Source organism: Sus scrofa, chromosome 13 (genome assembly GCF_000003025.6).
Source record: "Sus scrofa isolate TJ Tabasco breed Duroc chromosome 13, Sscrofa11.1, whole genome shotgun sequence".
NCBI lineage: Eukaryota > Metazoa > Chordata > Mammalia > Artiodactyla > Suidae > Sus > Sus scrofa.
Window position 1 is genome coordinate 154,306,807 of NC_010455.5, and position 144,179 is coordinate 154,450,985.

General features: G+C 34.5%; 1 long non-coding RNA gene across 1 annotated transcript; it reads right to left on the reverse strand.

The window, feature by feature from the left end:
- Positions 26,898-110,101, reverse strand: LOC102159601. The gene is made up of 3 exons (XR_307193.2): positions 110,044-110,101; positions 57,441-57,519; positions 26,898-27,175 (listed from the first exon to the last, which is right to left on the reverse strand). It is a non-coding gene; the product is annotated as an uncharacterized LOC102159601 (long non-coding RNA).

Genomic DNA, 144,179 nt, shown 5'->3' on the forward strand with positions numbered 1-144,179 from the left:
CTATTTTGCTATTAAATTGAATGAATGAATGGAGTGTTAATGAAATAGTCAGTTATTATCCTGAAAAACAGCTTGAACATATACAGGAACCTGTGAGAGTTTTTCTTTCGTGTTTGACTTCTTTCATTTGAATCAGGCAAAGGAAATTAATAAAACATTGGAATAATGTTTTCTTTATTATTTGCACCCTGCATGAGGCTGTTCACTGGGTTTGACAAAAGGAAAAAAGAAAAGGGAAAAATGAAACCTCATGATGCAATTCTGACTTTATTTCTTACTGAAGGTTCATTGTATATGGTTTATAAAATTACCAAAATAATACCTGTCTTGAAAATAAAACCTGTCTTGAAATGTAACTAGATAAGAGGTTAGTAAAATTAAGAAAATTTTGGCCACTAAATTAATGATAGATATTATCATTATGTGCTTATACTCCTTGGACGGCAATTTTCAAAACTTTTACAACAATATTAAATATTGAGATTTTTTCCATTATTTTCCAAGACTTAATTCGTGCTTAAGATGAAGCAGTGATCTTTAGAACAATATATAGAATAAAGCAATAATTTTAGAATACTTCTAATAAATTATTAATTATCAAGTATTTGTATATCCAAATATCATTTTGTAGGAGTTATATTTTTCTTTTGAACTTTTTTCAAAGTTTCAATTCCACCGACTTAGTTCTTGGTTACCATGGTAGGCAACATCTCACTTTTGAAAACAGAATTAAGGTAGTATTGCTCCTTCTAAAAATCACAGCTGTGAGCTGTGGTGTAGGTTGCTGACATGACTCAGATCTGGCGTTGCTGTGGCTGTGGTGTAGGCCGGCACTTGCAGCTCCAACTTGACCCCTAGCCTGGGACTTCTATATACCACAGGTGTGGCCCTAAAAAACAAAACAAAACAAAAAAATTATTATCTGCCATACTGATTACATGTCTTTTTCTAATATTATCTCATTTCTTCCATCTCCTCAATTTGCAGACAGTGATTATGCTACTACATGAGGTAATCTGTTTTGCAAAAAACAAAAAGCTATTGCACTCAACCTGTATGCACACTATTTTCCCCTTTGGAATTAGGTCGTTCATACTTACTTGAAATAATCATATATATGAGTATAAACAGTAGATTTAAAAGAGATTAGACTTTTGTTTTGTGAATGGTTAAATGGTTATTGTGATTTTGAAACATGGCTTTTCAGAGGTGAATCACTGGTTCAAATATAGGTAAGGTAGAAATGAACAGAAGATATTAACCTCTGAAATTTTGGTGGCGATTTTGGTCTAGTTTATTATTTTCCCGTGGACTTAGTGCCAGCCTCAACTATTCCATGTATTTTAGCACGGCTGATGGGAGCTTCCCCGAGAGGGGATGTGGGATTGGTCCCTGGGATCTGGTACAAGAGAACCATCCTAACTCAAGATGAAATGCGACTGCAAACTTTTGTTATAACCTTTTGGTAACTTCATAACATATAACCTTCTCAATTCAATCCAGTTAGATAGATGAAATGAATAGTTCTATGCCAATAACATGCAAACTGACATTAGTAAATATTAAGAAATATTTACTATTCAGAGAACATTGACACTCAGGCTCACCTCAGTTTTTTTTGTTTTGTTTTGTTTTTAGGATGCTGTGGTCTTAAATTGATAGTGGTTTTAGATATATATAAAGTTTAATCAGGGAGAAGTAATTTTGACTTGGACACAGGTGTGTTAATGAAGGTTTTTAAAATCTGTCAGGGTCAAATATTCCTTTGACAAACTATCCAACTTGTATTTGTAAAATATGAACAAAAATATTTGGGAATAACTCAATAATAATCACAATACAGGGAAGATTAGAAGCCAAACATAATTTAAAGAGTTAATGCCTTTATTTAAGAATGGGCATCATTATTATTAAGATTCTTTTTGTGTAATTTACCAGCAGTGTCTGCTACCACTCCAACCTTCCCACCCCTTTGCACCTTTAAATGACTGGTAATCATTTGTCAGATTTGTATTCCGGTACATCTCATGCTTTGGGGGCTGGATTCATGATTCACAGCCTTTTTTATGTGTGTGTGTATGTGTGTGTGAGTGTGTTTATATATGTGTGTATGTGTTTACATAGTTTTTGTTGAACCAATTGGCTGAGCTGCTAATGACTTCTTTGTAATGTCTTTGTTCAGATTGTGTGTGTGTTTGAGTCCCTCAGGCGCTTCTACAATGTCTCAAAGTCAAACCATAATCACTTCTGAGTTTGCTGACCTAACTGCCAGTCTTTACAAATATCTTTGCTTATCTATTTGGTCATTTGCCTTCTTCTGCTGCATTTTTCACTTCCTCATACTCCCCTAATTTTTCCCCAGTGTTCATATCCATATTTGGGCTGAGAACTCTTTATGCTTAAGGTTTGTTTTTTCCCACATCTGAGGTAGGAAAGGTTTGGCTTTATGCATTATTACTAGGAGGGATTATTGTTATAAAATCAAAGAGAAAGTGTTTTCTGGTACATTTTCTTTCCCTCTTTCTTTTTCTTGCTCATTAAAAGTGTTTAATAATTGCAGAAAAAAACTGAACATAAAAAAGTGTAAAAGAGAAAAAGAAAATCACCTGTATGCTCTACTCCTAAGAAAAAACCTTATTAACTACCTGCTATAGTGCCTTCTGGTCTTCTCCCAGTAAATATGAGTGCTGGTTTATATAAATTTTAAAACATTTATATAAAATCATTTGTATATACATTTACTTATTATACATATACATACACTTGTATCCTAGGATCATAGTATATATACATAATACTTTAGCCTATTTCTTCTCTATGATATTGTGAATAACTCCCATGCCATAAGCCTTCAAAAACTTTATATTTAAAACTTCTTTACTATAAAATTAAACATGTAATTGAGAAACATGGTAACTAAGGACAAACTTGAATAAAAACTCAGTAGTCACATCACCCAGAAATATCTTTCACTGTTAACATTTTCTTCTGTTTCTTTCTAGACTTAACATATATATATATATATATATATATATATACACACACACAGAATGTATTAAAGATAAACATGAGTATTATACTGTACAATCCATTTTGTAACCATCTTTTAAATTTATTTCGAATATTTTTCTGTCATGATTTTTTATATAAACATCATTTAAAATAACTGCATAATAATCTAATTCTTCATGTTTAAACTATTTTGCCAGCCAAGCCAAGGCAATAGTGATTAAATCTTCTATTCACCCACTGGCAAAAATATCATCTTGCAAATCTTAACTATTTACTGCCTCTTGTAAATTTTGTAAGGTCCAGAAGAAAAAGGAGAAAAAAAAATAGATTTTTGTACCTTTCCTACTTCTCTCTTTGGAGTTGATTGTTATATTATAAAATCACATTATCATTATTTGTATTACAATATTTATTCAGCCATAAGAATATTAAATCAATAATGGATTAGTTTGTGATAGTTCTTCTGTGTTATACTTTTATCCCTTTCCCTGTCAAAAATGTCCTTTTCACATAGATTTAGAGACAATAATATAAACAACACCAGAGTTGATTGACTGATTGTTAACATGATATAATGTGGAAAAAAAAAAAAAAAAAAAAGGAGTTCCCGTTGTAGTGCAGTTAATGAATCCAACTAGGAACCATGAGGTTACGGGTTTGATCCCCGGCCTCACTCAGTGGGTTAAGGATCTGGCGTTTCTGTGAGCTGTGGTGTAGCTTGCAGACGCGGCTTGGATCCCACGTTGCTGTGGTTCTGGCATAGGCCAGTGGCTACAGCTCAGATTAGACCTCTAGCCTGGGAACCTCCATATGCCACAGGAGTGGCCCAAAAAAAGACAAACAAACAAAAACATGATATAATGTGGATTATGTGTTTGGAAGAAAAAGAGCTGGTCATGGAACTCATGGAACTGTAAGTCCTTATTTGAACTTTAGGTTCAAGTGTTTCAAATGCAGTTAACTTATTAATGCTACAGTGAGGTACTGCAGAAAAGTAGACTGTAGGGGTGAAGCTGAGAATGGGAAAAACACGAGGGCAGTGCAGTATCCTAGGAAGGTCAAGGTAAGACATTGTTATCACCTATAAGATCTGAGAAAGGAGATGAAAGAAGGTCAGGTCCAGGTTTCATAGATATTGGATCTCATATCATTTTGCTTGTCCTCCTTGAGAAAAAAAATTACACAATTATGACTATAAATTTGGGTAGGAAAGCGAAGGGAGTATTTAGAATGAGAAATCATAACAAGCTACAAATTATAAGATGCTAAAATATACCACAATCCCCACAAAATCCCAAATAATATCTTAATATAGTCATTAATTATATTCCTGACAGACATCTATAATCATTTCTTCCTACATTTCTGGCAGCATAGTCTTTGATTACTTTTTCATATGATAAATATTTTGTAATATCATCTTCTACGGAGAATAGAAAGATAATTAGGTCTTTGCTCTACAAGGTTGATATGAAATTGTTCTTTATTATTGATAGTTAAGAAAAGTTTCTTTCTGCTTCATAATTCATTACTGATAATGTCATCCAATATTTCAGGATTGTTGTCAAATTTGAGAAAGCCTCTTTGAGTTTGTCAGGTGTGAACAAGGAATTTCTTTAGTGCAGTGGCTAATCTTAAATACTCAGTGAATTCACGACATACATAAACCACTCTGCTGTTGGTGTTATCAACGTCCTGGTTAGGGCATTTTATGTTACCTTCACTGAAATAAGTATTCATCTCAAGTCAGCATCTCAAATCATTTTCCAATGATTTAATTATTTCATTACTTAGATTATTTGTAAAAATCCTCAAATCTATATGTTATTTCTATTTGAAATGCCTCTTTTACTTAATGACTGCTTTGGTTTAGTCTGAAATTATTCTGTTATAATTCACTTCTCAGAGTTAGAATTTTTTTCATTTTATTGAGAAAGAATATCTACATACAGTAAAATGCAAAGATCTTAAATGGCCAATTCAGAGTTGCGACATACATCCATGTAACCAACATCTTAACTGAGATACAGATCATTTCCATGAGTCCCAGTATTTTCTTTTTGTGCCTTTTCACCTAGTCCCCACTCTCACACCTTTGTAGTAAATTATTCTCATTTCTAACATGATAGATTAGTTTTATTTATTTTTGTATTTCATGTAAATGATGTCATACAATGTTTTTTCTCTTTTGTTCATGGTTTCTTTTACTCAGAATAATGCCTTTTAAAGAAATACTCATGTTCTTACATGTAACAAGTCATTCTTTTTTTAGAATTTCAGTGCTATAGACTATCTTCTTTTTGTAGGAATTTGAGTTGTTTTCAGGTATAAGCTATTATGAGAGTATATATATATTTAGGTCTTCTTTTATATGTATTAGATGTCAGTTTTCAGTTTGATATAAAATTGTTGCACATTATTATTAAATTTATTCCTAAGTATTGTTTGTCTTTTTGGTAAATGATGGTGTTTTAATTTTACTTTTTTATCTTTGGTGGTATTATATAGACATACAAATGAATTTCCTGTATTGATATTATATCTATCAACTTTGTTATATTCACCTATTAGTTCTATTAGGATTTTGTAGATTTCTTATGACTTTCTGTGGAATATGACGGTGCTTATTAGTAAATAGAGTTTTACTTCTTCCAATTAAACAATACTTTAGAGGAAAGTATGCAACATGCCGTTATAAATATTATGTTAATCATAAGTTTTACACAGATGTCCTTCATCAGATCAAAGAAGTTTCTATTTCTAGTTAACCGAGAATTTTTTTTTCATTAATGAATGTTGAATATGTCAAATAATTTTTGTGCATGGATTGAGATTATCATAAAGTTTTGGGGTTTTCTTTTTTTTTTTTTTGTCTTTTTGTCTTTTTGCCTTTTCTAGGGCCGTTCCTGCGGCATATGGAGGTTCCCAGGCTAGGGGTCTAATCGGAGCTGTAGCCGCCAGCCTTCGCCAGAGCCATGGCAACGAGATTATCATATAGTTTTTATTCTGTTGCCATGTACTGGGTTGAATAGTGCCCCTTCCCACCCAATCCATGCCCATTTGGAACTTCAGGATATAATTTTATTTAGAAATAGGGTCTTCATAAATACAATGGAATTAAATTATACTGGATTAGGGTAGGCCTTAATCCAAAGACTGGCATCCTTATAATAAGAGGGAAATTTAGACACAAAAACACAGAGAGGAGAATACCATATGGACATAAATCCAGAGATGAGAGTAATGTGTACATGCCGAGGGATGACAAGAATTGCCAACAATCACCAGCGGCTAGGGGAGATTCTCACTTAGAGTCTTCAGTGATAACCAACCCTACTGACATTCTTGATTTTAGATCTATAACCTCTAGAAGAACTGTGAGAGATTAAATTTCTGTTGTTTTAAATCACTTAATTTGTGATACATTGTTACAACAACTCTAAGAAACTAATACACATTTTGATATTAGTTTCCATAGTATCATTTCCCATTTCCTGGAGAGCCAACTCTAAGATGAATACTTGTGTACAGGAATTTTTTTCTGAATTAATACTTGAGGGAGACCAAAGGAAGCAGGATAGATCAGAGGAAGAAGTTGGGACTTTGATGCAATCACAAAAAAAGCCTCACCTGAACCCACACATAGTTCCAGAGAATTGTCCCATATCAGGTCAGTTTGGGCCAAGGATTGAATCTGAGCTGCAGCTGAGACCTATGCCATAGTTGTGGCAATGCTGGATCCTTTAACCCACTGCACTAGGCCAGTGATGGAACCCACACCTCCACAGCCACCTGAGCTGCTTCAGTTGGATTCTTAACCCATTGCACTACAGTGGGAACTCCTGCATCAATTACTCACTTCCAGCATTGCAGAGGAAGTAATGATTCAATTCAGAGGAGGCTGGGGAATCTTAGCAGTATATTGGCATCTATCATAGTCCATCCCTTGTGCTATTTGAATCCACCTTTTTATGTAAAGCCTTTGCAGCTGTAGCAAGTATGAGACTAAAATTGGTGTTCATGTATCTACTCTACTCTTCATCCTAGATCTCCCTCATTCATGCTTTGATTTTTCAGACCATAGTCCATGAAAGATTTTAGCCCCTAGTTACTGTTTTCTTCTCAGATTATAGCTATCGCATTTGTTCATGTACCATTTATGTCGGACAGGAAATAAAAAAAAAAAGACACCCATTTGGATCACTTGGCTATAAAATATACTCTTTCTATCACCTATTATGAAACACAGACATACATGCTCCTGATGGACAGGGTAAGTTACACTCACAATGTAGTTTTTTCTTGCATGCTGGCATCTCAGCACAGAGACTAAAATGCTCAGGTGATAGCCATAGCTTGAAATTTAATGAAACTTACTATGTTTTCCTTATGGAACCATTCTTTTTCTGCATATCAAGACCTCTAAACTCACAAAACCTAGCATTGTAGGATAGAAGTGCAAATGAGTAATTGAGAGTGATGGTATTTTGTGACCATTTCTGATTCTACACTTTGTTCTCCAGCCCTTACTTATTGAGGATACCATGTCATAAAAGGATGATTGATTTAGAGTGCATACTATATCCTGGAGGATAGTACTCATCCTTGCAACATATCATCTTTCACGCTGACACTCCAGCTCTGCCTTTAAATTCTTTTTTTTTTTTTTTTTTTGTCTTTTTGCTATTTCTTGGGCCGCCCCTGCGGCATATGGAGGTTCCCAGGCTAGGGGTCGAATTGGAGCCATAGCCACCGGCCTACATCAGAGCCACAGCAACACAGGATCCGAGCCGCGTCTGCAACCTACACCACAGCTCACGGCAACGCCGGATCGTTAACCCACTGAGCAAGGGCAGGGACCGAACCCTCAACCTCATGGTTCCTAGTTGGATTCGTTAACCACTGCGCCACAACGGGAACTCCCAGCTCTGCCTTTAAATTCTATTCCCTAGCATAATAAGCCAACTTCTTTTGGTGTTACAGTATGTGATAAGATGAATGGATACCATGGTCATATACCAACTTCCAAACCTCCTTTGCAGTGGTATATCTTAGGGGATCACATGTTGTTGTTGAATCAGATAGTCTGAAAGCTTCCATACAGTGATTCCGAGGGCAGGAAAGGAAAAGCCATATGCAGAATATATATCGATTCTAATAAAAATTAATCTCTGACCCTTCCAGGATTAACAGTTAACTTATTATCCATTGGCTTAGTTGGGTCACTTTGAAGGATAGTGGTGTATCAGTGACTCAGCAATGGTCTTTATTGCTAGCAGAATAAACATTAAGATACAAAGGTATGTAGCTCAGACATGGTGGATGTGAGCTGACAATGATGGGGCCATGTATATCTTCCGTACCTGCAACCATATACTTTTTGTACTAGCACTAGCCAAAGGCAAAGGCTAACTGATGTTAACTGACCATACAAAACCATTTAGTTGTTTTTAACTCTGCTGCGAAGGGTGTTCTTTGCTGGGAATGAAAAGGGCATGCAGAGATCTTCACATTTTGTGCCTATTCCTGTAGGTTTTACATTAATTTATGGTAAGAGGATTATCTTTTTGATGCTAAGTAGCTTGTACTATAAAACATCTTATGCTCTACCAGTGCAAATTTTATATTACAAGAGTATATGATTGAAAAAAGCATCTGTGTTGGATGTCCAGTTACATATAAGGAATACTGGATAAGGCTGTGGTACTAGCATCACTAGTGAGATAACCACCACCCCATCATCTTCTACTTTGTCTTTTGGAGTCAGAAGAGTTTATGTTTAAGATGAGTCTCACTCTGTGCCTGAGACTCAAACAGTAATCTAATTTATAGTGTTCTTTTGTTTTCCCATTTTATAAGAAATAGTAACTATACATGGAAGGGAATAACGTGGTATGAGGATTTCAAGTTACTTTTTATGCTTTTTGCTCTAAAGCTAAGTGTCAGACTGATCTTTCCATTCAATGAAGTAGCATGAGCTAGTAGAAAGAGTAGTCCCTAAGCTTGTGAACTAGGGAGAAATTATCAGTAAATGTAGCCAATATAAATATGATAAATCAACCCAAAGCTACTTCCAGTAAGAGGAACAGTGAATGTCCTTGTTATGTCTCTATGTGTGTCTTCAGAGAACTAAGAGAAGAAAATTTCATTTGCATAAAGTGGGAAGGATATTAACTATAACTTTGAATTTATGTAACACTTTGTTCCTGAATTCACACCATGAGTATTCCAGAGATTAAGGACTGAATAATGTTCAGAAAGTAGGCAAAAGAGACCTATTCGTATAAGTACTATTTCATCAGAGGTAGACTTTCTAAGTGATCCCTTCAGTCACAAACTCAGGTCATCAGAAACCTGATTTGGTTCTTGTTTGTCGAACCATAGTGACTGTTTTAAGACTGAGCCTCAGGTATGATACACTGTACTATATCCAGACCCCTTTTGCAATGTTATTATCTCCCCTACTGGTTTAATTTATGTATTTAATTTTAGTTTCCAGGGTGCAATATGGCTAATTACTTGAGAACAGCAGAACCTTACAAGCGAAAATTTTGCTTCTATAATTTGTGGCATATTAAGTATAATAATGTACATTTAATTTCCTCAAAAAGATAATTATGCTAATAGAATTATTTGAATGGAAATTTGTGCTTTGTGCTGGATTATGTTCTCCACCTACTAATTTATATTAATACAAGTCAGTAAGGAATTTTTAATAAGTCACTTTAATCCTGGGCAGACAAGTCTGGCAACACCGTACAAGAACACCCCCTCACCTGTCAGCCCTTTAACATCCTGAAGAGAAAGAAGTGTCCTACAGTACTGGAGGGCCATAATTCCTATTATATAAAAGTTCATGGGGAATATTGTCCAGCTCTAATATGTAAAACAGACAACTTGGGTGTATGAACTTTGGTGGAGGTAATAAACCAATTCATGAACGTCTGAGGACAAAGAAAACTTCTTTGATAACCGTTTTGTATATGTCATAAAAACCAGTTAAGAGTCATCTGAGAATTTTGTGGATAGAAATATCTCTATTTCAATTGTTTAAGGGGCAATGTTTTTATTTTTTTATTTTATTTTTTTCCCATTTAAAAAAATTTTATTGAAGTATAGTTGATATACAAGTCATGATAATTTCTGCTATATACAACAAAGTGATTCAGTTACGCATATACACACATCCATTTTTTTCAAATTCTTTTCCATATAGATTATCACAGAATATTGATTGTGTAGAGTTCCCTGTTCTGTACAGCAGGTCCCCATTGGCCAGGCAATGGTTTTTAAAGTCAAATTCAGACGTCTAATATGTTTCATACCACCATGGCAGAGTATGGGATTTGAGGGAGAGTGGAGATTAATGCTAAGAACCAAGTACTTTGGGTGTGTTGCTGCCACTTTTATTTATGTATTCTACATAAGAATTATTTGTTTTAATTCCATTGCCTTCAGTTAAAAAAAATAAAACTACTCATTTAGGGAAACATAGACTTCTAAGTCATTATATGTGGAAGGTACCATTAGTATGCTTGATTGGAAGGTCAGTACTGGTGATTAGTCAGTCATTGCAGCACTCACCCTCCAGAGGTAAGTTTGGCTGGATTTAGTTCCTGTGTTATTAGGTGAATTTAGTTTGTGCTTATCAACCCATGCTTATTGTCCTCTTACATGAATACCATGACTAAAGAATGAGTAAATTTTCTCAGTCTTGTCTTTTCTGTTGCTGTTAATGCATGAAAATCCAGTGATTTGGCAGGTTTGCTTATTATGTGCCCCTTAGGGATTTTCTATTACTTGGATGCTGTGTTGTAAAACCAAACTGAATGTCTACCTTCATGGAGTTATTATATGTGTATTATCACAAATTCAAAGGGACTAAAGTTGGAACTATACATTATTTTTTCTGTCCACAAATGTAAGGGAGACATTCAAATAATATAGAACTATAAAGAATGAAAGCCAGCTATTATACCGGAAGTTCATGACTAAGAGCAGGTATTTGTAGTATAGAATCAAAAAGACTTGGGTACAAATCCTGCCTTGGACAGGTATTAGTTCTGTGTCCTTGGATAAGTCATTTCCATTCTCTAATTTTCATCATCATATAATGGGGACCATTAAAATAGCTATCTAATAAGACTGCTATGAAAAGAAATGAAATTTTATATATACACACGTATGTATATATATGAAAATATTAGCAATACCTAGCACATAGTAAGTATTTAATACCTAGCATACAGCAAGCATATTAGCAAAACCTAGCACATAGTAAGCATTTAATAATAAAAACCTATTAAAAATGAACAAAATTAAACACCTATTAAAAATAGAAAAGTCAAAAACCACATGATCATCTCAGTAGATGCATAAAAAGCATTTGACAAAGTCCAACATCCATTCATGATCAAAATTACACCCCAAAGTGGGTATAGAGGGAACATAACATAAAAAAGCCGTTTATGACAAACCCACAGCAAATGTAATACTCAATGGAGAAAAGCTAGAATCCTTTCCACTAAAATCTATAACAAGACAAGGATGCCCACTCTCACCACTTTTATTCAAAATAGTATTGTAAGTCACAGCAATCAGACAAACAAAAGAAATAAAATGTATCCAGATTGGATTAGGAGGTAAAATTGTCACTGTATGCAGATGACATGATACTATATATGGAAAACCCTAAGGACTCCACACAAAAACTATTTGAACTGATCAACGAATTCAGCAAAGTAGCAGGATACAAGATTAACATTCAGAAATTGGTTGTATTTCTGTATATTAGTAATGAGATATTAGAAAAGGAATATAAAAATACAATACCTTTTAAAATTATACCCCAAAAAATCATATACCTGGTAATAAACTTGACCAAGGAGGTGAAAGACTTATATGCTGAGAACTATAAAACATTAATCAGGAGTTCCCATTGTGGCCCAGTGGAAATGAATCTGACTAGTATCCATGAGATTGCAGTTTCAATCCCTGTCCTCATCAGTGGGTTAAGGATCCAGCATTGCCATGACCTGTGGTATAGGTCACAGACATGGCTTGGATTTTGCATTGGTGTGGCTGTGGCAAAGGCCAGCAGCTGTAGCTCCAATTCAGCCCCTAGCCTGGGAAACTTCATATGCCTCAAGTAGGGCCCTAAAAAGCAAAAAAAAAAAAAGCAAAAAACCATTAAGGAAATTAAAGAAGATTCAAAGAAATGGAAAGACATTCCATGCTCCTGGGTTGGAAGAACTAATATCATAAAAATGGCCATACTACCCAGAGCAATGTACAGATTCAGTGCAATCTCTATCAAATTACCCATGATATTTTTCACAGAACTAGAACAAATAACCCAAAAATATATATGGATTCATAAAAGACCCAGAATTGCCAAAGCAATCCTGAGGAACAAAAACCAAGCAGGAGGCATAACTCTCCCAGACTTCATGCAATATTACAAGGCTATGGTAATCAGGAGAGTGTGGTACTGGTACCAAAACAGACCCCCAGACCAGTGCAACAGAATAGAGAATGTGGAAATAAACCCAACACCTATGGTCAATTAATCTTTGACAAAGGAGGTAGGAATATAAAATGGGGAAAAGATAGTCTTTTCAGTAAGTGGTGCTGGGAAAACTGGATAGCCATAAGTAAATCAGTGAAACTGGAACACGCCCTCACACCATGCACAAAAACCACCTCAAAATGGCTTAAAGACTTAAACATAAGACAAGACACCATCAAACTCCTAGAAGAGAACACAGGCAAAACATTCTCTGACATCAACCATACGAATGTTTTCTTACGTCAGTCTCCCAAAGTAACAGAAATAAAAGCAAAAATAAACCAATGGGACCTAATCAAACTGACAAGCTTTGGCACAGCAAAGAAAACCATAAAAGCAAAAGGCAACCTAGGGAATGGGAGAAAATAATTTCAAAAAATTCAGCTGATAAGGGCTTAATCTCTAGAATATACAAGCAGCTTATACAACTCAACAACAAAAAAGCCAACAACCCAATAGAAAAATGGGCAAAAGATCTGAATAGACATTTCTCCAAAGAAGATAAACAGATGGCCAACAAGCACATGAAAAAATGCTCAACATCACTGATTATAAGAGAAATGCAAATCAAAACTTCTATGAGGTACCACCTCACACCAGTCAGGATGGCCATAATTAACAAGTCAACAAATAACAGTTGCTGGAGAGGGTGTATAGAAAAGAGTACCCTCCTACACTGTTGGTGGGAATGTAAATCATTACAACCACTATGGAAAACAGTATGGAGGTGCCTTAGAAAACTGTATATAGAACTACCATATAACCCAGCAATCCCACTCTTGGGCATATATCCAGACAAAACTTTTCTTGAAAAACACACATGCACCCATATGTTCATCGCAGCACTATTCATAATAGCCAAGACATGGAAACAACCTAAATCTCCATCAACAGATGAATGGGTTAAGAAGATGTATACATACACAATGGAATACTACTCAGCCATAAAAAAGAACAAAATAATGCCAATTGCAGCAACATGGATGGAACTAGAGACTCTCATACAAATTGAAGTAAGTCAGAAAGACAAATACCATATGATATCACTTATATCTGGAATAAAATATACAGCACAAGTGGATCTTTCTACAAAAAAGAAACTCATGGACTTAGAGAAGAGACTTGTGGTTGCCAAGGGGAGGAGGAGTGAGTAGGATGGATTGGGAGATTGGGGTTAATGGATTCAACCTATTGCATATGGAATTGATAAGCAATGAGATCCTGCTATATAGCACAGGGAACTATATTTTGATGGAACTGATGGGAGATAATGTGAGAAAAAAATATGTATATGACTGGCTCACTTTGCTGTTAAGTAGAAATTGACAGAACACTGTAAATCATCTATAATGGAAAAAGTAAAAATCATAAAAAAATACAACAGCTCTGAAAGATAATGGATATGTCCATGTATAATTGAATCACTTTGTTGTACAACAGATTACCGCAACATTGTAAATCAACTTTATATTTTATTTCAATAAAACTTTAAAAAATGAAAAAAATATAATAGCTAATGAATCCCCTTAGTAACTCATCTAGCAAATGTATCGCACAGATTCATTCTTGCATTTTTAAACAAATCATCTACCTCAATTCAATAGAAATGCAACACTCAATTTGTGGAAAAATCTCAAACCATTGTGAAAATTAAAAAATAAATTCCACCGTATGGTTCACTTAATCTGTAATGTAGATGGTGCCATTGTAGGTCTTCAAAAGCAGGCAACATGACTGATGACATTAAAATCCTGAATTTTCTATAAATAGAAATAAATCGTAGCGTCAGAATGGTGGTCAAACCACCACAAGCAGAGAGATAGAAAATGAAGGATACCAAGACCTGCTTTTGCTTTTTTTTTTTTTTTTCCCATCTATCTTTCTATAAGTCAAAATTTTGAAAAAAAAATTAATTTTCTTCAATACCTTTTAGACAGTTGTTTAATTTCATGGAATGCTCTTTAAATCCACAAAAGGTAAACTCAGGAAGAATTGAGGTAAATCAATGTAAACACACTATGAATTCTAATGACATTCTCATGCCCTTTGCCTGGGCTATTAAGATGCTCTTGTTCATAGGAAAACTCCACCCTTCTCCTCTTTGATAATGTTTACTCTTTACCTTTTTTATACAAGATTTCTGATAAAAATCAGTGGTGGCACCAAGTCAAGATTTGAGACATTTCCTGAAAGTAAGACTTATGGGATCCATTCTTAAAGAGTGTAAAGTCATTGTTCTCTCATGCAGGCTTTGGTGTTTTCATGTTAGCAATGTTGGCCTTTCATCCTGATGATTCAGTAATCTTTTTCAAGAGTTTTGGCTTGTTATCTGAGCACTGTTTGCCTATAAATTATATTATAAAATTAATACTAGATTAATATTGAAGACAATTGTTCTCATGCTTCTGGGCTTTGTGCTGCAGTGAAACCTAGTTATATTCTAGCTTGCGGGAAACTCTGGGCTTTTGATACTTTCTTTGTCTAATGAGCTCACAAAATAGGTTACATTTACTTTGGGAAATTATGGGTTCTTTATTAATTGTTCCTCTAAATTAGCCTATTTGAGGTTACTTTGTCCTTGGACAGTTAATTGTTCCTTTCTCTGTGTTCCCATAACACTCTGTTCATATCACTATTATAGCCAGAACACATTGTATTATAATTGTCTATTTACATTATTTGTCTTCCCCACTAGATTTGGAACCAGTTGAGTGCAGAGACCTAATATCCTTTATTGTTAATAGGCCAACATCTAACTTGGCGAGGACCCAAACTAGATTTGATGTATAGGAACACCACAAACTAATACAAATTCCCAGAGGTTTTCTGTATGAGACGTTTCTCATGAATCTGGTTAAGGTTTTCATTGTAACAGGATATGTCAGGATAGATGGCAAGTGGAGAATTAGTATTTATTGAATGCCTACTGTTTGGACTGTTTGTAGACTATCTCATTTGAACATCACACTAATAACACAAAGTGGGAGCATCTACAACTTCAATTTTAATATTAGGAAGTTTTTACTCAATATTGTTTAAAATTTTCCCCAGTTTCAGAAAGGTCCTAATCTTTAATTTGGTCCTAGGGAATTAGGAAATCATGTCTTTAATCCTCCAAAGCCACTATGCTGTTATACAATCTTCTGGCCAGTCATAAAAGATCAGGTTAAGGTTAGGGAGAGGGTGACAGTTAAAAACAGAGCCAGGAGGGTTTCCTGTTGTAGCCTAGTGGAAACAAATCTGACTGGTATCCATGAGGATGCAGGTTCAATCCCTGGCCTCATTCAGTGAGTTAAGGATCTAGCCTTGCTCTGAGCTGTGGTGTAGGCTGCAGATACGGCTCAGATCTAGCATTGCTGTGATTGTGGTACAGGCCAGCAGCTGCAGCTCCTATTTGTCCCCTAACCTGGGAACCTCCATATGCCATGAGTGCAGCTAGCAAAAGACAAAAGAAGAAAAAAAAAATTGAGCCAATAGACTTTCTAAAAGTTTAGGGTACATCACAATCACAAGGAAGTAAAGTTTTACCCATAATATAATGGAAGGAAAAGGAATTTTCTATTTCAGGTCTTTAGCGATTTGTTCATTGATTTTTTTTTTTTAATTTTCTTCATTGATTTTTTTTTTTGCTTACTATATGTTTAATATTATACTGGGATATTGAGATTAATAAGAAATTGTCCCTGATTTCAAAAGGAGTTTACTACCTTAGTAGAAGGACATTTAGATGGATATTTAGTTAAATACATTTCCTATTATAGGGACTATAAGTTATCTATGGCAGCATATGAGACAATATAATAAGGTATTTAAAAGCATGAGCATTGGCATCAGACAGACCTGAGTTCAAGTTCTGACACTGTTATTCAAATAATTATGAGATCTTAGGCAAATTATAAACAGCATCAAATTATTCAGCTGTAAAATCAAGGAAATGAGTTCACTCTTATGAATATTTTGAAGATTAATTTAAATGTATGTATTTTCGGAGTTCCCGTCATGGCGCAGTGGTTAACGAATCCGACTAGGAACCATGAGGTTGCAGGTTCGGTCCCTGCCCTTGCTCAGTGGGTTAAGGATCCGGCGTTGCCGTGAGCTGTGGTGTAGGTTGCAGACGCGGCTTGGATCCCGCGTTGCTGTGGCTCTGGCATAGGCCCGTGGCTACAGCTCCGATTCAACCCCTAGCCTGGGAACCTCCATATGCCGCGGGAGCAGCCCAAGAAATAGCAACAACAACAACTAAAAGACAAAAGACAAAAAAAATAAATAAATAAATAAATAAATGTATGTATTTTCACATAAAAGTACTTGTCATTATTAATTGTTACTGTGAATAGGCCGTACTAGGTAAACAAAATTAAGTAGGTACTTACTGGGTAGACTGAAAAAGAAAGAACTTTCAAAAGCTGCAGCTTATGAGGAAGAAACTAAGTGGTTTTTGTTTTATTTAGTTAAAAAAAAAAAAGCCTAAAAGCTTTTTGATAAATAACATGCATTGGAACTGTGTAAGTTCCTCAAAGGCCAAGTACCTTTTTAAGGAAATAAGAATGAGTATTCTTATGGTTTTTCATAAAACCAAGCCTCATATGCATACATTAGTTTGAAGTCAACAAGACAAGAGAAAGATACTTCCAGTTTACCCACTTCTAGATAAAATATTTGTAATCTCTCATGTATATAGAATTTGAATAAAATTGCCAGTAACTGTATTTACAAGTAGTATTCAGAAGAGGGTTTTTTTGTTTTTGTTTTCAGTTTTGTTTTGTTTTTTCCTGTCCAGGAAATTATAGAGTGAACTAAGTACTTCAAAAAAGAGTAGATGGTGAGTAGGTAGGAATATCTAAACCAGTCATAGGAAGACATCAATGTGGATAATTAGCATGTATTCAAAAGAGCTAAGATCAGCCAAATTTATGCTTCCTAAATCTATAGACAATCTTCATTAAATACAGTTTATTTTGTAGAATCCTTTAGATGTGTATTTAATACTGAGTGCATGGTCACATATTCATACTCATAAGTTGAACTTAGGAGTTCCCATTGTGGCTCAGCAGTGATGAACCCAACTGGTATACATGAGGATGCAGGTTCGATCCCTGGCCTTGCTCAGTGGATTAAGGATCTGGAGTTGCCATGAGCTGTAGTGTAGGTTGCAGATGCAACTTGGAGGCTTGGATCCCATGTTGCTGTGGCTGTGGTGTATGCCCTAACCTGGGAACTCCCATATGCTGCAGGTGTGGCACTAAAAAGACCAAAAAAAAAAAAAAAAAAAAAAAAGTTGAACTTGAGTTGTGACCTAGTGATTTTCAAAAGGCATAAAAAAATCACTATGTTTGGAGGTCCTGTCGTGGAACAGCAGAAAACGAATCTGACTAGGAACCATGAGGTTGCAGGTTCAATCCCTGGCCTCGCTCAGTGGGTTAAGGATGCGGTATTGCCATGAGCTGGGGTGTAGGTCACAGACATGGCTCCAATCCCGCATTGCTGTGGCTGTGGCATAGGCCAGAGGCTACAGCTCCGATTAGACCCCTCGCCTGGAAACCTCCATATGCCATGGGTGTGGCCCTAAAAAGACCCCCCCCCAAAAAAAATTACTGTTTGATTAAGCAAAGTAAATACTTGGAATTCTTTTCTAAAAGTCATAGAATCTTTGTTGTTTGAAACAAAAGATGATCTAAGCCACTTCTACCACTATGATAGCAACTTAGTTCTTAGATCCAGCTGATGTCTTCTCTGACCTTTCATAAGCTGTCTGCAGGAAGATCAATTCATAGGCTTCCTTTAGGAGTTAAGCCTATTGTCCAGTTGTTCAAAGTATTAAAAAAGTTCTTTTTTTCCCCAAATGTGAGTTCAAAATACCTTTTCTTTAGCTCGAAGGCACTGATATTTTCCTTACTATATTTGGAGACTGCGAATAACTCCCTTACTTCATTTATATTTTTCACTTGAAACTGCAGACTGTGCTCAAGTGTCTACTAGTCATTTTTTTGTGTGTGGCCTCCTAAAGAGATATGGTGCCCTCTTAGTATTTCTCTACTTTTTATTAGTCAACCTTTTTGTAAGTTCCTCTATCTTTTCCCCTCCAGGTTTTCCATCCCTTTCATTAACCTGTAGTAGTTTGGTCTGTACCACAATATTCCTTCTGATTGTCACACTAAGATGAGATGTCTCTTACTATTCATCTGCCCCACAGCCCCTTTGTTGCATAGCCCTTGAATTATACCTCCATCTGCTGCATGTTTTTCTTTCTCTGTAATGCTAGTGATACTCAGGAGCTGATTGAAGTGCCCATAGTCACATTCCAAGCCTACTCAGAATTATGTATTTTCCTCAGGTTGAAATTCCATTTGACCTGAGAAAGAGAATGTAGGTGATTTCAAGCTCTAAATTTATTCCTAAGGCATTATTAGGGCAGAGTTTAGAGGGCCAGCAGGTTTCATTAAACATTACTTGAAGGAGAAGATTTTTTTCTAAAGAATAATAAATTATTCTTTCTGAATTCTGTCTTTCTTAGATGATCATGTATTCTGAATTTAATAAATATTTGCAACAATTTATGAATATATAGTGCGTGTAGGGCATTGTGTCAGGTGCTGCAAGAGTTAAAAATATTGGTAGGAGAGCTGTTTTTTTCATTTACTTTTTAATGATTTTTCTAGGGGTGGAAATATTTGGGACTGATGGAGCCACATTCCTTCCCCTTGTCAATTATGTAACCATGCTACAGTACTTTGGGAGGTGATATATGAAATTGATAGTAGACCAATTTAAAGAGCTATACCTGTTCAAATCCTAAAGTCCCCACTTATATGACTTGCATAAGTCTTTTTTTTTCTCCTTCATAAAACTGAATATAATAATAATAATACCGCTCTCATGAGCAACTATGTTTTCTAAGTTTTGAGCCTATTTCTATTTTGTAAATAAGTTCATTTGTATCATTTTTTTTAAGATTCCACATATAAGTGATATATATTTGTATTTCTCTGTATGACTTAACTCAGTTTGAAAATCTCTAGATCCATCCATATTGCTGCAATGGCATTATTTCGTTCTTTTTTATGGCTAGGTAATATTCTGATAGATAGATAGATAGATAGATAGATAGATAATTTTTATCTATTTATCTATAAATGGACATTTAGGAGACCTGGGAAAATGGCTGAATAGTAGGACATAAGACTCACCTCCTCCCACAGATACACTGAAAATATATCTACATGTGGAGCTATTCACATAGAAAACTTGCTAAAAACTGACAAAAGACCTCAGAATTATGATAGAGCAGGAAAAATTTCATGAAACCAGATATGAAAAAAGAAAGAAGCAAAAAGAAATGAGATGGAATCTGCACCCCTAGGATGGAGCTGGAAAGAAGAAAAGCTCCTGCATCCTGGGGAGTTCCCCTACCAGCATAGAGATCAACCAAAACAAAGGAGGACCTCTAGAATAAATGAATGTAAAGCAGTTAAAATGGAAAAAATTCTTCACAAAGGGTCAGTGCTATGGGCAACTGTGCGTGGGTGCCAGCAGGTGTCAGGAACTAAAACTGCTTAGAGATCTGACTCAAAGAGAGAGCTAAGCTGGCTAAATCGGAAAAAAACAGGATTGTCCAAGTAGAAACAGCCTGAGGGACTAGAGTCTAGGGCAAACACAATTAAAGGTGTGTAAACAGAGGCAAACCAGTCAGGCTTAGGGGCTAGACACAACTGTTTGGGGGTGCTATAAGGAAGGGGTGGGATCTACCACTATAGCTTGGTTTGCTGGGCATGTTCTCTCAAGCAGCAGTACACTGTATGCTTCAGCTCTGGGAGCCATGTGGTATCAGTGGCTGCCTAGCAGTAGCTGGGAAGCAGCCCTGCCCTTAGAGGCTAAAGAGAGAGATCTCTAGAGTAGCCAAGTGAGGGGAGTGATGGCAGAATCGTGGAGCCTGCCCCTACAGCTACAGGGAGCAGTCATTAGAGCCTTCCTGGAAAAGGGAGGGGCTACAAGAGCAACTGTTTACATTGCAAGCTACAGGAAATTGTCCTGAAAGTTAGTCGATAGCAGGAGTGGTTGCAAGAGACACTGCTTCCCCCACATACTACAAAAACAATCTTGTAAACTGTGAATCACTACCTCACAGATGCCATCCCTAGAAGCCACCAAGCTCCAGGAGAGGGAGTATGATACCATTGCCCCCAACACATGCTCTAGGTGTATGTGAAACGCTACCACCTTTGATAACTCCAGGACTGGGCACTGCTGCTCCATCTATATACTACTGTCAAGGGAATAATAAACAGAAAGGCAGACATTATGAGACAACAAAGAAGAAGTAGCTTTCAGACAAAGGAGCAAGGCAAAAATACACAAAAGCCGCTAAATGACAAGGAGATAGGCAATCTACCTGAAAAAATTTCAGAATGATGATAGTAAAGATGACCAAAGATCTTGGTAAAAGAATGGAGACACAGTTAGAGAACTTAAAATAAATGTTTAACAAAGAGCTAGAGGATTTAAAGGGCAAGATGAATACCAAAATATCTGAAGTGAAAAACACTCTAGAAGGAACTAATAGCAGGTTAACAGATGTAGAAGAATGAATAAGTGAGGTGGAAGACAGAGGGGTGAAATCACTGTTGCAGAAAAGAATAAAGAAAGAACAATGAAAAGTACTGAGGAGATGCATTGGGGCTGTGGGATGGAAATCCTGTAAAATTAGATTGTAATGATCATCGTAAACTATAAATGTAATAAATTCATTGAGTAATAAAAAAAGAAGTATCTGGGGAAAGAATGTTGCCTAAATAAAATTGACTAAAATATCGGAAAAAAAAAAAGTACTGAGAGGAATCTAAGAGACCTCTGGGACAACCTTAAACATATCGATATTCAAATCATAGGAGTTCCAGAAGAAGAGAGAGAGAAAATGCCAGGGAAAATATTTGAGGAGATTACAGCTGAAAATTTTGCTAATGTGGGAAAGGAAACACTCACCCAAGTTGACGAAGCACGGAGAATTCCATACAAAATAAACCCAAGGAAAAACACAGCAAGACACATATTAATCAAACTGACAAAAATTAAATACAAAGAAAAAATATTAAAAGCCACAGGGGAAAAGTAACAAATCACATATAAGGGAACCTTCATAAGGATAACTGCTGATTTTTCAGCAAAAACTCCCAAAGCAGAAGGGAGTGGCAAGATACATTTGAGATGATGAAGAAAGAGGAGGAACCTAGAACCAAGAATACTCTACCCAGCAAAGCTCTCATTCAAATTTGATGGAAATATCAAAAGCTTTTCAGACAAGCAAAAGTTAAGAGAATTCAGCTCTACATCAACTATTAAGGGAACTTCTTTAAGTAGAAAAGGAAAAGCCACAATTAGAAACAAGATTACAAATGAAAAAACTCACTAGTAAAGGCAAAGATAATATAAAAGTAGGATTGCTTTTGTAGAACGTGGGGGATCAGTGTCTCTTGCAACCACTCCTGCTATCAACCAACTTTTAGGGCTATTTCCTGCAGCTTGCAATGTAAATAGTTGCTCTTGTAGCCCCTCTTCCAGGAGGGCTCTAGTGACTGCTCTCTGTAGCTGTTGGGGCAGGCTCCACGATTCTGCCATCACTCCCTTCACTTGGCCACTCTAGGGATCACTCTACAAATATGATATCAAAACTAGCAAACATGAAAAGAGGAGAAGACAAATGCAGAACATTGAAAATGCATTTGAAATTAAGAGACCAGCAACCAGAAATAATTCTACACATACCTAGATGGTTATATCAAAATATAATGGAAACAAAACCACAAATCAAGTAACAATAATAGTCACACACATAAAAAAGAAAAAGCAAGGCAAACACAACACCAAAGAGGGTCAAAGATAACACAAAAATACAACAAAAATAGGAAGAAACAAAAAAGACCTAAATAGCAATCCAAAAGAATTAAGAAAATGATGATAAGTATATGCTTATCCATAATTACATTGAATGTAAATTGATTAAATGCTCCAACTGAAAGACACAGCCTGGCTAAACAAGATGCATATATACACTTTAAAAGAGACACACTTTAGATCTAAGGACACATACAGGCTTAAAGTGGGGGGATAAAGAAAATATTCCATGCAAATGGAAATTACAGAAGAGCAGGAATAGGAATGCTCATATCAGGCAAAATAGATTTTAAAATAAAGGTCACAAGAGACAAATAAGGACATTACATAATGAACAAATGATCAATACAACAAGAAGAAATAACAATTTTAAATATATATGCACCCAACATAGGAGCAGCACAATATACAAGGAAACTACTAACAGCCCTAAAAGGGGAAATAGTAACACAATAATAGTGGGGGACTTCAACACCCCACTTACAGCAATGGACAGATCATCCAGACAGAAAATTGACAAAGAAACACAGGCCTTAAATGTCACACAAAGTCTATTTAACTGATAGATATCTATAGAACATTTCAATCCTAATCAGCAGAATATACTTTCTTCTCAAGTGAACATGGAACATTCCCCAGGGTAGATCACATCTTGGGCTGCAGGTAAAGCCTTGGTAAATTAAAAAAAAAAAAAATTGAAATTATTCCAAGCATCTTTTCTATGAGACTAGAAATCAACTACAAGAAAAAACAGCAAAAAACACAAATTCCTAGAAGCTAAGTAATATGCTGCTAAATAATGCTACTAAACAACCAATGGATCCCTGAAGAAATCAAAGAGGAAATCAAAAGATACTTAGAGACAAATGACAATGAAGATAAAACAACCGAAAACCTATGGGACACAGCAAAAGCAGTTCTGAAAGGGAAGTTTATAGCAATACAGTCTTATCTCAGGAAAGAGGGAAAAAAACTCAAAAAACCTAAACTTACAACTTGAACATCTAGAGAAGGAAGAACAGACAAAGCTCAAAATTAGTAGAAGGAAAGAAATCATAAAGATTAGAGCAGAAATTAATAACATAGAGACCAAACAATGGAGAAGATCAGTGAAACCAAAAGTTGATTCTTTAAAAAGATAAAAAAACAAATTGATAAATCTCTAGCCAGACTCATCAAGAAAAAAAGGAGAGGGTTCAAGTCAATCAAATTAGAAATGAAAAAGGAGAAATTACAATAGAAACCACAGAAATACAAAGGATCATGAAAGACTACTATGAGCAGCTGTATGTCAATAAAATGGACACCTAGAAGAAATGGAAAGATTCTTACAAAGACACAACCTATCAAGACTGAACAAGGAAGAAACAGAAAATATGAATGGTCCAATCACAAGCACTGAAATTGAAAACGTGATTTAAAAAACTTCCCCAAGGCAAAAATCCAGGACCTGATGACTTCACAGCTGAATTTTATCAAAAATTCAGATAAGAGTTAACACCTCTTCTTGTGAAACTCTTCCAAAAAATTGTGGAGGAAGGAATACCCCCAAGCTCATTCTTTGAAGCCACTATCACTCTGATAACAAAATCAGACAAAGATAACAGAAAAAAAGAAAATTACAGGCCAATAACCATGATGAACATAGATACAAAAATCCTCAACAAAATATTACTAAACCACATACAAATATATATTAAAAAGATAATACACCATGATCAAGTAGGATTTACCCCAGGAATGCAAGAATCTTCAGTTTCCACAAATCTAACAATGTGATACACTACATCAACAACTGAAAAATAAAAACCATATTATCATCTTAATAGATGCAGAAAAATCTTTGGACAAAATCCAGTAACTATTTCTGATAAAAACTCTCCAGAGAGTGGACATAAAGGGGAACTACCTCAATATAATAAAAGCCATTTATGAAAAACCCACAGCTAACATCATTCTCAATGGTAGAAAACTAAAAGCATTTCTGCTAAGATTAGGAACAAGGCAAGGATGTCCATTTTCACCAATGTCATTCAACATAGTGTTGGAAGTCCTAGCCATGGCAATCAGAGAAGAAAAATAAATCAAAGGAGTCCAAATTGGAAAAGAAGTAAAACTATCACTGTTTGCAGATGACATGATACTGTGCCTAGAAAATCCTAAAGACACTACCAAAAAACTGTTAGAGCTCATCAATAAATTTGGTAAAGTTACAGGATACAAAATCAATACACAGAAATTGATTGCATTTCCACATGTTAACAGTGAAATATCAGAAAGAGAAATAATGGAAACATTACCATTTACTATTTCATCAAAAAGAATAAAATACCTAGGAGTAAACCAACCTAAAGAGACAAGAGATATGTACTCTGAAAAATATAAGATGATGATGAAATAAATCAGATAATAGAAATAAAGATATATCATGATCTTGGATTGGAAGATCAATATAGTCAAAATGACAATACTGCCTAATGCAATCTACAGATTTAATACAATCCCTATCAAATTACCAATGACATTCTTTACAAGAACAAAATATTTTAAAATTTGTACATAAATACAAAAGATTTCAAATAGCCAAAACAATGTTGGAAAGAAAAAACAGAACTGGAAGAATCAGGCGCCCTGATTTCAGACTATAATATAAAGCTACAACCATCAGAACAGTATGGTACTGGCACAAAAACAGAATACAGATCAATAGATCAGATAAAAAGCAGAAAAATAAACCCAAGCACCCATGGTCAACTGTTCTATGACAAAGGAGGCAAGAACATACAATGGAGGAAAGATGGTCTATCCAATAAATGGTGCCGGGAAAACAGGACAGCAACATGTAAAAATGAAATTAGAACATTTTCTAACACCATACACAAAAATAAACTCAAAATGGATTAAAGACGTAAATGTAAGGTCAGATACTCTAACTCTTAGAGGAAAAAAAAGGCAGGATGCTCTTTGACATAAATCATAGCAACATCTTATTTGATCCACCTCCTAAAATGATGATAATAAAGACAAAAATAAACCAATGGGACCTAATTAAACTCAAAAGCTTCTGCACAGCAAAGAAAACCATTAAAAAAAAATAAAATACAACCCACAGAATGGGAGAAAATCTTTGCAAATGATTCATCAGACAAAGATTTTATCTCCAAAATTTACAAACAACTCATACAACTCAACAACAAAAAACAATCTATAGAAAAAATAGGCAGAAAACCTAGACATTTCTCCAAAGATGATATACAGATGGACAGCAGGTACATGAAACAATGCTCAGCATCACTAATTACCAGAGAAATGCAAACCAAAACTACTATGAACTACCACCTCATACCATTAGAGCGGCCATTATTAATGAGTCAACAAACAAATAATACTGGAGAGGATGTGGAGAAAAATGAACCCTCCTTCACTGTTATGTAAGTTGGTACAACCACTATGGAAAATGGTATGGAAGTACCTCAGAAAGCTAAATATAGAACTACCATATGATACAGCAATCCCACTCCTGGGTATATACCAGGACAAAACTCTTGTTGAAAAAGATACACAAACCCATATATTCATAGCAGCACTATTCATGATAGCCAAGACATGGAAGCAACCTAAATGTCCATCAACAGATGAATTGATTAAGAAGATGTGGTATGTATATACAACAAAATACTATTCAGCCATAAAAAAGGACAAAATGCCTTTTGCAGCAACATGGATGAAACTAGAGACTCATAGTAAGTGACATAAGTCAGAAAGAGAAAGACAAGCACCATGTAATATCACTTATATGTGGGGTCTAAAATATGGCCCAAATGACCTATATACAAAACAGAAACAGATCATGGACATGGAGGGCAGACTTGTATCTGCCGGGAGGGTGGAGGGGGGGCTTGGTAGATGAAGACTATCACATTTAGAATGCATGAATGATGGGGTCCTGCTGTACAGTGCAGGGGACTGTATCTAGTCTCTTGGGTAAGAACCTGTTGGAGAAAAAAAATGGCTGTGTATGGGTGGCAGGTCACTTTGCTAAAATTGAAGGAACATTGTAAATCAACTCTACTTCAATAAATTTTTTTAAGAATGGACATTTAGTTTGCCTACATATCTTGACAATTGTAAATAGTGCTACTGTGAATATTGGGGTTCATGTATCTTTTCAAATTAGAATTTTCATATTTTCTGGATATATGCTCAAGAGCAAGATTGCAGGATCATATAGTAACACTAATTTTAGTTTTTTAAGGACTATCCATGCTGTTATTCATAGTGACTGTACCAATTTACATTCCCACCAACAGTGTAGGAGGGTTCCCTTTTAGGACAAATATTTTTTAATACAGCAGTGTTGATTTCAGTGAAAAACTGTGGAAGGGACTTTTTCTTATATATATATACATTTGGGAGGTTAAAATGTTCATTTCTTATTTCAAGAGGGGATTCTTGAAAATCATTATGATGCCACTATAATTGAGGTACCTAGGATCAGAATGGGGCACAACTGATAAGAGAATCCTGGAACTTGCTCAAAAATTTGCAAGGTCACCATGTTTCTTAAAGAATTATGTCCAAACTCCTTGACCTGAAATACAAAATTATCATGTTACAGACCATGGTTTTATACCTGGTGTTGAATTTTGACTCTTCCAGTCTTAGATTCTGAGAACTGATAATCACTCTGCTTCTCATGTTTCTTATCTGTTAAATGGAGATCATAAGATTACTATAAAGATTTCATAAGATAAAGCTCAATAAATGTTATTTGTTATTATTTTCCACTCATATTCCACTCATTTAGAAATAACTACAAATTTTATAAAAGTGTCACTTCATGGTATATCAAAGTATGGTTGCAAATTCTTTACAAAAATAGCATTAAGGTGTTGCTGCAGTATCAAGATTACAGTGCAAAACAAGACCATGATCTCAATGCTCCTCACTTATTTCTTTTTCTTTTTTTATTTATTATATAGAAATTCTATCACATTCAAGAATATTTTGCTCTGCATTGCCTTCATTTTTTCATCTCATACTATTTCAAAGGCTGTTCAAACTTTACTTCCCTGGCAGACACTCTTTGCTGACAGCTCAGTAAAATATATTTATTGTTTCATTCAGCTACTTTCTAAAATCATGTATTTTATAAAATCCTTCACTTATCGCTCAAGTTTAAGTTTGCCAACCTCTTCTATGTTGAAACCTAGTAAATAATAAAATTATCTCTTCATTCATTACTTTTTAAAATATGGTTTTTACTGATTCTATTTGCTTACCATTTGATCATCACATTTTAGCATTCTGCATAATTTGGTTCATTTTAAATAGCAAATTACTAAATAAGAGTATCTGTATATAGTGCTATTTTAAAATAGGGTGATAGCCCTTGGTAATTTTATTTTATTTAAGAAACACATTCCAGTTTAAAAATTCCATTATGATTTCCTGTCTACCTTGATATCAGAAGATGAGTAACATTGAGAAAAAAAGGCTATGATGGAGCTTATCACCCTTATTTATTTAATTACTTCCTTGTTCTTTTTTATTTTTTAAAGTATAGTTGATTTACAATGTTAGTTCAATTTCTGTTGTATAGCAAATGACACAATCACACACAGTTCCCTGTGCTGTACAGTAGGACCCCATTGCCCATCCATTCCTAATGTTATAGTTTGCTTTAAAGACATGTAGTTTGAAAGGAACTGCATTTTCACTGAAAATATTTGAGAACATCTCTTGCTTACTCTAGTTTCCTATGGTTTTTTTGTCTTCACTCAACTTCTATAAGGTAATATATAATTTATATATCCATAAGAATAAAGATATATAGAATTTTTAGCCTAACACAATCTCTTCAAATAAATAAAACAGCCACTAGAACAAGAACAAAAGAGCTGTCTAAAGACTACAAGAAATCTCAAGAGTTGACTAGTGTACACGCAAATCAAAACCAATGCATATTTGAAAATATGTAACAGTACAAACTTGAAAATACATAAAATTAAATGTTTAATTGACTTACATTTATTTTACTTTTGTACTTTCATCTTAAGTGAATTAGGGCTTTTCAAAACTTAGTATTTCCATACTCTTTTTTTGTTTCATTCAATGAGGAACCTTGGCTAAACCTATTAAGCAATGTTCCTGACTATCTCTCATCATGGATCTATGAAGACGTGTTTATGGGCCACCACTATTCTACTGAATAATGATTTTTATTAAAATGTTGTATTTAAATAGATATCCTTGGTATTAGTTGGCATTATAACCTAGTTCTTCAGAGTTCTCTATCAAAAATGAAGTACTACTGAACATTTACTATAGTATTTAAGACAGTAGCCTGGGTGCCAGAGCAATCTAAATCATGAACATTGCCTTTAGGAAGTTGAAAGTCTAGTTGCAGAGATATGGAAACATATATAAACAAATGAAAAATGATTGAGTTAATGAATATTTTATTGATATGCATATTGAGTGTATACAAGACACTATTCCAATTATATAAAATGTAATAGCAAATAAAATAAAGTCTATAGAATTATATTTAATGGAAGATAGTAATATTCTCAGGAATAGTTTAACTGGTTACTTAGAAGTGAATTATGTGAATATTAAGACGTGTAATTAAGAAATGCAGTATATAGATTCAAATGTATGTTCAACAAAAATATAACAAAAAAGCTTGTGACAGGTGTATATAAAATCTGATTTTGAAATTCCCACTGTGGCTCAGTAGGTTAGGAACCTGACTAGTATCCATGAGGATCCAGGTTTGATGTGTAGGCCGGCGGCAGCTATGGCTCTGTTTCAACCCCTAGCCTGGGAACTTACATATTCCAGAGGTGCATCCCTAAAAAGACAAATACATAAATAAATAAATGAAATTTGAGAGTTTATCTACTATAAATATTTTGACTGTGATTTTGATTTAAACAGACCTTAAATTTATTTATTTATTTATTTGAGTTGATTTACAATGTTGTGTCAATTTTTGTGGTACAGCAAAGTGACCCAGTAATACATATATATACACACATGCACACATATATATATATATATAAACATATATATATTCTCTTTCTTATATTATCTTCCATCATGGTCTATCCCATGAGACTGGATGTAGTTCCTTGTACTATAAAATAAGACTTCATTGGGAGTTCCTGTTGTGGAGTATTGGAAACGAATCCAAGTAGGAACCATGAGGTTGCACGTTCGATCCCTGTCTTCCCTTAGCAGGTTAAGGATCTGGCATTGCCATGAGCTATGTTGTAGTTTGCAGATGTGGCTCAGATCTGGCATTGCTGTGGCTGCGGTATAGGCTGGTGGCTGTAGCTCCGACTGGACCCCTGGCCTGGGAACCTCCATATGCCACGTGTGTGGCCCTAAAAAGAAAAAAAAAAAAAAGTAGGACTTCATTGCTTATACATTAAAACTTAAATTTAGATAAGAGGAAATTAAGTTGATATAAAACAAACAGTAGAGTGTTTTCTTTACAAAAAGCAACTGGCTTTTGAATGTTTAATTTGATTATTAAAAAATATGTCCATTCAGAGATTCTCTGAGTCCAGCAACCTTACCCAGGAACTGGAGTATATCAGGTTTGGGACTCAAACTTACATTGGCAAATCATTTAATTTAACAAAAATTGAAATTTTTTCATTTTTAAAATGGGGTTAATAAGGCTACCTACCATTTAAAGTCATTGGGGATATTTAATGAATAATGTACCAGTTTTATCTATTAAATACTATGATTTCTTATTGATACATATAATACCTAATAATATTATTAGATCTTGCATGTCTGCCTTATAATTTGAAGATCTTAGGCCATTTTTATAATGCTAATCAAAGCCACTCTAGGTCACATAAGTTTGTAACATTCTTCCAAGAGATGAGTATTAGGAAGAAAGTGTTATTCACCACAAATAAAAGAAAACATAATCTCATCCATTAAAAGAATAATCATTAAATCGTATACCTAATAGGCACTATTAATTAACCATCCTTTATGAACTAAGCATTCATACTTAAGTAATTCTATGAGATAAGCACTATTGACCTTGGTTTAAAGATAAAGAAACTGAGATTCAGCGTGCTTAGATGAATTATTCAAAATCACATTGCTGATAATAAGAAAACTGATATTTCAATCTAGTTTAACTATCTTCAAAGATTATACATAAAATTCTGAATTGGAGAGTTTGGCGAATTTGGAGATGCAGTGTTTTAGTCCTTCTGATGAACAGTATATTGTACTAGCTGCCCCTTAAAGGAAACTTCAGTGGTAGAGAAGATTCCAGGGTGGCCCACATTCATTGACTGATGAGACAAAGGTAATTCCACTGTTTTGACCCAGCTTGAGAGAATTCTGATGAATAATTATCCCAAAGCTTCTTGTGTGCTTGGTTGAAGTTCTCAGCCTGCATATGTTGTAGGCTGATTTCTTCCCAGCCTGACCTTAATTCCTCCTCCATTTACTAGTGTTGATTCCAACAGCACTCTAAAATATCCTAAACATTAAAGTCAGTCTCTTGTTTCCTGGAGAACTCAACCTGCAACACAGGCCAATTAGAGAATGGCTTATTGAATCCCTTGAACTAACCTCTTAGTATCCCAATTAATTTTAATTTTTTTATTATTTTGGAAGAGATGATTTAGTGCTAAGCTGTCAAATCACAAGTCTCTTTTTAACAACTTTTTTTTATAGGTTTTGATATGTTAAAATGAGTAACAAAATTGACAATGCTTCATTTACAATTGAAAGTAAGGGAAAGAAATTGTCTACTCTGGGATAGATATCCTGCAAAAATTCTCTTGGTGATAACATATTTGCAAAATGAAAACTATCTTTCTGGTTGTGTTGTAATGGATAGTCTTTTAGACTGTAGGTTGGAAAGGCTGAGTTTTTGCTTTGCCCATTCAGGTAACTGGCTAGATGACATATGGCGACTTTTCTTTCTTAGCCCCTTATCTCCAAAAACAATGTTTTTGTCTGCTTCTTTAGGTCCCTTTCAATTTCAAGACTATTTCATTTTTTTTAAATTTTTGGTTGATTTTCAGAATTTCTTAGCATTAAACCTCTCTGTTTCCTCTAGTCTTTTTATGAAGTTGTTAATGAACTGTAAAAAATTACTTAAAATCATTAGTAGAGTTTTAAAGGAACTCTGGAGTGAATCATTTGTAGTGTAAATAATCACCTCCTAATTTATGCATTTTGTAAACTCACACTTATCTAGTGGAATATGTTACTTATTCTAAGAAAATTTGATCTTTGACACTGGGGTAGAGGTAGCTTCTAAAAACTGTCATTCTTTGAAAAGTAATTTCAAAGGTGAAAAATGGCTCCATACTGAGGTCACATATTTAACATCTTAACATTCTTTACCAATAAAAATTCTTCAGTTTTTGTAACTGTGAACATTATTTCTTAGTAGACTAGAGTCTTTAGAATTTGCAAACAGTATTCAATAGCAGTTAGTGATACATGTCTTTAAAAATAGCCTTGACATCCTTAATACCCTTTGAGAACACAAAAGTACACAGAGGTTTTATTTTTACTGCTTTGGGAATAAAGTACACTCTGCTTCATCTCTCCAAATAAAACTATGTAAAAATTATTTATTTTGCCAAGTTTTGTTGGAGGAAATATTTATTCTATCTACTAATCTGGGCTCAAGCTAAAATATCAAAACCAATGACACATCATGAAACATGAAAGTTTATCCAAACAAAGAATGAACAGATAATGCAAAAGAGACACCTCTGAAGGAAATGTGATATATATTATAGATTATCTATAAATTCAAAATCTTAAAAATTATAATTTCTAGGATATCTTCTGGGCACAGTGATGGAATACAAAAAATTTTCAAGTTGTAGGTCATCTATCTAGATATCCTCAAAAAACAACTCTAATAGTCTTTGAACCTGGCTACCTCATCTTCTTGAACTTTCTAAGTTGTCCTCATCAAAATTAATTCTCTTCTTCCCTCTCATGGAACTTTTTTTTTATATCTCAATTCTACATAGTCTTCTTATACAGTGGAATGATATTTAGTATAATATAAATTATTACGCGAAAAATATGTCCAGTATGACTTCAAACTTATAATAAATGCATATGGATGTTTGCACATGTTAGCAAAAGCATTTGCTTAAATATATTAACAATCTTTAGTTCTGAGATTACGAGTCATTTTTATTTTGTCTTTTGTGCTTTTGCATTTTTTCCAAATTTTCCATGATGAACATTTACTGTTTTGGTAAGAAGAACAAGAGTCAATGACTTTTTAAAAATAGCATTTCAGAGGATTTTTGAAGTGGAAAAACAAAGTCTATTTTAAAAGTTAACGTTTTCGTGCTGTCTGATGGAGGCAGCGACAGCACCAGTAGGAAAAAGAACAGGTGATGCTAAATCATAGTATAGAGGCAATGAACACTGTTTTCCCCAAATTTATGTCCACCCAGGACCTCAGAATGTGACATTTGGAATAAAGGTCTTTGTACATGTCATTAAGGTAAGGATCTTGAGAGGAGGTCATCTGGATTCAAGTGGGCTCTAAATTCAATGATTTGCCATCCTTATAAAATAAAAGGAAGGTAGATTTGAAGCTCATGGAGACACAGACAGAAGTCATGTAAAGATGGAGGCAGACATTAGAAGTATCCAGCCACAAGCCAAGAAGTGACAAGAGTTGCCCTTAACCACCAGAAGGTAGGACGTAGGCAGGGAAAAAAACCTCCCTCAGAGTCTCCAGAAGGAACTGACCCCACTGACACCTTGATTTTGGAATCTGGTCTCCAGACTGTGAAAGAATACATTTCTGGAGTTCTCGTTGTGGCGCAGTGGTTAACGAATCCGACTAGGAACCATGAGGTTGCAGGTTCGGTCCCTGCCCTTGCTCAGTGGGTTAATGATCTGGCGTTGCCGTGAGCTGTGGTGTAGGTTGCAGACGCGGCTCGGATCCCGCGTTGCTGTGGCTCTGGCGTAGGCTGGTGGTTACAGCTCCGATTCGACCCCTAGCCTGGGAACCTCCATATGCCGCGGGAGCGGCCCAAGAAAAATGGCAAAAAGACAAAAAAAAAAAAAAAAAAAAAAAAAGAAAGAATACATTTCTGCTGTTCTAAACTTTTAAGTTTATGAAGATTTGTTATACCCATCTTAGGAAATGAATGTAGTGGGTAAGAGCCAGGGAGCACCTCCACTGAGTGATCAGTCGCTGCATTGGCTTTGCTTTCCAATGTTTAAGGTAAGATTCAAGAATATGAATATAAGGAGTTCTCGTCGTGGCGCAGAGGTTAACGAATCTGCCTGGGAACCATGAGGTTGCGGGTTTGGTCCCTGGCCTTGCTCGGTGGGTTGGGGATCCGGCGTTGCGGTGACCTGTGGTGTGGGTCACAGATGGCGGCTCAGATCCTGCGTTGCTGTGGCTCTGACCTAGGCCCTCGGCTAAAGCTCCGATTGGACCCCTGGCCTGGGAACCTCCATATGCCTCGGAAAGTGGCCCTAGAAAGGGCAAAAAGATGAAAAAAATATATATATATATATATATATAAACTCTACAAGTTATGAGGATAAAAAATTATGACAAAGATTTTAAAAGGTTTGCTCTATGTTCTTTGTGTTGTATGTACAGAAGTCAATAAGGGAGAAGTTTAATATGTGAATGATATTTCAAGAAGCTGTTTCTTCTCTCTTACTGTGCCCTTGTATACTGTGTAGCAAACATTATGTGTGGAGTTGGTGGCTATTTTCTAATTGAATTTCTATTTTATTTTTTCTTATTCCAAGTAGCAAGTTATATTTTCTCAAGTGTTTGCTAAAAATATGAATTGGTTCTATATGAAATATTTAAATCAGGGAGCTGCCTAAAGAAAAAAAAAAATCACTGCTTGCCACAACACTTCCAATTGAGAACCAGAGGGTGGTATAAGTACCTGTTACTTTTGAGGATTTCAATGTATTGGATGGGGTAACAAAGCATATTATGAACTGTGATTATTATTTCAAGGAAATTATTCTCCTCGTCTGATTTTTAGTTTACAAATAAACAGTGGTTTTCTAAGTCTGGACCCTGGGTAATGATTCTTAGTGTCCATTGAAATCAGGGTGGAGAGTGAAGAAGCAAGAAATCCACGGCCTATTGTGTGACACAACCAAAGTTTTGTGCTTAAAATAAGTTCTGCATTGAATGAGGGATATGAAGAGATAAAATGTTGATTTGGGGGATGTAGTATAAGAAATCTTGACTCTATTTTTTTCCCTGTCATTGCCCATTTTTAAATGAAAAAGAAGGAAAAGAAAAATAATATAAATTAAAATTTTTTAATGTAATCTGAGTTTAATGAGACCTTAATAAGTTATTGCATTATTTAATTATTGATATTCTTCTTATATAAACAGTCTTCTTTATTAGTGTTGAAATTGTTTTAATTTATAATTTATACCTTGTTTTTTGCTAAAGAATTTCTAAATAACTGTATAAGATTAAAAATAAGTACTGTATACCTCATTTATAAATATCCCTCTTCTGGCATACATGACATTATTGTCTAGTACTTACATATGCAAACATAGATAACTTGACATGATTATTATTTCACAAGTATTAAAGTGTACTGTCATCTCAGTGTTTCTCTGAAGCTTTCTAAAATTTATTATACATTGTAAAATTTTGGAAGTAACCAACAGTGAAGCAAATACTGAGTTTATAATTTTCAATTCAACTGAGAAAAATGTAATTAAACCTAATAATTATTAGGAAAAAAGAGTACTGTGAAGTTAAAAAAGAAATCAGAAATCCTTTAAAAGAGGCATTCTAAACATAGTGTTCATAGATAAGATCTCTGAAATCTCTGAAAGTTTATATTTAATTTTATGTGTATGTGCTCATTAATCTGGGGTGTGGCTTCATAATTTCGATCATGTTCTCAGAGTATTAGTAGGGCCAGAAATGTTGGGAAACACTACTTTGGAAAAACAAGAAAGGTGATTGTACTAATAACCCAGAATGGTTAGTTATACTCATTGGGTATTGAACTTTATTTTCAAAATTCTTATAGGCAAAGTAAAACAAACACATAAACGTAAGAGCTATATATAATTCTTGTATCATTTCATTTGCAAGGATAGAATTTTTTTATAATACAGTTTCAAGGGAAATCAGTTATACGGCTGGATATATACTAAACATAATTTAATATCCACATATCTTTGACAGCAGGATTGCAAAAAAATATGAACACTTTAAATTGAAGTTTTTAGTGAAATAGAATGAAAGCAAAGCTGAATGCATATTTTACATGTTAACTCTGAAAGCATGACTATGTGTTGGGGCAGGGGGAGTAAGTAATACAGACCAGATGTAATAATATAGGAATATAGCTCCAGCCTAGAGAAATAGAATTTTAACCTGTCTTTTAGACGAGCTTCCTCAAATATCAGAGAAAGCATGTGGTAAATGTCAATCATTGCATTGTTGAATTCTTAGGCACTAGCCTAAAGAGAAATTGGTTAGAGGGGGATCGTTTAATCTAAGAACTTGATATTAAAGTGACAATATTTATTGATTTATGTCATGATGAAGAGATCATCTAAATGTGCATAGGTGCGGACAATAGATGTGCTTCCAAATAAGACCCAAATTTTTCCAAAGGTAAATGTTTTATCTCTAACACTCAGACAACTACTCTGTGCAGATGTTAGAATTTAAATTCACGACTTACTAAGCTGCCTTAAATTATTTAAATCATCATTATAGGCTTCTAGGATATTTACTTTTCACAGAACAAAATTTTAATGGGTCCACCAGTATATTTTTGATGATTTTATTTATATTATCAATTTAGACAATGGAAAATATTTAACAAAGCTAATATTGTTTTAGCATAGTTGTAGCAAGCTTTTTTTTTTTTTTTTTTTGGACAGTGTTTTATTGAGGCTTAGTTTAATAACAAATACTTTTTTCAGAATAAATGCCATTCAGTCCTTTGATTGTTCTCTTAGAGATGGATGTGGATCCAGTTAATCTGATAACCATGCTAACTATTATATTCATATACTTACTCATTATCTGCTTCATTCCAAAGAGATATAAGAGTTTACAAAGAGTCCTTTGTATATTGTTTTAAAAGGTTGTGGGTGAATCTTTAATGTGATACTTCTCCCTCTCCAATGAGAAAGCCATCAACAAAATAATTCTGAAAGCTATTAGGACTTTTAAAAATACATATTTCTCTACATTTGTCTTATTTTATCTTTAAGACCTCTTATATTTTGTTCATTAAGATATTTAAAGAAAACAAAGGGGAAAAGCTCCTTGAAATTTGCCTTTGCAATGATTTTTTAGGTATGATACAAAAGCACAGGCAATATAAGCAAAAATAAACACATAGGACATCAAACTAAAAGCCTTCTCCACAGCACAGGAAATGATCAACACAATGAAGTGGCAACCTATGGAATGGGAGAAAATATTTATAAGCCATCTGGTAAAGAGTTAATATCCAAAGTATATGAGAAACTCATACAAATCAACACAAAACAAACCAAAAAACTTGATTGTAAAATGGGCAAAGGAGGAGTTCTCATTGTGGCTAGTAGAACCTGACTAGTATCCATGAGGATGCAGGTTCAATCCCTGGCCTCTCTCAGTGGGTTAAGTACCAGCATTGCCACAAGCTGCTATGTGGGTTGCAGATGCAGCTCGGATCCTGCACTTCTGTGACTGTGGCATAGGCTGGCAGCTGCAGCTCCAATTTGACCCCTAGCCTGGGAACCTCCATATGCCACAAGTATGGCCCTAAAAAAAATTGGGCAAAGGACCAGATTAGACTTTTTCCCATCGAAGACATACAAATGGCCAACAGGTACATGAAAAGGTGCTCAATATCATTAATCATCAGGGAAATGAAGATTAAAAGCACAGTGAGATACCACCTCACACCTATTAGGATGGCTATTATCAAAAAGGGCAAGAAATAACAAGTGTTGGCAAGGATATGAATAAAAGGAACTCTTGTACATTTTTGGTGAGGACATACTGGTACTATGGAAAACACTATGGAAGTTTTTCAGAAAATTAAAAATATAACTGCCATATGATCCAACAATCCCACTTCTGGGAGTATATCCAGTGAAAATAAAATCACTACCTCAAAGAGATATCCTCATCTTCATCTTCACTGTAGCGTTATTCACAATTGCCAAAATATGGAAACAACCTGTGTCCATTGATAGATGAATGAGTAAAAATATTGTAGTATATGTATAGTGGAATACAATTCAGCTATAGAAAAGGATGGAATCTTGCTATTTGTGATAAGATAGATGAACCCAGAGGTCATTATGCTAAAGAAAAAAGCCAGAGAGAAGACAAGTACTGTTTGATGTTACTTTCATGTGGAATCTTAAAAAAGTTGAACTTAGAACCTGAGAATGAAATGATGGTTCCTAGGGTCTGAGCAGTGGGGAAAATGAGAAGAGTTTGCTCAAAGAGGACAGGATTTCAGTTATAAGATGAATAAGTCCTGGGAAGGTAATATATAGTGTGGTGACTATAGTCTATACTGTATTGTATATTTAAAATTTGTTGACAGTAAATCTTAAATGTTTTCACTGCACCAAAAAAAACCAAACAAACCCAAACTCCCAAAACAGGTAACTATGGCAGGTGACAGTTGTGTTAATTAGCTTGATTGTGACAGTCATTTCACTATGTATATGTATATCAAACCATCATTTATATATCTTAAATACTTAAAATTTCTGTCAATTATACCTCAACAAAGCTGAAAAAAGATATTAGTCAAAATTATATATACATATATAAATGTATTCAGTCAAAATAACTTTATATGAATATTCATATATATATACATACATACATATGTACATCTATACAAATGGATTGATATTGAGTGTTCACTTATATGATTCATATTGAACACATACCATGCTTCATAATCCAGGACAAAGTTGTGCCTCACTATGAATTTCAAAGATAGACTTGTAAGGAAAAATATAAAGAAAATAATTACTTTGAAAGTACTAATATTAATCATAATTTTTCCCCTATTTGGTTAGATAATCTTTAAACAGTGTTTTACTTTTTATGTCAGTTTCAAAAGCGATAGATTAAACGTCTATAGGTTAGTTAAATGATCTAGAATTGAAAATTATACAAACTTTTTAAAACATTTCTAAATATATATAAGGTGTGTTATGTGCTATATGAACACACAGAAAACAAACTGAAGTGTATTTATCCCATAACATGCAAACCTAAATATCATTACATGATAATGTCTAAACATTGGGCAAAGCACATGTAACAGAAATCAGAACACATACAAAGTATTACTACTCAAAAAATTCATAAAATTGCAAATGGAAAGGTCTTTTCCATCTTCATCGAAAATGCTACACCCTAATAACTCCTAATAGCTGTAGGTAGTGTTTGGAAAACAGTATTTGCATCTCTCAGCTGGCAGACATGAAAATGTGCAGAAATTCCAATTATAATTAAGTGTTCCTAATGACTTTGTCACCCACTGGTTACCATGGCATCAGAAGCTTGAAGTGCATATGTACTTAGTCTCACAGATTACTTCAGTGAGATGAATAGATCCTACATGGACCCTAGCAGGGTGAAGGTTAAAATGCCAAGCAGCCACTGGCCCCTGCTGACCCACTAACCAGAGTGAGCAGATCAGCGGGGACTCCATGGTAGAGGGCTGATGAGCCTAATTGGCAACAGATGTTAGATTCCTGGATGCAAAGGATGGAAGCAAGTATAAGAAAAGGAAATGAAGACTTGAAAGTACACCTCGTTCCAATTACACCTTCATGATAGTGAAACTCCTAAACAACCCTAAGCCTTGCTATTGAGGGACCAGTTGGTAGCCCAAAGGTGTTACTTTGTTCTTAATTTCTTTTGGTCTTTAATTCTTTAGTCACAAAAAGAAATAAATGGATCAGATCATTTCCAAGATTCTTTTCAATTCCTTTCATTCTATATTCACTCCTAATTCTATTGATTCTTCTTGAAATTGGCCAGAATCTTGCAATTTGGATCTTGAATAATGCTTTTTGTTTGTAAGGAAGAAAGAATGGTGTAAAAGAAAGAGCCTACTTGTTAGAATCAGAAAGACAGGATTTTACTCTTCATTCCATCTATTGTCATGTATCTTGAGCAGGTCTCTTCTATTTCTTCATTCGTGAAATTAACAGAATAATATCTGTTAAAAAGACAGTGGTGCAGTAACTTATCGCTTATCACACTCAACACGGCAAAATTACGAAGAACCTATTTGCAATTGTAGGGAAATTTTAAATATAAGTCAGAAAATATATTTACATGCTATACAGAGAAGATTCTTTTTACTGAGTTGACTGAAAGTATTATAATTTCCTTAATTATACCTCACTTCCTAGGATCTTTGATGATCTATCCAGGCTTTCATACCTATGCTTTAATTTTGTTCTTTTAATTCATATTGAAATTCATATTTGGAAAGCTTATCACTGTCTGAGATTTTTTTCATACCTAATGATTTTCACATTTGTCATATCTGATAATTGCAATCGTTATCTCAATTATATTAAATGTAAGAGACATACTTTTTGTCACTAGCACAACATTATTTTATGTTATTTTATATTTGCTTAAAAATAATACAGCAAAAAGCAAAGATGGTAAATCTTGAAATATTTGTCTACTGGAACAAAATTCTAAATTCTGTGCACAGAAGACAGGGGTGCGAGTTATAACACAGGAAAGTTTTCATGGTATAAAAACCAAACTTACAAGTATCAAATACTTATAAATATAACATATTCCTTACATTGTGAGTCACTTTTTGGATAATTTTTCATTTTTTTTACTGTGCAACTTTCAAGTAAATTTGAAGCATTTTTACATTTCTTCATTTACCAGGCTGTTAAAAACGTTATAAACTAGTGCAAAATCTGAGGAGCTTTAATATATATTTACCTGTTTCCTGTTTTCTAAAGTATATATCAAAATCATTAGTTTCTCTCAGGCTATTTTAATGTGGAGATGACTAGAAAATTTTTAAATTTTTATTTATCATTTATGTTTTGTCTTCAATTTAGAAACAAACAAGAAACAATAGAGAAAGCAAAGACAGGTAATCTAGACACAATTCCTATTAACATTTTGGTGTATAACCAATTTTTTTCTTTATAACCATGCAGTGATTTTTTTGGGAAAGTGTATGACTAAACAATATTGTCACATTTGTGAATTATGTGATGCACTATATCCATTGACAACATATTATGTTTGAACTCTTTCAAAGAAGCTACTGGTATTAGAGAATCAGTGACTCAAGATTAGTAACTCATCTTTTACCTCTGTTGTTTCTGTTCAATAATTTATATAGTCTTTAGGCAAAAAATAATAATTTCTACATTTTCATAATAATGTTTCTAAAGCTTCAGACTTAACACATTCTTTTATACTAATTGATCCAAGTATGAACTATTGAATTTATAATTTTTTAAGCACTAAAGATAACATCAGCTATCTTCTGTAGCTATCAGTATGGAATTAAAGTTAGTTTTATACAGGTAAAAGTACATAGTCATGATTGTAAGAAATAAACAGCAGAAGATTTCAGAAACAAATGTGTCCCATAACTTAACATTTAGATGAGTTAACATTAAATGAATCAGAATCACAGATTGAGCCTTTCTCCCCTTTGAAAGTATGTTTTAGTTAAAACCTTAAGAGTAGAAATATTTGCCAAGCAATTGGTGGTTATTTTATCAATCCAAAGCATACAATCAGTTTGTGATACTTGATAAAGACATAATTCTATCATCTATAATGAGGTGGAATTTTTAAAAGTGGAGCTTTTGAGGTTGAAAAGGCAGCTGCTTTGTATCATCTTTACTGTGAATTTATGATAATGGATTACTATGAAATGACTGGATGAAAGCAGCAGTCTAACTGGGATGAAAGCAGCAATCTGGCTTGCTGGGAAGCTCCCTCCTATAATCATCCTATGGAATTTAAATCATAGAGGAGGGCTAATGTCACATTCAAGTGCAGATTTAAGTACTCCTGAGTGATGGCATTTGGTGACCTCTAATATTGGCTGAACCTGTGTTTAGATTTTTAAAGGGGGTGTGAACTATGGCACTCTTTTGCTTTTGCTCTGTCACCTTCTCTTCACGTTATCAACATGGTAAATATTTTTGTGGGCGCAAACAGAACCCAAATCAGTAAAAGGACAACACCTGGGGATAGGATTTTAGGTGATACTTGGAATTGAACTAAATATATGCCATGATTTAAAATATGGTTATTTTTAATTATGTGAAGTCAACAGGATCATTATTTTAACCTCTTCACTGACTCTTTAAAACAGAATATAATTTAGTTACTTAGGAAAAAATCATGTATACATACACATTTTTAACAAAGGATACTCAAATATCTTAAATACTTTAAAATCTTCCCAATTAAAATTCATTTTCATGGAAAGATTAAAAGCAAAATGAACTGAAAAAAGAAAACAAGAATTTTCATGCTTTTCTAGTTAAAATGACATCTCCCTATTAAAATGTATTTCAGAATCTGCAAATGCTTATGTTGTCAAATCACTTAGAAACATTTCTTTTGTAAAAGTATAGTAGTGTCCGACAGACATCAAACATTAATTCTAGATTATTCACTTCAATGGGGGTAAAGAATATAGAATGCAAAACATTGAAATATATTCCACGATCTTTTAGTCACATTTTTTTTCTTTTTTAGATTGTCTCCCCTATTATTGCTAATTCCTACACACAGCAGTACCATAGTGTCTTAAGGAAATTGCTTTGAAGAGGCAATTTATAAACAATTTTTTAAAAAGTATTTTCATATTCTTTTTGCATTTCTAGAAAAACTTTGTAAAATCTATTTGTCCTTCTAACCTACTCCCCCCAATCTGTCTCTGACCTCGGCTTATTAGTCATTTTTTTCCTCCCTCTTCTTTTGCCCCTATTCCCTTTTCCTCTTGCAGTTGGTGTCAGCTTTTTCTATAGCAGTTTTCCAAATCCAAATCCTTGTTTAGTGCTCCCTCCACTCAGGCCACTCTTCATGATAAGGCTTGAATGTTTATGTGTGTTTATACACACACACACACACACACACACACACACACACACACACACACGAAGTGTTGGTCATTGCCAGTCAGGCAATGATAAAATTTTTCTTAGCAGATATTAGAGGGAATGAGGCTTTGAATAATCCTATCCTAATCATCTTCTCCATTTCAAACAATAAATTGGTAGGCATTTTTCAAAGAAATGCAGGTAGATAGATACCTAATTTTTTTATTTTTTTTTTCCTTTTTAAAAAGTCTGTCTGGGAGCTCTTATTGTAGCTCAGTGAGTTAAGAACACAACACAGTGTCCATGAGGATGTGGGTTTGATCCCTAGTCTTATTCAGTGGGTTTAAGGATCCAGCATAGTACAGCAAACTGCATTGTAGGTCCCAAATGTGACTCAGATCTGGCAATGCCATGGCTGTGGCATAGGCCTGAAGCTACCTATGCCTGGGAACTATCATATGCCTTAGCTGTTCCCCCCCCCCCCAAAAAAAATATGGCTTCTTTAGGTTGGGTTTAGAATCAAATTATAAACTTCAGGTTTAATAAAATGTAATACCAAAAAAGCTATATAACAGATGCCTCTGTTTGATAATGACAGACATTCAAAAATATTTGTTGAATAAATGTAAAAATGAATAAACAGACATTCCCTCTCCATTTTTGAGATTAACTCCAATTTTCAACCTATTTCCTAATTCTTCCCATACCTGGCCTATTATTCTTTTTACTTTCAGAGATGAGACCAGAGTGATCAAGATGATTCTTTGCATACATTTTCAATGATTAAAACAAGTATGTTCACATTTTGATGCTACTGCATCAAATAGCTATACAAAAGTGTCTAACTTTATAAGTATCAGTATTAACTTTGCATCTGGCCTTTTAAGTCAGATCAATCCACTTATGCACCATGCCTAAGTTTGCCTTTAAGTAAAAGCTTCAGGCTAGATAAGGTCCTAGCTTTTTTGTTTAATGACATCTAGTCTTCAGCATTTTCTTCCAACCTCTTTAAATATTTCACTGATTATAAAGTTTCCATCTTGAATGTAAATACTAGATACTCTTTTCTTAGATTTGGTGATTACATGAATTTCCTTCTGGCATTTTAGACTCTAGATTTTGGGGGGTAACTTTTGGATTTTCAAAATCATTTGAACTTGAAATCTTCTGTTGTCTACACCTGAGTTCCAGTTCAATGTCAAATAAGTTCAGGTTACTTCCTGACTTAATTTTCCAGAGACTGAGTTTATGCAGATAGGAATAGAGTAGGGAGAAATAAGTAAATAAACTCTGTATCCCTATAAATGATAGAGGTTGGTAAAATGGCTAAAATTCACTCCAGATTATGTTCAAGGTGGAGCACTCATATAAGGGCAAATATGAGTTGAGTATACTTAGCTTATTTTTTGCAAAATTGCTAATAATAGTGATGTAATTTTCAGCAAAGAGATAAATCTATATTGAGGAAAGAGGTAGTCAGTATTACTTCCCATTCTTTCATGCCAGCATAACAAACATAAGATTAAATGATTTTCCAGAAAACAAATTGAGGACCGTTACATGTAGTGGGATTGTTTAACAGTGTGCATCACAGAAGCTAACAATAATAATTTCTGATCAGTAACGAAGACTTAGGAATGTTACTTACCTAAAAGCTTTCATTTTCCAATGCAAAACTCCAAAGTACTTTAAAGTCCCTTACCATCAGTCCTTATGCCAAAGAAGGCAACGTTTTGCAGCCACTCTTAAGACAATAGACAGGTAGAACAAATATTTTTCAGTATTAAATTGAAGAGGATAATTCCCTAAGATCAAATTTATGACATTGCCTGTATGTGTGTGATAGAAATTTAGCCTTGGAAGCAGAAACTTTATAAGAATTCAGTAAATATAAAACTGTAAGTTTAATATGTAAATTATAAGCATATGAAGAATAGATTCCTGAGCATTTACTGTGACGTTTATTGTGCTTCAAGTGTCTGTATTCACCTGTTGGTTGAATTTTTGGTCCCCAAATATAAAAAGTTCTTTATCACTTTCTTCATAGTTGAAGGAATATTGACTTTCAAAAATAGAGTTTCTTCCCCCACCTCAAGTAATTTCAAGAACCCCAGATGCTCAGAATTCTCATTGTTCCTCATTGCTCTTGCACGTAGATAGTTATGCCAGAAGTTCCTAACATTTCCACAGCATCACTCACTCAGCTAGAGCATTGGTGTCATTGACATTGCCAGTATTGCCAAATACATCCTCGCCTTGTACATCTGGGTATAACTTGGTTTCCAGAGCTAGTGGAACAAGAAGCAGATTCTTGTACTTCAATGGCAAGTATTTGTGAATGACTTTGCTGAGCTGTGCAAAGGAAAACTTGCCTTCTTTGTTACTATTCCTAGAGAGCTTGCACAGAGCCCTCCTGGAGGCTCAGTGTGGCCAATGGTGAAGTGATGGATTTCTTTTCAGGCTCTTTCATGGTGAGTCAGGTTAGGAGTGAAGCTCCCAACCGTAATTTTGTTGTCTTTAATGAGCCCAAACCTATGCCATAGTGGAGGATAAATCTGCTTCACTCTTTGAGAGCTGGTGCTGATAAGAGCTTAAATCCAACTACCTATCATTGTCACTAGATGCCACCTGTGGATATGAAGGCCTGACTTGCTCATAATCACTCTAACAAAGTGAGAGGAACGCTTCAACTCTCAAAGCAAAGTTTTATAAGTGCTCCAGGTATTAGTATAAGCATGATGAAACTCTTTTAACAACTCCTTTCAACGTCTCTTAAAACAAAGTAGTGCTACCACTTTGCCCAAGGATAGGTGGATTTTATGCTAGAGCAGAATATGGTTAATCTCGTCTTTGACTTTGTTCTCAGGCTCTGTCACTGTATCCCTTCTTATAATGAGTTTTGTCTTAGCACTATTCTGCAATTTGTCTTCTGTCAGGGTATCCCAGTCTAGCAAACATATGAGTATATGTCTGGGCATCATTGTGGAAAGTCTTAGGGCCCAGTATCTCTGCCTACCCCTTCAGAAATCATATTGGCTTTGATTTGGTTTAAGTCAGTTCCTCCACTCAGCATGTTTATTCATTGTTCACTGTGTGTCTGGCAATGATGTGGGCATAGAGAATACAAGAAGTTTTTAGAAAGAGACATTTGTGAATTCATATAGCCTTCTCTCTACAGTAATGATGGAATGAACAAGGTGAGAATAACATGTCAGATGGCTCTAAGTATGAATGAGATAAAACAAAGAAATAGGACTGTAGGCATCCTGGGAGTAAAGATAATTTTTAATTTTATTTAGAGTGATCAGGATTGCCTGCATATGAAGAGCACATTTGAGTCAAGATATCTGGAAGAAGACCATCCCAGGCAGAGTGTGCAAAACATTATAGTCTCTGGGTGACTAGGGAAGGAATAGACATGAGACTGGGGTCTGAACTCTATAGAGGTACAACTTTTATGTTCCTTCACCAGTCCAGTCATGACACCCATTTATAATGAAAAAGAATACCTGGCATGATCAATCTACTGCAAATTAACATAGGACGTAGATGGGAATCAGCAAACCATGAAGAACTAAAATAAAGAAAAGATGCTGAGACAGCAAGGTAAAATCAGGTATCTAACCATATCTTGCTAAGGATATTATTCCTTAGGACTGATTAAAAGATAATGCAGGACTAACATGTATTTACATTTGAAAGCATTGGCTCTGCTTAATAAGCAGTGTGTACAGTGCATAGAGTAGCAGTCTTTGAGGAATTTAATAATTCTCAGTTGATTTAGTGTTTTATTTATAAGTTTTATCAAAGACCCCTAGGAACTTTCAGCAATTGTAAGTGCATTCAAATTTTGCTGCTTTTCGTAAATAATAGCACAATAAAACTAGCAACATTTTCAGGTGCAGTTTTAAACAATGTGTTGTATTTTGATGTGCCAAATTTAACATGCCTCTCTTAAGGTGAAGTCATATTTACTTATTTAACATATATTGCATAGGTATTATGTGCAAGGCTCTGTTATAGGTGCTAGGGATTTAGCAGTCAACCAAACTACACCCCCACCATATGTGTTAGTGGGCAAGGCAGACGCACATCAGGTACTAAATTCTATAAAGAAAAAACTGGGTAAGTGAATAGACAATTTCCATGAGAAATTTCTTTGGGAATGCATATCAATCAGAATATGCTGAAGTAACAAAGAGACCTTCAAAACTTAGTGGCTTTAAAAGCATAGGTTTCCTGCTCATGCTGTATGTATATTGTGGGTTGGCACCAAACTCTGCTTCTTGAAATCATTCAGTGACCTAGGCTAAAGAATCAGACCCCATCTTGCCTGTCGTTGGTCATTGCGCTAAAGGGAAAAGAGGGTCCTGGAGGGACATGATCTAGAAGGAAGTGCAACTTACCACTTTCCTGCTTACAACTCACTGCCCAGAGCTAATCCTGTAGCCCACTCAGTTACAGGATAGCTAGAAAGTGGCCAGACCTAAGTATATGTTTTAAACAACACTAATAACCATCAAGAGCAGATATTAAAGAACTTTTTGAGATGGTGACACTCAAATTGAGACCTGAGGGAAATGAGGGGATGAGAGCTGGGGCCAGAATATTCATAGCTAAAAGAGGAGTTAGGACTTCATCAAAACTAAAAACACTTAATAAAACATAAGAAAATGAAAAGAGAAGCTACATAGGGAGAGAAAAATAATCACACATTATATATCTGGTAAAGGACATACATCTAGAATATACAAACATCACTTATAAGTTAAGAAGAAGAACACCCAATTTAAAAAATATAGGCAAAATTTTTGAGACAATTCACCAAAGCAGATATAGGAATGATAACTGACCACAAAAAATATTTTAAATATAGTTAACCATTAGATTAATGCAAATTAAACTATAACGAGATCATATGCACACTAGAATGCAAAAAAAAATGATGATACCAAATGTTAGGCTGTGGAGAAATGAAATCCTTATAATGTTGCTGATGGGACTGTAAAATGGTACAGCTTGCTTTGGGAAAGAGTTTGGCAGCTTCTTAGAATGCTAAACATATGCTAATCATATAACTCAGTCATTTCATTCCTATTTATCTACCAAAGAATAATGAAAAGCTATGTTCAAAAAGGCTTGGACATTAATAATCATATTAGCATTATTCGTAAAAGTCAAGAATTCGAGAAAATTCAAATGTCCATAAAGTGGTCAACAGAAACACAAAAGGTAAAATATGGCTATAAAGTGGATTCTAGTCAGCAATAAAAACGAACAAACTATAGTTATGTGCTACAATATAGGTAGGCCTAAAAAACATTAGGCTAAATGAAAGAAGCCTGATGTGGAAGATAATATATTATACCTTGTATTTATATTTAATTACCAGAAAGGGAAAACTATAGGTATAGAAAGTAAATCAGTGGTCTCTTGGAACCATAGGGGAAGTAGGTGTTCTGCAAATAGGCACAAGATAACTTTTTTGGAATGAAGATTGTGTCCTAAGACTAGGCTCAATTTATAGCTGCACAATTATATTAATTTATTAAAATTGTAAAAATGAGTTCTTAAAATGGGCAGGTTTTGTGGTATGTAATGTATGCTTCAATAAAGTGGGTCAAAAAGATAAAAAAAAAAATAAAAGTAATGAAACAGTGAGGAGGCCGATATGGCTTATAAAGTGTAAAAATGGTAAAGAGCCATGGGAGATACATAGGGTCATGGGTGTAAGCCATTGGCCTTATCATGTAATCACTAAGTCTTTGATACTGGAGTTCGAACTTCTTTATAAGTTTGTGGGAAGTCAGGGGGTGTTTTGAGTATTAGAGAGACTGGAAGTTATGTTTTTGAAAGATGCTCTATATTGACTTGGTGTAGCAGGTAGGATTAAAGTAAGACAATATGCTTTTACAGTAGTTCAGGCAAGAAATTATGAAAAATAGGTCAGGAATGGTGCAGTGGAAGTGGTAAAAAATAATCTGTTTAGGATATGTTTAAAAAGTAGAGATGTGATACACACACACACACACACACACACAATGAAGTATTAGTCAGCCATAAAAATTAATGAAATAATGTCATTTGCAGCAACATGGATGGACCTAGAGATAATCATAAGGAAAGTTAGACAGTGAAAGGCAAACATTATATGATATCAATTTTATGTGGAATCTAAAAAAAAGGATACAAATGAACTTATTTGCAGAAGAGGAACAGACTTATAGGCTTTGAAAACAAACTTTCAGTTACCAAAGGGGACTGGTGGCAGAGAGGTAGGAGGGACTGGGGGTTTGACATTGGCATATGCACACTATGGTAAATGGAATGGTTGGCCAACAGGGACCAGCAGTATAGTACAGGGAACTCTACTCAATATTCTATGATAATCTATGTGGGAAAAGAATCTGAAAAAGAATGAATATGTGTACATATATAACTGAATCACTTGTACAGCAGATATTATCACAATATGGTAAATCAACTGTACTTTAATAAACTTTAAAAATGAAAAAAAGTAGAGCTTCCAAACTAATAGATTTTTCACATTTTTATTACCAAATAATATGAGTAAATAACATTATCCCATTCCTAAACCTCAGTCTAATGCTGAATACAACTCTAAATCAATACTGACATTTCAACCTCAAGATTTAGGGTTCAGAGGAGGAGTTACTGGTAGGATGCAGATCAGGGAAGTTTGATGCACACTTATTTTTTAATATCAATGAAGCTGCACTGAAATGGCCATATTAAGTTTCTTTATTCATCCTTAAAATATATTCTCACTTGGGACTACAACTTATCCCATACCTTCCTTATAGCTATATCTTATTATAGCCATCCAAAACAGTTGAGCAGAATTAGGGACATGGGCCTTAATTTTCATAATATATGATGTGTAATTCAGATTAATAGTTTGGTACTCAAATCAAATATACACTATGGAAATCTGAGTAAAATTTCCCCTCTCACATTTGAAATATGATTTTCTATTACAATAAGGCATTTTATTTTTGAGGAATAATTTCTTGGAACTGTGAGTGGGAATGTTTTTTAAAAATCAATATAATTCATAAACCTCTAGCCAAATTGATTGAAAGAGAGAAAGAGAAGACACAAACTATTAACACCAGGAAAGAAAACGGACATCGCTATAGACTCTTCAAACTTTAAAATAAGAAAATATTATGAGCAATTTTATGCCAATAAATTTGAAAACTCTTTTAAACATAAATTTCTGGAAAGGTATAAATTAAGAATGGTTCAAGACTAAATATTAACTTAAAATGGAATATTAACAGTAAGAGTTAAAATAAATTTCTGGAAGAAAACATAAGAAAATACTTATAATATTGAGTTAAAGATTTCTCTAACAGGAAACAGAAAGCACCCAGGAATGCAAGGAAGGAAAGAAAGAGAAATAAATAAGAGGTAGGCCAAATAGACAGGAAATTATAATGCAGTCTATTTCAATCCAAATATATTTGTATTTATATCTCAGGGTATATCAGTGAGATTAAAATTCTAAGTATTAGAAAGGTAGACATTCTGTGACTATTTAGATAGGATGATTGTGTATATGGAAAATACAGAAATATGTATGGATACATTGTTAGAATTAATAAGTTTTATAAGACTTCTAGATACCAAGTCAATATAAAAAAATCCACTAGTATATTTCCGTGAGCAACGGCAAACAAATAAAATGTAAATATTTTACCTAACAGCATAAAATAAGAGCCACCTATAAGTTACCCCAACCAAAGATTTCAAGGTCTTTATATAGAAAAATTAATTATTTATTGTGTTTCTATAGCATTATAGAGAATAATGAAATAAAAACATAAATTGAGAGATAAGCCATATTAATAGATTTGAGAAATCAATCCTATAAAGAAATTTATTATTCCAAACTTGATCTATAGTTTCAAAGTAACCATTATTGCTTTGTGTGTGAAAGTTCATGTGGTTTGTGTACACAGAACTGTACAAGCTAATGCTAAAATTCATATAAAAATTCTAAAAATAAGCAAGAAATTCTTAAAGGAAAATAAAACAGAGGTAGAACTTGTTGAACCAGATTCCAAGACTTATTTTATTTTATTTTATTGTCTTTTTGCCATTTCTTGGGCTGCTTCTGCGGCATATGGAGATTCCCAGGCTAGGGGTCAAATCAGAGCTACAGCTGCCGGCCTACGCCAGAGCCTCAGCAATGCAGGATCTGAGCTGCATCTGCAACCTACACCAAAGCTCACAGCAATGCTGGATCCTTAACCCACTGAGCAAGGCCAGGGATCGAACCTGCAACCTCATGGTTCCTAGTCGGATTCTTTAACTACTGAGCCATGACGGGAACTCCACAAGACTTATTTTAAAGGAACAATAATATGGACAGTGTGGCACTGGTTCCAGTTTAGACAAAGAGAGGAACATCAGACAATACTGATTTTAGATGTAGACCTATAAATCTTAAAACACTTCTTTACTAAAAGAGTGAAGGCAGTCTTTTCAACAAATGATCTGTTGATAAATTATAACATTTATGTTTCTTAAAGTCTACATCATTTCATATGCAAAGGAAGGAGTAATGTTTGAGAGGAGGCATGAGGTAGATTTATGGGGTTCTGATGACGTTCTATTTCTTGGCCAGAGCGGCAGTGGCACAACTAAGGCAATCCTTTGAGCTCTTTATCTATATAGTTTGTGCACTTTTCACAGGTGTTATAATTCACAATGAAACAAAGACATATTATATTATACTATATATATATATATAAATATATATTCTTAAACCAAAATTTTACAAATGGAGACCTGATTGAAATAAAGAGGCATTTATTTGGGGCTTGTTAGAACATCTGCTCTGAAGATACAAATTTAAGAAAGAGTTGAATTGTGCTCTGCTGGACTACAAAATGGGGAGGCCTATAAAGGCAAAAAACAAAACAAAATATAAATAGTTCATCAAGAATTAGGATTGGAGATGGCAAGATATAAATGTGGCTTGTTAAGAACTGGTTGGCATTTGGAATGATTACACAATTGCAAAGGACATGCAGATACTCTGGAACTACAAAGTTGCTGCTAGCAGTTGTTAGGAGTTGTTTTGAAAATGGCTTATGGTGTCCTTACATTTGATGCAATACAGAGAAAATTCAAGTTCTCATGGATACAGGAATGTGTCTGAAACCATATCCACAGTGATTACCTGGGTCTATTCTGGACTGGAGTTACTCCATTTTGATTTTTAAATGATCATGAATATGTCATCAACTTCAACATTTGAGAAGTCTATATTTTAATAGAGTTGAGAAATAAATGGTAATTCTTTAAATCTTCCAAGGTATGTGGCAGTGTGACAAGATGGTCTTTGAAGCCAAGTGATACATGTGAAACCACTTTTACCTGAAGTCGAGAAGAAAAAAGAATTTTTATCACTAAAGAAATTTTTTATGATAAATGATTTTATATTAAAATGATCATATATAGTATAAAATGCAAGTTTGCATGATTTTGAATGCTAACTTTGTGTCAAGTATTTTTTCACTTTTAAGATGTTTCTTATTTTCCTTGTGCTACTTCAACCCATATTCTTCCAAAACCCATCCAAAATATCCCATCCATTTACCCCAACTCACCATGAAAACACACACACACTCACTCACTCCTGGTTTGCCTGGAATTTTTTGGGGTTCACTGCTGAAAAATCCTCCAGTCCTAGACAAACTGGGAAGGCTGGTCAGAGGTATTTCAGAAGCAAAGTTTTAAAAGCTCTTTCTTTCACCACTGTTTAATGCTTTGAATGTTAATACATTTCAAACAAAGAAAACAGATTATATTTTCAGACTCTAGAATTATACTCAAATCAAAATATATTTTGAACTTAAATTATGTTATTTGTAAATGAAACAGATATTTTCTGCTATTTTTCCCAAATGAAGTTTCTGCTCATGCTCAGTGGTAATGGTAAACCTTACCCACCAGGTTCCATTTACCTGATCTTAGGTGAGACAAGACAGAGCTTCTTTTAGCCAGATGTAGGCTTGAGACAAGGTTAAGAAATGGCTAGGTTTTGAAATATATATATAATCATAAAATAAGAAAGAAGAATAAGACATCTGAGAAAGAATGATAGAATAAGTTGTTGGAAGAATATTATGTGATTTATGGCCAAAAATAAGGACTAGAATTAATGATTGTAGCATTAAAACTTTTAATATATAACATTTTTATATGTAATGAGATGAGAAAATTGTTAATGCATTACATTTTGAATCACTGAGTCATGTGAAGATATTTTATTCTCCTTTATTTCTAGACACTTTAAATTCATTTTTATCATACTCATATCTCTGTTATGTCCCCTTTCCCTTTTGACATATTCCAGTATGGCCACTAAGAAAGTCATTTTGAGGAGTCTCATTGTAGCTCAGGGGTAATGAACCTGCCTAGTATCCATGAGGATGAGGGTTTGATTCCTGGTCTTGCAGGATTTGATCCCTGGGAACTTCGATATGCTGCAAATGCAGCACTAAAAAGCAAAAAAAAAAAAAGTCATTTTGATTTGGAAATCTTAACTGTATTTCCTCCTTTTCTAACTTGAATAGTCATAATTTAGTGTGTCTTTTTTTACTGTATTGTAGCATAAAGACATTCATTTCCCCAAGATTGATATGACTATGAAATTGGTAAGGCGCAGGATCTAGCAAAAATGGGTTTTGTTTTATATTAAATTGCTGTATAAGGAGCTTATATCTCCTGAAAGTATCAATGAATTCCAGGGAACTATATGCCCTTGCACTTTACTTACATGTGCAAAGGTCAATTTGCCTTTTGGTGAAAGAAAACCAAACAAGTGGAATTCGTTTTAGTTGAGTGATAGAATCTGTGGAACCTGACCCTACATCTGGTGAATAAGTTCATTTTGGAAACTGGCATAACTCCTACAGTCAGCTTTGGGGTATGCCTAAAATTTGTGAAGATCTGTTTTATCCCCTTACCTCTCCAAGTAAGACTACTTCTGTGAAGTTTTTTGAGTTTTATGCTATTAAATCTTATATCTTTCTCTAGTGTTGCTTTCAATCCCATAGTTTAAGAATGTCATTTTAGATAGCAAAGACTTTATGAGCCTTTCTGTATCTTTTTGTGACGAAATTTGGGAGCTACCAAGACAGACAGTCCACCCTGTTTTCAACCTAAAGAGGCAGAAAAGGTGGAAACATGTTTTATAATAGTCTCAGCTCTTTTTAACTTAAGAGGCCTGCTTTCTGGCCTTGTGCCCATGGAAAGAGACAAATGAGATGAAGCTTGCCCTTATTTTCATTCCCAATGTTCTCCCATCTAAGAATGACAAAAAAGTAAACTGTCTTGTTGGAAAGCTGCCCTACTTCCTTTACCAGGTCAGAAGTTTAAAGGAACATAATTGTACATAGTCTTTAAACTGAGCATTTGCTTAAGAATAACTTCGCTGCTATTTTTGGTATTTATAATAAGGAAATAAAGAAGCTGTGGAAGTTTGAAAAACTGAAGTAAAGAACAGAACTTTTGAAAGAAAAGTCCTATTGTTTGCTTTCCAATATCAGCACTATGTTATAGAACAGAGAATAAAACAAAGAGTAAAAATTTTCAGTGTCTGTTTGGAATATTCAGCATGGACCTCCCTGATTTCTACTGGCCACCCAGAAATATTTATTCTTCAATTTCAAAAGCTATAGTAAATTAGATACGTAGCAAAGGAAATGCTGTGAAGTATGGAAAAGTATGAAGAACATTTGTAAGCTGTTATTTTCCTTTAGTGGTCTCAGGATTAATGATTTTAGGATTCAAAGTTGTCGTGTTAGGAACAAGGAAAATCAGGTAGCAATAACTTATTGATGTCTCGCAGTGGAACCTACTTACCTCTGATGGTCTTTCCAGGATTAGTTGAATCTTATACATTGGAGTCTACATTGGAGTGGACATAAAAATTGTCTTACATTGGTTTATTACCATTTGAAAGACTTCTGAGTAAATTGATTCCTTTTTATCTTTAATGATATTGAGACATTTTTTAAAGCGGCTTAAGATTCATAGCAAAATGGAGGGATAGGTACAGACATCTCCTAGAAGATCCTATTACCCACATGCATAGCCTCTCCCACTATCAACATTATCAACATCCCCCACAAAAGGTGCACATTTGTTAACAATTGATAAACCTACATCAACATCATTATCATTCAAAGTCCGTAGTTTTCCTTAGGATTCACTTTCGGTGTTGCACATTCTATGGGTTTGGACAGATGTGTGATGACTTGCATCAATTATTATGGTATCATTCAGAGTATTTTCACTACCCTAAAAATCTTCTGTGCTCTACCTCTTCACCTTTCTCACCTCCAATCCCATTTGGATCTTTTTAAACAGGTTTTTTTGTTTTTTGTTGGTTTTTTTTTTTTTTTTTTTGAGAATAAAGCTTATGTTGTTAATTACTTTTTTGAATGTATTTATTTTAATGTTTTTTACTTTTTCCATTATGGTCCATTTACAGTGTTCTGTCAATTTTCTACTGTATAGAAAAGTGACCCAGTCACACACACACACACACACATATATATATATACACATTCCTTTTCTCACATTATCCTCCATCATGTTCCATCACAAGTGACTATATAGTTCCCTGTGCTTATCATTGCTTATCCACTCCAAATGAAATAGTTTTCATCTATTAACCCCAGACTCCCAGTCCATCCCACTCCCTCCCCATCGGCAACCACAAGTCTGTTCTCCAAGTCAATGTATTTCTTTTCTGTGGAAAAGTTCATTTGTGCCGTATATTAGATTCCAGATATAAGTGATGTCATACGGTATTTGGATTTTTCTTTCCGACTTACTTCACTTAGTATGAGGTCTCTAGTTCCATCCATGTTGCTGCAAATGGCATTATTTCTTTTTTATGGCTGAATAGTATTCCATTGTTTATATATACCACTTCTTCTTAATCCATTCATCTGTTGATGGGCATTTAGGTTGTTTTCATGTCTTGACTATTGTGAATAGTGATGCAGTGAACACACAGATGCATGTATTAAAGAATTAATTTTGATTCTTCTTGAAAAGGTGAAAAGAAAAATCTCTACTGAGACACAGAGTCTATAAGATGACAGGCATAGCAGTGTGGATGCCCATACAATTTGATCAGATGATAGTCTTTCTGCAGATTCTGAAGTAGAACTATCTTTCATTGATTCAGTTTCCACTATCTTTGTGATTCCCAATTATCTAATTCCCATCTCTTGATTTTTTCATAAAAACATCAAGTCAAATAGGCCCAAACTGATTTACTTTTCCACCAGCCTTCTACAATAACCTCCTTCTACAGCCATACAATCTGTGTCTCAGTAGAAATTTTTCTTTTTGCCTTTTCAAGAAGTCAGAAATAAAATGCTAGGTAACTTTTTCTTCTGGTGTATGACTGAATATTTTGTGAAGAGTATGTTAGGTTTTTAGAAAAAGGCAGTAATGATCTACCATATTAACTAATATTTGGAATTCTATAACTAATACTTGGAATTCTATAATATTATTTCACTCAGGGGAACAGAAGTCATATTTTCAGAAATTTTGATTACAAAAATATATTTTTGAAATGGTAATTTATGAGAAGTTGAAATGTATACTTTTTAATATTACCTTTCAATGATGTTTTTATAATTTTACCAGTTTGGTATTTACAAATACAGCACAAATGTTTTGAATATTTATATAATAATACTGATTAATATCACCATAATGAATTTTTGAATAGGTCAAAATGAGAGGAAATAAAAACTAGCTTATTAGAAAATTTCCCCTATTCTACTGTTTTTGTTGAGAAAATTTCAAAATAGTTTACAAATGGAAAATTATTTTCATTTCTCTGTACCAAGTAGGATGAAGGAGTGAGGCTTTATCAGTTTTGCTTTACATATTTATTTTCTTGCTAAAATAATTATTCTAGATATGTACACATAATTAGTTGGTCACTGGCTTTCTTGTAATAATGATTGCCCACTGAGCCTGTGGTGTTAACTACTGACTATATATCCCAAAGCAAAATTTAGAGTGATATCATAATTCCACAGGCAAAAGCAAGGATTTATTTAGTCACATAAAATTACTTTATATCAGCAATAACAAGTTATTAGTAAATGATACTTTTTAGGCTGGAAATCACAAGAAAAAGAATAATAATATAATAAGCATTTTGATATGTCTGTAGTTCAAACACAACTTCACATGTTCTATGTATAGGAATGATCTTTGTTATGATTTTTAATAACTACTGCACTATATATTTTAAAATTATTTATGCTGAGTAATTCATTCTTTGTATTTATCCCTATAGTTGTTATTTAATGTGGAGAAATAATCTGCTTTGATAAAATGATTGTATTTTATTTGTAACATCAGTAAATGTCTAGGTGAATTGAAGCTATGTAACGTAATAGTTAAGACTGTCTTATTGAAGTATAATTGACAAGTCTAAAGCTGGAAAAAATTAGAAACGAACATGAATCTGGAGCTGTAGTAATTGGGTGTCAGTTCTGGCTTCATCACTTCTATCTATGAGTACTGGGATGAATTACCATGGCTGATAATCTCTGTATCACAGAGGATGTATCTTGTGCCAAGAGACACTCATCAGAATTACTGCATAAATGTTTAACTAATAAAATATTAAAATTTTGACTTTTCCAAAATAAAATCAATAAAGAACAGAAAATTTGGCATTCATAGAAATTTATAACAATTTTACCATAATATAGATGACTCAGTCTCATTTTTAATAATATTTAGTTATACTTACCTTGCCAATGATTTGATAAATCATTTAAATTTTTCATTTGCATCATGGCTTTTTCAAGGTAGACTTCAGTTTTCTTTATCTGTGTTAGTAGACAAATATAAAATAACCAGCAATTTTACTTTGCTCTTGAAATTAAATAGATTAAATGATGAAAAATGATGAACAATAATCCCATCCTCTAATCAACTACCACAGACCAGAGCTGTTGTATTGGCTCTCAAAATATCAAGAAATAGAAGCACAATTTTTTAAATGCCTTCCAATTTGACCAAGAGTGTTTTTTGTACGAAAATGTGATTATGAACACTTCTTCATATAATTATTAAGACAGTGACATCATCCTTGCATATATTTGATTACAAAAATACTTTTAGAGTTTGTCATTTAAAAAGCACCAAAAAAAACAAAGATAATTTCTTACCCTGGCACATCTTTGCATTTGCTATAATACCAAAGACTTCTGAGTTCCTTTTGTTAAAAGTAAATATAAATGGGGTAATAAATGCATGAGAGATGTTACTTGAAAAGTAATTTCTGAGTTCTACAGTTTAAATTTGAGAAGAAGAGAGATAGTCTTTAACATTTCAGCTTTCTGTTCCTCTGTTTCTCTCTTTTCCTCTGTCTCTCTGTCTTTCTTGTGCTCTCTTTCTCTCACACACACCCATATGCATACACACATGCCTCATGTATTATTGAGCAATTAATTGAATTAATTATTCTGGACCTCTTGACTAGAGTTTAGGTACATTAAAATATCATAATTTTCATCTGTCATATTGCAATGGAAGCTCAGCACCAAATTAAATACAATTCAATAATATTTTAGCCTGATTTTTAAGAACCTTAAGCCAATCCTGAATTTTATATAATCTCAAGTTTGTTTCTTCTTCCCTAATGGTGATAATGATTTTACTGGCCTTTCAAGGCTACAGTCAACAGTTTTGAAACTTTGACATCAGTTGAGCTCTAATACAAATACAAATACATGGCCTCTACCTTAGCACTGAATTCTTCTGAAATGAACACATTATATAACAATAGAGAATTTTCAATGAATTAACCTTTTGCAAAAACTGGAAACTTAGGCCATGCTCATTATCCACTAACTATATTGTTCGCCTAAATGTTTTGGTGGAAGATACCAAAAATAATAATATAATTTAATGTTTTTTTCTAGGAATATTTCTTCCATGCATTAAGATGGTATTATTACATGTAAATAGTTCTTAGTAAAATGACAGATTTAGAAAGCATAGTATAGAAAATATTTAAATGTACTTCTGTGAAGGATGAGACTATTAAGCAATTTATTTCGATTGCTATACATATTTTTAAAAATCATATAAAATCTCAATCACTTTAAAAATCACATCAAAGGAGTTCCCGTTGTGGCGCAGCAGAGGCGAATCCGGCTAGGAACCATGACGTTGCGGATTCAATCCCTGAATTCGCTCAGTGGGTTGAGGATCCTGCGTTGCCGTGAGCTGTGTTGCGGGTTGCAGACGCGGCTCAGATCTGGCGCTGCTGTGGCTCTGGAGTAGGCCAGCAGCAAAAGTTCTGATTGGGCCCCTAACCTGGGAACCTCCACATGCCATGGATGCGGCCCTAAAAGGACAAAAAGACGAAAAAAAAAAATTAAAAACTAAAAACCACATCAAAAATAAAATATATGGAAAAAGTGAAAACAAATTTGATAATTTTGAGTCTTTCATTTAGGATTCTAACATTTGGAAATGCAGTGGTTTAGAGGTGATCTTTATCATGGAATCAGATGCTGGATAAACACAATTCTTCTTGGCTGTACCTTCTTTGAGGTTATTTAAGTATAGATTTACTGAAGGTAAACAAATAGTTATGATGCTGTAGTGTGTCAGTTTTTGTGTATTATGTGAGTCACTAGAATGTGTATGTTCTTTGTGTGTGTTTGTGTATGTGTGTGTGTGAGAGAGAAGATAACTCAGAAATTATTTTTCTTTCCTTCTTTTCTTTCTCCTTCCTTCCCTCCTCCCTTCCTTCCTCCGTCCCTTCCTGCTTTCCTGCCTTCCTGCCTTCCTTTCTGCCTTTATTCTTTATTTTTTTAAGTACTTTCTTATTTTCTAGCAATACATGGTGTTCCAGGTTCATCTCCTCTAAGGAGCACTAGTTTATTTCATTGGAGAATAGTACTAGAAACCAAAATCTGTGTACAAGTTGTGCTAATTGTCATTGGGTTGTTGTTAATTCTATCTTCCTCAGCTGAATGAGTAATTATATATGTATCAGAGTATCTATGAACCCACATGTTTATACACATACCTGTTAATATTTCTGGATGTAAACACCTATATCTGTATTAATTGGTAACCATGAATTCATATTGATGCTCCTAAGTCTCTTCTATTGATTGCCACATTGATTGTTCTAGCCTTCTCTTTCTCATTTGTAACTCCTGCTTCAGTAGTGAGAAACCTGGATCCTGTCATTGACTATTCATTTACTTAATTGTTCAATTATAGTATACATATTTGCTTTTTTAAAAATTAACCTGTGCTCTCATGAGAAACATCTTTCTCTACTAGAGTGTAGTATTTGTGTATGATTCCTTTGGCTTTGGTCTTATAGATACCACTCATTTCCATAATTACTTAACGTGAACATTTTTTTCTCCCTCATTCAGGGAAGTTGTTTTATGTAAATCTAGTATAGTCTGATTCTTCTGTCACATGCTATATGCCGTCCTACAAAATCTCTCAACCTCCCAAATTATGTTTTAAACATCGCATACGTTAAAGTTTGCATGTTTTGCTGTAACGTTCTGTGGATTTTAAGAAGACATATAGTCCTCCCTGTTTCGTGAAAGCCACTGCTCTGTTACCTGTCTCTATAATTTTGCTTTTTCCAGGCTGTCATTTAATTGCAATCATATGGTATAAAGCCCTTTCACACTAGCTTCTTTACCTTAGCAATATGCTTTTAAAAGTTCCTCAGCAAAATGTGACTTGATATGTCATTGCTTTTTTTTTTTTTTTTTTTTTTTTTTTTTTTGCTTTTTAGGGCCACACCCACCACATATGTATAGTAAGTTCCAGGCTAGGTATCAAATCAGAACTGTAGCCCCAGCTTACCTCACAGCCACAGCAATGCCAGATCCAAGCCACATCTGTGACCCACACCACAGCTCACGGCAACCCCAGAACCTTAACCCACTGAGTGAGGCCAGGGATGGAACCCACAATCTCATGGTTACTACTTGAATTTGTTCCCACTGAGTCACTGCAGGAACTCCGATATCTTATTGCTTTTTATCACTCAATTATATCACATTATATAAATGTACCAGAGTTTTTTTATCCATTCACTTATTGAAGGACATCTTCATTGCTTCTGATTTTAGGGAACTATGAATGAAACTGTTGTAAATATTTATATGCAGGTTTTTCTGTAAACATAGGTTTTCAAATATGTCTATTTTCATCTGATAAAAAGAAGATAACTATTACATTTGATAAAGTGAGATAAATATGCACTATTGAATTAATTGTAACACGAAATATCTAATGTATGATTTATTAATGACTTCCAAGGCACTCCAATGTCTCCATAGTATCTAATTTAAAAACTACCAAGTGATTTATACAGTAATGTTTCCAATTTTGCTTTGATCACCAATAGAAAAGAATGTATATTTGGATAATTTGGGGCTTCACAATTGTGTCAGAAACAAGAGTTGATGTTAAGAATACTCTTGGCAGGGAGCAATCTCCACCCAAATGGACCGGAAACCCATACCCTACTCCAGAAGAAAAAGAGGAGGCCACATCCACAGGTAGAAGGGGTGATTTCGTGATATAAACAACCCCATACCTCCCGGGTGGGAAGCTCCACAGACTAAAAACTAACTGGCTCACACAGACTCACCTGCAGGAGTGAGAGTTCTGAGCCCCACATCAAACCCTCACATGCTGGGATCTGTCACTGGAGAAAGAGCCCCTGGAGCATCTGGCATTGAAGGCCAGCAGAGCTTGTGCACAGGAGCTCCACAGGACTGGGGGAAACGGAGACCCCATTCTTAAAAGGTGCACACAGACTTTCACGTGCACTAGGTCCCAGGGCAGAGCGAGGTCTCCACAGGAACCTAGGTCAAACCTGACTGCAGTTCTTGGAGGACATCATGGGAAAACAGGGGTGAATGTGGCTTGTTGTGAGGGAAGGACATTGAAGGCAAAGCCTTTCTCTGGAGGTGGCCATTTTGGGAAAATCTGGCCCCACCCGACAGTCAGTGCTGAGAAGCCCCAGGGCAAACAACAATCCAGGTGGGATCATAGCCCCACCCCTCAGTAAACAGGCTGCCTAAAGACCCCTCAGGCACACAGCAGCCCATAATCCCATCCAGAGACTAAGCCCCATCCACTAGAGGGATTAGAATCGGCTCCACCTACCAGTGGGCAGGCATCAGCCCCTCCCATCAGGAAGGGAGCTTGCTGTAGCAAGCCCCTCACACTGACTTCAGCCACAACGGGGGCAGATGCCAGAAGTAAGAGAGGCTACAGCTCTATTATCTATAAAAAGGTCACCACTCCAAAAACCTATAAAAATGAAAAGACAGAGAATTATAACTCAGATGAGGGAGAAAGGAAAAACCCAGAAAATCAGCTAAGCCATGAGGAGATTCTCAGCCTCCAGGAAAAAGACTTTAGACTGTTGATGCTGAAGATGATGCAAGACATTGGAAATAAACTGAAGGCAAAGATGGATAATTTACAGGAAACACTGAGCAAAGAGAAATGAGATATAAAACTTAAACAAGAAGAGATGCAAAATACAATAACTGAAATAAAAAACTCACTAGAAGCAGCTAACAGCAGAATACAGGAGGCAGAAGAACAAATAAGCGAGGTGGAGGACAGATTAGAGGAAATTATGGATGCAGAACAGAAAAGAGAAAAAAGATTAAAAAAAATGAAGAGAGTCTCAGGGAACTCTGGGACAATGTTAAACACACCAACATCCATATTATAGGGGTGCCAGAAGGAGAAGAGAGAGAGAAGGGGACAGAAAAAATATTCCAAGAGATAATACCTGAAAACTTCCCTAACATGGGAAAGGAACCACTCACTCAAATCCAGGAGGCACAACGAGTACCATATAAAATAAACCCAAAGAGGAACACCCTGAGACACATAATAATCAAACTGACCAAAATTAAAGACAAAGAGAAAATGTTGAAAGCAGCTAGGGAAAAGAAACAAGTACCATACAAGGGAACCCCAATAAGCTTACCAGCAGATTTTTCAGCAGAAACTCTGCAGGCCAGAAGGGAGTGGCATGATATACTTAACGTGATGAAAAGAAAAAACCTCAAACCAAGAATACTCTACCCAGCAAGGCTCTCATTCAGATTTGAAGGAGAAATAAAAACCTTCTCAGATAAGCAAAAGCTGAGAGAATTCAGCAATGCTAAACCAGCCTTACAACAAATACTAAAGGAACTTCTCTAGGCAGGAAAGAAAAGATGAGCAACAGGATACAAAAATTCCACAAATGACAAGGCTCACCAGTAAAGGTATATATACAGTAAAGATACGAAATCATCCGTGCACAATTATACCATCAAAATCAGAAATCATGAGAAGAGGTGGGTACAAATGCGGGACACCGGAGATGAACTTGCAATTAAGAGAACAACTACTTAAAACAATCTCATATACATCTAGACTCTTACATCAAAATTTCAGAATAACTGCAAACCAAAAATCTACAATTGATACAAAAACAAGGAATCTCTGGAAAAGAAATATATCTCATAGTAAATATGTGCATAATTCACCATGAAGGGGGTCATTTGACATCATTCTTGGAATGCTGAAGTCTTCTTAGATCTGATTCTGATTTCCTCTCCATCAAAGAACTTATGATAATTATAATTAAATAATGCCACTGTATAATTAAATAATACAGTTCTACAATTGTATTATTAATAACCATTTCTCTCCATGGTACAATGTAAAGTCTAGAATGTCTTGTTTATCACATCACCTAGAATGGTGTAATGCCTTTATTGAAGAATCAATGAGATGGAACAAATTGTGAGGACATATTTATATAGTTACACTGTTTTTTAACCAACTTATGCATTTTATATTTTACTTATTTTCAGAGGGTGTATTATTTTTGTTATGCTTACCAGTTAAGTTATTCTTTTTACTATGCTATATAAAATATTTAATGGTATATAAGGCTTTTTTTTTTTTTTTTGTCTTTTTTGCTAATTCCTGGGCTGCTCCCGCAGCATATGGAGGCTCCCAGGCTAGGGGTCGAATCGGAGCTGTAGCCACCGGCCCACGCCAGAGCCACAGCAACGTGGGATCCAAGCCGTGCCTGCAACCTACACCACAGCTCACGGCAACGCTGGATCATCAACCCACTGAGCAAGGGCAGGGACCGAACCCACAACCTCATGGTTCCCAGTCGGATTCGTCAACCACTACGCCACAACGGGAACTCCAAGACTTTCTTCTTTATAAACTTTAGTCGCATATTATAACAATTTAATATAATGCTAATTTTTAAAGAAAAATTGAAATGTAATAGATAAAACTAAGTAGTAAAGATGAAAGCCATAAAATTGGGATAAAGTATAGAATAAATTTCATATTTGTCTTAGCATATTTTCCATTCCACTTCTCCAGTGGGAGTCACTTAATCTGTTTCTTAAGATCCATGTTATAATAATCTGTGTGAATGTAATTGTGTGTAAATGTATGTATTTTATTCTGTAAAAATAAATAAATAAATAAATTAAGGCATCCCCAATTTAAAAAAAAAAGAAAGAAATACTCTTGGCAGGATAACTAATTTTTAATCAGAAGGAAACTTTAAGATGAGTTAACTTTACCAATGAGATTTTGAATAGAAAATAGCATGTTTAGAATAGTTCTTACTGACAAACTTGAACTGCGAGAAAAATATCCAAACGTATATCCTTCACTCATTTTTATCACTTAGAGATGTCGAAAATTTTTGTTTTTCCGTATGATGTATAATATTACAAATACAAAAAATGAAAACAAAATATCCTTGCTTACACAAACTATATAATGTCACAGACATGTCAACAGTCACTTGATAATGTGGCACAGACTGTAATAAAGATATGTAGGATGTGTTGCAGGGGTATATAAGAATGAACTTTCTCTGAAAGGAACATTTAAATGCTGTTTGTATTATGTGGAAATATATTAGGCAGGGGAATTTTTAGAAAGTGTTGCAAGGGATTAAGCGGCAAAGGCATTCCAGCTGAAAGGACAATATTTTGAAATGAATGTCTTATTTGGAAATTAACTAATCATTTCATATGACTATAAGAATGTGATGGGATCAGAAAAATAGTATTTTGACTTTATCTTATAGGCTATAGTGAAAAAAATATTTTTTTTTAAAATATTGAATATTTGACTCACTATAATTCTGGATATATTGTAAATAATTCATTTGAATATTGGACCATATTCTTGTTGGAAATTGTGTTTTTGCCATTTTCTTTATTATTTTTGTTTGTATGTGTTTTTAATGTTTCATTTTGCTTTGTTTTACTTTCTCTCATCTTACAAAATCTTTGAACTTTCTTTGTCCCTATTCAAGCTGTGTCTAAGTTAAACACATATGGAAAGAACACTCTTTACACATAGAAAAACACTTTTTGTCAGACACCATGTGTCACTCTTTCAGGTACCCACATTTTGGTAAAGGAAGTGCTTTGTGTCTAGAGTACTAAAAGCTCCATAAATGGATGGATCTCAGTCATGGGACCACCACATTCTCACAGTACCTGATGACTCACTTGACCCTTCTCAGTTATTTTTGGACCAGTTATACTTGGTCACAATGCCTATCTTTGTTACCATAGATTCGAATCTGTGAAACCACAGTGACTTTCTTACTTTATAGAAAGCACAGAGTGAGATGTGAAAGAGAACACCTCACCAAATAAATGATTCACTGGTCTTTGTTGTCTCAACAGATTGAAGTTCCCTCAGTTTATTCATATCCTTAGCTTGGTGTTTCTCAGAGGAAGGAGTGGCTGCCTTCTCTCTGAGGAAATATGCCCCAGGCTTGGCTTGAGGTAAATAGTGGTCTGAGGAGCTGTTCCGGAACTAACTCTGTTTGCTTTGTTATGTTAAAAAGTGCATAGCAAACAGAACACCAGCTATAAACTTTGCACTTTTTTTTAAAAAAAAAAGGCTAATCATAGAAGAGGAGGAGGGAAAAGATGAGCAGAATAGTAACTGAATGAAACCAATGTGGTTTTGATAAGGATTACTGGATTATGGACACATTTATATCTGATGAAATATGCTTCTGTAAGAAGATCCTTTGTTTTGTGGGGAGACAAATGTTTTTCATCTTTGAATTATGAGTATTAAATATGACTTCTGAAACCGCTGAGCTCTATATTTTGGACCTTTTAATCTCAAAAAATACTGTTTTTTTCCCCAAGAAAAAAAGAAAACATACCCCCAAACCCAAAAATGTGTGGGTAGCAACCGAGATCTAACTTCAAAAAGTAAATTCCTTCTCACTCAGGACATTATTAATAATAATTGAAACTATTCAGTTCCCCCGTGGGTATTATTATAACTTACAAAGTACACATGAAATAGATGTTTGCACTCTACAAGTAAGGAACAATAACTAAGGATAAAGATTAAATTGATGCTTGAAGCAGCGATGAGCAGCATGTCCACTTCTGAGAGGTGGTGAACAATGGTACAAAGAAGAAAACGTCTTTTCCGATCCATGAAGTGATTCCAAAAGATATTATGGAAAAACACGTGGTTTAACTTTAACAGCTTGCACCTTTAAGACTGAGAGTTTAAGGATTCACCGACTGGGTAAAATTAGAGGGATAATATTTTCTCAGTAACAAATTGTACTTGAACAAAGTAACTGGCACAAGCAGACCCTTCAGGATAGTATAGATTTGTTCTCCAGCAGAAATGTTTGTAGCCAGTTGGGGGAAACACACTCTGCTGGTATTTAAATTTTCTTTTCTACTTGTCAGAAATACCCAAGGACACACACTGAGGACAGGATCTTGTTTCTTTCCTGCTGAAGTTATTTGGTACATAGTGAAATACTTTCAACACTCCCCTGTGGGTGGCAGTTAGGAGTGACCTCCTTCATAGTTTTCTTTCACAATTAGAAAGGAAAGTGATTTTAAGCTTGGATGTCAAAAGCATATGTTTTATGATTAACACTTTAGAGAAAAAAGAGTAGAACACACATATGCTACAAACAAGGAAGCAAAATCACTCTGTTTCTTGAATACTAAACAGAAATCATATTTACTGAATAAAATCAATCACAAAGGAAATCTCAACAAACCACTTTCCAGCTGCTTGGATTTCCTAAGGTCTTCTGAGCTGCTATTACACCTACAGTCTAAATTAATATTTATGTCTTAAATTTGGAGTTACTTGCAAAGAGTTAAAATATATATATATATTAATTTGTTTTGCCTTTACGTTTACAAAAATGCTATTATAATAATAAAGAACACCTCTCAAGAAAAATAGACAAATTGCCTATAACTTCTTACCCAACAATCTTCATAGACATTTATCTTTTATATCTTAAAAACTTAAATCATTGATTTATTTTCCTTTATAACTTGCCTCTCAGGCTCTTATATTAACATAAAAGCATACTGATATTTTTTAATAAAGTTCCACTTTTTTAGCTTCAGAAACACTTCAGCATTCTTCATTATTCAAAATTAGCATTGTCTGTACTGTTTTCAATACAGATTTTTAATAGGAATTTAAGTAGCTGAATAGGCTCTTCATTTGATAAATAAATCTATCATTTTAGTTATAAAACTGCATTTAACTAACTAAATAAAATAAATTATCATACCAGATGAAACTCTTACTAAAAATCAAAGTAAAATTCTAATTCTCTGTATACAGAATAATGATTCTAAAATTAATAAATGCACATTACAGTATAATTACATCTAATTTGTTCAAAGGGCAAAGTTACTCTACAAAAGCTAAAACCATCAAGGTAATTTTCCCTTTTAAATTTATCAAAATTCTAAATGTTTCCAACAATTTTACTGCTTTTAAAAATTGGATGAGAGAATTTAATAACTAGGATATGTAAGACGTTTTTTAAAAATTGCAAAACATTTAAAATGTCGTGTTTACCAGGAGTAAAGTGCACAGAATCAGGAAAACAGAACATTTTTTTGATTTTTTAAATGTTTAAAACGATATGCAAAATATTCATGAAGCATGGCTGTTTTATGTACTCTAAGCACACAATCTAAGCCATCTTTAGCAACTATAATGCAATCATAATCCAATTTTGAAAGTACATTTAATGAGACCAATAGATAAATTTCAAAACTAACATGATTTACTTGTGATGTTTCTCCTATTCTAAGATATTCACATAGAAAGAGATTGGTGTCTATATTATTTTATATGATTTTACTTATTACTATTTTTTCCTTCTCTTCATTTTCTCATCTTTTCCTCTGCTTCATGAATTGCTTTTAGATGCTTTCTTGAGATATTTGAAACTTCCTTTAAACTTGAATTTCAGTACCTTTCATACAATTCTTAATTGCCTGCCTTACTATTTAAAAAGTGTGTCTAAATATTATTTAAATTGTCCCACAGTTGAGCAAAGATCCCTTCTCCTAATAGATATGTCTGGATGTTGAGCATTGCTATGGGACAGAGATTCTGAACCAAATAGGAAAACCTAAAATAGTTTGAGGCAATGGTATCCCTTTCCTTTAGCTCTCTTTTTGCTGATCTATTTCATATTTAGTCATATCAAAACTCACCAGCCTTTGTGTTTTCTTAAAACTGGGTTTCTCTCCCCTCTTTTTTTTTTTTTTTTTGTTGTTGTTCTTCATAAAGTCTGTCTTATTTCTAAAACCCTCTTAGAAATTTTTGCAAAACTAAAAGGAATTTTTGGATTCCTTTTCATTTTCCCCATGTACTGTATCTACAAAGAAGGCATTTGCATACATCTGCTAGATCTTTTTTGGAATACCTTTTGACATGTGTTCCTTATATTGTTCTGTAGATTCTATTTAGTGTGTATATTCTTTTAATAACTGTAAAAGCAGCTTGGGTAGAATTAGCTTTCTCTGTGTATTTGTGTGTGTCTTTCTCTCTCTCTCTCAAACACACACACACATATGAACACAAAGCCCACCACCCCGTTAACACTCAGTTCTTCTAGTTGTGTGGGAAAATAGAACCCTTGAGGAAATTAATATGTTTGTTTAGTTTTAAGAAAAGTGATATTGGATTTTGTAGCAAGGCATTAAGAGAACGGAGCACACAGTTTCTACCATTCAATTTGTCTGTTTCCTGAATTATTATTTAATGGTAAAATTAATATATTTTGCTCTCTTCTTGAATTCCCATCTTATGGAATGCAGGCAAAATATTTAACATCTAAAAATCTGCATTTTTCATATATATGTCTTTTTACTTGATAGTTGATAACGATAATATGCTGTTTGATCATTTTGTAGCAGTTATGACCAATAATCATGAAAAGATTTAAATAAGAATTTTCCTTAAAAATTGCAGATAGTCTCTACTTGTATTGCATTTTAACTTAATTATATTAGTGAAAAATAGCTTAAACTTGTTGTCTAATTCAAAATGGATAGCTATCTTATGTTAAAGTTTTAACTAATATTGTTCATAAAAATTGAATAAAATTTCTTATAATGTTAATTAGATCAGCCAATATATTAGAATCAGAATTAAAGCAGCTGAAAGTATAAAGAATACCATGAGAATATTCTCATTCCTGGGTTACAATAAACCAGTATATTTTTGACAATGCTACTTGACAGATACATAGGAAACACTGGTGATCAACTCTGAACCCTCTTTTTCTGAATTAAAAATCATTGTATCATTTTAGATCCTTTGTAATTTATGTGACAGCCTTCCTCCCTCCCTCCTCTTACAGCAAACCTGAACCTCATTATTAGATTTTCTGATGTTGTGATAAAATAAATCATTTATATCAACATACTTTTTTACCTACAAATTTACTCAATATCTCTCATTAAGTTAATAGATATCAACTAGCACTCTATAAAAAAATTGTTTTTATATTATACTTTAGTTATAGTTATAAGTGATTAAATATACTTGAATAAATATGTCTAATACTGAAGGTATGATTTCTGTTAATATTTTCACTGATTTAATTATTATAACATTTTTATATAATGTAAAATTTTATTTGTATCATATATAAAAATATCAGTGGTGCTATTTAATGCTAATCCCATTATAACTACTAATTTTCTGTAGAGTCCTTGGGACTTTCCTCTTGCTCTGAGATCTTTGGTAATTTACTTAGCATGGATATATCACTTATATCCATAAAAAATATGTAGTCATAATTCTCCTTCAGTGAATCTGATTTTGAACTTGACTCATCATTTAAAGGCAAGGATGCATTTTATATGCAACTCAAGAATAGCAATTTCAAAATTTGTTCATCGATCAGGTGATACTACTGTAAACTCTGTTACCAAGTTTACAATGTACTTTAGTTTTGCACTAAACATTTAAAAATATTATTAATCTTAAATCATTAAATAGAAAGAATTGGTATGACCTTGGCACCTCTTGCTAATGCATCATTGCTTTTTCTTAATTGTTCTTTGTTCTCTCTGCTTGTCTTCATCACAAATCTCTCTGATGGTTTATATATTTGTTTTAGTTAGTTTATGATACAGCACACTTTAGTTTTTACACCCTGAAGCCTGGGTTTGAACACATGTCATCGTCTCTTCTCATTTACTGTCTCCCTTTTCCATATGAGGTTTGTGGATAGAGCTCTTTGCAGGCTTGCCTTCATCTGCCTTCTCCACTTGTCCTTTGAGAGTCTCCAATTTGAGAACTTTCGAAAACTTGGTATTCAGGTCTGTAAGTAAACAAAATTGTTGGAAATTTTTTTTTGAGTCTAAAATACTCAAAATTATTGAATTGAATCTATTTATACTCCACTTCTACCAAGTAGTATTTAAAGCCTAAACTCTCAAAGTGACTTCTCTCTGAAGAGCTAGTTCCTGGAACTAGAGGAAGAAACATCACTGTGGTAAGAGATGAGCCATGGAGAGATCTTCTCAGGCTACTCAGAGGAAATGATTTTGATAAGAAGCACAATGTAGGGAGAAATCTATGAAATAAATATTCCTGTTTCATTAAAGAGGGCCTGAATGGCTTAATGGTGAATTTTTTAAAAACCCTATTAAAGTGTAATGAAAAAAATGACTTAAAACTAGCTATTATCATCCCAATCAAGTCACCATTATATGTTCACATTCCTCTGAAGTGTGGTAAAATTGTGGTGGATTTTTATGCACTAAATATTGGGGAAAAAAACCGCTAAATTGGAATATGGAATATATGTGCTCTGAATTAATATGAGAAAGTTACTTAATCATGGGACATATTATGTTTTATCCATTTATGTTTTATAAGTTGATTTATCCATAAATTTCAAAAGTTGGAATGTAAAGACTCTAATATTCTTAAAAATTTTTTAAATATGAATTTGAATGTCTTTGAAACTTTTTGTTTCCTCCAAATTTTAAGCTGTCTCCTTTCATCCACAGTTTGTAACACAGTGATGTTCAATCTCTTTTTCAATACTTCTAAGTGTGGTGCTGATAATATATGCATAATGTCAATAAAGGAGTTGTTTTAACTCACCATATAGGAAAATTTAGTTTGCTTATAGTTAAGTTTCTCATGCATCAAGTTATGTTCCACTTTTTATTGATGGGAAAGAGGAAATGGACCTGGACTTAAGCATAGGAAGATTTAAGGACAGCCTGTAATTTCATCATTAGTGGTTCATTCCCCAATGTGAAGACATTACATATCTATTAAGACTCTGGTTAAACTATACACATACCTCTGAGAGATATTGAACATAGAATGATTAGTTTACTAGAGTAACAAGAAGGTTCCCGAAGACATGATTATGGAATACATAGATTTTAATATGGCATGATTTCTTGGGATATACCTGGAGGCAAGACTGGGCTACAGACCACTAGAAGCCAAAACATATACATATCAAGAAAGAGGAGGCTTGCATAAAGGGGAATTCGGTAACCACTACTTGGTATTTTTACTTCCTTTTATTTCTGTATATGCTTCTCTGTCACGACTGTCACTACTCTCATGATTTCAGATTTGTATTATTACCTTAATCTTTTAACTTATTATCCTGTTCCTGGTCTTGCCTCCCTTTAATACCACCCCTTTGCAATTTCCAGTATGCTCTTTCTAAAACAGATCTTAATATATTATTACAGAGAATATGTGACTTTCTCAGTTTGGCAGAGAAGCTTCATAGTCCAGCCTATCTCCATTCACCCTCTTGCCACTCTTTTCCTTCCATCCCAACCATCCTGAATTACTTGAATTTGCTCAAACCGAAGGTCGCCCTTGCTGCCTCTGACTTTGTACATGATGCTATAGCTTCCTGAATTACTCTTCTCACCTTTCCTTTTCTATTTCATGAATACTTTATTAATTTTTGCAGTCACAGCTAAGATATCTTCTATATGAGGTTTCCATGGATCCATCAAATCAGAGTGATTGCTTCTCTTTTGTGTCATTTCTTTATCTGATACATACCTCTAGAACTTTATTACCACACTTTATTGCAGACAATTGATTAAAGATCTGTTCCTTGAGGCTAGGGCTGTGTCATATTTGTCTTATTCTTAGTTTACATGATTGGGGTATATGGTAAAGACAATAACTTTTTTTTTTTTTTTTTTTTTTGTCTTTTTGCCATTTCTTGGGCCATTCCCGTGGTATATGGAGGTTCCCAGGCTAAGGGTCTAATCGGAGCTGTAGCTGCCAGACTACGCCAGAGCCACAGCAACGCAGGATCCCAACCGCGTCTGCGACCTACACCACAGCTCACGGCAATGCCGGATCATTAACCCGCTGAGCAAGGGCAGGGATCGAACCCACATCCTCATGGTTCCTAGTCAGATTCGTTAACCACTGCGTCACAACAGGAACTCCAACAATAACCCTTTAACTCAGGTGACTGTGTTCTGAAACTAACTTTGTCTAACTTTCAGTGATAAGAAAACCAATCATTCTTAGTTTAATGTTACGGAATAATTGATTAGAACTTCAAACTCTCTCTTTGTCATTTTCCTTGATATCCTGATATTTAAAATGTGATTAAAAATTCAGACAATTTAGAATATCCATAAGTTTCTGAAGTTGGCAATTTGTCAACTGTTAACTTGGTTCAACTGTGTGCCCTAGGCTGGATTCCTGGGAAACAAACTCTGAGGTGAGAATTTGTATGCAGATTATTTATTGGAGAGTGTTTTTGGGAACAATTCCTAGGAGGAATGAGAGAAACAAAATTGTGGAGAGAGAATTTGAACTGTACAAATGCACCAAAAGCCTTCGCCAGCCTCAGGCTGAGTTCTAGAGCTTGTATGAACATTCAGAAATGTCTCCAACTGAGACAAGGAGGGCAAGCCTCCACCTTCCTAAAGATGTCTCAGTTGTTTCCCCTTAGCAGCCAACACTCCCAGCAGCTGGAGGGATGAGAGCCTTAGTTGTGGAAGGTAGATCTGGGTAGTAAACAACAGCATTTTCTACTCTGCAGTTCTTAGAGGTCTTCTAATTAATGAATGTTTCGGTTAGTCTTTTTTTTTTTTTTTTTAACAATGCTCTCTTGAACACTATGTCAAGGAGTACTCTGATACATTCTTTTTTAAAAAATTTTATTGGAGTATAGTTCATTTACAATGTTTTGTTATTTTCAGGTGTTCAGCAAAGTGAATAAGTTATAATACATCCATTCTTTTTCAGATTCTTTGCCCATATAGGCTGTTACAGAATATTGAGTAGAGTTTCCTATGCTATACTTTGGGTCCTTCTTGATTATCTCTTTTATGTATAGTAGTGTGAATATGTTAATCCCAAACTCCTAATTTATACCCCCCTCCCACCTACTTCCCCTTTGGTAATCATCTTTGAAATATATCTGTTCCTGTTTTGTAACCAAGTTCATTGTATCATTTTAAAATTAGATTCCATATGCAAGTGATATCATGTGATATTTGTCTTTCTCTGTCTGATTCGCTTCACTCAGTATGATAATCTCTAGGTGTATTATGTTGCTGCAAGTGGCATTGATTATCAGTCTTTTACCTGGGCCTCAGATGGATGAGGTTGATTTGGTAGGTAGCACTAACTAGTGTCTGAAATTCTTTCCATTCCTCTTACAATGCAATCATATGGTTTCTTAATGTAGTCTTCACCTTTTTGCTGCTGTAGCCACTAGCTTTTATCTTCTTTTTGTGAGGATCAGCTCCACAAAAATAATTAGAAAAGGTAATCATTTAGAACCACATTAAAACAGATAGCTCACAAATAAGTGCAATTAAGCTATTGTGTTTATTTACAGGGCTGCTGTTAAGATAATTAAAGAGAGAAAGCAATATCATGTTTAGACAGAAACAGTGGGAGGAAGAGCTTGGGCTTGTAGAACAGATTAAGGCACAAGAATATGCTTGACTGAAAAATATGACTCTTATAAACATATGTTTTCTCTTAATTGCACTGACTAAAACAATTTTCTATGATAGTGACTCCTGGCTTTTTATATCCATCACTACCTTGTTCTCAACTACAACATTTTTAATAAGGAAACTCTGTTAGATGATGACTTTAGGAAAATATCATGTAGAAGCCAAGGAGAACAACAAACTGAGGTGAAAGAAATCATGCTAAAGTGACTAAAATTATGAGCTTTAAATTATAATTTATTGTAAATGGTACATTCGGGGCCTCAGAATTTTTTCACACAAAGGGTCAAATTGGTAGCCAGGGAGACATAAAAGGAAAAATTTCCCATATGAACACTCCCCACTTTCAAAAGAAGGAGAAATAAGATTAAAGGCAAGTTTTATGATATTGTGAGAGCAGCTGGGCTTTTTTATGATTTGGTTTATTTATTTTGCCCTAGGTATTATTCGTACCATTTAACCCTTCCTTTTTATTAGAAACACTACTGAAACTGCCCTAGACTGTCTGTGCTGAGCTCTGATTGGAGATCATAGCAGATCTCAGTGGGATTAAGATATATGGTGCCTCTGAAGATGTTGTTTTACATTGATTAGACATCCAGTATGAAGGCTGATACAAGATGAAGGCCCATACAGTGTAAAGGCCGATACTTTAAGAATACATGCTAGGAGTTCCCGTTGTGTCTCAGCATTAATGAATACGACTAGGATCCATGGGGACACGGGTCCCATCCCTGGCCTTGCTCAGTGGGTTAAGGATCTGGTGTTGCCATAAGCTGTGGTTCAGGCCACAGATGCAGCTCAGATCCCCAGTTCCTGTGACTGTGGCATAGGCCAGCAGCTGTAGCTCTGATTTGACCCCTAGCCTGGAAACTTCCATATGCCTCAGGTACAGCCATAAAAAGCAAAAAAAAAAAGTATTTATGTTGGAAAAAGAATATGTGTTAAGACATCTTATTATTTGACTGTAATAGGATAATATAATATTTCCAGAAGGTACCCATATGAAGGATGATTGCTGAGAAATATGGGTAGCTTAATTAGTGTGGAAGAGATGGCCATGGTATTTTCCATCTAAGTTGGTCCCCATAATTGATTCTCCTTCCTCTAAAATTTACTTTCTTAAGCTTATTAATTGAGAAGCATATATTTAAAATTTAATACACTCATATATTTTATATAATTATTATGATGATATTGGAATAAGTTCCTGCTTTTTTTTGTCTTAGCTGACTCCATCTTTCTTTCTGTTTGAATATGTCTCATTTATCTCTTTGTAAAATTCACTTTGTTTCTATCTTATTTGTCCTTGTACAGTTATGCTCTCTCATAGATGGAAACAATGAAACTCAAAAATTAAAGGGTACATGGGAGTTCCCTCATGGCTTGCTGGATTAAGGATCCAGCATTGTCACTGCCCTGGCTCTGCTTACAAGCTGTTGCATGGGTTTGATCCCTTGCCTGGGAACTTCCATATGTTGCAAAAAAAAAAAAATTAATTGAAGGGTACTTAGATGAATACATATTAGAAAGCTAGGCAAATTTACCAAATCCCTTCTTTTATCTCCAAATCCAATACTGTATTCCTAACAGCTCAGAATCCCATTCAAAAGGTTGTAACTTGGAAGTTCCCATCATGTCTCAGTGGTAATGAACCTGACTAGTATCCATGAAAATGCAGGTTCAATCCCTGGACTCACTTAGGATCTGGCATTGCCGTGAGCTGTGGTGTACAGTTCTGATTTGACCCCTAGCCTACGAACTTCCATATGCAGTGGGTTTGGTCCTAAAAAGACAGAAAAAAAAATGCAAAAGAGCATAACTGGGCCGTAAGGTATGAGACTAGTCTATGGCTAAAATGTTCCACATAAAGTATAGCAGTTGATAGAATAGGTGTGGGAGGTGAGGATGCTGAATAAAGAACCTTATCAAACCAGAAAACCACATACATTGTATTACTCCTTGCTTCAGGGATGGTCTTTGAGGTGTAGACTGCCTTTAACATGAATAAAAAAGAAGGTTTATGTAACAGATTTATTTTTAATGCATCAAACACTTTGTATAAGGATAACTGGGTGGAGAGAAAGGACCCAATTAATTTAATACCTACTTATGGCTATGAAATACATGTGTTTTCATATTCTTGCTTGAGACCTGGTTATAGTTGTATGATAGAAATATTGGAATTATATATCTATATCTATATACTACCAAATACTTTTTGTATCTCAAATTTTTGTGTAATTCTGTGTCTTTTAAAATTTTACATCTGCTGGTAGCCAGGCAATGTATTTCAAGAAATATTTGTCTGCATTTCATCCCATTTCCTTCAGTTCTCTGACATTAATTCTCCTTTCTTCCCATGGTGCTTTTCCATAAGATAGGATCAAAAGCCTTTTCCTTTATTGCTCTTGGCATCTGGAAGAAACTTCTTGCATTTCTCTGCATCATTGACATTATCTCTCTTTTTTTTTTTCATATAGTTCTTGAAAGTCTCTTCTCTCTTGCCTTAAGCTCTCTTAATTTTCTTCTCCCTTTGTGGTTATTTAACTGTGTAATTGTATTATTTAACTTTATAAATCATTTTGAGATTCTGTGTATGTAAGTCACAGTGTGAATAAAGTGTTCTTTGAATTGGTTTGTGAGTTCAACAGAAAGTTTTGCTTAGACAGCAGTTGTAATAAGTTTGATTCTTTACTCATTTGTACTTTTTGCAATTTAAAACAATATGATGCAGGAAAAGAAAGATTGATTCCACATGATCAACTTAAGCTTTTTAAATTTTGCATATATAATTGATTCTGCATTAAACATGTCCACCATCCCCTCCCTGTTTTAGTGAATCCCTCTAAATACTAAAATACATTTTATGTTATTTGAAAACTGGTTGTTATTATATTACATAAACAGGCAAGGCAACATTGGCAAGTTTCAAATTTACTAAGCCATATATAATCCACAGTAACAATGGTAAATATTTTTGTTCATTTTGGGTTTATTTTTAGGGTAATCTGTTGTAGATATAATGAGTTACTTACCCATTATATCTATTTTCTCCAGTTTCTTAACTAACAGAACCTCAACTCATCTGAGGAACCAAACTGACAGCAGTTAGATGTGTCATAGGAAATGGCTCTGGTCAATGAGAAAGAACCACAAATGTCTTGAGGGGGTATTTGGAAAACATTTTAGAAGGGAAAAAGTCATTTGACCTCTCCCTTGGCAATTTGCCCTTTAATATTTTATACTCAATCTTTCATATTCTTCCTATGAAGAAAGAAAAACAATGCCTATAAATTTAGTAATTATGCTGTGAGGGAAATTATCCTTAGGAAAAACAGTCACACACTAAGAATGGTAGAGCTGAAGTAGAGGAAAAGTCTGGGTCATTGATGACATTGTGGATCTGCCATACCAACTTTGGACTACCTATCTGTAAACTTTTTGATAGAGGAGAAAAAATAACCCATTATTCTTTTAAGTGGACACAGTTTGATTTCAATTACATATATCTTCATGTAAAACAATGATTATATTGTCAGAATTGGAGTGGATTACAGGTTCCGCTCTAGTTGGGCAACATGAAAGACAGGTCATATTATCTGACTAAGGACATTGTCCTAAACCCTCCACTTTGCACCTCTACATCCTGTAGGGGTCTGTGTTGAGTGTTCTTATATATTTCAGTGGTACTGTTGCTTACTTCTGTCACATCTTTTATTGTACAGATTTATAGTTGCTTGTTTGACTTTCATTGCTTTTAGACAAACAATGAGAGTTTGCTTGGAGGATGCTTATTGGGGTGTATACTCCAGATCAATGCTGGGGGAGGGAGGGAAGGAAGAGTGAATGGGGAAAGGGAATACTTAATCTGTGATATAGTCACAACAAAGGCCTCAGACAAAGCCAGGCTGTACTATTGAGTTTATGCTTCATAATGGACACTTTTGAGGAAAGAGAAATGGAGTATTATATTCACCCCTCCCTCCATGCAGCCAATATTTTGATATGGGCTTTATTCAGGGAGGGAACATGATTTTTAGCAAGGAGGCTTTCTTTGGTTGAGAACTGTTCTCAAAGGGACTTTCAGCTTGTGGTCATTAGCTACCAACACTTTAGTGGTTGAAGGAATAAGTACTACAATCCTGAGAAGGGAATGTGCTCCATGGTAGACTTGGAGAAGCTCTGCCCAAACTCCCTTTGAGGAAGCACTTGCTGTCCAGCTGCTGGGAATGTAGTCATTGGACAGTCATCATTGACAGCCCCTTCTAAGACTGGCTCAACTGCCTTCACTGAATTCTAGGGGTGGCTAGGGGTGACCCATACAGTGACTGATCAGGGTGGGATATAAAGCCCTGTTCATTTTGAACTAAGCATGAAAACTCCAGTGGGATATTTCAGCTCCAGAGTTGTTCCTGGAGTAGATTAGTTTGTCCATGTCTACATCACAGCTTGACTTCTACACCTGCCCAATCCTACTTCCTCCTTCCACCTTCCACCAATGTTGATCTTAAGGGTAAGCTGTAATAAATATCCTGCACACTAAACTCTGTTTCAGAGTATCCTCTCTGGAGCGCATACCCACAAAGTCAATTGGCTTTCAAGGTGAGAATCATTTTTTTCATGTTTTTCCATCTTCATGTTCAGCTGCATCAGTAGGTTTAAATTAGCCATGATAAGAGTACCTACATTATAGTATCCACCATAGTCCAGTACTTGTGGTAGTTGGATCCACAAACTTCATTTAATAATTTATGGAAATAACTCCTTCAGAATTCTGATCATTTCTTTTATTGGAAAAATTTACAGAAAAAAATTTAGTGGGAGGAAAACCAGCCCCATTGCTACAACTGATTTTCAGACTGCAGTTGATTCTTTTTTTTTGAAGGAATTTAAAAAAATTACAAAAGTATAATTGGCTTATATTTTATATTTCAGGTGTACAATATTGTGATTCTATTTTTTATGCATTACAAAATGATCACCATGTTAAGTCTAGTTACCATCTGCCATCAAAGTTTTTACAATATTACTGACTATATTCCTAGTGCTGTATAAAATTACTGTTTTGTAACAGGACATTTGTACGATTTAATCTCCCTTACCTATTTCACTCATCCCACTGTTCCCCTCCCCTCTGGCAACTACCAGTTCTATGTATCTATGAGTCTGTTTCTGGTGTTTGTTTTTAATGTTTATTTGTTTTTGTTTTTTTAGATACCACTTATAAGTGAAATCATGTGACATTTATCTTTCTCTGACTTATTTTGCCTAGCATAATACTCTCTAGGTCCATCCATGTAGTTGCAAATGACAAGATTTAATCTTCTTTATTTATTCATTAATTGATGGATACTTAGGTTGCTTCCATATATTGACTATTAGAAATAATACTATTAGAAATAAACATAAAGGTGCACATATCTTTTCACATAAGTTTTTTTTGTTTGTTTGTTTTATTGAGGTAAATACCCAGAAGTAGAGTTCCTGGATAGTATGATAGTGCTGTTTTAAATTTTTGTGGGATACTCCATATTGTTTTCCATAGCAACTGTACCCATTTATGTTCCCAAAAAGAGTGCTCAAGAGTTTCCATCCATATACCATTGTTATGGATCCTCAAGTCTGAGTGGTCTAAACACCTGGTAACCATGCTTTTCTTTGGCCATGATTGTTTTATTCACCTACTAACCTTCAAAATTAGGAAGTCAAGAACCAAAAGGAATCTCAGTGGATCAGAAAGTTGCAAACATATTTTTTCTACCCCTCTTTGTAACAGTAGCTCTACCTTCTGCTAATGACCACAGCCAATTACCATTGCCAGGATGGTGACTCATTTCCTTGACTCCTTCCTGACATAAGGAGCCAAAATAGATTGGGTAGCAGGTGTACCTAAAAATTTAATGAAACTCTTGCCTTGTTTCCTGATATAAGTGTTTCCTATTTGCCAGTCAGTGTTTCTCAACTGGCAGAACCCAGTGCTGTGAGAATAGAAAGCATATGTAACCTGTATAATACAGGAAGTAATAAGCAAAGCCCATTTCTTTATGCACTTCTTGGTACCTGAATCCATGTGTTCTTTCTATTGGAAATAGCACTACAAAACTGCTATTGATTTGATTTAAAGGGTATACTACTTGCAGAGTTGTCATTCCTAAGCTAGTGGCCTCATTGCAGTTTTAAAGGGCCATTCCATTTTTGTGGTAGCTTCTGGGTGGTGTAGTATGTGATAGAATCAGTAGATTCCATGATCATAGGTCTTTTGATTTACCATTTTGGCCCTAAAGTGAGTTAGTGGTTTAATGCTGAGTTATGTGGAATTCCATGTCAGTAGACCTAATTACCATTGAGCGTTTAGATATTTACACTGGCCAAGACCTTGTCAGCAGGAAAGGTCTCATACCTGGAATATAGATCAATTCCAGTTAAGATGAATTTCTGCCTCTTCCAGAATGGAAAGTATCCAACATAACCAACTTGACACCTAATAGCTGTTTGATATCCTTTAGGAAGAATGCCATATCATATGCTCAGTGTTGGTCTCTTTTGCTGCCAGGCTAGACAATTGATAGTAGTATTAGCTAGATTGGCTCTGATTTGTGGGAGCCCATGTACTTGGGCCCACACATAACCTTCAATACTGCCAGCTTGGCCTTATTTGGCTAACACTGGGTTAGATGATAACTCAAGTTTGACGATGTCAATGAGCTGAATCATTCTGCCTCCCTGGTAGTTTAATGCCTGGTGGATGCTCTCTAGTGTTCATTAAAACGCAATATAATGATTTCTACACTTTGTTCTTACTCTCAAAGATCCATTGACCTTCCTCTTCCCTGGATGTATTGTCTTCAATTTTACCTTTTATCTTCCATACCAATGCAACATCAACCAACCCATTTTCTATTATTCATCATGCTGATATAGCTATATATCAGATATATAGAGATATATATCTTCCCTTAAGCCATATTTTACATAAAAATAGATAAGGAGTTTGATTGTCTGGCGTTCTGTCCACTAGGAGGTGTTCCCTCACTCATGTCCTTCACAGATTCTCTTGGTGAGACTGTGGTTTAGCAGCAGTGTACTATATACTTGGGTCATACTCACATCCTAAGCCAATCCACTTATAAACCAAGTTTGAGTATGCTTATTCTTTGTCAGTAGGTCATAAAAATCTGCCCTTCCCAAGTGTGACTATAGCTGTGAGTTAAGGAAGTAGACTCAAAAAAACAGAGATGGATGTATAAGGGATTGGGTCATTTACTTTTGCAGTTTACTTGGGACCTCTGCTATACTGCTTCGATCATACAGTGTATTGCTGTTGGACTTATTATGACTTTATGTACCTGATGGAAGCTGGCTGTTGATAGGCAATTCTGGACACATTGTTAATTGTTATTTCACAGTCAGATTTTTGTATCCGGGCACATTTGCTCCATATGACATGGCTTTGATCCAGAACTGTAGGAGTCTAGGTTGTGTTTTCCACTACAATTTACCATAAACTCTATATAGCATTTTTCCCTATCACTAGTACTCCTGTACCAGAGGATCTGCAGCAGCACGGCTGCTTGCATTATATCCTGATTCGGCTGAAGAGCATTTTCTTCCCTGGTTCCCACTCAAAGCTTGCAGCCTTCTGTGTCACTTGGTAATGGGACTGGAGTAATGTATTTCCAAGTTGGAAAATACTGCTTACAGAACCCAAATAGGCATATTAATGGCAATATACTTTTGTCTTAGTAATAGAAGGTACAATAATTGGTCCTTTCCTTATTCTGTCATACCCAGGAGTGCTGAACTCCTAAAAATTATACTTTTCTCCTTCAATCAGTGGGTCATGCATCCAAAAATTGGCTCAGGATCAGAAAGCAGGCAAGGGATTATGGCTTTTTTTGGAGGTGGTGATACTTACCCTCCTAATCATCTATTATTGATTTATTTTATATTGTACATTGTGCAATATATTTTTTTTGATTGCCCATCTATCATGAGCATGGAGTACAGTGTTCCTTAACTAATCTCTGCAGTTTTCTTGGATCCAAGTTCCCATGGTTGCAAGTCCCAAGAGTTCAAGATATTCTACACCTCCAGTACTTTGAATGCATTATCCTAGATATACTCAACTCCAAATTTCAGGGCTCTATTACTTTCCAACCAGGACCATGATCTCTACATAGCATACTTGCTAGGGCAGAGACTTCAAATTTCCCTGGAGCTAAGCAACTCTTTTGCTTAAGTCTTCAGATTATTTTAGCTCCTGTTTGCTGGAGATGAGAGATTTTATTATACTGCCAAAGAGATACTCTGATTTTCACACTTCATATTCATTTGTTGACTCAATAACCTAAAATTTTTAGTCTTTCCCAGTATATCCAGATCACTCAACAGGGCCACCAGGTTCATATTTATTAACTTTACAGTTCATATTTTGTATATCCTCTTAAAAGCCTGGGCTATGTACTTGTCAGTACATTCTCTTCTTCTATTATCCCATCCCAGTTTAGTGCTTGTGAAAATTCTGACAATTGTATTCCTTCAGCATTCTAAGAGCAATTTTTGGTTCATTTATACTTGAGATGGCAACTTCATTGTCCTACAGCTAGCTGCAAAACCCCATTTTCTTGGTACTGAGAGCCTCCTGGCATCAATTCTCTTAGTTTGTGTTTTCCATGAAACAGACTCTGAGATGGAGATTTTTGTGCAGGAATGGTATCAGAGAAGCCCTGAGGAGCACTATCCATTGAGAATGAGAGAGATGGGTTTTGACAAAGGGAGGAGTCACTGTGCACATCAGTTGCAATACAGCCTTCAACTCAATCCCCGGGAAGCTCTGGAATTCCTAGGATGTTGCTTCACAGTTATTCTCCTTGAAGCAGGGGAGCCAGGGTTTTATGCACTCATACAACTAGTTATTGGATGTGGATTGGCTCTGGGAAAGAGGTATGATATTACATCAAACAGATCTCTTCAGCTAAGGGAAATGCTCAGAGAGAGGCCCAACTGAGAGTCATCAACCCTCCCAGCAACTGGGGAATGAGTGCCTTGTGCATGAAGAAGAATCTGGGCATAGCATTTATTGTACTCAGTCTGTACTCTGAGCTTCTTTCAGAGAACATGACTTATTAATCTTCACACTTGGAACTTAAGGTGATGTTTGACATTTAATATGAGATCAAGAACTTACTGAATAAATATAATACCACCATTTATTAACAGAGTGGTACAGTTGTTAATCAAAGATTTGAAATAATTATTTACCAATTTTATTTAAATAAGAGAAAATACAAAGAGTTGTTTTAAGTGTGAGGTTATTAATAGCAAAACCGATTCACTTATTTTTCATCATCTCAACACTTATTTGTTGAGTGCTTTAACACATGCTAGGCATTATGTAACACATTAAGGCAAATGATTTCCCTTAATGAAATATATGTTTTAACCTTCTCATTTTGTTAAAGAAAACAGCTAGTTCCCCTTCTCTTTCTCTTTTTTATAGACTTGTTTGAAAAGGAAGCATGGAAATTGATGCTGTCTCATATCCTTTGAGTCTCCACTAGCCATTATAATGATCATCTCCTCTGCTTTTGAATGGCTAACATTTGTTGTGTAGGGGAAAATAATGATAATTGTTGTAGCAGCCACTCCCAATACACCTGTGTGTTTAGAGCCTTCATTCCATTTGGAGCTGAATGCAGATTAGAGATAGGAACAAGAGCAATCTAAAATAGACGATCAGCTAAATTAAAACTTTGTAATGCCTCGGCTGTGACATGTGCTGATATAAGTATATAATCAGCGTGTTTCTGATCAGAAATGAAAATCTTCATAACCCCTTTTCTACAAGTCACAACCAAACTACTATAAGAGTGGTTATTTGTGCACCTGCATCTGCTGCAGGGATCAGTGGCACATCATTGCCTTAACTGATAATTAGCTAGAAATTATATGACATTTTTATTAATCAGCCTAGTATTTCTCACTGATTTATCATATAGACTACTTAGATTGAAAAGATATGCTGTACAACTATTGAACAATATAGAAATCATTTTAAAATATAGTCTCTTTTTTTCACAATGGGCTATTGCTTCAGTAAACAGATAGCCTGTTAACTATTGTAGAAGTTTCCTAGAGCAAATTCAGTTAAAAATAAGCACAACCGTGACCATCTCAACATGTTTCTTTCACCAAATTTCCCTATTCTTCTTAAACATGCTAAAAGAGGAATTACCACTTTGATTTATTACAAATACATGATCAAATAAAGAACATATATTTTAGGTGACATCAATACAGTAGAAAGCAAAATGGATATTTTTTGATCAGTGTGTCTTATGTCTTGTTGACAAAACCACTAGAGGCAGCATGTGCTCCAGGAATAGGGAATCTGAAAGAGACTTTATTTGTGAGATAATGATGTATATATTTATTATCCTATGAATGATTAATTTTCAAAAGTATTTTTCTTACATTTCAGTCTCCTGTACTTCTTCTCACTTCCTAATCTTATACTATAGTTGCCATTTTTCATTCTTTCAGTAATTTAAATGATCACTATGTTTCTGGGACTCTAATGTTTAATACACTTGGCTATTAAAATATAAAAACTCTACATTGTTGACACAAATAATTCTGCTTTAGAGAAGGCTATAGTTTTATTTTGCCAAAATAACAGAACTAGATATGTAAAAATTGTTGAGTCTAGTCTGTTTGAATCTGATAGCCCAGGTTAAGCTAGCTGTTTTTAATTTAATTTTATTTTTTTACCAAAAATGAGCAATAAAAGAGTCTTGACTATATTTAAAGTGGCTTTTATTCATTTATGTATAACTATGGATCTGATTCAGTGATTGTCCAACACTGATGTGTGTGGGAGTCACCTAGTGCTCTTGTTAAAATGCAGATTCCGGTTCAGTTAGTCAGGCACAGGACCTGAGAATCTGCATTTCTAGCAAGTATCAGATGATGTTAATGCTACTGATACTTTGGTAGCAAAGGTCTAGTTGATATGTTCTCTGATAGACAAATTATAATTATAAAAATATAAACAATGTGGTTTGACAAATTAAACCATTATAAAACACAATTGGCTAGAAAAAAAAGTAGGAAAATTATCTCACAAGGTTGGATGCAAAATAAATTTGGAAAAAATGTGTAATTGAGAATAACATCTGAGGGAAAATAACAGAAAAAACAAGTTCAAGATTGGCAAAAGTTTCTAACCAACATTTCTCGTGTGAGCTCTGTCTTAAAACTGTTTTTATTTCTTGGAAATGGTGAGCATGGACATCTCTTCTGGTATCGTTTTGACATTCTTTCTGAGATGTTTGCTGATAGCTAGAAGTATATTACAGAAACAGTGGGGTTTAAATAGGAGGAGTTGGATCAAAGCTTTCTGCTTAGCGTTTAAAAGAAAAATATATAATATTTGGACACAATTACGTGAAATTCTTATTCAAACTCTACTACAAATATACTTATACGTGGGAAAGTCACTACATTTCTGTGTCTATCATTTTTAATATGGAAGAGTTATATTAAATATTTTCAAAGATGTCTTCCAACTTTAATAGCTTATGATGTTATGATTCTGATATATATTCATGGAACAATTTTATAGCCTACTTCCTGAACTCTCACAGAATTTTTTTTTTTAGTGGTTGAGATTGATGCCAGCCAACACCAGCATGTGGCAAAACATTTCAGATTCCTCTTTCCAATCTCTTTTCAAATATTAAAGCTACATTTTAGTTCCCCAATAAATAATCAGTTCTTTTTATCAATCTTTTTTCTTCAACATCACCCTCCTAATGAATCCCAAATTGCTTGTTCTAATATGATCAGCTAAATGTTAATATTTAAGGTCAACCTTAATCCAAACTTCCCAAGTTTACTCCTGAATGTCTAGAGATAATCATAAAGCAATGACTGCTTATTAGGGTTTCTTAGAATTAAACAATCAGGGTTATGGATATTTTAGGTTTGAAACAAACACAGCAAAGTTATTGATAACAACAACCTAGTGAAATTAAAAATTCCTGAACTTCTTTACAAGCCAGTAAATTAAGAAACCTTATAAAATGATGATTCAATACACATACACAGGGGATTTCCCATCATGGCTCAGCAGAAACAAATCTGACTAGTATGCATGAGGATGCAGGTTCGATCCTTGGTCTTGCTCAGTGGATTAAGGATCTGGCATTGCCATGAGCTGTGGTGTAAGTTGCAGACACAGCTCAGATCTAGCATTGCTGCGGCTGTGGTGTAGGTAAGGAGCTACAGTTCGGATTCGACCCCTAGCCTGAGAACCCCCATATGCCACAGGTGCAGCCCTAGAAAGACAAAAAAACATTAAAAAAAAATACACAGGTACTTCTAGTTAATGCTCTAAATATGGAATAAATATGAATGGAATATGGAATTATGTGTTCAAAATATAATTGAATTTTCAAAGACTGTCTTATACTTGAAGCTTCAGAAACCCATCATTATATAAAGTAAAGCTACATTTGTATAATAAAAAAGAGCCTGTTTTCTTGAGAGGTAAAGATAGGAGATAGCAACTCTGAATTAATGGAGGATACAAGCAAGGGAATACATTCAAGCTTAGCAGTTGGGGATTAAACGAGCAAGCATGGTGCTGTTGCTCATATAGTATACTAAAAACTAGCTCTCAAATAGGCTGATCAATGAATTAAACTTTTACTATAACTTTAATTTTGAGAATAACTTAAAAATAAAAATAATAATCAATACATTGTATTAGGATGATTATAATAGGCTATAAATCTTACCCATATATCATTTAAGTTGATATTCGATAAAGCTAATGCTGATATACTAAAAATCATTACTGTACTTATAGTAAGTTTTATTATTTATACTTTATGTATTTTTACATTCCAGAAGGCATTTGGTATGTATTTCAAAAAATATTTAGATATTTTAAAATAAAAGTGAAACCTAAAAATGTAAACCATGTAAAGAAAGGGGTGATATATAGAAACAACCTAAATGTCTACTAATGGTTCAATGGATAAAGAAAATATGATATATATACACACACATATAAAGATATACATAAAAGCAAGGAAATAATGTCATTTGTGACACAGGAAAGAACCAGAAACTGGTAGGGCATTATGCTAAGTAAAACAAGCCAAATAGAGAAAAACAAATACTACATTTTTTCATTTATATACAGAGTGGAAAAAAAGTTAAAGTTACAGAAAAGAGAGTAGAAAAGTGGGGTTGCCAGGGTCTGAGGGGTAGAGGAAATGGGGAGAGTTTGGTAAAAGGGTACAAACTTTCAGTTATAAAAAGAATAAGATCCAAAGATCTAAAGTATAATATGGTGACTATGGTTGATAACACCATATAGTATAATTGAAATTTGCTAAGAGAATAGAACTTAAATGTTCTCACATACACCTTCCAAAAATAAATATGTGAGGTAGTAGATGTGCTAATCAACTCAGTGAGGATAAATTCTTTTACAGTGTATATGTATATCAAATCATCTTGTACACTTTAAATGTCTCCCAATTTTTTATGTCAATTATACCTCAGTGAAGCTGAAAAATAATCTTGAAAAGTGTATCCAAGATAAATACACAGCCAAGAGGTTATTTTTTAAATTGGCAATGACTGAAGGATAAAACAGAAGAAGGATTAAAGGTATTAATTAGAGAACAGATAAAGGAAAAAAAAACATACGTTGCTAAAAGTGTACTATAAACTGTCTTGTTAGCCAGAGAATAAAGATATTTTTATTTCATTCAAAGAATAAAAAAAAAGGCGTGATGTGAAACAGTGACTTAAACATGAAATAATAGTGCAGTCATTTCAGTGCCAAGCTTTCTGGAAACTAACGCACAAATAAAACCAAATAGGTTGTAAGATCTCTGATCGCAGATACTTCAAAGGAAATAAATACTTTCCTGACAATAAAATAATGAATATTTGTCATATAGCTTTCTCTATAATGACTATTGAGGAACAAAATGGAGAGTTTTGAAGAAGATAGAAAATATCATTCATATAGTTGTTTTTTATACCTATCCTTAATAGATACAAAAGCAATGGTAAAAAATTGAATTTTATTTCTGTCTCCTCACTTACACAACTATACTGGCAGAATCTCTCTGGCATAACTCTGAAATCTGTTAAAGGCTTGTAACTCCCAGGAAAAGATTTGGATGATAAATTGTGGTTAATTTCAGTCAGTCTCAGGTTTAGCACAGTAGAAGCTACCTATCTACAGCACATCAGCCCCATGGCAGGCACCTGTGCAAGTGTTCCTGGAGCAGCTTACGTACAACTTGTGGGAACCTCAGTGGATACAAAGAACACTGTTCTCCTTAGCAGGTATCTATTCTCTGATCCCACAGGTACAAACAAAGAAATAGCATTCATTGTTGTTCCACTTCTCTCATTGATACAAGACCCCCCTTGGGCTAAAGACTTAAATTTAAGGGGATTTAAAGGTCCAGTGCCCTTTAATTCCTTTCATATTTCTCTTTCCTCTTCTGGAAGCCAGCATTGAAAACTAGACTGGAACATTCAAAAGCAACTGCATATACCAGAAACCTAGAAAGAAAACACACATAACCAGGGGGAAATGTAGATTCATTAAAAGAGCTAAAAAGATCTTAAGTTTATACTTTATGCACAGAGGCAGTGTGCTACTGAGAAAAAAAAAAAATAGGAAGGGGAGAATCAAATGTCCAGATTTACCACATTATTAGGTTCAGATATCCAGTTTTCAAAAAAAAAAAAAATCACAAAGAATACAAGGAAACAGGAAAGCATGACTCATTCAAGAAAAAAAAAAAATAAACTAGCAGAAATTGTCTCTGAAAGAAACCTAATCTTGGCTCTACTAAAGACATTAACAAAATATTTTAATACACAATCAAAGAACTAAAGGAAGACATAAAAAGTGAAGAAAATAATGTATGAAAGCAATTAAAATATAAATTGAGACAGAAAATCTAAAAAGAATTACAAAATTCTAGATCTGAAAAATATAAACATAGAAAATTTCCCTTTAGTGGTTTAAAGGCAAATTTGAGCAGGCACACAGAAGAAAGCATTAGCAAAGATAGGGCAATGGAAATTGTAAAATCTGGGGAACAAAAAGAATAAAAGACAGAAGAAAGGTGAACAGAGCCTAGGGTACCTGTAGGATAGCATCAAGTGGACCAATATACACATTGCAGGAATTTAATTAAGAGAAGAGAGAATATTTGAAGAGATAATGTTCAAAAACTTTCTAAATTTGATGAAAGACATGTGTTGTTTTAGTCCTCTATTTTCTTACTTAGCTCTGTCTGGCTGCTGGTATCCATCATTGAAAATAGAGTATTGAAATCTCCAACTGTTACTTTATTTTAGATGTGTCTCCTTTTCTCTTTAATTATATCAATTTTTGCTTACAATTATTATACTTATTGTTGTAGTAAATATTTTATTAATATATAATGTCTTTCTTTGATTTAAAAATCTATTTTGCCCAATATTAATATAGCCTTCCTGCTCTCTTTTGGTTAGTTTTGCACGGAATTTCATTTTTCATCCTTTCACTTTCAACTTATTTATGTCTTTGGATCTAATGGGAGTCTCAGAAGAAATGGATATGTGTATATGTGCAACTGAATTGCAGAAATTATGACAATGTTGTAAATCAAATATAATTCATTAGAACTTTTTTAAAAAGTGAGTTTCTAGTACACAGTATATATTTGGATTTTTTTATTTTTTAAAAATTTTGTTTGGAATCCATTCTATAAATCTTAGTCTCATTATTTTTATTGGGGGGCTTAATCCATTTACATTTAAATAATTAATAATAAGTAGAAACTAACATATCTTTTGCTACTCCTTATGCCTCTTGCTTTTTTATTTCTTATTATGTGCATTACTTTTTGTGTTTAGTTGCTTTTTCATAGTGAAATATTTAAATTTCTCATTTCCTTTTGTGTTTATTCATTAGCTAATTTTTGTGGTTACCATAGAGATTGTATTAAACATTCTAAAGGTATAATACAAATTTGAATTTATCAGCTTACTTCAATAGCATAGGAAAGTCTCTGAACCTTTAACAGCTCTATTTCCTTACCTTTCAGAAATTGTCACAGAATTACATCTTTAAACATATGTGTCCAAAAACAAATTAGTAATTTTAAAGCATCAGTCACTTTAATTTTATGGAAAATAGGGTTGCAAACTGAAGTTACAAAAATACCAGCTTTTAGGCTAAGAGTTTTTAATGTCTTAGTCTCTTAAATCATGTAGAAAACAAAAAAAGGATTTATGCAACTTTGTTACAGTAATATTAACTTTTATAATTGTCCATGTATTTACCTTTACTGAGATTTTTATTTCTTCAAACTGCTTTGAGTTACTGTCTAGTACCCTTTCATTTCAACTGTAGGACTCCTTTTAGCATTTCTTGTAAGGTCGATTTAATGGTAATGAACTCTATCAACTCTTGCTTATCTGGAGAGTCTTGGTTTTTCCCTAACTTTTGAAGGTTCGTTTTTCTAAATATAGGATTCTTGGTTGACTTTTTTTTCCTTTTATCACTTGTAATACAGAGTTCTATGGTTTACCCAATAAAGAATTCAAAACTCCTGTTTTAAGAAAGCACAACAAGCTACAATAAAACAGAGAGACAATTCAACAACATCAGAGAAAAATAATGAACACAATAAGAAGTTTTAAAAAGAGATAGGTAATACAAAAAGGAAGAAAACAGAAATCCTGGAGCCAAAAAATGCAGTAAATAAAATGAAAAATGCAATAGAGAGCAACAATACAAAATGAATGAACTAGAATGAAGAACCTGTGAATTAGAAGACAGACTCTGTGAAATTATATAGACAGAGGAGAAAGAAAAAATATAAAGAGTAAACAAAGCTAATGTGATCTATGAGATAATATCAAAAGAGAATCTGTGAATTATTGGAATCCTAGAAAGAGAAGATAGGGAAAGGGGGACAGAAAGCTTATATAGAGAAATAGTGTCTGAAAACTTCCCAAATTGGGGAAGCAGTTGGATGTATTCAAGTTCATAAAACTTAAAGATCACCAAAATAACTCAACTTACGATAGATCCTCCAACTCATTAGATAAAACTGTCAAAAATCAAAGATAAAATGAGAATCCTAAAAGCAGCAGAGAAAGGAAGCTTGCAATTTACAAATGAATCCCCATAGGGCTATCTCTGGGTTTCTTTTTTTTCTTTCTTTCTTCTTTCTTTAGGGCCACACCTGTGGCATATAGAAGTTCCTGGCTAGGGGTTGAATTGGAGCTGTAGCTGCCAGCCTATGCCACAGCCACAGCAAAGCCAGAGCTGAGCCATGTCTGCAGCCTACACTGCAGCTCACAGCAATGCCAGATCCTTAGCCCACTGAGCAAGGCTCTCTATCAATAATTACCTTAAATGTAAATAGATTAAATTTCTCAATTAAAAGGCACAGAGTAGCTGAATGATTAAAAAAGAAAGATCCAACCATATGCTGCCTACAAGTGACAATACAGCTTCAAAGATATGCAGGCTCAAAGTGAAGGGATATAAAAAAAAATACTTCATACAAAAGGATATCAAAAGAAATCAGGGGAGTTCCCATCATGGTGCAGTGGAAACAAATCCGACTAGGAACCATGTGATTGTGGGTTTGATCCCTGGCCTCCCTCAGTAGGTTAAGGATCCAGTGTTGCCGTGAGCTGTGGTGTAGGTTGCAGACATGGCTCAGATCTGGCATTGCTGTGGCTGTGGTGTAGGCTGGCAGCTGTAGCCCTGATTAGACCCCTAGCCTGGGAACTTCCATATGCTGCAGATGCAGCCCTAAAAAGACAAAAGACAAAAATAAATAAATTTTTAAAGAAAGAGATTAGGGGTAGTTATATTAGACAAAATTGACTTTAGGTCAAAAACTATAATAAGACACAAAGGTCATATGATAATAATAGAGCCATCAATTTGTCTAGAGTATATAACAGCTGTAAGTATATATGTGATCCACATTGGAATCACAAGCAACAAAAATAAATCTACACAAATGGGACTACAGCAAATTTAAAAGCTTCTGCACAGCAAGAGAAACAGTCAGTAAAGTAAAAGGGTAACCTATGGAATGAGACAAATATTTACAAACTATATGTCTGCTATGGGGTTACTATCTAAGATATTAAAGGAAGACATTAAGTACAATAGCACACACACACACACAAAACCCACAAATAATCCAATTAAAAACTGAATAGAGAAACTAAGTGGACATTTTTGAAACGAATACTTAAAAATGGCCAACAGTTATATTTAAAGATGCTCAATAGTCAGGGAAATGCAAATCAAAACCGCAATGAGATATCAACTCACACTTGTTAGAATGGTTATTATAAAAATGATGTAACAAATATTGGCAAGGATGTAGATGAAATGGAACTCCTGTGCACTGTTGGTAGCAATGTAAATTTGTACAGCCACTATACAGAGATTCATAAAAAATTAATGATAGAACTACCATATAATCTAGTAATTCCACTTTTGGTTATGTATCCAAAGAAAATGAAATCAGGGTCTTGAAGAGACACCTGCACCCCCACCTTCATGGCATTATTATTCACCATAGCCAAGATATGGAAACAATCTAAATTTCTCCTTATGAGTAAATGAATAAAGAAAATGTGGTGTGTGTGTGTGTGTGTGTCTACACTATGGATTATTATTCAGTAGAGAAAAGGAAATCCTGTCATTTGGGACAATATATGAACCTTGAGGACACTCTACTAAATGAAATGAGTCAGAAATGACAAATACTCTATGGTATAATATGTCAAATCTATAAAAGCTGAACTTATAGAACAGAGTAGACTGGTGGTTTTCAGGGCCTAGGGTTGTGAGAAACGAGGAAATGTTGGTCAAAGGATATAGTTTCAGTTACTGGGTAAATACATTATAGGGATCTAATGACAAAATAATGACCCTAGTTAACACTACTGTTTTATATACTTGAAAGTTGATGAGAGAGCATGTCAATACAGAATGTTCTCAACACAAAAATGAATTGTAATTATGTTAAGTGATGGTATTATTAACTAATCCTATTGTAATAGTCATATCAAAACATATGTATATCAAATAATCACATAGTATACCTTAAACTTATACATTGTTACATGTGAATTATAGTTCAATAAAACAGAAGAAATAAGGTCTCAAATCAACAACCTAACTGTACAACCTAAGGCATTAGAAAAGGAAGAAAACTAAAACCAAGCTAGTAGAAGAAAAGAAAAAAATAAAAATTAGAGAGGAGAGATAGGAAATGGAGAAGAGAAAAAAAATTAGTGAAAAATTTTAAAAAATTGATTCTCTGTAAAGGTGAGCAAAAGTGACAAAATTTCATCTAGATAAACTAGGAAAAAAAATAAAGACTAGATTACTATAATCAGAAGTTAAAGTGGGGCCATTACTACTGATTCTACAGAAATTAAAAGAATTATAAAAGATTATCACAAGTAATTGTACACCAAAAAATAGTATAACATGGATGACTTTTAGAAATTCCTAGAAACACAAAGCCTGCCATGAACAGTAAATAAACAGAAAATCTAAATAGATCTATAACTAGTAAAGAGATTTAATCAGTAGTCAAACTTCTTCCATCAAAGAAAAGGGTTGGATCAAATAGCTTCATTGGCAAATTCTACCAATATTTAAAGAAAAACTAATAACTATTCTTCTCAATTATTTTTTCAAAAAGCTGAAGAAGAGGAAACTCCCTAAGTCATTTTATGAGGTCCATATTACCCTTATACCAAAGACAGAGAAAGATAGTACAAGAAAAAAAAAAAACCTACTATATCAATATCCCTAATGAGCATACATGCTAAAATCTTTTCACAATACTAGATAACCAAATTCAGTAGCATATTAAAAGTATTATATACCATGACTGAATGGCATTTATTCCTGGAATGCAAGGATGTTTCAATATATCAAAATCAATCTAATGTACCATATCAACAAGACATATGAAAAAAGCCACATGTCATCTCAACTGATGCAGGAAAAACATTTTATAAAGTTCAAAATTCATAATTAATTAATAAAAATAATCAAGCTGGAAATAGAAGGAAATTATTTCACAAATAAAAGCCATATATGAAGAACCCATAGTGTATAACATACTCAGTGGTCAAAGATTAAAGTTCTTCCTCAAGGATGCCTGCTTTTTCTACTTCTGTTCAACATGGAACTGGAAGTCCTTCTCAGAGCAATCAGGCAAGGAAAGGAAATAAAAGATATACAAATTGGAAAGGAAGAAGTAAAATTTCCTGTGTTCTCAGATGATATCATCTTATATGTGAAAAACCTCACACATCCAGAAAAAATCTTTTAGAATTAATAAATGAATTTAGTAAGTTTGAAGGATACAAAGCCAACACACAAAAATCAGTTGCATTTATATTCAGTAATGATGAACAATCTGCAAAGGAAATTATGAAAACAATTCTATTTACAATAGCGTTAGAAAGAATGGAAAACTTAGGGAGCAGCTTAACCAAGGAGGTGAAAGACATGTACAAAAAAATTACAAAACAGTTCCAAAGAAATTAAGGGTATAAATAAATGGAAAGATATCCCATGTTTATGGGCTGAAAGACTTAATATTATTAAGATACCAATACTACCTAAAATCTGTTCCAGATTTAATGCAATCACTGTCAAAATCCCAATGAGAATTTTAGGTGGGAATAGAAAAACCCATTATAAAATCCATATAGAATCTCAAATGACTCTGAATAGCCAAAATAATACTGAAAAAATAACAAACCTGAAGGATTCAGATTTCTTAATTTCTAAACTTACTATACAAAGCTATAGTTATCAAACATGTGTTTGACTAAAGTACCAACAGCAGTCAATGAGGAAGGATAGTCTTTTCAGTAAATAGTTCTGGGAACAGTGGATATCCATAAGCAAAATAATAAAGTTGGATCCTGGCCTAACACCATATACAAAAATTAACACAAAATGGATATATGACCTAAATCTATAAAACTCTTAGTAGAAAACAGGTGAAAAATTTCATGATGTATGATTTAGCAATGATTTCTTAAATATGACAGTAAAGACAAGACAACAAACAACAAAATAGACACATTAGATTTTCTGAAATTTTTTTTTTAAATTTGCATGAAAAGACACTGTTAACAAAATGAAAAGAAGATCCACAGAATAAGGAAAATATTTGCAAATTATATATCCAAGGGATTAATATCCAGAATATATATAGAACTCCTAACTAAAAGTAACAACAGAAAAGCAAACTGCCTGATCAAAAAAGTATTTAAATAGACATTTCTCCAAAGAAGACATACAAATGGCTACTAAAACACATGAAAGTCTTCTAAACATTACTGATCATTAAGGTAATGCAAATCAAAACTACGAGATTCTGCTTCATACCTATTAGGATGGCTAATATTAAGAAAATGGAGAATAACAAGTTCTGGCAAGGATATGGACAAATTAGAGAACACTTTTGCACTGATGGTGGGAATGTAAAATGGACATAGCTGCTGTGGAAAATAGTATTGTGGCTCCTGAAAAAAATAGAATTACCACATAATCCAACAGTTCCAATTCTGAGTATATACTCAAAAGAATTGAAAAGGTTTAAAGAGATATTGCGTACCATGTTCATAGCAGCATTATTCACATATTCTTGATTCTTGGATGACATCCAAGACAATGGTAAGCCAGATAAAGTGTCCCTGAAGCATGAAAGCCCACTCCAAATCTTCTAACATCTCTTGTTTAAGCATGAAAGCCCACTCCAAATCTTCTAACATCTCCAGGACTTTATTGCTATTTGGCAGAGCATCTGCATGTTCTTATACTCTTTGGAATGGGATGTAGAAAGAAGATGGCTGGCAGAGAGATGATGGTTTGAGGATTACTTCACTGAATAAACGAGGGTGTTCAGAGCCAACTCCAGAAAAGGGAGTGAATATAGTAGAAAGTTACTTTGTTTCAAACCTAAGTGAGATAATCGATCAACATTAACTTGACAAAGTTTCCTGTAAGCAACTGGAGATTTTTCTATAAGCAACTGGAGGTTTTCTGTATCAGACAAATTACAGGCTCAACATAGACATTTTAGTGTAATTGTATAAAATAAATTCAATTGACACTTAAACAACATGGGTTTGAACAGCCCAAGAACACTTATAAGTGGATATTTTTCCATGGTAAATATTACAGTATTACCCAATCCTGTAGAGTTCAAGGATATGGAGGGCTGATTATAAATTATACTTAGGTTAACCCCTCAATTGTTCAAGGATATGGAGGGCTGATTATAAATTATACTTAGGTTAACCCCTCAATTGTTCAAGGGTCAACTGTTAAGCGAGGTGTCAGCACATTCGAGTGTGTAGTTCAGCACATGTGTGCCCACCATAAGGATATGAAATGGAGAGAGAAACCATGAAAGTAAAAAGAGCTATCTTGTTTGTTACTGGATTTGTCTAACATCCTTTGGCGCTGGTTTAAAAAGCAGATCTAATAGAATTGTGCCCTATCACCAGCAGATTTTTAAAGAAAAATTATACTAAATTTGTCCATTGGACCTGTCTTGCTTTATTAATACCAGCAAAGAAGCAACACTATATCCAATTCTATGGCACATTTCCTTTTTTTTTTTTCCTCATGGAAGTCAGTCAGACATTTATTATATGCAATGTTGTAGCTGGAGACATTGAAGCGTGGAGTTGGTAAGAACACACTCCTGAAATTTACACATGTGACCTAAGAGCCCCTACAGCTAAATGAAGGATTTATCCTGTCAAACTCTGCTTCCCATTTGATTATTTGTGTGTGTGTGTGTTAAAAAGAAACAATTCTGGTCATTATCAGGTTTATTTCTATTGGGAGTTATGCACAAATTTTTAGAAAAACACTCTAGTAATAAGGTCCAAGCTAGTCCTAGGATGGCTACTGGGACCAAAAAATTTATCTTTCTGCAGCTCAGATCTGGTGTTGCTGTCTGTGGCTGTGGGGCATAGGCTGGTGGCTGTGGCATAGGCTGACAGCTGTAGCTCTGATTTGACCCTTCATTAGGGAATTTCCATATGTCGCAGGTGCAGCCCTTAAAACAAACAAACAAACAAACAAAAACTTATCTTTCATAACTTTCCACAACCATCCTAGCTTACTAGGAAGAAATATTCTTATTTCGAATGACATTAAAATTGTTGAGAGAAGTTACTAGCTGGTTTCTCTAGATTAGGAAAAAGTTGTCATTGAATTCCAGCCACAAAGCTGTCTTCAATATGTCTGAAAGGTTGTTTAATGTAGTTTATATTTTCCTAACAAAAATAAACTTTTTTGAGATTTTTTTTTTCTTTTAAGGCTGCACCTGCAGCATATGGAAATTTCCAAGCTAGGGGTCAGATCAGAGCCTCAGCTGCTGGCCTGTGCCAGAGCCACAGCAATGCCAGATCTGAGTCGTGTCTGCAACTTACACCACAGCTCATGGCAACGCTGGATTCTTAACACACTGAGTGAGGCCAAGGATTGAATTTGCATCCTCAACGATCCTAGCTGGGTTCATTACCTCTGAGACACAATGGGACTTCTGATTCTGAGAATATTTTAATTTACACTATTGACTGATAACTATGTAGATTTTACTGAAAAATGAGCTGAGTTTGGTTACAAATAACATATTAAAAATAGCATTAAGAATTGGCCGTTCTCAGTTTTAATTTCCTCTACTCCAGCGAATTGGAAATTTTAATCTGATGAGGCTGAGGGGGATATCTCTTGTCATTACAATAGCCATATTCTCTTTGCCTAATCATCTTTAGCTTCTCAAGTTAATGACTTCCTATTAACCATGTTCATACCTATTATAGAAATTGTGAAACCTTTGTTCTATAACTGTTCAAAAATCACATTTTGAAAAGTTGTATTCCTATAATTCTAGCTCTTATTGTTGCTACTTGTTAGGTACTAATTTTTCACTATTGGAGATTTGCTTTCTTTCAGTGTTTTCTCACAGAAATGCTTGCTTTAGCTGCTCATGGTCTTAAGAAGGGAAGCAAGTATTAGTCCTATTTTCTTATGACTTGATAGGGTCTGTATCTTTACCTTGTGTATCAAATCTGTGGTTCTTTAAATGATGGGCAACACTGCCCATCAGATGCTCAAGATGAAGTCATTCTAGGATGCTTCCTTCTTCCTCTCCTCCATCAAATTAAATTTTTTCCTGTTGGTTATACTTCTTATATCTGTCTATTGTTTTCTATCTTCTGCTCTGATTCAGGTTCTCATCAATGCTTAGTTGAAATTTTGCAATATTGTTTTGACTTAGCTCAGAATGTCACCAGAGTGACCTTTACAATAAGAAAATCTAATAGTGTTATTCTCCTGCTCTGAATAATTTGTGGTTCCCCATTGCCTCATTGTTTATGTTATGTGTCTCTGGCATTTTAGACCATCCATATTAAACTCCTTGATGGCTCTGTGCTCACTCACACCTTCTTGCCTTTGCATGATGTTTCCATTGACTGAAATTCACAGCTCAAATATATACATTTTCCAAATTCCTTTAGGTTATTTAGATTTTAACTCATTGTACCTCTTCTGAGAAGCCTTCTCTGACTCCTATAGATACACACTAAGTTGGTTCTTTTTCTGTACTACCCCTTCTATTACCATCAAAGTAGTCATTATGTTTATTATGGGTTTATTTCCTTTCTGATGCCCTAGCAATATCCCAAATTTACATTGATAATTGGAGAGATTAAGTAATATGCCTAAGGCTACCTAGCTTGGGCAGAGGGTTTGATGTTGTTAATGTAAACTGCAAAAATGGAAATACAGACTACAAAAAAAAAGCAGGGGTTTAACTTGTTAAGCCTATGACCCTCATTTGTTATGGAAATGATTGATTACAGAATGCCATTTGATCTGCTGTGTCAGGGCAGGTAAAATAAAATTTTGTCTACTTTTGTCAGTATGAAATGAGATGTTGAATAGAAAAAGGCTTTCCACTAGGCTGAAATCATCTATTTTTAAGGACGTTTCTCAAGTTTTCTCTATTAACAGATCTTTCTGACCCAAACATTTGGTGTTTTCTGTTTGACCACTGGATGTCCTCTATGTTCAGTTTACATTAACAACATCAAACCCTCTGCCCAAGATTCCCTCCTCTTCCCCTAATTTACAAAGTGTTCTTAGAGTTCCTGTTTTGGCTCAGCAGTAAGAAACCTGACAAGTAGCCATGAGGATGCAGATTCAATCCCTGGTCTGGCCGAGTGGGTTAAGGATCCATCCCTGCCCTGAGCTGCGGTATAGATCGCAGACATGGCCCAGATGTGGTATTGCTGTGGCTGTGGCATAGGCCAGCAGCTACAGCTCCAATTTGACCCATAGCCTGGGAACTTCCATATGACATGGGTGCAGACCTAAAAAGACCAAAAAAAAAAAAAAAAAAAAAAAAAGTATTCAGAGTTTTATTTTCATCAGTCTTACTCAAATCATGCTGCAAACTAATTGTGAAAAGAATTTACCTAACCTATAGTGTCAGTTAGCTACAATTTGCATTATAATAGGAAATTCTTGAAAATAAAAACCTTTTAAGATCCAGAAGTATGGGTCTCTCATGAAATGACAGATTGTGGGATTTGAAAGAACATGCAGTCTAGAACTTGTCCCAAATCATAATGACTAGATACATTTCTCCCTGAATAAAACCAGTCTTGCTTAGAAATTACCTTTTAACCTTGAAAAATTTATTACCAACATCTAGCAATGAAAACGTGAGATTTTCTTCCAATATTTTATTCCTCCTAACTATAGCTCATAGGTGCATGAATGGTTCACAGTATTAAATTTTCTAGTAAGTTATTTCTATTTCAGAGGCAAGAGGAAATGAAGACACTGCTGATCCAAATTACCTAACAAAAGCTCCTAAATTCACTTCACTTCTCTAGAATTCACATCACTTCATCTCATTTCATTGTTTTAAAATTATCTACTGTGATCTCGCCATCCATTAAACACAAAGAATTAATGAAAAATTAATCATATGCTGCTTTCTTGCATTTCTTGTAAAATTCAGCACCATATACTATAAGCTAGTGGTTATTTGTCAACCCCAAATTTAACAGGATGTTCTATCAGTCCTTTGATTAATAGGAAATATTTACTTTATTTGCACATTAAACAGGTTTAAGATAGTAAAGCAAATACTAAGAAATCTAGTACTATAACATGGGACATAAAACAGCTTTTTCTCAAACCACAAAGCACGGATAAAAACTTGCAACAAAACTTAAACATTCTGGAGTTATGACATGTTTCCTTATTCTTCATGGTTTATGAGAACACCATTCTAAGAAAACACTCATGACATTCAAATACTTTTTCATAGTTCACTTGAGAAAATGTAAAATATGGGTAACCTGCTTTTAAAATGTAAGTAAAAATAACAAAATGTAAGTAATTGTTGGCATGGAGTTTAGGGTCATTGTATTGTTTGATTTTAGGTCAGATGGAGCTGGGAATATGTAGATGAGTAGGACAAGATACATAAAACAAAAGTGTAATTATCAAAGCAAGGCTCTTCCCCTATGAGCTACTTGAATTTAGGTCATATTTTCTGTGTAATCATTGCTATACCCATTAAGTTGAAATATTAGCCTCTCTCTGGGAAATCAGAGAATGGAGCCAAATGGCCATATTTCATTATGCATATATTGATCTGGGAGAGGAGATGTTGTGATAGAAGAGAATGACATTTCCCTTTGTGTGGAATGTAGGGTTGAGAAATCAGACTACTACTGGAAGAACTGTGTTAATGCTATTAGGAGGCTACATACAACTGCTTTATTTGTATACAACTGCTCATTTTTATTCAATATACACCATGACATTTTAACTCTTTACCATTGTACTTTTCCATTTCTCTAGGATATCACTGCTCTCTTTCTTAATTAATCCTCTTATACTCATCCTTTAAAACTCTGATTAAAAATACATCTGTGGAATTCTCTGGGGATAAGGATACGGTGTTGTCACTGCAGCAGCTCTGGTCGCTGCTGTGATGCGGGTTTGATCCATGGCCTGGGAGCTTCCATGTGCCATGAGTGAAGCCAAAGGGGAAAAAATACATCTGCAATTATTTTTACTAATGTATTTCTCATTATAATGTGTGTTGTTTTCTTTATGTATTGAATCATCGGTTATTTTAGGGTTATAACTAATTTTTTCCATCTTCATATGGGAAGAATGTGTTCATCTATAAATATTTATCTAATAAATACATTCTCAGAGCTTGACTATGTTTTCGGTTCACTGAAAATTAGTTTCACTCCTTATGACAAATGTTCAAGTTACCTGTGTTTGACTTGGACCTAACTAATCTGAACAAGTTTTCTTGAAGTAAATATCCTATATTTATATTAAATGCTGCTTAAATTATTCTAGCTTTTCCTATTTTTTTCTTGATTTTGTTTTCTTTATTTTCCTTTGTTTCTATTTTCTTAGTTTTGCTTACATATATTTGCCAAGAACTCATTCAATTAAAACAGCTTATCAAAGTCATTTTATGTAATCTTACTAGGTTTTTCTGCTCAACTTTGCATCATTCCAGGAGTTAAAATCTTAAAGAACTAGTTTTTATTGTGTAGAGAGGAGGGTGTGTGTATATGGTTTTTGTTTATGTTCGTGGTTTTTTTTTTGTTGTTGGTTTTTTTTTGCATTAGTCACAGCTAACACTGTTTCTGAAATTCTAGAAAAAAAAACACACCTATTTTTTATTTTGCCATTTATAGCCTATATTGTTGAAGTTTAACCAGATTCCTGTGTGCATAAGTAAAAAAATCTACTCTGTTCGGGAAAACTTCTCTCAAAGTTTATATTTGTTGGGCCATTGTAAAGTGCTATTTTTGAAGTTTCTAATGAAAGATAGAAATGCAGAGATCTTCAGAAAGACAGTGATACATATCCCAAACTTCTTTCTCAACCTCCATATTTCATCTTAAATGCTAATGACTGCTAAGTGAGACACTCAAATCTTAAATTTGGTAGTTAAAAGCTGTAAGAGAACATGGTCACTTATTTTTTAATTTAGTTCTCTGCAATGGTTTTATGTCCACAAAGTAGCAATAAATATAGACGAATAACAATAAAGCACATTTCCTTTGTTTATCCAATATTTAGAGCTTTTAATATAAACCCAGCTTGGTAATGTAACTTAGTCATCTACTACTGCCAAGGGATTATTCAGGAGTATGTTCATTCTCCTGAAAGGCTACCCATCTAAAACTTGTCTCAAGAGTTGACCTTTATAATAATGGCAGTATCCACATCCAAAAAGTGGATACTCTCCATGACTATGGATTTTCTGGTTCTATAGATTGTTTTAGGTTTGTTAATTGCTCAGCAGATGGAATGAAAGCATACAGAGGTAATAGAGGTTCCATACTGGGGACTGTGGTAGCTGGTATGTAAAGTTTAATTTGTAAAGGTCATGAGTTCTGTAGAGATAGAGATCATATCCTTATTAGTTAACATATTATTTTTAGAATTTAATATGATATATAAAAAGGTGTAAAAATGAAAATGGGGAAAAGTAATAAATTTCTTTTGTTGAATAATTTCCTCAAGTGAGGAAAAGTTTTATGTATTTCTTTGTTCAATGTAATGTTTGGAACAGTTCCATAAGCTAGATTTTATTATTCTTATAGATGAGCATAATTGATTTATAAAGATTGAGCAATTGTCTAAAGTTAAATTGAAAATATCAGATAAAATTTTTGAAGCTGGTAATTTTTGACTTAAAATGGTATTAAACCAGTTTATGATAGTATCTCCAATATTTTTCCACTGACTCTGGAAAGTTGTATGGCCAAAACAATGAATTTTCCTTTTTCTTATTCTTTTCTACTGACTCTTCTTTTTTTTCATTCAAGGTTATAGCTTTTTTTCATTTTTTAAAAAATTGAGATATATGTAGTTGATATACAGTATATTAGTTTCAGATGTATGACAATTTAATTGTATGTACTGTGAAATGATCACCACAATAAGACTAGTTAACATCTGTCACCAAACAGTTACAAATTATTTTTCTTAAAATGGGAAATTTTAAGATCTACTTGCTTGGAGTTCCCATTGTGGCTCAGCAGTAACGAACCGGACTATTGTCCATGAGGTTGTGGGTTTAATCCCTGGCCTCATTCAGTTGGTTAACGACCCATCATTGCTGTGAGCTGTGGTATAGGCTGCAGACACAGCTTGGATCCTGAGTTGTTATGACTGTGGCAGTAGGCCAGCAGTTGCAGCTCCGATTCAACCTCTAGCCTGGGAACTTCCATGCACTACAGTTGCGGCCCTAAAAAAAAAAAATCTACTTTCTTAACAACTTTCAGATATACAATACACATGTTGATGAATATTTTACTTGTACAGGATTCCAATATAGAATACACTATAGTTTACTTTCAGATTTTTTTGTTTGCGCCCCTGGCACATGAAAGTTCCCAGGCCAGGGACTGAACTAGGGCCAGGGCAGCGACCCAACTTGTTGAAGTGATGGTACCAGATCCTTAACCCACTGCACCACAGGGAATTCCCTACAGTTTGCTTTCAGAATGTTATGTTGGTGAATATTTATATACTTTACATTTTATTTTGCTAATAAAAATGAATGCTTCAGTGAATAATCTTGTACACATTTTTTTGTGTACTGGTGGGAGTTCCATAAGAATATATATCTATACATGAAATTTATGGTTTTACACACACACACACACACACACACACCTACTAGATATTACTACATTCCTCTCTCTAAAGGAGTTGGAACAATTTGTACTCCCAACTAGTAATACTTAAAATTCACATTTTTCTTACCTTTGTCAATATCTGAAATTCTCAGATATTAGTTATTTTGTAAATCTAGTTAAAATGAAGAGTATTTTCTGGTTGTTTTAACTTATATTTCCTTAAGAAATATTAAGCATACTTTTATATGTTTATTGATCATTAGAGTTGCCTTTTCTGTAAATTATAAATTTGCCCATTTTTAAATTCATTTTTAAAAATTTAATTTTATTTCTCATATATTGAGTATTAATTCTTACCCTGTCATATGTTTTTGAAATATTCTCTTCCAGCCTGTGCCTTGAATTCTTAGTTATCTAATGATAGCTTCTATTGCATGTATATACATATATAAAATAATAACATTTACATTTTATTAATTTTATGATCTGTGATGTTTGTTTTTGACTCAAGTCTCTTTTTACCCTGATGCCCTAATTATGTGCTATATTTTGTTCTAACGTTTTTAAAGTTTGTCTTTTCATTTTTGGGTCTTTTATATAACTGTCATTTATTTTTATGTTTGTAATGAGGTAGATATTTGATTTCTTATATATGAATATCCAGTTTTCTCACTCAGCTTTTTGAACTAAAAGAGCATTTTGGTTCTGAGATAACTAGGCTTCTCTCAGTTAGCCCCTGTCTCTCTTTTTGTTTTGTTTTGTTTTGTTTTGTTTTGCCCTTTCAACTTCTCCTCCAAATTCCCATGAGAAAGAAACATTCCACTCAGACCCACACTTCAGGATAAACGTTCTTTAGACTCATAATGATATTTCTAAAATTGATAGTTTTCTTATTTTAGCCATGGATAAAGGGCTAGAGGTCTTGAGGAAAGGATATAAGACTTCCAATCTGAGAAACAGTTCCTCATAGGTAATAAGTAATGACACTTCATCTCTCTAAGGATCTGTTTCTTAATCCTTAAATGTGGCAACTGAGCTGGTTGAGCTTTACTTTCTTATTTGCTCTCATAAAAGCTTGGTATATGAAGCTCAAGTATTTGAAGAGACTGGAGTCTTTGCTCTATAGTGTCATCATCTAGGGGAAACTTTCCAAAACTATATACACATGAATTCTGAAAACCTGTAAATGTAACTTTACGTGGTGCCCCAAATATCTTTTCCTCATTTTCCCTCTTATTCTTTTAGGGCATTTTTTTCCCCTTTTGGCAGTAGTAGTTTTTAAGGATGGCTGGAACATGGAGTTCTTGCTGTGGTGGAGTGGGTTTCGTATCCAACTGAAGTAGCTTGGGTAGCCATGGAGGCACAGGTTCAATACCCAGCCCAGTGAAATGGATTAAAGGATCCAGTGTTGCTGCAACAGTGGTGTGTGTAGCAACTGCAGCTTGGATTCAATCCCAGGCCCAGGAACTTCCATATGCTGGAAGTTAAATTAAATTAAATTAAAGTAAAATTAAAAAAATAAAAATAAAAAGGATGGCTGGAACAAAATTACCTGGAGAGCTTTTTAAAATTTCTATTGCTCCACGCACCTACAGCCAACTAATCTATGACAAAGGAGGCAAGGATATACAATGGAGAAAGAACAGCTTGTTCAATAAGTGGTGCTGGGAAAACTGGACAGCCACCTGGAAAAGAATGAAATTAGAACACTCCCTAACACCATACACAAAAATAAACTCCAAATGGATTAAAGACCTAGATGTAAGACCGGACACTATAAAACTGTTAGAGGAAAACATAGGCTAAACACTCTCTGACATAAATGACAGCAACATCTTCTCAGATCCACCTCTTAGAGTATTGACAATAAAAACAAAAATAAACAAATGGGACCCAATCAAACATCAAAGTTTCTGCACAGCAAAGCAAACCCTAAACAACACAAAAAGACAACCCACAGAATGGAGAAAATCTTTGCAAATGAATCGACTGACAAGGGATGAATCTCCAAAATTTATAAACACCTCCTACAGCTCCATACCAAAAAAACAAACAACTCCATCAATAAATGGGCAGAAGATCTAAACAGACAATTCTCCATAGAAGACATATGGATGGCCAAAAAACACATGAAAAGATGTTCAACATCACTCATTATTAGAGAAATGCAAATCAAAACCACTATGAGGCACGACCTTACACCAGCCAGAATGGCCATCATCAAAAAGCCTACAAACAATTGAACAAGTGCTGGAGAGGGTGTGGAGAAAAAGGAACCCTAGCACACTGTTGGTGGGATTGTAAATTTGTTCAACCACTGTAGAAAGCAGTATGGAGATTCCTCAGAAAACTAAACATAGAACTACCATTTGATCTAGCAATCCCACTCCTGGGCATCTATCCAGAAAAAACCATGACTCGGAAAGACACATGTACTCCAATGTTCATTGCAGCACTATTTGCAATAGCCAAGACATGGAGACAACCTAAATGTCCATCGACAGAGGAGTGGATCAAGAAGATGTGCTATATATACGCAATGGAATATTACTCAGCCTTTAAAAAGAATGAAATACCGGCATTTTTAGCAACGTGGATGGACCTAGAAACTATCATGCTAAGTGAAGTCAGCCATACAATCAGACACCAACATCAAATGCTTTCACTGACATGTGGAATCTGAAAAAAGGACAGACTGAACTTCTTTGCAGAACAGATGCTGACTCACAGACATTGAAAACCTTATGGTCTCCAGAGGAGACAGTTTGGGGGGTGGGGGAATGTGCCTGGGCTGTGGAATGGAAATCCTGTGAAATCAGATTGTTATGATCATTATACAACTACAGATGTGATAAATTCATTTGAGTAATTTAAATAAATAAAAATAAAATAAAATTTCTATTGCTTAGGCTCCACCCACCCAAATTAAACCTAAACCATAGGATGAGTGGAGGAGGGGTATAAAGTTTAAGCTTTATCTTTTTTTTTTTTTTTTTTTTTTTTAGTTTAGCCAGCTGATTCTGATGCACAGAGAATATTGAAAAGCATTGATTTACAAGGTTCTGATTTTTTTATGTGCTCTGTGTTGGCTTTCTGAAAAATTAGAAAACATAAAAATGCTGAGCCAATTTGCAGCATGATTCTTTTTCCCCCCAGTATGATTCACAGTTTATGAATCATCACATTTATTTCAAAAACTACTCTTTTCTATGCATTTAAACTAAATAGTCCAAATTCCATATTTCTGTCTCTTCTGCTTCTCATGACTATTATCTTTCATGTCTTCTATTGAACCAAGACAGTCGTTTCTTTTGATTTTCTTTTAAAAAAGACTTTATGATTTATGTACTGTTTAGTTACTACAAAATGTTTGAATGTTTGCATACTATAGGGAAGGAAAAAATAATTTTCCCTGTACTCTTCTGAGTTCTTAGCTGAGACCCCTTTATAGAAGACAGAATAGTAAGAGAAAAACAAACAGAGCTTTACTAACATGTATATCTCACGTATATATGGAAGACATCCAGGGAAAAATGAGAGAACACTCTGATGTAGCTTAGAATTTTGGATTTAATACCATCTTCATAGAAAAATGTGATAGGAGACGTAGGTCACTTAGGGAAGAGTAAATAATTTTTAGGAAAGATGCATGGCCGCTTAGAAGAGTAGATGAGAGATAAAAATTTTGTGACACTGTTTGTCCGGATGTGGTAGTCTCCACTCCTCTGATAAAAGTGATTCTTCCCTGTGTGATGAAATTCCCTGGGGAGAGGATTTACGACAATTGAGTTCCTTTTTAGGCAGATAAGGAAGCCCAGAGAAAGCCTCTCCCTGCATTTACTGTTTTTCAAAACAATCAATATAACAAAGCACCATATTTTGCGGTGGCATATTCTGCTAGCCTTCAATACAAATGGTATACGTGCTTCTAGTTCACATTTTTGTAACACTACTTTTTAACACACTAAGCTTCCATATTCAAACTCTTCTGTTTTATAAAATACTGTGCCAAAATACAATATTCTTACCCTATTAAAAATGTCAAGTGATTTTCAGTTATTTTTATTTGAGGAGTAGTAAGAGGAAACAGTTATTTTCAAAAATTGAATCTGGCATGGATTGGAAGGGAGACCACTAGTTTTTCTCTTCATCTGTTTTCTGCCTCAACATTTAATTATCATTCAAGAGACCACCCTCCCAAGAGAAATGAAGAGTTTACTTTGTAGAGTAATCAAGCATTGGAATTATCTGAGCATAGCATTAAGGTCTGGAGTGCTTCTGAGGTCACGAATATGCCCAGGGACAGAACTGAGCTAGGAGCAGAATGAGGAAACAGTCAGGAAGAGATAAATCTGTTCTCATATCCAATATGAGAATTAATGCTTTATTTTTTAATGTTACTTCAGATCGGAGGGAAATATCATGGTTTGGTGCAGTGGTACATGGTCTGCCATGTTTCTTCCTGTGGCTCTCTGGTAAGGGTAATGATGCACGAAATGATTTTCCAAGTCCTGATCTTTAATACTAAATCCTGACTCATCAATGACTTTTTTTTTTATTGCTTTTTGTTTGAAATTGGCCAAAAACAGTGGATAGAAAAATCCAACCAGAAAAGGACACAGGGTTTACAGGTTGGATGAGGCACCTTCTCTGTGGGTTTGACTGCCCTCTTTTCCACCACTGCTCTGCCACCAAAAACTTGGCAGGTGGTTAGGGGCTCCTCATCTTTTTCTGCTTCACAGCAGAATGTCTATTTGGCTCTTCCTTCTGCTCAGTCAGACATATCAGGAGAGACAATGGCCTAACAGATGCTGATATTCAGCCTGGATCAGCCTATGTTGATTTTATGCTTATTAGTCTGAGCTCGTCACAGCCAGCTGGTTGCTGTTTGCCTTGACTGAGCAGTAGAAATGCACACAACTGCAGGGGCCCCTTGTGTACATAGATACCCAGGTGCTGTTGCTGTAACAATCCCTCCCATAGCAGGAGGAGTATTTTTGGCTTACTTAATGTTTTGTTTTGTTTTTGTTTTTTTGTCTTGGGGAGAGTCCTGAAAGGGAATAGTAAGGACTCAGTTTATAACACAGATGCATTGAAAAGAGTCCCTGATATTTGACTTTGTGGTAACTAGAGAAAGAACCTAAAGTTTAACTTTGCTTATTAGTTTCCCCTAATGGTAGTAAGAAGCCAGTACAGATTTTTAAAGACCCATAAGCAAGCTTCCTGTAAGGCACAGCAGATGAAATATTTCCTGGGCAGCCAGGTGTCATGCTGGTTAGTGCTTCAATATTCACAGTTTACTCCTTTATTGGTCCCAGGAGTGAAATGTTTTGAACTGGCCATAAGCACTAGGGGCTTGCTGTGACCTGCTCTACTTCAGAACTGGAAGCTGCCTGAATGCTTTAGGCATCATCCTACTTCATGGTGAAGGAAAGTGGGAAGTCCTTTTCAGAGTTGCAATTTAGCTTTTCTGGTCTAGCTGATGTTCTTGCCTTGATTTATAAGATATTTAAACAATGTTTTCAATTTAAATTTTTTTAAATAGTCTACCTAGGCTATGATATTACCTTCTCTTCTCCACCACTGTCTGCCATTGGCATTTTTTAAAATATATATATTCCTCCCCCTAAACTGCTTACTCATCCTTCCTTTTACTTTTTTATATTGAATGAACAATAATATTTTCTGAGGTAAGTATATGTAATTAATTATTCCGTTTATACTTATTTTTCTGTGAAATCATATTAAAGAGGAAAATGGAGTGGCTGAACATATGACTTGTTTGTTAGACCTGCTCCTAGATTGCTATTGGATATACCCTAGGCAGATAGAGTAATATTTGCTTTCAGTTCCAGTTTAGGGAAATGTGAGATAGACATTATTAAAGTATTGAAACTACCCTTGTTCTCCATTTTAATGAATGATTTGGATAAAGATACAGTTGTTCTTATCAATTCTGTATGCATTCTAGGAATATAAAGAAGACCAAATATAGTCCATAGAAGTATAAAGATTTGAGAATAGTTCAACAGACTGGAATGATGGGCTCAAATCAATGATTAATAACCTGGTACATGCAAACTGTGAAATTCAGAAAAAAAAATCAGTATTAGAACAATCTTGATTAAGAGGATTTTAGATTAAAAAATGACAAATATATGTACCACTTACTATTCCTTTGCCCAAAGCAGACGTTTCTAATAGCAGCACTCTTTCCCTTGAAGCCAAGATAAAATTTTTGATCTTACTCAACAAAATAACTAACAATTAACCACAATTGACACCAGAGGAAAAAAAAAGGTTTTGGACTTGGGACCCAGTCCTTGTTCCATCAATACTAGGAAAATAAGTCATGTGACATTATGACCTTAGTAAAATAGTTTAACCTCTCTAGTCTTCAGTTATTATTTCTTCACTTGTAAAAATAGAATTTGAACTATTTGATTTCTAAAGTCTTTTCTAACTCTGATATTCTTTAACTTTATGAGTAAAGCAAAATACAGAAGTATGATGTTCTAGATTTAAAATAATAAACAGAATTAGATCAAAAGAAACAAGATTTCTAATATGGAATGATTGTAAGAGTGGATTTTCATATAATTTACTAAGTATTATCTTTGAAAAATAATATTAATGAGGGATTATATAAGGGGGGAAGCTTGATAGTAAATAGAAAATTATAGGTGGAGAAACTAGATATGTTTCATTCCCACAGTAAAATAAAAAAAGAAAAGAAAAATTGACATGAGCAGTGCTTTGTAATTATGAATAAGTATTAAGTAAAAGAGACAACAATTTTTTCCTTTGAAAATGTAAATGGGACAGAAGTTCCAGGTAGATAGATTTGATTCAATGTATGGAATAGTTCTACATATTAAAAATTATCCAACAAAGAATTGGGTGAGATTTTGAGCTCAAAAGGCACACCTGCTGATAAAGCCTAAAATTTTGGAGACTCAACTCTGAGTCTGTCTGTATGTCTGCAGACACTGTCTGAAGTACTTTCATTTTAGTGCTCTTATTGACCCAATGAGGCAGGTACTGCTATGATCTTAATTTTTAAAATGAAGAAATAATTGGGCAGAGAAATTTAGTAATTTGTCCAGTATGACAAAAATAGATCTAGCAAGTTTTCCAAGGTTGTCCAAGGTGGTAAAGGCAGGACTTACCACAAATCCTCTGTCTAGGGCCTAGGTTGTTAATCACTATTCTGCATCGTCTATGCTAAAAGTGAGTATCAGCTTGATTCTCACATTTTCGTGATATTGAAGAAGAAAATGGGGAACTGAAATATATAATGTTTAAGGCCCCTTCCCACTCTACAATTAGTACTGAGTTGGAATTGCCTATATTTTACCTTTCCAATTTACTCACAGAGATTTGAAAGATGATTTTAATTTATATCTTTTATTCTAGTTTCCTGCTGTTGTACTTTAGTTTTATTGGTAAAGTTGCTGATAGTAGTTCAAAATATAAATAGGGGTAATGTTTATATATTAGTAAAATTATCTAGTTTTTTAAACATATTTTCTCTGGCTTGATTACTTTCAGTAGTCTTAACTAGGAATTTCAAGCTTAGGAAGGTATTAAATATAGATATATTGGAAATCCTATTGCGGCACAATGGAAATGAATCTGACTAGTATCCGTGAGGATGTGGGTTTGATCCCTGGCCTCACTCAGTGGGTCAAGGATCTGATGTTGCTGTGACTGTGGCATAGGCGGCAGCTATAGTTCCGATTTCCCCAGACTGGGAACTTCCATATGCCGCACCTGCTGCCCTGACAAAAAAAAAAAAAAAAAAAAAAAAAGATATAAATCTGAAATAAAGATTTTTTTTAAAAAATTTACTGCCTTATTAATGTCTAACATAAAATATCTCCTTCCATAAAAATATCCATCCATGTTATTCAATGGTACTTAATGTCAGTAACAATAAATGCTACTAAAATGCATGCTTACTCATTCTTTGCTTGTACTCAGTAACTGAAGCACCTATGAATGACCCATAAAGCTCAAGGGAAAGCAGACTAATGAAAACATGAAGAATCTGGAGAAATAAAGGGTCTGGGCCTGCTGTTTTTTCATGTGAAAGTGTAGCCCATTACTCTCTTTGGATACACAGTCCTTTACAAGTTCCTCTGAACTGTCTGGGACACTCATGATATTCAAGATATTCTCAAGATATACTCAAGATATTCGAGATATACTCAAGATATTCAAGGCCTGGAAAAGCTTCCTGGGAGCTTCTTGCTTTCACACAGGCTCTGTCCAATGAAACAAAATCGTATTTACCTCCTCTAGGTCTTTCAGAGCTATATGTATTTTCTTTTCTTTTCTTTTTTCTTTCATCTGCAATTAAATCAACAGCTCAGTAGCATTAAGTAAGGCCAATATAGCTACAGTTCAATAAGTAAGGATAGAGACTTAGAGTCTGTAATCAGATGGAGTCTGTCGTGGCTGGTGCTATCATTCTTTTTCCTAGCCCTTTTATCAACCCTGTATCATCCGTAAGCCTTCCTGACCTCTATGAATGAAGCTAGGGCCCCAAGCATTGTTCATCAAGCTGTTTCATCTGATGCAACTCAGAGACACAAGAGCAGTTCTCTGGCACCTTTCCAATAGAAAACAGGCCCATGTTATGCTATGCTATGTTATTTATTTATTCAGTATTGCCCTTGCTTTGTGTTTGTCTTTTATTCTTTGTTTTCTTCTAACTTTTCATGGATGTGCTCTCTTGATTTTTATCCCTACCTACCTACCTACTCATCTATCTATTTTTTATATGTTTTTATTTTACACATCCATCCAAGTGTCTTTTGCTCACAAATTAAAATGTATTATTTATTATTTTTATTGCATATACCTTAACAGAATTTCCTCTCCTCACAGCTGATCAATAAAAGGTGAAGGATATGTGGTTTCTACTCAGTCAAAATAACATTAAGCTTGGCTGATATATGAGTTTTGATGATAACATTGTCCTGCAAGATTGCTGAGAGAAATAAATGGTGGAAGCAATACACGAGGATGCTGTCCGAGTGGACGTAGTATCATCACTTTTATTGTTTATAAAGAAAGAAATTTATTAGTAGTAAAAATAGCTAGAATGGTTGAGTTTTCTCTAAGAGATTCATGCTTTATATACCAAAGTTATTTACCTACTTAGTATCCTTGAGGTCAAGGATTATGTTATTTGTAACTGAGCTTGCCCCATGCCTTGCATAGTTACTATCACCTAGTAAGGGTAAGGGGTCATTAAATCAATAGAATGGATAATGGATAAATAAATAACTAAATGAGTTTATAACAAAGTGTAAAAAGTATAGCATGGCTATTATCATGCCCAGTTGATATGCTACATAAATCATTGTACCTGAAGAATAATAGAGTCAGTCAGGAAAGAGACATTATGTGATTTTTAATCAGATTTTCTGATGCCATCTTATAAATGTATTTTACTGTATTTTAAAGTAAAGATGAATCTGTTTACCATACTTGTTAGATAAGTATATTTATACATCAAGAAAACAAAAAAGAGATAGTTTTAACATGTTAATTCCTTTGGGTACATTGTCTGATTTACTGCTTCTCATTCTGATTCATAAGTGTCTTGTGAGTGTCATGGAATACACTAGACTAGATGGTCTTCAATTTGAGCACTAAATATTTGGTAATTTCATAGTGTAAATTTTTCCAATGGAAAGGCTAAAAGCAATGTTTATGAAAGGCTTGAGAATCCTAGTCATATAGAATTATGAAAATGCAGATCTTCATTAAATCAGTGTCCATCATATCCAAATTCTTTAATTGTTTGGTCAATTATGTGAGGTTCCTATGGATTAAACACAATGCTGGGGAGCTACAGAGTGAGACTGCATTAAAACTTCATTCTCCTGGAACTGACATTGTTATTACTATTTTCATTAGCTTTGTTCTTTCCACAGAAATTCCACTGTTTGTTACAACTTCATTTCAAAAGACTGTCCTGGGTCTTTATTTATTTATTTCTTTTTCAAATTGTTTTTCTTTTCTTTTCTTTCTTTATTTTTTATTTTTATTTATTTATTTATTTTTTAGAGAGGGGTGTGGCTGGTTCGTTCATGTGTTTTTATATATGCCAGGAAAACCTTGCCTTGATCTTAAGTAGCCAGTGAGTTTGAGTTTAATAACTCCTGACTTGGGTAATAGATAGTAGCATGTTAAGACCATGGTGCAGTAAATCCACTAAGGTTGTGCATCTCTGTTGCTCCTTCAAAAGTATCTTTTATTAGCATCCAATTTCCTGTTAACGTCAAGATTTCCCCCTAATCTATGTTAGTATGAAGATGTTGTTTCTTTATGTATAAAATTTGTTTTCAACAGCTAATTGGGAGATGTTAGAATAAAAACTAATCTCTGGCCCTGGACTTGTAGATATCTTAACTGCCCATTAACTATTCTCTTTCACCCTTTTGAATCTATTAGGCAACCAAAACCAGTCAGTGATACCTGTTCTAAATTCTTTCTGTAGGTTACAGAGCCCTAAGCAGAATTGCTTGCAAAGGAACCCATGGAGATTTTTGAAATGTTGTTAGTGTTTGAAAGAAGGACTGCTTAAGTATAATGAATCTCTTTACTTCCCTAATATTCACTTAAAATTTGTGGGATTATAATAGTCAGATACTTAAAATTTTTGTTGGGATTTTTTTTTTTTTTTTTTTAGTGAAGTGAAAGAATACTGAAAAATGCAAGAATTTAGAGGAGAAGAGAAAGAAGTCATGAATATTGTTGAAGACGTCATTAGCACGTAAGTCAAAAATCAATTCAGCTTAAACTCAATTGCTCAATGTAGGTTAGTCAAGTGCTACATTAGGTCTTTTGGTCCTTCAAAGAAAACTTGCAAATAATGTTGTTTATTATGTAGTGACTTTACATAAACATTTCAGAGGGGAAAAACTGAAACCGTAGGATACCAGTAAAGTTAGTACAACTTCACTAATTAATACTTCATTATAAGTCTAGAGGCTATCAAGAGGAATTCTACTTTCAGAGCAAGAGAATGAGGAACTAAAATTAATATTACTTTTCTGGTTGTGGGATTTGAGGTGTGTGTGTGTGGGATTCATCAGATGCACAGAAGCAGGTTTCACTGCAGTTGATTTTCTAATTAGCCAAACCATTGAAACTACCGCAAGAATGTTTCTCCTTGTTTATTGTTATTTTTTTATTTTTTTGGTTATTATTTTTTCCAGCCTCTTTGTATCTGTCCAATATACTTCAACCTTCATTCCTCCTTTTGAAATGTTTTGGATAATTTGAGGGAAGTTCTGGAACCAAGACTGAAAGCAAAACAAAAATAGTGTCTTTGTAATAGTGTCTAGGTGTTGATTTTGGCACTGACTTGCTATGTGAACTTTAATGAGTGACTCCACCTTCTATTTATAAAAAAGTTCAGAAAAGTACTCAAAGTATCAGTAAGAGCTGTTATATACATACCTGCTGAGCTGACTATAAATATATTTGCTTAATTTTTCTTCAAGTCATCTCATTACTTATAGTTATATTCTTTTACATTTTGCATACATTCTCCAAGTATTAGAATATTGCTTGCCTTTGCCTGATCCTATCCAATTTGAAAAGCTATACATTGTACAAATTTACCATGACTTCCCTTCTCAGGCCTTTAGCCATTTTGTTACATTATCTCAATGCCTTTATTCATTTAAATATATATTTCTATTAGAATGCATGTTATTACTGGGAGTCTTCAGGTATCATCAGCCTCCATAAGGGAGCCTATTACTGGAATCCGAGAGGCTAAAGATGTTAAAGAATCAGATCAGGATGCTCCCCATTTACCTTGTTTCAAACAGTGCCCGAAAAATCCAGCCGCCTTTCAAAAAACCACCTATTCCCCGCATTTGCAATGGTCATAAAAGTGTGAAGCCAATGGGAATCTCATATAAATATTCACAAATAAATTTAAACAATGTAGAAATCAAAAAGTACATAAAACATTCATCAAACGTTAAAAAAGATATTATTTTAAATACAAGGTACATATTCAAAGTTATGATAATATCAGGATACCATTGCCTGAGTGGACCTATAATAAGAGTGGATAAATAATTTTTAAAAAATTCCAGGTAGAAAACAAACATCTGGTAGCATGAATAAGTTCTCTACTAATTAAAGACTTGCAAATTAAAACATTGAAAATGTACATTTAAAACCTATTACGTTAACGAACATAATACCTGATGCTAATGAGATAGAGGTAAAACTGGTACATTTATACACTAACTGGTAGCATTGTAAATTGGTACAAAGCTTTTGAAAAGCTGTACCACCATTCTGAAGACCTTGAAAATTATTTCTACACTTCAATTTCTCAAACCCATTTTTAAATAAATTAAAAAATACAAAAGCAAAATAAAACTTTCCATCTCTAAGATATTATTTGCAATATTCAAAAAATTACTGCAACACTGGAAAATGATTTAATAACCCAAGATCTTTCATTTTAATATTAAGTAAGGAAAAAAAGAAGCAGATTTCAAAATTACATGACTATTACATGTATATATATGGTCAGAGACTAAAGGTTAGCACAAATTACAATGGTTGGCCTATTGTGTTAGGATTATTATTTAGCTGTTTTTTTAATTCAAATTTATTCTTTATTGTTTTAATAATAGTTTGTGTAAAGAGACAAAATTTTTATGATATAAAATTTTATTAAAATTGCCACTTTCTTAGGAGATATAACAACCTTATCAGGGATAGGTCAACAACAAACTAAAATCCAGTTAACTGGATTTTAGGATGCAGAAAGGAGAATTGCTTAGGAAAAAATTAAGTTTTAGAAAGATAAAAAAGTAATTGATAAAAGCTGTTAGTGAACCAAACTCAGATATTTTCTACTTTGAAACTTGACTTTGGACTGAATAAAGTCAAGGTACTAATGATCATCATTGCAATCTAACAATGAGTGAAAAATCACCTTGTTGGAGTGATAAGTTAGCTATTTCACCTATTAAATTTGGATGTTTTCATATATATCCTATTTTATTTTTATTTGTACCCTTTTCCTCCAAGCTATTCTTTTAGGTTATTTCAATATCAAAGAATGAAAGTGTGAATTTTAAATACATAGGTACTTCATATGAACATTTTAAGCATGCTAATTTTATTCTAAACATTCCATTATGATTTTATATACAAATCTTTTAGTTCTTCACTTACTGAATAACTTGTGATAAATCTATTTTAGCTGTCACTTGAATTCTAGTCTTCCTTTCCAATGTAAATTAGGTTTTCTTTTCATTTATCCCTCCATATCACTTTAAATCAGGATTAATTTAATCAACATGACAGTTTGGATGTGTGTTTTAATATTTTTTGTTAATAACTTTAATATAAGAAAAAAAATTGTGTGTTCTTAAATCCCTAAATTATGACTGGCTTGTATAAGAAGGTAAAAAAAAAAAAAAAACACTAAATAATTTCAAGTAACTTCTTGCCTGAAATAAAGGTTTAAGAATGTTCTCATAGAAGGTAAAAATCCTTCTTCCATAGCTAAGACTCTTGCATTCACCATGGTAACTTTAACCAACATACATGTGAAATATTTCCACATGTGTGCAGCTTTTTTCAGATGATTTCTTAGCGTAAAATATGTTTGGCCATTAATCTTTGTTTTCTATTTATGTACTTGAGAACTTTCTACAGAACAGCAAATACGCATTTCACAATCACGAATGAAGGCACAAGTTGCCTTATCTTCAAACATATCTTTTTACAATAAATATAATTCATAAAATTCCAGTGATGTCATAACAAGTTATTCCTCTTGGGACAGGGGAGCTTAGCATAATTGGAAATTAGATTTTCTCCATTATCTTAAAATGGTGGCATGGACTAGTCTAAATAATGTTTGAATATTTAAATATATTATCTTCATGTTAAAGCTCATGAGCAAAATTTAAGTGACTTAATGAGGATATAACAAAAAATAAAAGAAATATGCTCTAAAATTCCACAATCTGCACAACACTTCATTTACTTCTTAAGGGACTCCAATCATGACAATGGAATGTACCATTTTATCCATCAGGATGCTAGAACATAGACACAATTTAGCCTTATTTTAAAGGGGAAAGAAGGAACTCCCAACAATGGCTAGTATACGAAACCTTTTAGGAAAATAGATAATCCCATACCTTCCTTCCTATATATATGTGTGTGTTAAAAATCAATAACATATATACATATATGTTAAAAATCAATCTTGGCTTTCCCTGGTGGCTTAGAGAGTTAAGTACCTAGCGTTGTCACTGCTGTGGCTTAGGTAGCTGCTGTAGCAAGAGTTCAATCCCTGGCCCAAGAACTTCCACATGGCACGGTGCAGCCAAAAATAAATAAATAAATAAAGTAAATCTTTCTTTGTTTCTCTGTCTCTCTCTTTGTATCTATCTCTCATGCTCTGTCTTTCTCTTATTCTCTCTACACATACACACACACACACATTAATTTTCAAATTTGCTTTGTTGTCATTGAAGAAATCAGATTCTGTGCATTTACTCTTTAAATGTTCATCCACAATTTTACATTCAGTAGATGCAGAAATAAACAATGACCTTCAATGTCAAGGAGAAGTTGCACTGGACATTTGTTAAAAACAATAAGGCAGATTATATTTGAGCTATTTCAGTCCAAGAAAGAGACTTCATTACAGAACTGACTCAACTCCTCATATAACAAACTGAGCTAGGGATTTATGGTCAATGTACAAAGTGAGGGGGGCAGTGGCTGGAAAGTTACTAAAAAGAACTTGATTAGGTAACAAGGGTAGAATTCCTGTAGAAACTGGGCTCAGCAGGCCAAGGACAAGCCTTAGTGATGAACATGGCTCAAAAGAGCCTGACTGAAGTTTGGTCAAGAAGGAAGTCCTCATCATCCGTTAGCCATCATTATATTGTTAGAGCTGGAAAGGACCTCAAAAATGAATTCTTACTGTACAGATGAGAAAATTAAGGCCCTTAGATGCTAAGCAGGTAAGTCATGTGGACATACATCTCCAGAACCTAAGCCAAGAAAACTGAGGGTAGAAAATCATCCATTTTACTGTTTAAACAACCAACAGACTTTTCCTCTAACTAGACTCTGTGGGTAGAGTTATTGATTATAGATGCTATCTATAATCAATAAACCAAATTTGTCTCCCATCTACTCCACGATAAAAGTGTGTGGAACAGTGGAGCCCAAAGACAAGTGGTAAATGAATTAAAGGAATGAGTGAGTAAAGGCTTTCTCCCAAACTATTCCAAGACATAAAAAATTACATTGCTCTTTAATTAGTTACTTTCTTAATGTATACATATCTCCTCATAATCGTGGAAGAGATTCATTTTTTACCTGACTGAAATTTTCATATTGTGAACCCTAATGTCATTTAAAATAAAAATACTTCTCCAAAATTCTCTTTACAGAAGATATTGGCTGCTTTATCCAAGTGAAACATGTTGACCCTACAAATTTCTGGATTTTTCTTATCTCTTAAATCATTATGTATGTTTTTCTTACTTGAAATTCTCTACTTTTCAAAAATATTGCCCTCTTATTTCATATATTTGATCTTATGACCTTCCAACCTAGATCTGATTTGCTTTAGGACTTTCATTTTTCTTGACATCACAAACCTGATAAGAAAAGAAAGAAGGCTTTACACACATACTCACATTCTCTTACACACACACTCATTTATTTTTGGTCACTCACTCATCGCTCTATATTTAAGACCCTGTCATCTGAACTCCAGCACAAATTTTGGCCAACTTGTTTGCTTTGATTAAAACCCTTAACAGTCTATGCCTCAGCTACTCATATCTAAAATGGATTTGATAGTAGATTCTATCTCATAGAATTTGGGGGAGGATAAAGTGAATTATTCATGAGAAGGGCTTAGATTAGGGCCTGGAATGCTGTAAATTACCCAAGAAGAGAAGGGTTTGTATTGAACACTTGGTGAATTATCTGTTCAGATTGGGGACTATTTACCATTGTACTTTCATAAATACTTCACAAAATTAATGCTAGTAAAACTTTTTCACTAAAGACTGTTTGAGGCAAAATTGTTTCTCCTTCAAATTCATTCTGTTCTCATCCTTTATTCTAACTCAGAAAACCAACTGTCTCCTGTGGACTTTCTATCAAACTTCTCTCAGTGGCTGACCTAATACTGTCTGAGATTTCTCCCACTATCCATGCACACCACCATCCCTTTACTCTCAGAGTGACTTTGTTTCCCACCTCAATGTGATTAAGTTCACCTTTCTGAATGAATGGTTTTCTATATCAAAATTTTCTTGACCTATTTATTTCTCTCTTATTTCATGAAACATTTTTCCTCTGCTCTTGCAAGTCTAACTAGTCCATGCATCAACCCTCTTTAACCTCTTTCTTTCTATCTCCTCCAGTCCTTGAGACATTTCTGATACTTGTTTGCATCATTTGCTTCTCCCATTTTACTGGATTTTTCTTGTTCATTCCTAAGTTTCCAGATTCTCTTTGTCCTCAGCTTACTCTTTCTTCCATACTACTCTTCTTCCCTTCGGTTTCTCAGGGATGTCTTTTCCTGCTTCCAGGCTGGATTGAAAGTTCTCTCTCTGAGCTGCTGAGTGTTGATTAACACATTCTTTCCATTCCCATGCCCCTTAATGTTAATAGCATAATATTTTAATTTTTTTCTTTTTTTTTTTCTTTCATTATTGCATTTTCCCCCTCAGAAATCATTTGTTGAAAAACAGCAAGATGACATTTTCTATAATCAGTAGGGTACACATACTATACCAAAAGATCCCTGCCATTCAGAAATTCCCTATGTAGTAAGAAAGATATGTGATTAATTTCACTGCAATACCAGGGAAAGTGATCATTGGAAGAGACACAAGTAAGATTATTTTATTTCCTTGATGTGATGAACATTATACCTTTCTTTTCACAATTTTTATTGGGGAGTTTTAGCAGATGACTACCCATTTATTTTGGCAGCACTTGCAATGTAATGATGGTGCATTATGTCAGAATGTGTTGTGCTTTACACAATGACTGGTGATTGCATTGTGCTTAGAGGTGAAAGGTATCTTTGGGAATCCACATAGTTGGATATATTCAAAGATACATGGGTGCCTTAGAATTTATTTAGTCTTGTATGTGTTATATGTTAACAGAAAATATATATTTACATTTTAACCCAAGGCAGGGGCAAGTTTATTGGAAAGAACACAGGCTGGAGATTAAGGAGATTGCATTTTTAATCCTGGCCCTGGAGATCATTAGCTGAACTAGAGGAAATCTCTTAATTAGGCTGGGCTTCAATATATTCATCAAAATAAATTGCCTCACTTCTTGAATATTTTCTTTTCTGTGCTTACATTGTGCCCCAGATGATCTCATCCAGTCAATGTGGCTTAAATATCATAATTGCACTAACAACTTTCACACGTATAATTCTTTTTTTTTTTTTTTTTTTTTTTTTTTGGTCTTTTTTTTTTTTGCTATTTCTTTGGGCCGCTCCTGCGGCATATGGAGGTTCCCAGGCTAGGGGTCGAATCGGAGCTGTAGCCACTGGCCTACACCAGAGCCACAGCAACACGGGATCCAAGCCGCGTCTGCAACCTACAGCACAGCTCAGGGCAACGCCGGATCGTTAACCCACTGAGCAAAGGCAGGGACTGAACCCGCAACCTCATGGTTCCTAGTCGGATTCGTTAACCACTGCGCCACGACGGGAACTCCGCATATGTATAATTCTAACACGGAGATTGTTTCCCCCCCTGAAACCTAGTTCTGTGTATTTAACTTACTCCTAATTGTTGCCACCAACTGAACATTATTAGAACTTCAAGCTTTTAATGTCCAAAATTGAACTCTCGGTTATACTAAAGCCTCTCCCATCTTGGTAAATGGCAACTCTAGGCTGTCTGTAGCGCTGTATGTCTGCTTCAAACCCAGCTTATTCTTCATGGTAACTCAGAAAATCCATTATCGATCTTCCAGGAACTTCCTATCACAGCAAATGGCAACTCCATCTCTTCAGGTGAAATTAGCAAATTCTTGAAATTATCCTTGGCACCTTATATTATCTTAAACTTCATATCTGATCTGAGAGCACATGGTCTTGGATATATTTTTAAAATACGTTCAGAATTTGTCCACTTGTTACCACTCACTAAAACCAAGACTAAGCTGCCATCATCTTTCAGAGCTCTTGCAACAAAATTCTACCTGTTTCCTTGAATGATCTTTTGCTCTCCTTATGAACCACTTTTTACACAAAACAGCTAGAGTAATCCTTTTAAAATTTAGGAATGAAATATCATTCTGCCACCTTCAGAATCCAACTGCATTTAAAATAAACCCCTAAATTCTCATCACAGCCAAGACTAAATAATATGAACCTTGAATATATCTACAATTTATCTTCAACCATTTTTACATCATTCACTTACACTAGCTTCCTTGCCAGACCTCATACATATCAAATATATCCCCTGCCTCCACTTGAGTATATTTGTCCTTTTTTCTCCCTTAGCCCATTCTTCTTCAGTTTGTTATTTGGTTCTTTCAGATCTTTCCTTAGACCTATCCTAAAATGCCACTACCCCTGGGACTATAATACTTCCTTCTTCTACTCTGTTTTTCTTTATAACACATATCTGTTTATCTATCCATCTGTCTGTCTACCTATCTATCCTAGATATGTTTATGTGCATATACATACTATATATGTACATGCATATATATGATATATGCACACTTTTTTTCTAAAACTATATCCACACTGATATTTAAGCATTATGGAAACAAGAACATCATCTGTTTTGTTTCCTGACAGAGCAGGAACACAGTAGCACATAGTAGGAACATAGTATTTTTAAACTCACTAGCCAAGGAAATAAGGAAAGCCTTCATAAGAGAAGTGGTCTTATATATGAAGGTTATGTTTACTAGATGGAAAGATGACAGGGATATTATAAGAGGAAGGACTAGCAGACAATAGCAGTACCTTTGTTAATTTCCATATTTAATTTGGAATAAGATGAACAATGAAATATTGTGGCAATAAATACATAGACCAAAAAATATGCATTATTACTAGATTTTAAAAAAACTCTATGGAGGCAATAGCCATGGGAAGAATGTCCTGTGTTTAAATATAACATCACTTCAAAGACATTCTTAATTTTTTCTTTTACACCAAGACAGTCTTCTTCCAGGAGAACAATAGATAGTCCCTTTTTTTTTGTCATAAAAGTAAGAGTGTCTAGTAAAGTTTTAGAGGAGGTATGTATACACATGGTAATGTAGAATCAACAACATCAACATGTCAAATCTCAATTAACGACAATTATCAGCAATGAACAGTATAATGTATTACATTTATGGAGCACTCTGTAGTTTCCAAAGTGTGTTCACATTCATTATCTTCTTTTTTAATTCCAACAGTCTATTATCGAGCATCATATATGCTATCACTTTCACTTGGCTGGTTAAGGGGCAGCACTGTGTGTGGGGTGGAGGTATTGTGTATTGTGTGTTTCAGGGGGAAGCAGCAGTTGGTAGATTAACTAATGAGAGATAAGAAAAATGTGAAAGGAGTTATGAGATGCTATTTGAAAGCAGATGGATGAATGGCATTATGCTGAACTAATACTGGAAAAAGTTAAGGCTCCTTAACTAGAATTGTATTTGAAGATATTTGCGTAGCAAGGCTATCTGGTTAAGATGAGAAATGGGTAAGAAATTCATATTATTGTCTATCATGATTGAACTCTTACAATATTTAAGAATTCTGAGGGAATATTTTCATCCAAATAATTAAAACATATGCCTTACCGTGAGATAGCTAATCAGAAATTGCAAGGATGCTGGACACTCTTGTTAATACTTTGAGGACAGTCTGGAGCACAAGATGGTCTACTCTAGTATTCAGGAAAGATTAAGGTCAAGGGATATTACACATTGATTGTAAAATGTTTAAAGATAGGTAAATTTACCTTATTCAGTATTGATAATAATTATTACAATAGCTGAAATTTGTTGAGCATTTGTTATATGGCAGATACTATGGTAAGAATATTACAACCATTTTCTTACATAACTATAACAACCAGTCTCCAAGATAGACACTATTATTTTCCTATTAAAGGTAAAGTCAGAAGGATTAAGCAACTTCAACAAAGTCACAGAAATGTTTGTTACCGATCTGGAATTCAAACAAAGGTGAATATAAATAGAAAATCAAAAGTCTTGACTATGACATGTCTTGATGGCCTACATGGTAGTAGAATAATACTTCCTCTTCTGCAAATATATCTGTGTCCTAAACTCTAGAATAATTATCTTCTCGCAGTTCTGAAGGTTTGAAGTTCAATATCAAGGTGTTGGCAGCTTGCCTTTGGTTTCTCCAGAGGCTTCTCCTTGGATTACAGATGGCTGCCTTCTTCCTGTGTTCTTCTGTGGTGTTTCCTCTGCCTGTGTACACCCCTAGTGCGTCGTCGCTGGGAGTTCAAATGTCCTCTTCTTATAAGGTCACCTGTCAGATTGGATCAGACCCAACCTAATGGCTTAATTTTAACCTATTTATCTTTTCAAAAGCCCTTTCTCTAAATATGGTCACATTCTGATGAGGTGCTGGAGGTTGAGACTTCAGCATATGAATTTTGGGGATATATATTCAATATATGATTTCAATCCATAACAAACTCTGAGTCAAGGAGTGGGATAGGAGGATGAAATTTCTGCTCCATAAAAGGAAGAGGGTCTTCCTGAAGCTGTTTGGCATGTACAAAATGTGTTCTCTGAAGCTGGAAGATGGACACAAAGTGTGTATATTTGAATCATGGCTCAAAAAGCCATGTGATCCATGAAGCTAATATATAGGAATGACCGCATGCAGATCAGCTTGGACTTTCAGAATTTATCTGGGAAAGGAAGGAATGCATATATTCTGTAGACTAGACTGGGGACCACACAGGAGAGAGAAAGTATAAGATTATTTGGGCTCCCATTCAAGGGGGCACATATAACATAGCAGGACCCTCATAGTAGAAAGATAGATTTCTAGTTGTGGAAGAAGTTGAAAATGACTATTCAGAAATAGACACCAAACTTAACCAGATTAAAAGAATTGAAGGAGATAAATCATCATCAGTAGTAATGTATAACCGAAGACAAAACAAAAAACAAATTAAAATGCTCATAAGAAAAATAAACTCTGAGCCCAAATAATTAAAAACTACCAGAAAATACAAAACCTTCCTGCTGTCATCCTGCTGCTTATTTGCAGAGTCTAAAGCTGTTGGTAACTGGAGAAATAGAACTGCAAATGAGAAAAGCCTTCCCAAGTCCTAAATCAGTCCTAGGACAGGTTCCTCATCTGAAAAAGACTGGAATACGGAGGTGAGGACAATTAAGGTTAATTCAAGCTTTGAATATTGATTATTTTCTCAAACTGGTCATTCCACTTTTAAAGTGTGTCCTTGAATTAGCAATAAGACAAGTGCTATGTGTTTAATAACAAGTGGTTCCCCCCAAAATAAAAGCCTTGATTTGCGTCATTTGCTGTTCTGTGATATAAGTTCCCCAATATGGCCAGTTTCTATCTAGCAACACTATGTCAATGAAACTAGAATTGGGGAGAGAGGAACGTAATTGGGTCTCCTGAGCCTGTTAGCCAGCCCCAACACACCGTCCATAGAGTTATTATATTATTATTATTATAAGACTAAGAGCAAAGTCATATTTACTGAGACACTAATGCCAGCATCCCTCAATGCCAGTAGCCTGGAATTAGCTCTAGCAATGTGGTCATGTGGTCCTTAGTTTTCATACATTTTGCAAATGATCTTTTAATCACAACCACCATGGCTGTTTCCTTCCATTCTCACTTTCTACCATCACTTACCTGGAAGGCAAGTGGCTTTTATGTAACCATGGACACATTTTCAGGATCCAGCTGCAAAGTTGCAGGTAAATTCATTTGGATCCTATGGGATATATTGATGTCCTCATACATTCCCATACATAGTTAATGTACTGCTGGTTATCCAGGTATAGAAATGGCTCTCAGCAATCCCCCTGCTACCCATGTGGAGACTCATCTGGCACCATCACACAGAGGTGCAGAGCCATACCTTTATTGTGACTTGAGTGTTTCTCTGCTGTGACTGGCACCAAAAATAAGTGGGTAGTGGAAGAAGAAAGGCTCAGGTGTGTTTCTGGAAAATTCTTCCACACCTGACAGCTCATACTTAAAGAAATCTTGATAGAGCTTTTCCCAAATTAAAAATTATCTTAAAAGATTTAACACAAAGTGGGAAGCTGGAGAAATTTTGTAAAATAACAGACTAAATCTTGTTTTTTGCTAAATCACAATAAAAACTTACATATATTACTATTAAAAAATTACATCACAAAATTCTAGAAATGTGAAAGTAATCAAAGAGCATATAGCCAAAAAAACTAAGAAGAAAGGTATTACATTGGTGTCTCAGGCAGGTAATTGATATAAATATAGTAGAGAAGCTTTATGAAGAGGAATATTTGTGATGTTTGTGGTATTGAAAAGTTTTTGAAATGTGCATGTTCTAATGATTTATTTTTTCCGCCTGAATAAATATTCATTTTTAGTGTAATTTGCATTTCAGCATTCATTTCCTTAAGGAAATCACCATAAACTATCTAAGTTTTAGGTCCTGTAAAACTGCATATTCTACTGCCTGAGAGAAAAAAAGAAAAATCGTAAAATCATGGGGCTTTTCCCATGTTAAATGCAGATGCAGAAGATGATTACTTCTGCTACTACATTTTAAAGGAACAATGAGCAACAAAAGAAATTTCGTTATGTCACAAATCAAACTTGTTCAATATACGGTTATTCTCTGAACACTTTCTCTGGAGGATTTGAACTGGATCTCTTAGGTCTAAGGCATGAGGTTCTACTTGGGTTAGAACTTGGGGTTCACTGCAACCCTAGTTCATGAAAAAATATATCCAACCCCTACTGAAACTGCCCCTAGTGAGTTATCTCTGTTCTCCTTTCCAAATATATTCTATGTATTTTTAACAATTTTGGAAAATAAAACAGAGAAGTATATCTAGGCTATCTGTGGAATCTGGCAGGTGACTTCATTTTTCTTTTAAGATATGTATTTGTTATAGCTGGATGGCATTAAGATGATCTCCAGGTAATTTCAATCATGAGAAAAAGAAAGTGGTTGTCTCATCACTCAAGTAAAAATTCATTTATTGTGATACAAGAATTTTCAAAAACAAGGGTGGTTTTCCATTTTGTACATAAAGGACATGCTTTGTAAACCTTTATAAGACCATCCGAAAGTGTTTGTCTTTTCGAATATATACTTCTTACTACAGGACCGGGGAGGAGAAAACATACTTAATGTTAGTCTGTTTTATATACCTTTGACAGTATCAACAGTAATAATGAAGAGGCTTTCTGCATTTCAAAAATATGTCAAAGGTCTTAAGAGAGACTGAGGGTTGAGTTTGCAATTCTATCTATAAGATGAAAATTAGGCCACAGGGTATTTTTGGGATCTTGACAAAAACACACCCTATTTTGTTATGTACCTTTATATCACAAACTCATTAATTTCATCAAGATGAGGGAAAAAATGTCAAGCATTAAGTGATCTAAAAAGTTCTATTTTTTTAAGATAAATTTCTTGATTTTTCTTACTATTATCAATGATGCTAGAACTCCTTCTTGAAAAGAAAATAAAGCATCTTGCAATAATAATACACCAAATAAACCTAAGTTGTATTAGAAAGTGCTCTTAGTTTGCATTACCTAACTAAAATGTTAGGTCTATAAGAGGAGCATTTTTAAAATCTTGAGCCCTCTCTTTATTCAGCATATGTGCTCTTAAATAACATTTATTCACAAACTTATTAGAAGAGTGGCTAGGAGAGCAGGCATTGGAGTGAGGCATAACTAGGTTAGATTCCTGACTCTGCTATTTATCACCAAGTCACTTAGCCTCTTTGAGCTTCCATTTAACATCTGGAAATAAGGAAATGGTAACCACCATAGCCTGTTATTTTCAGGATTATAATATGTAAAATGTTAATAGTAGCTATCATGTAGTAAGCACTAATTACATAACTATTATTTTCTTCTCAATTATTTTAAAATAAAATATTACATGCGTTTTGGGGAAAAATACTTGCGTGATTCACTATTTGGTGAAAAAAATGGAGCACTTCAAAGTACTCATTAAAAGTTAAATAATTTTCTATAACTATAAAAAAATCTATGAAAAAAATTTCACATTTTTTTTAAAAAAACACAAGAATGTTTTGACTACAAGTTCCCAAATTCTCCCTAATAGTCTTCCTTTATTTTTTTCTTGGTAGAGATTTGTTCTAAATGACTACTCTAAGAGAGATTATTTCTATATCAGAGAGTTCAGTTCAAGCTCAAATCTTTACTTGGAAAAAGTAACATACTAGTGAACTTAAATCATGTGAAATGTACATGTAAGAAAGGATAAAACTGTGAGGTTATCTTTACATTTGACAAAGGTCAGTGGTAGGGCAAGAATTCCTTCTTCCCCCCACCTCACCAAGACCATTCCTTTCTGTGGCATGTTGTGGAAGTTAATGCATTTTTTGATGTGAACTGGACTCTGGGCTAAAGGAAAAAGGAGACAGGGGAAGAGCAGAGGGACATATTAAAAATTAAGCATTTTAAATGGACAAATGGAACTTCATTTACTGAAAGAGAGAACAAAGATTCTGTAAAGTGACCCTTAAAGTATCAGATTCCACGATTTAGACATTATAGATAAATGCACCTTCTTTACGTGTAAAGCACTAGTGAAAAAGTACAGTCATTTTAAATGTAACTGTGGTGACTGATATTTAAGTACTCTTATTTTGCTTTTGGTAAATACATGAAATGTTTAAGACTCAAATTTACAGCCATTCTAATAATTTTTTTAAAAAAATTAATATGTATTTTCCAGTGAAGTTTGATTTTAAAATTGTGACCAAGTCTTTACTTTATATACTCTGCTATTTAATTATAATTTTAATACTGCCTTATGTTTTGGGTGGTTACAATGATTTTCTATTGTTAGTCGATTAGCTCTCCCTTCCTTTTCCAGTATAATCTGGTCATTTGATATATAAGAAATAGATTCGAAGATTATATTTACAAGGTCACTTCACTGATTAGAAAAGGTGAAACTCCAGGACCTATGATTGGTTCATTAAGCTACTCTCTTAACCAGGCCACTGACAGACTGAATGTCCATGTTTTATTTTCTTCACAGTACATAAATTACTAAGTATTGTTGCAACCACTCAAGTCTGGATTTGCATTCCATGCTCTGAATAAGATGATTACAGAATGCTGATCTGCCAGTGAATAATTGCTGTTGAAAGGCATTTGAGATTTCAAAAGATTTAGAAAATGTGTCTTTAAAAGTAAGATGAACATTTTCAGACCTTTAAAAAACTGTGAACTCTCAATTCTTGAATATTAGTGAGATAAAGTTAAATGCTATCTATGAAAAAGGGCAGATCAAATTATAGATGCTCTGATTTGTGAGAGGAACTACATTTCAGAAGAATGAGTTTAAAAGAGAATCCTTTATATTTCTAAAGAGTCAGAAATTGGTTAAAAAGAAAAACATAAACTGCCAGCAAAGCCTTTTATTTAAAAGCATAACAAGATTATTATATTTTTCTGTTTATCTCTGAATTAAACTGAAGGACCAAAGCTGAACAGTAAAGACACTAAATACCCAATATTCTGAGTTCAGAGAGACTGCAGCTGTGGGGCAAACACTTTTCTGTTCCTTTTGGGCTTAAGAGACACCAGAAATGGTCTTACAACCCTCAACATCACCACAAACCCAAATCAATAGGAAAGGAGAACTGGAATGATAGGAGATTAAAGCCTTTGAGGAGTACGGATTGTAAGGTGACAGAACAAGATAGAAGACCTCAAGAGACATATCTCTTTAGCCAGCTCTTAGCCATCTCTTTCTGCCCTGCTCTCTGTTCATTAAACAAAGGGAAAGGACTAGAAAGAGTTAGTGGAGTCAGGCATGAAGGAAGCTATATTCCTTTACATACTTGCCATTTGAAATAGGATAGGGAGTTTTCAATAGTCAAACTAACAGCAAGAATGAGCTGGGCTCTGTCATCTCAATTTTTCACTCAGGAAGAATACCCATTATCTGAAGGCACCCCAGCAACAAAGAATGGTGGAGTGGGGCTCTTCCACATCAGGAAACTGCAGTAGAAAGGTCCTTTCTCATCCTCCCCAAAGAATCCACAGGTATATTCTAGGGAAAAGTTAGGGCTTGGATGGCTGCCACCCAGTTATTTCTCTTTGAGTAAATGTCCTGAAGTGCACTACCAGCTCTGAAAAATGACTTTTATTTTGTGGTCTAAATTGGCACCATGTCAATGTGAGCCAAAGAAGCAGAAGTATCAGAAGAGAGAGATTTGCCATCTCACTGATCATCACAGCAAGAGAACCATAGTATAATAATGGATTACAGCTGAAAGAGCTGCAAAACAGAGAACCTTCCTAAGAAGTACTTCAGAAAATCCAAAGTCATCAAGAGGGAAGACAAAAGCAAGGACACTAGAGGAATTTTAAGACTTCGGAAGGCAGCTGTGCTCACCACTATACCACCAATGATGCAAGTTATTTGAAGATGTTGGTACCTACCACTAGAACAAACACAGCCCAACTCCTAGCCAGATTAACATCAATTCTCACATCAAAGGCCGATTTATCTCAATTTTTATTACTGAAAATGAAATACTTGATTTTTAACAACAGAAAAAATACATAGTATTAATGCATCTGGCTCCAGGTCAAAATCCTATATAATATTTTGGTTCAGCCATAGGCAATTACAAGGTTTGCCTGGCAGGTTTGTGAGGAGGGAGGAAGAGGCTGCCCTCCCCACACTAGACTAGGTGCACAGCCAGCCAATTATATTTCTCTGGAAGGAGTTGCAGACATGCATTTAGAAACCTTGTCCTCGGGTCACATTTGCATTCCTAGCCCGGACATCTCCTTTGGGAGGCCTCCTTACTTGGGGGCCTTGGCTGATGAAGTTCCCAGGTGCTGCTTCTAAGGTCTCCTTATCACAAGACCTTTGTTGAAGTGCATTTTCCTACTTTGAATCAGTACTTTTGCACTTGTAACCCTCCCTCTTATCCCTTCCCTTCCTCCTACCACCTTAGGTCCATTAAAAAGGAGCCTTATATTTTGGGCTCTTAATTGGGAAATGATTTGTCCTACCTGAGCTGCACATTATCTTACCATCATGCATTGTCATTCTGTGGGGGGAAATGAAACACTATGGAGCCAGCATCTATTTTTATCTCTTGATAACTATCACAGTGAATAAATAAAACTTAAAGAAATTCAAAAGAATTGAAATCATATAAAGTCTGTTCTGAGAGCACAATGGAGATAGAAATCAATAATAGAAAGATACCTGGAAAATCTCCAAATACTTGGAAATTAAACAACACATTTCTAAATACCCACAAGGGTCAAAGAAGAAGTTTAGAAATTAATAAATATTTGGGGTTAAATGAAAATTAAAAGACAACTTATCAAACTTTGTGGGATAAAGCAAAAGCAGTGATTAGATAAAATTATAGTATTAAATGTATATTTAAGAAAAGGAAGAAAAATCTAAAACCAACATCCTAAGCTTCCACATGTGAAAACAAGAGAAATTTAAGTCTATCTAAAGGAAGAACCAAAAAAAAAAAAAAATTAAAAATTAAATTCAGAGCAAAATTCAATGAAATTTAAAACAAATCAAAAAAATAAGAAGTTTAGTTTTTTAAAAAATTGAATAAACAAAATTTATAAACCTTTTGCCTTGCTAACCAAAATCAAACAAACAGACAAATACAAAACAAAGAAGAGAACTGAATAAATTGAATAAGAGGTCATCACTATTGACCTCATGGACATAAAAAGGATTAAAAAATAATATTACAAACAACTCTATGGCTACCAATTTGATGTCTTAGATAAAATAAACTAATTCCTTGAAAGATAGACACTAATGAAACTCACCAAAGAAGAAATAGATCATCTGAATAGGCTAATATCTATTCAATGAATTGAAGCAATAAGTAACAACTATCCAAAAAAATAAACCATTAGGCCCAGATTATTTCACTGGTGAAGTCTATCCGATACTCAGTGGAGAAAACATGCCAATTCTTTGAAATATCTTCCAGAAAATAGAAGTATAATTAACACAACTTATTCTGTAAGATCAGGATGGCTCTTATAACAAAACAAGATAAAAATGTTATTCTGTTAAAGAATAACTACAAGCAGATATCTCTAATGAACATATATTGCAAATCAAAATGTACAATATTTTCTTTTTATAGACAAAGTGTGACTTATTCCAGGTTTGAAAGACCTGTTGAATATTAGAAAATCAATCAATGTTATCCACAGTATTGACAGGCAAAAGAAGAAAAACTGTATGATCGTATCAATTAATACAGAAAAAGAATTCTGAAAAATTGACCTTGCATTCATAAAAAAACTCTTAATGAAGCTAGGAATGTAGGGAAACTTCCTTAAATTTATATAGAACATCTACAAAAAAAAAATACACTAATGTTTCTAATTAATGGGGAGAAACTAAATCATGGAATAAGGCAAGGATGTCTTCCCTCCTAACTCCATTTAAATATAGTACCAGAGGTCCTAGCTATTGCTCTGAGACGTAGGAGCCAATAGTAAGAGTTGCTAATGACCAAAGTTGGAACAATTTTAGCAACAAAATAATATAGCATTTAATGAAATGAATGTTCATGGGTCCAAAGTGATATAAATAAATAACTGAATAAACAAATAAATGGGGGAGAACAGACACAACTCCTTTGTAGAATAATTTTATTTTTTTGTCTTTTTAGGGCCATTCCTGCAGCATATGGAGGTTCCCAGGCTAAGGGTCAAATAGGAGCTACGGCTTCTGGCCTACACCACAGAGCCAGCTGTGTCTTTGACCTACACCACAGCTCATGACAATGTTGGATCCTTAACCTGCTGAGCAAGGCCAGGGATTGAACCTGTGTCCTCATGGATGCTAGTCAGATTCATTTCTGCTGAGCCATAATGGGAACTCCTATAAAACTTTTTAAAATTATTTTTATTTTTTCCATTATAGTTGGTTCACAGTCTTCTGTCAATTTTCTACTATACAGCAAAGTGACCCAGTCATGCATACATATATACATTCTTTCTATCACATCATCCTCCATCATGCTCCATCACAAGAGATTAGATAAGAGTTCCTAGTGCTATACAGCAGGATGTCATTGCCCATCCATTCCAAATGAAATCGTTTGCATCTATTAACCCCAGATTACTGATTCATCCCACTCCCTTCCCTTCCCCCTTGGCAACCACAAGTTTGTTCTCCAAGTCTATGAGTTTCTTCTCTGTGGGAAGGTTTATTTGTGCTGTATATTAGATTCCAGATATAAATGATACCATGTGGTTTTAAAAGTAGGTTGATTATTTTTTATAGTAGGTAGATACTCGAGTTTGAGCTTAATTCCCACTTAAGGGTAGGTAGCATATAGTGACTTCTTCCCCCCAAATAGAGTATATAAAGGGGCATAGTGGAAAGGACATTGTAAAGAGCAACTTTATAGTAGAGAATCATGAGAAACACAACTACAGCCAGCTGATTAGCATCAAACATTAATAAATAATATTAAAATATGTCCTTAATATCATTGCGATGAAAATGACAAGTCATCTCTTATTTTTCCTCCTCTTAATACACACAACTCTAGTTTATACCTGAAACATCAGACAAATTTTAATTGAGGCACATACTCTTAAATACCTGAACGATTCTTCTCAAAACTGCAAAGGTCATCAAAAGTAAGACTCTCCCAGCCGAAAAGATATGAGTGGTAAATGTAATGTGGTGTAAGGATGGAGAAAGGAGGAAAAGAACTTTAGGTATAAACTAAGTATATGGGAACAAAGCATAGCCTTTAGTTAATAATAATGTATTAATATTTGTTAATAAATTGCAACAGATGTTTCATAGTGATATTGTATTTTAATAATAGTAGAATTCACATGATAGTTTTTGTATTTTTTCACAATATTTAAAATCTTTAACTGTTCTAAATTTAAAAAATTATTTAGGTCTTCCCATTATGGCTCAGTGGTAATGTACCAAACTAGTATCCATGAAGATGCAGGTTCAGTCCCTGGCCTAGCTCAGTGGGTTAAGGATCCAGAGTTGCCATGAGCTGTGGTGTAAGTCACAGACATAGCCCGGATCTGGCATTGCTATGGCTGTGGCTTAGGCTGGCAGCTGCTGCTCTGATTTGACCCCTAGCCTGGGAACTTCCACATGCCATGCGTGTGGCCCTAAAAAGACAAAAAAAATTTTTTTTTTTTAAAAAGTGCATGAGAAAATGAAGAAGAAAAAAGATGTGGAATGCATGCCATATCACTTTAGTAGCATGATCTAGAAGTTGTTCACATTATTTCAGCTCATATTTTTTCTTACAGATTTTGGTCATTCAGTCTTACCTAACTGGAAGTTTAGGCTATGAGCCAACTTGAAAATATTTCATTGCTAAAAAGGAAAAAAAAAAAAAAGTGAGGAAATGGATTTTGGAGAAGTTCTAAATCTATTCCACAATCCCACCAGATTATTATTCTACTTTCCAAATTCATATAAAATGAAAAATCCACAAAGACGACCTTGGGTTTAAAAAACTCATGAAGAGTTCCCTTCAATAAGGGACATGGTATTTAATGGCCTAGATCACTGTCATGTTTAAAAACAATAAGTCTAGGTGATAAAACAGGATTATTTATTTTTTTTAGGGCCACACCCATGGCATATGGAAGGTGAGGGGTTGAATCAGAGATACAGCTGCCAGCCTACACTTCAGCCACAGAAATATGGGATTAGAGCCATGTCTACCACCTACACCACAGCTCATGGCAACATCGGATCCCTGACCCACTGAGTGAGGCCAGGGATCACACCTGCATCCTCATGGATACCAGTTGGTTTCATTTCTGCTGCACCACAATGGGAACTCCTCAAACAGGATTATTTTAGAATCCAATAGGAGTTACAGAGAATAGGTGAACTCTGAGTAGCTCTTCATAAAGTAGATGTATATTTCTATATGGTATGGCTTGGAGAAGTGGATTTTTTTTCTTTTTTTTGGCACGCACTTTTCCCTTAAAAATCTGTAGACATTGTTACATAATTTTCTCCATCATGTAGTGTTGCAGAAAGTATAAAGCTATCTTGCTTTTTGTACTTATTTATTTATTGTTTGTCTTTTTGCCATATCTTGGGCCGCTCCCACGGCATATGGAGTTCCCAGGCTAGGAGTCGAATCAGAGCTGTAGCTGTCAAGCCTATGCCAGAGCTAGAGCAACGCAGGATCCGAGCCATGTCTGTGACCTACACCACAGCTCACAGCAACGCCCGGATCGTTAACCCACTGAGCAAGGTCAGGGATCGAACCCGCAACCTCGTGGTTCCTAGTTGGATTCATTAACCACTGCGCCACGATGGGAACTCCAGAAATCAGTGGATCTTATAACTACAACCCTTAGTGGCAAGGTCTAGCAGAGGCTTCTGGAAAATATGGAACTGATAATGGGCTATTCACCACTTTAAGCCTAATTGAAGTAACCTGAATTAGATAAAATGTATAATTGCTCTCAATTATATTAAATCTCATAATTCCCTTCCATTGTCTTGGAGTCCCTTTCCAGGTCTCTGTCTCTCTCACACACACTGAATTCAGTTAAATTTCAAGGGTCATGTGATGAGGAAATGGACTACAATGTAAACAATGATACAGGTAGGTGACAGTTATAGGCCATGCTTATTAACTAGCACTTTGGTGAGCCAAAGAAAGGCCAAGTGAGAATTAGGTTACAAGACAGATTAAGAAGCCAACTAAGGCAAGTGTGATACAAGTGAGAACAGTAAGCCAGGATTAGACACTGGTGAAGACCTAAAGATAAAGGCAAAGAAAGTAGAGAGAATCAAGTTTTTCTCAGGGGATATGGCAGGATTGTAATGGTTTAGAGTGTCAGGAAAGAGGCTAAGGAAACAATGCCTTCCACTTTTACTCAGAAAAGGTTTACTTTGTTTTTTAATGTTGGGGTTACCTGTAAGATTTCTCTTGAGGAAATAGGGCTTAGTTGCTTTTTAAAAGGCTAAAAATAATATCTAAATTCAAGAAAGATACAGGCATAGGCATCCCTCCAATTTCTAAGGAGCTATGTCTTAATTATATTTTAACTCTACTTGATTAAATATTTATTGGCACTCTTTTTCAGACTTAACTGGGATAACAGTAAGGATAGAAACCCTCAAGTGAGTTGGGGACTCTTTTCCTCCCCATTCTGTGTCCATTTGCACTCTGTAATGTTTTCTTACTTTTTTGTTTTCCACTGATCTTATGGAATCAAGAATTCTTCCTCAGTCTTCCATTTAGTCAAAGTTAAAAGGTAGGTCTTCCAGACTGACTGTAAGTCTGTATTTCCTCAGACACAGTTGGCAGATGTTTGAATTTAAGAGGGTGGGGAAGGCAAAGCAGAGCATGGTATTCTTCCTTACCCTCATAATTAAGCTAGAGATTGCAAATTCAAACAATGATGTCCTTTGTGAATGGGCCTAGCAAAAGGCAATAGTAAATAGTAGTTTCAAATGTATCTGAATTTGATTTTTTAAACTCATGTCAGTGTGCCAACTAAAAAATAATCTGAGTATTAAATATATCACTGAATCCCCACTGTGAAAAATACACCCTATCAAGTTCCCTACAACCTTATCCCTCAGCGGGTTAAGGATCCAGCTGTGTAATTGCTGTGACTTGGGTAGCTACTGTTGTGTGAATTGGATCCTTGGCACAGGAAATTTTACATGTGCAGGTGCAGCAAAAAAACAAAAACAAAAACAAAAACAAAAACAAAACAAAACAAAACTCTATGGAGAGTTTATCTTCATTAGGCCAGGAACAAGATCATGATTTGAGGAGGATGCTTTATTGGAACACTTTAACTGACTCAAACTGCACTATAAGGAAAGTTAAGCTAAACATATTTCCAGAGATGGTGGTGAGAAGGATCAAGGTGCTGAAGCCTTGACAATGCCAAAGCATCACTGGCAAAATACGTTATTATTAAAGGCTGAGACCGAAAGGGCCAATGAAAGTCCAGGCAGGAGAAGTAGAAGGGGAGGTCAGGTCAGGCCTGGGGAGTTTCAACAGCTTGTTGTTAAAATGGTCTTGGAGTCCAGACATAGAATATGAGTCCTGATTTATAGGATCATAATTCAGAGGAAGGCTCTGGGCCAAAATCAGGCTATCAGAGAATGAGTCTTTTGAAGAAGAAATTTGTTAGTGTATTAGAGACAAATTGAGGCAAAACCCAAGAGATCCTAATTGAAAAGTCAGGTAAACAGTGAGATCCATAGGAAAAAATTTTAAGTGACAAAGCAAAATAGAGCCCTGATCTTGCCTTTTTCTATGGTCCTTTTTTTCATGATCAGAAGTGCTTTAAAATAATGCGAAAAAAATATTGCCTACCATAGCATCTTCTGGCAATTAAGTTTGCTAGGGTGAATTCCTGCTGTGACCACAAGATCACAGCTACCTATTTTCTGGGCAGAACAAAGAGTTGCATCAAACTATGCAGGAAAACTTCTGGAATCTTCTATCAAAAGGAGCTGGTAAAGATGTACTTGGAGTGGATGGCATTGGCTAGAGAGTTTGAGACATTTGATTTGTTTCAGGGCTGTCATTATACAAATAATAGTTTTCTTTGATCTTGGGTTAAGTATAAAATGCTTGGGTTTAGTATAAAATTGCATGTTTCCATCCAAAGTAGGAATTCCACTTTTCCCTATTTCCATGAAAGTATAATGTGGAATAGAATAACATCCATAAAAGGATATTGGGCTCTATGGACAAATAATCACTATGCAAATCTAGGTTTTAATAGCTGTCGTATAATTTCTGTTATTGGGAACTATGTAGAATTCAGTGGGATTATAAGCAGTGAATCTTTTATGTGTTGTGGCAACCTATGTGCTATTTAATATTGTTGGTCATTTTAAATTTTAGTTTAACTTTAACGAAATGATTGAGGGAGTTGATTTTGATTTACTTTTTTTGAGCCCAAAATCCTGCTGAAATATTACCAAAAGACATCAAACATTATTATTATGAGATGTTGTTTATTCCATTATAGTATACTGCATCATACATCCCGATACTCTACATCAATCTTTGTGAAGACTTGCAATCTGCATGGTGAATGCATTAAAATATACAATATTCTTTTAGCTTCTCTCCTTGCACATACTGCTTGATGAAGATTGGGTATTTCATGACTTTTCTTTGTCCACATTTTATAATTTTCACTCTCTGGCTGGAGAGATTGAATCTGTCTGAGGTGAGCCTATTTAATGGTGGTTTTCAGTGTGAGTTTAGATCTAGTCATATTCTTGGGATAAGTGCTACATAGCTGCAGGCCTGTCAGTGGGAGTGTGGTTGTTTAATTACCAACTCAGCTGTACTCTCTGACTAGATGGAGTGACAATAACTCTCAAAGTCCAAAGTCTTTTGATTTTATTTTCCTTTATATATTTTCTTATAATTTTCTTTATATATACATATATGTGTTTGTGTACATAATATGTATATAAGTATATGCATGCTTGTGTGTAGAGGAGACCAAGGCTGATGGACTAGAGAATTGAACAATGAGACGTAATATGATACTATCTATTCTAAGTATTACTAATTTTTTGTAATTTGGATTTAAGAAGTTGTTTTTATTTTAAATAAGTAACACAGGGAGTTCTCATTGTGGCTCAACCATAAAGAACCCAACTAGTATCCATGAGGATGTTGGTTCAATACCAGGCCCTGATCAGTCAGTTAAGGATCCAATGTTGCGGTGAGCTGTGGTGTAGGTTGCAGATGTGGCTTGGATCCTGCATTGCTGTGGGTGTGGTGTAGGCAGGCAGCTGACTGGACTCCTAGCCTGGGAACTTCCATATGCCGCAGATGCCCCCCCCCAAAAAAAAAAGTAACACAATGATGTTTAAGTGGAAAGGAGAAAAAATGAATTCTATTGAAACATGGAAGCTACTTGCTTTGCCCTTAAAAAGACATTTGAGGAGTTCCCGTCATGGCTCAGTGGTTAGTGAATCTGACTAAGAACCATGAGGTTGCAGGTTCGATCCCTGTCCTTGCTCAGTGGGTTGGGGATCTGGCGTTGCTGTGAGCTGTGGTGTAGGTCGCAGATGTGGCTTGGATCCTGCATTGCTGTGGCTCTGGCGTAAGCTTGGCAGCTACAGCTCCGATTGGACCCCTAGCCTGGGAACCTCCATGTGCTGTGGGTACAGCCGTAGAAAAGTAAAAAAAGACAAAAAAAAAAAAAAAAAAAGACATTTGAATTTACACGTTATGATACTTTAGAAAATTCTCTCATGCTGATCCTCAAGGAGCTTTCTTTTCCCATTCCCCACCCCCCCAGGTTTTGAGGTATAATTGACAAATAAGATTGTGAGATAGTTAAAGTGTATAACATGATGACTTAATATATGTATACATTGTGAAAGGATTTCCCCTCATTGAGTTAATACATCCATCCCCTCACCTTTACCTTTTCCCTTTTTTTTTTTTTTTTTTTTTGGATGAGAACATTTAAATTCTTTTCTCTTAGAAAATTTCAATTATAAAATACATTGTTATCAGTATATATTAGGTCCTCAGAACTTATTCATCTTATAACTGAAAATGTGTACCCTTTTACCAATCTCTTACTATCCCCAACCCCCAAACTCTGGCAACTATAATTTTATACTTGATTTCTATGAGTTCAATTTTTTTAAGATTCCACATATAAATAGAATGCCATGTGGTATTTGTCTTTCTCCGTCTGGCTTATTTCACTTAGCACAATATCCTCCAGGTCCATCCATGTTGTCACAAATTCTTTTTATAGAGGCTGAATAATATTGCGTTATCTATGTATATATGTGTGTGTATACATATGTGTGTGTGTACATATATATATATATATAATGCACCAAGGAGCTTTCTTAAAACACAAAACAATAAATTTACTTCAATTCTATTGAGCATCTTTAATAATCCCTAAAGTAGATGTAGTTTCTTAAAAAAAACATACAAGAAATATAAGTACTAATGCAATCTGTGCATATATAAGAATAGTTGACATTTCTGGTTTCTTTGTTAAAACTTGTAGTTTTATTTCTTTCTAAAGCACTCTCTTGGGTAATAGAAAAATATTCTCTAATCATCTCCATATTCTGTATTTTTATGCACAGTGTAAGAAATAATTTTTATATTTGAATGAAGGAAATTTTTCATTGAAAAATAGATATGTAAAATAATTCCACATTGCTCTTCCATTCTAAAATAAAGTCAAATGTCTGGGAGAAGAAATGAAAACAATGCATAATATAAAAATAATTGAATCTTAGTACACTACCACTTAGCTAATTTCAATAGTTCTACTCTAACAAAAAAAATGACATCTTGAATAGGAATAGATTAAATAATGTATATGTGAATCTATACCACATTTCCACTTTTCAGCAATCCTTCATTACAGAGAATATACCTTTATTTTAAGCATTATAGGAAGAAGTCACATGCTTTTATAGATGGCACATTTCTTTTATAGAAAGTATAATGGGGATAGGGAAAAGTATTATGACAAGTGACAAGGCAAATTATCCAGTCAACAAATGACTATCAACAATTCCTTTAATCTTTTATCAAGATATGGAAGCTGTTTCCCTCTCTTGAATTGTTTCTGGTCCTCTGGCTTTTGTTTTGTCCAAGAGAAAAAGGAAAAGTGATTGATACCGAGCAAGTTCTGGTGCATGGTCCTTTCTTAAGAGGCTGTAGCAGCTTCCAGTTTCATTCTCTTGGAATCCAGCTACAAAGTGAAAAATCTATGGGCAGGATGACAGAGTGAAGATAGAGAAAAAAACCCCAGCTAGCTTGCAGGCATCCTAGATACTGCAGAGGAGGTGCCATGAGTGCAAAGAAGCCATCTTGAATATGCTGTCCCAGCCATGCTACTAGCATAAGGAGCCAGATGAGTGCTTTGTATCCTCAGCCAACACCCTGTGGCACAAAAAAAAAAAAGCAAAGTCAGCCAACTCAAAAAATTATAACAAGGAATGAGACATAGTACATCATTGTTATTATAAGGCACTAGATTTGGGGTTCATTTGTTACATGGTACTCCAGAACTGATACATAGTTTCTTCTGGAATATACATTATTTTAAAGTATAAGATTTTTGAACTAAATAATGTTTGTTACAAGTAAAAAGGACCAAGCTACCCCATCTATATTCTTATGGATTGGAAATGAAGATGGTATAACTATAAGAGAACTTGGGGTGATCAGTATTTGTATCAGTTAGAGTACTTTCAGCTGCAAGTACAAAATTCCTTACTTATGCTTGCTTAAAGCAATAAAGACCTTAATCACATCCAAGTCTACACATAGACAATCCATATTGATACCAGTACTGACAATCAGTATTACTAGAGCAGCTTAACATCTTTGAGCAACTAGGTTCTTTTCATCTTCCTTTGTATCATTCTCAGCAAGTTACTCTCTGTATCACAGGTATAAGATGACTTACCTCAATTTAGGCATACCTTCATGTTCAGCATAAGAGAGGTGCTGCCATCTGCATTCTTATGTTGGATAGAAAGTAAGCTTTCCTAGAAGCAGTTCTAATAAAATGGTAGTCACATGCTGTGCTCCATTTGCCAGAACAGGGTCACATGTCCATCACTGGCTATAGTAGGAAGCTAGTAAATTCCATATCTGGCAAAAAAGTAAAGATTGTTATAACAGCTCAGACTGGTTTTGTGTGGAAGGAAACCAAAGTTATTCTGAACAAAACTGTGTTTTCTTAGCAAGAAATAAAAGATGATAGGTTAGCAACCAAAAAGATCTGGCATATTAAATGAATTCATACTACTACCCTATGATTCTGAGTTTGGAGAAAATGTTTTATTTCTTTTTAAATTTGTAACAGCTATTGCTGACAAAAACCCTGGCAATAGTGACTATAATCTTTTCAAAGTCAATTAAAAGAAATTCCTATCTATTATTAATTGTTGAGAGGTAGTTTTAAAAAATATATAAATAATATTTAAATTTGTCTAATTCTTTTTCTTTCTCTATTAAGATTATCTTGATAAATCACATTAATTGATTTTTTTACTGAGAAAATAATTTTGCACTCCTGGGATTAATCTAATTCTGTCAAGATCTATTATCCTTTTTATTTTTAAAAGTATTTATTCTGCTACTATTTTAGAATATTTGAATTTATTTTTATGAATGAGATAAGCCTCTAATTTTCTGATTCTTTAATCTCCTTTTCAGATTTTGAGACTCAGCTTATTCTAATATCATAAAATAATTTGAGGAGTATTCTCATTTATTTTTTGTGTCTGATTAGACTTATTCCTTGAATGTTATTATTGGTTTGCATTGAAGGCATCAGTCTTCAGTCAGTTTTGTTGCAATGAAATTTATGTGCTATGAAATCAACCCATTGTAAGTATAATTGGGTGATTTAGACAAACATATGCTAACTATATGTTTGTGGTGATTACTGCTGCAATCAAGATACAGAATAATTTCATAAACCTCAAAGTACCACTTTTGGCAATTGTCTACTATCCTACCCTCAGCTCCTGGCAACCAAGGATCTGATTTCTGTTCTTAGAATTTTGTTTTCTTCAGAATATCCAGAATTCTAAAATTCACACTTTGCTGTTACCCCCACCCATCCCTGAGCTAAGACAAAACTTTTCATCAGTGTTTCTAAGTATTTAATCATAAAAATCTATGCCTGAGTGGTAGGTAGCCTCCAGCATGGCCTCAAAGACCCTCACCTCGTGCTGTGTATGTGCTTGTGCAATATGCTCCCCTTGGGTGTAGAGTGATTAATTGACTCACTTCTAACTTATAGAATAAGGCATACATGATGGGATTGCTCTTCCAATATTAAGTTAGAGAAAGGCTGTGGCTTCCATCTTGGTTCCTTCTCTGGGTCTCTGAGGTTGCTCACTCTGGGAAAGCCAACTGCCAGGAACGGAAGCATCTGTGTGGAAAGTACTGTGTAAGTGAACTTGGAAGCAGATCTTCTGAGATCTGCCAATAAGCTATATGAACTTGGAAAGAGATCTTCCCGAGTTGAGCCTAGAGATAATTACAGACACCTTGATCATGGATTTGTGAGAGGTCTTGAGACAGGGCAACCCAGCTGAGTCAGTCCTGAAACAATGAGAAAATAAATCTTTGCTGTTTATAGCTGTAAGGGTATATTAGTTTCCTATGGCTCCTGAAACAGATGATCACAAACTTGGTAGCGTAAAACAGTAGAAATGAATAACAGTTCTGGAGTCTAGAAATCCAAAAACAGTTTCACTGAGTCAAAATAAAGGTATCAACCTAGCCACACTTCCTTTGGAAACTATAGGGGAGAATCTGTCCCATGCTTATTCTAACTTCTAGTGACTACTGCATTGATTGGCCTGTCACTGCATCAGTCCAATCTCTGCCTCCATCTTCGAATTGGGTTATTCTGTGTCTAATTTTCACTGAATCTCTTTTACAAGGACACTTGCAATGGGATTTAAGGCCAACCTGGATAATCCCAAATAATCTACTCATCTCAAATTCTTAATCATACCAACAACACCTTTATCATATAAAATAATATCTGTGGGTTCTAGAGACTATGGCCTCATTTCTTCAGGGTCTACAACATAGAGTAATCATGCTATGTAATGACAGATAACTAATACACTGCAAGGCTAATTTGCTATGCAATGATAGATATGTAACACACTGACCCTTATGGCAGAGTTAAATCTTCATAGGTCTTTGACTCTCAAGGTCTCTCTTAGTCTAATATCTTACTACTTGAGCTTTAAAAACTATTGCCTTTTCTGACTCTTCTCTGCAACAATTAAAAAAACAAACAAACAACTCTTTAATTTTGGCTGGCAAAATAAAACTTATTTGACATTATAGCTATCTTGTGATACCTTACCAAACTCAGAATTTGATGTATACAACTATTATATTGACTCGTTCCAAACACTTTACTTAGGGCAGAAGACTCAGAAGGCATATGGTTTATT